Source organism: Marmota flaviventris, chromosome 1 (genome assembly GCF_047511675.1).
Source record: "Marmota flaviventris isolate mMarFla1 chromosome 1, mMarFla1.hap1, whole genome shotgun sequence".
In the NCBI taxonomy this organism is placed as follows: Eukaryota; Metazoa; Chordata; class Mammalia; order Rodentia; family Sciuridae; genus Marmota; species Marmota flaviventris.
The window spans coordinates 190214005-190335900 of NC_092498.1; the positions used below are offsets into that span (position 1 = coordinate 190214005).

At 40.2% G+C, this 121896-nt stretch overlaps 1 protein-coding gene and 1 non-coding gene across 3 annotated transcripts; one reads left to right on the forward strand and one right to left on the reverse strand.

Moving 5' to 3' along the window:
• Positions 1–31373: 31373 nt before the first annotated feature.
• Positions 31374–114237, forward strand: Tgfbr2 (transforming growth factor beta receptor 2). Of its 2 annotated transcripts, XM_027932616.2 has the most exons (8): positions 31374–31726; positions 46764–46838; positions 66653–66821; positions 71305–71495; positions 92562–93361; positions 95027–95168; positions 108366–108493; positions 111513–114237. In XM_027932616.2, the coding sequence occupies exons 1-8, from the start codon at positions 31633–31635 to the stop codon at positions 111690–111692; spliced, it is 1779 nt and encodes a 592-aa protein (XP_027788417.1). In that variant the 5' UTR covers positions 31374–31632; the 3' UTR covers positions 111693–114237. The 2 variants fall into 2 exon arrangements, with proteins under 2 accessions (XP_027788417.1, XP_027788416.1); XM_027932615.2 differs by lacking the exon at positions 46764–46838 and having other exon boundaries at positions 31377–31726.
• Positions 37739–37811, reverse strand: Trnaa-agc (transfer RNA alanine (anticodon AGC)). Its single transcript has one exon. It is a non-coding gene; the product is annotated as a tRNA-Ala (tRNA).
• Positions 114238–121896: the final 7659 nt, after the last annotated feature.

The window sequence follows — 121896 nt, forward strand, 5'->3', positions numbered from 1 at the left end:
CAGTGGCATGTTTAGGCCAATTATTTGCTTTCCTCTGCTTCACTTTGGACTCTGTGGACAAGCTTCATGAAGGACCAGACACCCTGGTGAGATGCTGCAGGCAAACATCAAGGGGGGCCTGAATCTGATTGCAGTACACAATACTTCTATTTATAAGGATCCTCAGGGAAAAAAAAAAATCCTTCCTGACATTTGGATCAGAAATAGTTACAATTGTTCTGAACAATTGGTTTGCTTTGAATAACTGTTACTACTTGTTTCAAAAACAAATATATAGCATCAAGCAACTCAGCTTATACATTTTTCAATTTCCTTTACCCCATTTCCATTTTATGTCACAACTTTTGCTTTCTTGTTTGATTTTGCTCTACTCCTTTTTTATGTAATGTGTCTGTAGCTTGTAAATGGTTGTAAAACACATTTTGGAGCCAAGCAAGGTATGCAACAATCAATTAATAAAATGACATGACGTCTGGCTAGATAGTTTTTAGTACATGTGTAAGCTACAGAACTTACCTTACTTTGATACTCTCAGCTTGAATACAAATAGAAATGTGTGTATGTGAGCATACACACATGCACATGCATACGTGCAAATTGTATCATAGGCCACCTGGTTCAAAAATTACAAAATATTATATTACTTAATTTTTTTCTGGGAAAATAAAAAGGGTAGTCCAGTGAGGAAGAAAAAAATAGTTTTAAACAACATTGATTAGAATGCTCTTTGGAGAAAGATAAAAATTCTCACCTAAGCAGACCTAAATTCAAGGACATTAATTTTTTTGTAACAAGAAGTCTGGAGCCTGGGGGCGGTGGCATGCACCTCTAATCCTCAGCTCAGGAGGCTGAGGCAGGAGGATCCAAAGTTCAAAGCCAGGCACAGCAATGGTGAGGTGCTAAGCAAGTCAATGAGACCCTATCTCTAAATAAAATATAAAATAGGACTCGGGATGTGACTCAATGGTTGAATGTCCCTGAGTTCAATCTCCAATACAAATTAAAAAAAAAAAAACCTCTGGAGGCAGACCCTTTGTGACAGGGAGTGGACTGCTGTCTCTATCCTTCTCCTGGCCTTGGCCCTGGGATAGTAAGGAGGCTGCCGCCATTTTTGACATCACTTCCACACAAGACAACTTCAAAATCCCGAAGCAGGGGACAGCCACAATGTCAAGAAAGCTCTCTTCCATCACCCTTTTACCTTTATCACAAAGGAAATATCCTTCTTGACAGACTGCAGATGGGCTGCCTCTTATATATAATTCATTCACAATTGCGCAACAAAGCCACTCTTGGGTACAAGGGAAACTGGGAAAGTCAGACTTATCTTTTTCGTCTTTTGTAGTTAAAAAGAAGAAAGCAGAAATTGGGATGGAATCGTTGATAGGAAGCTGAATATTGCCTTCATCACAAGCATGCAATTAAAAAATACAAATATTTAACTTTGGATATGGACTGGGAAGTAGCCTATCAGAACAGGAGAGACCCTTGACCTGCTAGTTAGACTATGCTGCGACTGGCTGGTTATGTTAGTCTTGTTTAGAAACCAAGTTTCCTGAAACATCAGTAAGAGTCTCACAAGAATGTTCATGTTGACTCCTTAGTTCTTCCTACAAACAGAAAAAAAAGAGCATTTGTTTAATCAGGTTTTGAGGACAGAGGTGTGTGCTAGTGGCCAATAGTCAGCTACCTGTGTTACTTCTTCAGGTTGAAGAACAGGTCAATGGGCAGGTCTTTAGAGTAACCAGCTGCTTTGAGAGAGCAGCTCTACTTGTTCTTTCTATGTTATGTTCGAGAAGCTGTTAGCTGCTAGCCAAATATCTGATTAACACAAGTCATTTGTTGCTACTAAGTGTGAGCTGGACCAGAATCTCCTAAAATCCCTTAAAATCCAATTTCCTAGATCCCATTCCAAACCCAGAAGCCAGATATTTGTTTGTGCACTTTTAAGCAAGATCTAAAGTTAAAAGATCCTTTATCATCTATTTTGCCTTAAAAATACATTGATTTCAATAATTAGGTATCTGAGAAAAGAACAAGATATTAGGATGATTATGCCTTGTTGCCTTTATTGATTTGTTTCCTTCTTCTTTTTCTTAAATTACCATGCTTGACATTTTCCCCTGTGATTCTCATACAGATTCTGGAATTGCACGCCTGATTTCTCTTGGCATGTGTCTTTTATGCACAGCAAAAGGTAAAATAGCTATTGAATTTATGTTATCTATAAATCATTTTGGGGGCCCTGCCTGGAAACTTTGATTCTTTTCATCTACAAGGCCATATTTTACAATAATTGTTTTAAATGCCTGATACATCCCCCCCTCCCCTGCATATGCATACCAGAAATTAAATAAAATTAAACAAGAACAGGCAAACAGAGAAAAACGCAAGTCCTTTGTAAAAAGTTGAAATTCAGGTACTCTTTTATTAGATCACAGCACTCTGAGACAGATTAAATTTCAAGCATGGAGACTTTCAACATTATTCTTGTGATTACAAAGCATCCAGAGGCATTCCTTTGCACTAATAATTACGCTCTCGGGTAATGCAATTGTTCCCAGAAATTGAACATAAAGGTTCTAAGTAAATAATAGTTTCCTTTTTATTTATCACAATACCAGAGAATAAAGTGTAGATTAATTAAATGCTCTTGCATTAGTTTCTATATGGTATTGATTTGCAATTCAGAGTTAAAGCTTATCCTCTCACCATAAAAAGCCTGTTTATAAGATTGTTTTTAATCTTCTTCTGAAAAGGTTTAATTTATAATTCAGCATGTTCTCTCCTCTCCTTTAATTGTTCACAACAAACGATGCAAATGCTTAAGTTATGCTTTAAAAATTCCCTTCTGGCATGGAAATTTTGGAACGAGAGTATTCTCACACGTTCCCTCTTGGTATGCTTTTATAATTCCTCCAGAAATGATACATATATTTAAGTATATGTGAATAAGTGTCCTCTCTTATTACAATGGGAAAGTGGAACAAAAGAGAGCATAACTTTCTGTCATGGAGGAAGGGCCACCAGGACTAACATGATAATCAAGAGCAATAGTTTTTGTAAATGACTAAAATAAATAATGACTATTCCAGCTTGCTCCTGGTTCCTTCTTCTTAATTCCAACTATTTTTCATCTCTTGTAAATATTTTTAAAAATCCTTCATAGAGAAGAGCGCCCATGGACAGTGGGTTGCATTACATTGCAAATAACAACAAGAAAAAATGTTATTAATCAATGGAAACACTTGAACTGTATACAAAACTTAAAATGTATATAAAACACAAGCAGCAAAGATAGTTCTTACTTAAATTCACTTTTCCACTTTAAAAAATAAAAAGAGGCTTGTTTGCATGTAAAAAGATTCTGTATTTTTATTCTCCGTCCAATTTGGGAATTTCTATTTGCTTTATCCCATTTCCATTTGTATTTATATCTAAACAGAAAAGGTCAATCTAATTCCAAGCGGAACTCAAAGTCATAATGTGGAATGGAGACCATTGATAAAAGATAATCCCCCTTTTCTCCCAGCCTGGTGGATGAGATCTGAGTGGATTAAGCAGATTTGGACCAAACCAACAATGGTTTATGAAAAGTCAAACTGTGAGTTTGGCATCAGAACTGAAACCATTTTTGGATGTCCTGTGGAAGGAGGAGAGTCAAGCTGTCTCTTTTCCAGGAAGACAGAATCCATAAGGAGTTTCCAAAATGAGAGAGTTCACAAACTTTGGAGACTGTAAACTGGCTTTTAGATACATGTCAAGTGGCTTATGTAGGTTTTAACTTTCTTAAAATTCACTCCCAACATTCAAAAACATGAAACTTAACATAATCATCAAGAGAATCCATCTTTCTGTAGAAATGACAACATCTGGCAATAGGAAGCCTGCATAATGGCAGCGATTGGTAAAGGATGGAGTCACGAGTCCTCACTGTCCTGGCTCCTCTTGTTTGCTCATCCCTTCACTCAGTTATCACCTGCCTGGCCTCTGTAGGCGCTGACTGTGTGACTCCAATGTAACACAAAATTTGTACTTTTGCAGATCAGGAGAGAAGTTTTAAGAAATGAGGGCCTTGGGGAAAACTGTGAGTCACCAGTTGGAACCAGCTGATCATGTGGTGGAGCAAAGGTGGACAGAACACAGTAAGTCAAGCAGCCAGGTGAGGAGAAGATGATGCTGAGACCACACCTTCTAGCCACAGGGAATGAGAATCTCAGAGAGCAGGATGTGTGGACAGAATTCCTTACATGGATATGCTAATGCTTTCTCCAAATAAACTTAAGGTCTCATAGTAGAGATTCAGGGTTTACTGCCATTAATATTAACAAAATCATTAACCTTAATGGACAGGCAAGATCAAACTCTCAATGCCTAATTAGACATGACTTAGCTGCAACATCTAACTCAGATTTTCTAAGAGCAGTGGTATATCAAGAGTAGGGCCATGAGGGCTGGGGATATAGCTCAGCTGGTAGAGTGTTTGCCTTGCATGTAAAAGACCCTGAGTCAATCCCCAGCACCACAAAAAAAAAAAAAAAAAAAAATGGTAAGGCTATGAGAGTGAGACCTCAGACATGGTCAATAAGACAGAAGAAATGCCTATAGAAAATGTCAACACAATAATAGAACTTCCTAAAAATCAGTCTTCTTGGGCTGGGATGTTGCTCAGGGGCAAAGCATTTGCCTCGAATTTGCAAAGCCCTGGGTTCAATCCATAGTTCCAAAAAAGAAGAAAAAAAAAAAGAAAGAAAGAAAACTAATATCAGTCTTCTTTCTATTGATACCATGCACTAGCAAGTCTGAGTAACATCTATGATGTAGAGATATTCCCTTCTCAAAAATGAAAATACTTCAATGGCTTAATTTTAAACAATTGTAGTTGAATTTTAATAACATGTATATGTTATTAAATAGCACAGATTGGGTAACTTGTATGAAGCAAAAATTTATTGGCTTGTGGTTCTAGGAGCTGGGAAGTCCAAGATTGAGGGGCCAGTGTCTGGTGAAGGCCTTCTTCTCATCACCCCATGACAGAAGGGTAAAGTGAGAGCCAGAGAAAGAGCCAAAGGAGGCTGAACTCCCTCTCTGGTTTCCACAATAATGAACCCACACCTGCAATGGTGGCATCAGCCTGTTCATTCTACATTTATGGCCCAGTGGCCTCTCATCAGGCTCCACTCCCCCAGCACTGTTTCATTGGAGATAAAGTTTCCAACACAAGCTTTTTGAGACACATTCAAATGATAGCAATATTTAAGAAGCTAATTAGAACATTTTATTATTTCTATTTGATTAAATTTCATATTCTGCATAAAAACAAAGACAATTCCCAATTAGTCAACCTGACCCAGAACACCTCGATTCAGCTATATCAATTCACATTGAGAGGAAGTCCATTAACAGTTAAAAACCCTCGGAGCTTGCTTCAGGCTAAATTCCTGTTCATGTTTAAACAGTAGCTTCAAAATAAACAATGATAGCACAATGATTGAAAAGACTAAAAGCAGAACTCCAAGGACTTCAACTCTGTATCCCATTATGTTTTAATTTATGTTTACAATCCTTAAAACTGAAGAGACATTTAAAGCCTCTAGATTCAATCATACTATCTTGAAGAAACAAAGATTTGGGAAGTTGTATTTTCTGGGAGTTATTATTATCTAGAATTTTTCATGATCGCTGCCAAATACATCCTTATGTTTAAGATTTCTCATAATGATTTCGATGCATATTGCTTCAAAGGAAATACATGTTTAGGAATTAGAACTAATACTTTTTTAAAAGTTTACATATGTATATATATAAACTTTAAAATATATATAATATATATATTTTTTAGTTGTTGATGGACTTTTTATTTTATTCATTTATTTATATGCAGTGCTGAGAATTGAACCCAGTGCCTCATGCATGCTAGGCAAGTGCTCTACCACTGAACCACCACCCCAGCCCAATACATATATGTTTGTGATCAATTACAAATGAAATAGATTGAAAAATCTAGTTATACTATCATTTACTCAGGAACATATAAATAAGAATAATTATTATGAAGTCATCAACAAATTGAAAGAAATAAAGCCTTGAAAACAAACCGATGTTTTAACCATGGCAATGAGTGATCATTTGGGTATGCATATTCTTCTTTGTTCAAAGAATATTTTATTGTAATGGAAAAGCATTAGTCCATTATTCAGTGCTTCTGTTCTGGCTCTTTTTATCATTAATCCTTTAACTTTAAGGTTATTATTAAAACTGATTTTATTTTATAAAGAAGAATAGTGTTAAGGTAAGATCATCTCTGAATGTTAATTATACTAGATCTTTCTTAATGTAAACTACTACTTTACCCCCAAATTAGATTCCCAGGATTTAGCAGATGCAAGTAGCAGGGATTTCCAGTTTTTTCTTGTTTCTTGTGGTGCTGGAGCTGGATTCCAGGGCCTCATCCATTCCAGGCAAGTGCTCTACCACTGAGCTACCCCCAGTCCTGGGTAGCAGGTTTTTGCCTGCATCTGGACTGAATTTCATGCCAGCTTATAATCTACAATAGAATTTTCTGCACTGTGAAGTTTTCTCAGGAGCCCCATTCCTGTAGGGTTAGAGCAATTCTCTCCATGGTGAATCCCACAGCTTTTGTTCTCAAATAACTATGTCATGAATAAGTGTTTAGAAGATTGTCTCTCCCCATACACATGAACTCTCAGAATATGGGGAATAAACAATACTGCATTTCAAATACTCAGCAAATTCTCCTGAAGTCAATTTATGAATTTACACACATCATGAATAAGTAAGACTCAATGTTCTTACTTAGGTACATTAGAAATGGATGATATTTTTTTCTTTATGAGCATACTCTATCCCTAATATCATTAATATTACTTTAAAACCAGGCCCCCCTACTCATGTTAAGTCTTGTAAATCTGAATAAATGCTTTGGAAATGCTCAAATAGCCACTCACTGATCTGAGGATAGTCCAGGATAGGGTAGTTCCTCAAATTTCAATCAATCCACACCTCTTCATTTTCAATTTATTTGTGTAGTTATTTACTAAATACTTTTTTCTAACTCTACCCAGTTTGAAAAAAAAATTATCATCAGAAATAACTTCCATGAATTTTTGGGTTTTATGTGCCTATTACATTATTTTTCTAATGCACACTAAAACAGCCACATAAATATCAAAACATCGCATGTCCATCCCACTACTGTCTGAAATCACCTTGTGTATACCATGGGAAACATGGGCACAGTGGAATTGCCACAGACTTTGTGGTAAGAAGAATTCATGCTGGATCTGGAGTTTTGCCACCTACAAAGTAATTTACCTACCTTAAAAGTCAATGTTCCTGCCTAGCAGGTGACGCATGCCTGTAATCCCAGGAGCTTGGGAGGCTGAGACAGGAGGATTGCAAGTTCAAAGCCAGCCTCAGCAAAAGTGAGGCACTAAGCAACTCAGTGAGACCCTGTCTCTAAATAAAATACAAAATAGGGCTGGGGATGTGGCTGAGTGACTGAGTGACCCTAAATTCAATCCTCAGTACCCCCACCGAAAGTTAATGTTCTTATAAATATGGAAATCAGAAAACTAACCTCAAAGAACTTCTGTGATGATTAAATGAAATCCATATGTCCATCTCCTGCATTATTTTTGTGTTCAACGAAGTACAGCTGTTAAGATAATATTGATGTTTCTGCCTTTAAACTGCAGCCCTTCTTTCTCCATTTCTCACTCTAATATTTTGTTGATCACTGACAGAAACAAGATGGCCCAATTTTATGCAAAAGAAACATGGGTCATAGCAGTTGCATGGAGTAAAAATAAGAAGGGACATGATAGTGTAGGCACAAGAGACAGAATGGCGTCGTCTCTGGGCACTGCTCCACTAGTTAGTTATCTCCATCCAAGAAACTCCACGTGGGCTCTGTGGGGTCATCTTTTTATTTAGTAAAATCGAGGGAGTAAATTATTTTTCCATTCGAAGTGCTATTTGATAAAATGCTTCACTGTTTAATACATCATCCCTTTGCTTTCTTGTTTTCTCTCTCTCCTTTCCCCTTATTTTTATTATGGGAGTATATAGAGAGCAAAGTTCACTGTGAGAATGAAAAGATTTTTCTACTCTGATTTCAAGAAAGGGTTTTTCAAGTTCAAACAGGTTTTAACTTAAGGTTTCTTGATGCTTCTCCTATTGAACCATTAACCCAGCCCCTCAGGAGAGTGTTCTAATCTTCCCGCTTTCTTCTACCCAGGTGGCACCAGTTTGCATTTATTTATTCTTTTCTTCTCTTGTTGTGGGACTTGCACTCTCAGAGAGAAAGTAGGTTAAAAACAAGAGCAGAAATCAATAGCGGGAATTCGAAGAGTGGACAAGAATTTTAGTTTACTTTTTTTTTTTCTCCCAGAGAGAAAAGAGCTTAGAGTTTTGATTGTATGGTAGATACCCCTAAAGCATTTAATTAAGATGTCTGAGGCAGATAATAACAAATGTGAGGGACTCCTTGGATGATCATCAAGCAGACACCTTGAGACAAATGTGCAGCAAAGCAAGAATATGCTTCTCCTTTTGCCTCTTCATCCTGTGGACCCAGCCAGCTGACGATGCATAACTCAGAGGTCAGCCCCACTCTGTTAGAAGAACATACGTTCTAGGTTAAGACAGATGTGAGTTCAAATCCTAGACCTAGCATCATCAATGGCAGCACTAAATGTTACTTAAATTCTCTGAATCTCAGTTTCCATGGACGAAAATTGAGATTATACAGGATTTTATGGAAATAGAGTGAGAAACTGTTCTGTTGATTTATTACTACATAACAAGCCATTCTAGGACTTGGTGTAAACATGTCTATGTCATTAAACTCAAGAATTTTGGATATCAGGAGTTCAGGCGACATAGAATGTCTATGTCATTAAACTCAAGAATTTTGGATATCAGGAGTTCAGGTGTGACTCTTCTCCACTCTTCCCTTATCTGGGAAGATTCATATAGGCTGGGGCTGCCTTGAATGACTGGAGGATGGAACTTTCTGGAGAGTTCTTCAATTTCATGGCTGGCTCCTGGGTCAGAATGACTTATTTAGCTGGGAGCATATTGGCATCTCTCCCAATATAGTCAAACAGCCTCCCGTGTACTATTTCCTTCAGGTCTCTTCAGGATTCTAGAAAACAAGATGGAAGCTGATTGACCTTTTACAATGTAGTCGTGGAAACCACACAGCATCATTTCACAGGGGATCAGTCTATGCTCCAGCCCTGTCGGATAGCTAGGGTATGATTGGAGCTCCAGAAATGTTTTAGGTCAGCATACCACAAATTAATCCCCTGTAGTAAAGTGCCTTAGTGAATAGATCAAAATATATTTGAACATGCCCTTCAGAGGGCACACATCTATCTACCCATTAACTCATTATATCACAACACCCTTCTCTATGTAGGAGAAATCTTTTTCCTATTATGCAAATAAAGTAAGCTCAGGGAGTTTAAATCTATTTCCCAGCAACCCACAGCTAGTAAGTGGTGGTGTGGCTGGGAACAAAACTCAAGGTTTCTGATTCATGATGCAATCTGTTTTGATTTGTAAAGTGAATGGGGGAAACACATTCACTATGCTTTCTCTATGAGAGAGCTCTGTTCACCACTGACAATTTCAGCTCAACTATAAAACCTGTTTGTGTATGTGTGTATATATAGTAAGTTCTTTTTAATATATGTTTCCTTTTATTAGCTTAGAAAAGTAAAGTTACATTTCACATTTACATAATGTGGCACTTTCTATGAAAATATTCTAATGGTTAAATCCTCCCCTTTTTGTATTAAGAGAAAAAAGTCCCCCAAAGACTGACTTTCTGGAACCCTTAACAGTTGTTTACACCTTGATACAAATGAGTTTCTCAGGGTGTCTTGGGGTAAAGTTGTCCATCTCAAAGCTGTCACCCCATTGTCTATTCTACTTCTCCCTCAAGTGGGAACTGACCTTAGATCAAGGTGTGGTCTCAATTTATTTCCATCCTACTTGCTAAAGAAAGTTTCAAGAGTGGTCTTTTGACCACATTTTGGCCAATAAACAACAACAACAAGTTTGTTGGGGTCTTCTGGGAAGGTTTCCCTAACTCATTGGAGAGACTCTGGAATTCTAGCCCTCTCATTCCTCAGGGATCCAAAGAAGAAATCAGGTTTCCCAGTCGGTTGCAGGAAGTTATCAGGCAGTCCTCAGAGAAGAAAGGCTGGAGATCAAATCCATATTCAGAGAAGGACCATGATCAGGAGAATCTCAGAAAATCACAACTGTAGTGGACACTACTTGCCTTTATCTCCTTTTCCATATGAATGCACACCACAGCTAGGAGTACTGATTACGAACAGCTAACTGCTGTCCTTCCACCTAAAAATTGCTCTTAAGGTTTCTCAACACCTTCTTACCTCAGGTGTGACCAGCTTTGTTTCACAATTCATGCTCCAGAGATGGGATCAGGCTGAAGCTGACTCCACTACATCTCTGCCTACCTCCTCCCCTTGCCCCATCCTGTTTTCCTCACTTCCTTTCTCCTGAGGATACTTCCTTCATAAATTACTTGGACCCAAATTCCTATCTCAGGTTTTCTTTCTTGGGAACCCAAGCTATGACAGTGCCTGAAAGTCTGAGTTAAACCACACATGACATGTGCCCTATCTCTGTTCTTTAAGTTGTGTACACCAGTATGATTCCTTATCTTTGAAGAAAGTATGAGTAAGCATTTTATTTTGTTGTTGTTGTTTTGTTTGTTTGTTCCTTGTACTCAGAAGCTTCCTAAGGAATGACATGCAGGCTAATGGGCGTTGATTACGAAATTTGAGTCTGAAAAAGTACATGTCCTAACTTTATATAAAGGACATGGTTTTTTTTTTTTTTTGTTTTTTTTTTTTTTTTGCTACTAGAACCCAGAGTATAGAATTTTGCACTCAGTGAGGGACAAAGTTTTCTGGGATAAGCATTTTTTGAGGGTGTGCTAAATATATGTTTCTGTAAGTGTTATTTGCATATATAACTCAGAAATTCCAGGAACTTAAGCCAGGTCAGTAGGTTTAAGTTCAGAACATGTATGACCACTGAGAGACATGAGGGGTAAGCAGGGCAAGAAGTTGAATCAAATTACCAAATACCACTGTCACTATCTTAAATGACAATGGAAAAAATAATTTAATCCCTAAAGGGACTATTTGGGATGTAGAATTTAGGAAATTGACCTTGGGTTTAGGAAGTCACAAGATCCATGTCCTCACCTCAGGATGTAGGTAGATGAGGTTAGATCTGGGCCTATGTTAACCTGTACAGTAGCCATTTATCATCACAAGTAGCTATTGAGCACTTATATGAGACTAGTCTGGATCAACATATATGGAAAGTGAAAAATATATAATGAAAATCAAAGAATTACTACAGGGCTGGGGATGTGGCTCAGTGTATAAAGCCCTTACCTTATATCAGGTTGGATAATATATACTGTTAAAACTAATCTTACCTGTTTCTTTTCTAATTTTTAATGTAGCTATAGAAATTTTAAAATTACCCCTATGGTCACCCTTTTGACCTTGACCATCCTTTTATTCCTTCTTGGACCCAGATGATAGTTTTAGCTCCTGAGGTCATGCTGAGAATAGAAGAACAAAGAGAGAAGGAATTTATGACAATGTGGATCCACTATAGTCTTCCTCACAGGTAATTCTCCAAGTTTTTTGTTTGTTTTTTTTTTAATCTGATGAGAAAGTTATTTTATTTTCACACTTGTTTAACTGATAAAGTTGTGCAACTGAAAAACCTAGGCGATCCCTGGCCTAGGAGAAAGGATAGAGTACACATGATTGGTGGTGAGGAGTGAACAAAATAGAAGCCAAGTAAACTGAGCCACATGGAAATGAGAGAGAGGTTAGGGTGGAGGAAGAAACTCTTTTTGAACTGCATCAACTTTCACTAACGGGCTCTCCTTGACTGAGGTTCCTTCAAAGGTGCTTTCCATCAATATAATAAATGCCCAATTGTCAACTTATAAAGAGAAAAGGTTGATTTTCAGAGGTTCTAGTCAGTAATCAGTTGGGCTCCTTGCTTTGAGCCTACAGTGAGACAGCAGTTCATGGTGGAGGCTCATATTGGAACAAAACCACTCACCTCACAGAAAGAAAAACAGAAGGAAAAGGGAGCCAGGGCCCCTCAATCCCTTTCAAGGGTACACACCAGATGTCCTGAAACCTCTCACAAGGCCTCATCTCCAAAAGGTCCCATAGCCTCCCAGTAGTGTTACCCTAGGGACTTAGCCTTCCACACCCATGTATGGACCTCTGGGGGACAGTCAAGACCCAGACAGCAGCAGGCACCCCAGAGTTTCCTTGGTAAAACAAAACCCCTTTAAAATCAGGGCTTGTTACCACTCTGGTCTCACTTCCTTTCACTTTCCCTTCTATTTTTTTGCTCTACCCTTCCTTTTAAAACCTTAAGCATTAATTCTTTATGAAAAAGGCAAAGTCAAGTGGAAGAATCAGAGATCAAAAGAAGAGGAAGAGTAGATAGGTACCAATAAAATCATTAAGCTACGGGCTGGGGATGTGGCTCATGCAGTAGCATGCTTGCCTGGCGTGCGTGCGGTCCAGGTTCGATCCTCAGCACCACATACAAACAAAGATGTTGTGTCCGCCGAAAACTAAAAAATAAATATTAAAATTCTCTCTCTCTCTTAAAAAAAAATCATTAAGCTACACCTTGTAAGACCAAGTAGTTATATTGATGCCTGATGGTTAAGTTGTGATTGTGAAGTGGTGAAGTTGTGAAGGTAAATCACTTGTAATAGTAGAGCCAAGTTTTCAGAGGGACAAGCCCATTTCTTTTCTTTCCTATACCAGGGATTGAACTCGGGGCACTTGACCACTGAATCACATCCTCAGCCCTATTTTGTATTTTATTTAGAGCACGGTCTCACTGAGTTGCTTAGCATCTCCCTTTTGCTGAGGCTAGCTTTGAACTTGCAATCCTCCTGCCTCAGCCTCCTGAGCCGCTGGGATTACAGGTGTGTGCCACCGCACCCAGCCTGACATGGGTCCATTTCTGTCACGGCTTTGTGCCATTATTTTCAATACCTGGTACACAAGTATTGAATTGGCTTTCAACCCAGTAGAGAATGATTTTTCAACTTCATCTCTCTATTCTTTGCCTTTGATATATATCGATCACATATAGACTTCGGTTTTTTACCTCAAATATTGATATATACTTCTTCTTCATCTCCAATAAATAATGAATCCTCACCCACCCAGGTTACCTGTAAAAACTGAACTTAAGACTTTCTTGAACACTTGTTTTAAATCTTACCAAAATACCTTTCCCAGGTTCATGTATTCATTCAGCAAATATAATAGTGAGATCCTAAAGATAAAACTTCTGCCTTCATAGTGAAAACACAAACCTCATAATTTAACAGTTATATAAATATAGATATAGAGATATGTATAGAAACATGTAAGTAAACCATTTCAAAACATTTTATTTCTATATTAAGGAAATGGTGCTTCAAGGAGGATGATTTAAGTTCCACATTAGCTAGGAAGGTCATGATTTTGGAGTCTGAGCTTTAGCTATAACGAAACACTTTTCTCATATGAATATGCAGGATTTGTATTTATTCCCAGTCATGATTTGAGGGATACCCAACGGAGAGTTCATTGTATTTAGACAAAATTTCTGTGTCCTTTTAGTGTTGACTAGAGTCAATATTAACCATATTTGCAATGTCATCTTTATCTGGAATAGATTTTAATTTAAAATGCAATTAAGATTATGTCAGTAAGGACTCCTTACATGCAAGCAACAGAAAGCCCAGACTGATTAACATAATAAGAGAATGTATTTACTCATGAGGTTGGAAATCTCAGAAGTAGGGCAGCTTTGCCTCAAAGTCTCATTGTGTCTCAGGTCTCATTTTCCTGTAATTCTCTCAGGTTCTTCCCTCCTTTGTGTTTGTCCTCATCCTTAGACTAGTTTCCCTTATGCAGGGAAAGTAGGAAGACAGCTTCCAGGATATCTAAGGCTCCTGATCTCCGTCACTTCTAGATGGAGAAGATCTGTTCCACCACAATCATCAACGGAAGATCCAAAGTTTCAGATTGGATTAGCTTTCATCATATCATCATCTCTAAACTATTAATGTCAGAAGGAAGATGGAATTCTCTTGATTAACATGAGCTCATTCTACCTCTAGAGCTGGAGGTATATTCAATTTTATATAAATTGTATGTCTGCTCTTCTGGGAGAAAGGGTTAAACAAATCATTGAGGACCACCAGAGTGTCCACTGTCAAAGAAGATAAAACAATATTCCTAAAGTGTACTATTTGCCCTCATATCATGTTCGGTCATATAAAACCATATATATGGTTTTATATATATATGGTTTTATATATATATATATATGTATATTTATTCCTTGGACTGGAAGAACTCACAGATTATAGATTTTGTGAAGCTTCCTGACCGGATAATTACAGTCTAGGAGAGTGACTAATAAATGCAATATTATGTGATAAATACCACACCCAACAACAGAAACATACTCTTGGAATTACATGAGGCTCAGATCCAAGCTCTGCTATACCCTAGTTAGGTGGCCTTAGGCACATGTCCTGAAAAATAAAATATATATAATAGCACTTTATCATTCATGATGGATTCAGCTACAAGTAATACAAAGCCAAAATGAAATTACTTCATGTTAAAGAAGACCAGGTTGATTGCTTCAGATACTTGGTGACATAATTAAGGGCTGAACTTCCTTACGTTATGCTGATAAAACCCTCACTTATTACCTGCTTGCTAGATGGCTACAGGGGCCCAAACCATCTCCTCACATAGGGCCTCAAAGGGGAAGTCATACATCATCTCTTATTAAGAGCAACAGGACTCCTTGTCAGAAGTCACTCTTTGGTCCACCCTCCCTCCCACCAGCATACTTCCTCTAATTTGGTCAGAATTGCATCACATGCCCATGTCTAACCTCTACCTGGTAAAACTAGTAAAATTGTAAGATCATTCTAGAGTAATGGATATTGATCCTCTTGAAATATGCAGGGAGGAAGCTTTCTTCCTCCAGAATATATAGATATACAGATAAAAGGCACTAAAAAACCTGGAAGGAAAGTCAGAAAGGAAAAGTCATGTGTTTTTAGAAGTAGAGGTAGATATGGCCAAGATGGACTTGGGAAGCAACCACAATGCCTACTAAACCAGCCCAACAGTTAGTAATGAAAAGATCTTAGAACAGTACATAGAATGTGCAAGGGCTCAATAAATGGTTATTAATGTTAACTTAAAAAAAAAAGACAGGTATAGTTGGGGAAGTTTCTCCCAAGATGATTAACGTTGGGTATTAAAGACAAAGATATTATGAAATTGCCTAGTTGAGAAATTACAAAGAAAATGTGTATAATGGCACTTTAAAGGGGTTGTGGAGGTTGTAAAAGTCAACAACTAAAGGGATGCTTCGTTCCAAATTTCTGGTTTGACACGAGGTATAGTAGAGAAATCCAGAAACACTTCAAGCATTCTGGCATGAAGTGAACAATATCTATGGATGTCTGTGTCATTTGTTAATACAGAGAAGTGTCAGGTTTGGTTACAGAGATGAGCAGGATCAGGGATGAGCATGATGAGACTGAAGTATCTACAGAAGATTCCAGTGCCGATTTAATTGTAGTACAAACTGCCACTATTCAGTCCATTAAGGAAGACTTACTGTATACCTACTGTGTGCTTGAGACTAAATCTAATCATTCAAAGCAATTTTATGTAATCTTTTCAACCCTTCTTTAGGATAGTTGCCCACTGATCTCCAACTGTGGCTTTCAAAACCTATTTTGGAATCCATTCACTAGTGCATCACTGATAGTTAATTACATTGTTGGCAGCAACATTCTAAAGCACAAAAGCCACATTGTGTATGTGAGCTCAGGAGTGTGTTTATCTGTCTCTCATTATAATTAGAATCAGCCCTGCTTACTCATTAGCTATTTCTATACACTCAGAACCTGACAATCAAATGCTTGACAATGCATTGAGTGAAATAGACTGATGAAATACAAGATTCAGATACCTGTAATGAAATTCTTAATGTTGATAATAAATTACATAAGTATACACACACACACACACACACACACACACACACACACACATATATATATATATATATATATATATATATATATATATTCACACACAAACACATGTATAACTTGACACTTACTAGTGCTTCTTAAGTTATAAAGAGTTTTCATAGACTTTATCATGGTTATTTTCATGTTGATAGACACTATTTCTTTAACTAAACTTTTATTTTGAGATGTTTTAAATTCACATACAGTCGTTAAGAAACAAGGCAGTGGGATTCCATGCATCCCAAACCTAGTTTTCCCTCAATGGTAACATTGAAAATCTGTCAATCACATCACAATCAAGATATTGATATTGATACAGTCATGATTCCAACATTACTTTGACCTCAAGTTTCCCTCCTGTTGCCTCTTTATAGTCAACTCCTTACTGTGTTACCTGCTCCTTAATTTCTGGAAATCACTAATATGTTCTCCATTTTTAAATGTATATAATTTCAAGACTGTTATATAAATAGAAGCATAAAGCATGTTTTGTTTGTTTGTTTGTTTGTTTGTTTTTGCAGTCAGTTTTATTCACTTGGCACATCCTTCTGGATATTTATCCAGGTTGCGGCTTATTCAATACTTCATTTCTTTTTCTTGTATTATTCTCATGGCATATCTATATTACAGTTTGTTTAACCATTCCCTAGTTGATGGACATATGTGTTACTTCCACTGTGGACATTTTACAAATAAACCTACTCTAAAGATTCTTGTCCATTTTTTTTTTCCACAAACACTTATCTTCATTTTTCAGGGATACATGCTCAGGAGTGAAATTGTTGGATTATATGTTATTTTAATGTTCCATTGCTTAAGAAATTGCCAAAATGTTTTCCAGAATTCTGATGACATGAATGTTAGATATATTATTACATTCTCACAGGTCCCTGAGGCTCTGTTCACTTTTACTCTTCCTTTAGCTTTATTAGTGGTATTTATTTGAAACCCACATACTTTATTATGTATATTATATATGCATATCATATTACAGTCTACTCATATCATACTATCAGTCTGAGTGACATGCAGAAATATCATCTTTTTTTCCATTTTACCATCCTCCATTTGTAATACAATTATCTTAAATATTTGCTCTACATATATTTAAAGCCACATTAGATATAGTGTTATACAATAAAACATGATTGAAGGAAAATACATTGTTTAAGCCATATATTTTTATTTATATATAACAGCGAAATGCATTACAATTCTTATTACATATATTTTACTCTTTCCATTATACTTTCTCCCTCATTTTCAAATTTGCTGGTAAATAGATGAAACTGGAGACTCTCATGCTAAGTGAAATAAACCAGTCCCCCCCCCAAAAAAAGGCCAAATATTCTCTCTGATATGCAGATGCTAATACACAATAAATTGGGAGGGGCGGAAGAATAGAAATACATTGGATTAGACAAAGGGGAATGAAGGGAAAGGAAGGGGAATAGGAATGGGAAAGACACTAGAATGATTTGGGCACAACTTTCCTATGTTCACATATGAATACACACCAGTGCAACTCCATATCATTTACAACCACAAGAATGGGAAGTTGTACTCCATGTATGTATGACATGTCAAAATATATTCTACGGTCAAGAAGAACAAAAAAAAATTTTTTAAAGATATCTTTTAGGCTAAGTTTTATGGGAAACAGATTCTCTTATTGTACTTCATTGAAGAATGGCTTCACTTCCCCTCCTTTCCTGAAGGATATTTTTATTAAATTTAGGGATTCCAGTTTTACAGGTTTTTTTCTTTTCCTTTCAGTGCCTGAAAACATTGTGCAACTTCACTCTGACCTCCATAGTTTCAGAAGAGAAATTCCTGACTTTATAATTTTTTCCTTCTGTAGTATAAAGTGTTATTTTCCTTTGGCTGCTTCAAAATTTGTTTGTTTGTTTTCAGAACTGTTTTCCTGTGTGGTGGTGTTGGGGATTGAACCCAGGGCCCTATGAATGCTAAGGCAAGCACTCTACCAACGGAGCTGTATCCCCAGCCCTTTAGAACTTTAATTATAAGATTATAATGTGTCTTGGCATTGATTTCTTTGGTTTTGTCCTCTTCAGAATTGTTTTCTTCCAGTTTCCTGAATCTGTAAATTTATGTTTTTCGGGAGGCAGAAAGTGGAGTTAGCCATTATTTATTCAAATACTTTTTCATCTTTTTTTTTCCTCTTCCTCCAGGATTCTGATGAAATGAATATTAGATATATTATAGTAGTCTAGCAGATCTCTGAGGCTGTGATTTTGCTCCCCCCCCCCCCCTTTTAATTCTATTTTCTCTCTAGTTCAGACTGGGTAATTTCTATTGTTTTAACCTGAATTCATCACTTATTTCTTCTGTCCTTTCCAATCCTATGTTTATTCTATCTACTGAACTTTTTATTTTGGTTATTATGTTTATTTCTTTTATCTTCAGTTTTATTTTTACTTTTTATTTGTTTTACCTATAGATATTTACAGGTTTTGTTGGATTTTTCAGCTTCAAGCCTGGGCTATGTGAAGCAAAAAAAGAAATCCCAGAGACATGACTGAAGCCAGATTTAAAAATAGGCAGTCAGGGTAGATAGGTAAATAGGGCCAGACAGAAGAAATCAGGTTTGGGCCCTGAAGGTTGAAGGTGGTGGGAGATTGAAATGTTAAAATGTCCCAAAGCCCAGCCTTTGCAGCCCCTCCTAAAGAATTGTTAATGAAGCAATTTCTGAGCAGACTAGGAACTGCTAATTAATTCACCCTGGGCTCCCAGCCTACCTGTTTCCCATCTTTTGGCCTCCCCACAGGCATTCCTGATTACAGGTGCAGAATGAGGGGAAATAAATAAGATGAAGGAGACAAATGCAAAAAACAAGGATTGGGTCTCCTTTTTCCTCCAGGGAGAAGTCTGTTCTACTATCCTTTAAGTAAAGCTTCTCACTTTCTACTCTACACTTGCCTCAGTGGGCTCCTCTGATGTCATGCATCAAACATTTGGGCAAGCAGAACTCGGCAAGGTAACTGGCAATGGGGGGGGGTATCATCGATGTCATGTGATGAGGTCCCAAGATGGCTTGCCTTCACCTCTCCACTTCCCAGAGTCTTCTTATGTTTGTCTTATATATTATAATAATTATATATTTTATTTGTATTTATCAGGGGGAATAGAGTCTGGCAATAGAAGTCTGGCACGAGTATAATTTTGATTTTTAAACTTAAAACCAATTGGATTCGAAAATGTTGGGTGAATTGCTCAGGGTCATTGAGTTAGAAGGTATAAAATCAGCAAAGCAGTTCACAGTAAGTACTGTAGAAAGAGACAGGTTGGGTTTGACTGCCAGAATTAGCACTCATTCAAAATATTAGTAGTTAACTTCTTTTCTGAACATAGAACACTTTCAGAATCTGATAAAAGTTGGTATTCTCTCTTTTGCAAAATGTACTTGTGTAAATACACAAAAAATTGCATATTGTGTGGACAAAAAATAGTATACATTTTAGGTTAGGATCTCCTATTAAAAAATTAAAAAAGAAAGCATGCTGGGGATCTGTGTAGAGGGAAGAGTGAAGCCATGCTTCTAAGGATACAGCCAGAAATCACATTTGGAAAAACCATCTGCTGGATCTCACTGAGATCACGAGGGGATCTCCGTGTCAAGAGGTTCTGAAACCAGACACGAGGAGAAGAAAATCGAGGTGGAAACTTGAGAGTGCCAAAACCATGGCTAGATTTGAAGGCAACTGCCCCAGGACCCCACCCACTGTCCTTTCCTGCTTCCAGAGGTGATTGTCCCAAACAGACAGCTATACTAGCAGGCTCACTGTATGGGAATACTGCTTTCCAATTGATCAGTACCAGGCAGAACGTGTTATCCTAGGCTCACAGCAGACACTCTGGCTCTAGAACACTCCTGGGCCGCTTCTGGAGCAGAAGCAAAGGACAGTGGTTTGGACTTTGGGAACAAACTTCAGCATGTCAGTGTACCCTGAGCAGGTAACAATGGTGAAAGCTTAACATGTTAGAGACATATAAGCCAGCAGAAAGAAAGATTCAGAAGGCCATGCGGAATAGAAGAAAGATCATCCAGATAGCTGGATAAGCATTTTGGCTTTTACTAGCTGTGTAGCCTTGGGAAAGTCCCTAATGTCTTAGAATATCAATTTCTCTATCCATAAGGTAATAACACCTATTCTTTGTATCAACAATAATACTTGTACAAGTGTTTTCGTGAAAAATAAATCCATCACTACATAGAGATTCTTGGTGAATTAGACAAAGATAAACAATATTATTTTTAGATATAACTAGAGATTATATACTTCATCCAAAGGAAAAATTTTATGTACAGATTTTTTTTTTTTAAATTTTTGTGAGATAGTCTTGTAAAGGGCCCCGTAGAAAATCTAAGTCATATAGTCAAGCTATGATCTAGTTTGTGGCTCTTGAAGACAGTTAGCCTGAGGAACATGGGTGTGCCCCATAAAAGAAGTAAATATGTTTCATTAGAGCAGAGAGCAGATATGAAAAAAAGTAGAGCAGAATGAAAGTTATCTATCAAATCAGCTAAATAAAACATTAAGCATTGAGTGAAAATAGCCTAATGTTTTAATTGCCTTTCAGGACATTGTTTTGCGTGTGGAGGCAAAAATGACAAGAATAAAATTCAAAGGCAGGCTTTCTGAACTACTTCCTCTGGAATCATAAAGAACTGGTAGCATTTTGATAGTCTGTAGGTGAGGAATGACTAAGTGAGGCGGTTGGTAGTTTAATTTTTTATGTCTTGGAGATAAGTATTTACCATGGCAATTCTAAACAACAACCAATGAGTTCATTGTCAACTGTGGGGAGGAGGCAATTCTTTGAAGTGCCTGGAGGCCTAAGCAGCACATACTTTTGCACTGATTCAACAGGTTAATAATTAATATTCTCTTGAGACTTGTGCAAATGATTATGCAAGAGCACACATCACCCGTGCATTCTTTACCCCTGATACACTAAAGCATATGTGTTTTGTCACCAAATACTCTTTGCAATCATTCTTAGTAGTTAATCTAAAGTTTTTGCATTTAGGGAACTACTGTGAACTAACCACAGTCAATTTGTCATTGACAAATATTTAGTTAAGTTTTGTGGGTGGGAGAAATTAAAAATGGATGAGAACTCAGGGTCTTCCTCACATCCTTGCAACCAGGTGACATGCAAAATTGAAAGTCTCAGATTGAATTCTGCCACACGTACAAATGTTTATCAGCCAACCAGCGTTGACCTTTTCTGTAAATCAAGTGAAGATGCTGTTCTTGGTCATTTTACATACTCTCTATTTTAGAGGAAACAGTCACTCTAGGAGAATGTTTAAATTTTCTAGCAGCAGAATATAGTTAGTCTGAGATCAGTGTCAGACTATTCCAACAGTGGCTGACCATACAGGATATAAGACTTCATGTTCTACATATGCCAAAGCAGGAGCACCTATATAGTCCTTGAAGCCAATCCACATATTGCCAAGCACCAATCATTTAACAAATAGAAATTCAATTCTGATCTCCATTATGCCAATTAACAAACCCTCTGGAGTTGACTGAAGCTAAAAATGGCTATTCCAAGATGGCCTAGGGTGCAAACTTTTTATAAGAGCTTTCCAAAGGCTATCAAGTACACTTGAAATATTTATCTTTGGTTAGGGTACAAAATTTTTAACCAGAAAATCTCAAGTATTCATTGAATCTAATTAGCCCACATGCATTTTGATGTTGTAAGATGTGTAATAGCATGGATTTGAATTATGCATTAAATATACCTCTTAAAATGTGACCATCATTATTTATCTGACATCAACTAAATAAATCCTCTTTAAGATGCATTGTTAAGTCTGTGAACCTGCATTGTTAAGTGACTGTACTTTTGTGAAATGAACAATTAGAATAGTTTGTTGTAATTATAACAATAACTTATGTTTGATTAAATGTCTAACTTCCAAAGTTTGTGATATAGTTTGGCTAATGACTAGTTATTAAACTGAGTTATTATGACACTTAGGACGCAATGTCCAAATGAGAATGAAGTCCAGCATTTTCCAAGGAAGCCAGTATTGGGTTAGACAGAAAGATTTCAACTACATTGTTGTAATTTTCTTTTTAAAAGATAAGAATTAGAGATGAATGTTTTGACAGCACAAAACTGATTAATGTAACTGTGGAGGATATAAACTCTCTCTCTCTGGAAGTGAAATCTGTCCTCGTTGGTTTGTACCATTCTCAATTTGGGAAAACAGTTTTCAGTATTTTAAGGAAGTTTGTGCTGGCATTTAAATCCGATGACAAGCATCACCAGCCTCATTTGGTAGTCAGGCATTGAGAGCTATGCAGGTTTTATTTCCCAAATTCACAACCTTCCAAGTCCCACTTCCTGAATATTGTAGAGTTTGTTCATTCATTTGTCCTCCATTGGTATTTATTGAACAGAAAATATGGATCAGGCACAAGAAGCTAAAGAGGTGAAAGATACAGTTCCTGCCTTAAGAATATCACAGCCATGTGGGGGAGCCTGAGATCTGGCTAACATATGGCAGCAGATGACAGAGTGGCTTGGAGCCCGGTTTCTGCACCCAGTCTTGCTGAGCTATGTTCTAGCTCTGCTGTTACATGATTTCTCTGTGGTACAGTTTCCTCACCTATAAAATGATGTTATAACGCTACCTACTTCTGAGGATTGTTGTGAGGACTAGAGATATTTATTCTCAAACTATCAAGAACAGTGTGTGCACAGAGTACCATATGCCCTAGACAATCCACATTGGCTGTAATTATTATTACTAAGTGTAGGTCGCTTTGGGAGCTCCCTTCTACAAAAACACCCCTCCCTGTAACCCCATGTCAAACATAAATTCTGCCCACTCAAGTTTCTTATTATCTTCCTTATCTGTTGACTTCCCTCTTTTCCCTTGACATGACTTTCGTTTGGACTTTTGTTATTTCATACTTGTTTTCTTAACATAGTCCTCTGCCCTCAGATGTATCCTCCAGACTTTCTACTTGCTGACTTGCAAATCTTACCTGATTATCTCCCATCATTTCCCTCCCTTGATCCAAATTTACTTGAGTGCTTTTTTTTATCATCTTCATTCAGACATGAAAAAAAAAAAAGAAAGAAAAAAGAAAAAGAAAAAACAGAGTGTCTTGGAGCTCAAATTATCCTGAGCCATTCTAGGGTGTTAAAATTCACTGTTGTGCATAAAAAATGAGTAAAGTCTAAAATAAAATCACAAAAATTCTGTACATAGCATATAAACACTTTGAACACAAATATATATTTGGCACAGTTCACATGATCATTGGAGAAGCCATTCCATTCTTACTTCACAGCTGACGTGGCTCAGTATTTGGTACACATGTTGACAGCCATTGGCAGCTGCAACATCTCCCTGTTTCAACTTCATCAGTGGGTTTCTCTGTGTTCATTAGACTGATGGGGCTGGTACTAATCATTTATACACCGTCAGTTAATTATCTCCCATACCTCGGTAATGGGGACTGGGATCACCTTGCTGGTTCTGCTTCTCTTGGTATCTCCTGGGACTAGACAGTCTGACATTACTTCTTCACTCAGGCTAAGAAGCTTAGATAGAAGAGCTAGAGTCACTAATGTCTGGATGGGCATTTCTTTCTCCTTATGGCCTCTTGCATGGCTGGCTTGGGCATCCTCACAGGACGATGGTCTCAGGGCATTTGGAATTTTTAGCTGGTTTCTGAGAGAGGAAATCTCTCTTTAAGGTCAGTCCCAGAATAAGCACTGTGTCACTTTCAATTTATATACAATATATATAATTTGTTGTGAAAGCAAGTTACAAAGCTGGCCTAGATTTACAGGGAGATAACATTTACAAAATAAACTCCATCCTGCCCATCAGTGTGAGGACCAGTATGTCAGTACAGTGAAGGAAGGGAAAGAGAATGGTCACCTTCTTCAAAGAAGATCCACTACGCTCAAGTCATGTCCACATCGAGATCATTGCTGGTACTGGATCTTTGGTTCTCCTTTGTGACACGTCTGGCTTTCCTCTCATGATGAAGGGTGACTGCAGCATTTATAATTGTTTTACCCTCCTCCAATTATGTCTAAAGGTAGGTGATCCAACGTGGTGAGTGACAGAATATTCCTTTCAGGTATTTCTTTCTTACTAGGTATTAAAAAAAGATTTTTCCCACAAGTCCCAACAGATTTCTTTTTGCATCTCTTTGACCAGAACTGGGTCAAATATGCACACTTAGATAAAGATGGGTTATTCCTTAAGCATCCAGGTTCTAAATAAAATTTAACTTTAAAGGCAAGTAAGAAGGGACAAATTCAATTTAGGTAAGCCAGAAATGGTGTTGTCAATATTGTGTAACTGTCTGTAGATAAACTGAGTTCACAGATGAATTGAAAAGTTTAAATTAGAAGCCTACTATCTCCCTATCACCAGGGTGCTCTCCCCAAAATAGCCCATGATGTTTTTGCCTATGAGAACCTTCATGATCTTGCTACCTGCATACTTATTTAGCATATTTTCCTCATGATCCTCACCCTTAACATCTCTTCCATTCCAGCTATTGCCTCAAAAATTCTGGATGACAAATTACCCCAAGAGTCAGTGATTTAACAAAATTCATTATTCTTACTGTCACATATATAGGTTGGCAGTAGGTAGGCTTAAGAGTCTACTAACAGGGTTTGGGTTTTGGTCCAAGTGGGAGATTGAATCTGAATCTCTTCCACATGCCCCTTGACCTCCCTGGGCTAGCTGGTTAACAAGGGCCCACTTGGCTCAATGTCATGTAGAACTGTGAGCAGGCAACAGTCCAAACACCTGTTAGGTCTTCACTTGCTTCATGTCTATTAACACCCTGGTGGCCACAGTGACACAGCCAAACTGAAGGTAAGAAGTCAGAAGCCTTTGCTTCTGATGGAAGGAACTACATAGCTCTAATGCAAAGAGCATGGATTCGGGGAGGGGTGTTGAATTGGAGCCAACAATTCCATCTAAAAATCCCTTCAAATCTATACATTAGGTACTCTGAAATCTTCACATTTGCTTCTTATTCTAAGCTTGCCCATCATTTTGTCTTCACATGCCTGACCTGTGTCTCTGTAAAACCCTCCACGTTCCTTTACCTGTCCACCCAAATGAACTTCTTTCTCTCTGATGGCCTCTACTCTGAGGCTGGAATGGTGGCCTCTTCTGTCTGCTCCTGTGATAACTCTAAGCTTACCATATTTTCATTAAAAACATCACCTTTATGAATCTTATTGGAATACTTATGTATGTGCCACTTTAGAACATGAAGGCAGCCTAATGCCCTTTAATTAAAGTTAAGGTTACATTTCTGGATTCTCATGTTTTTGTCATTTAACACGATTTGGGGTGATAGCAGAGAATAAAATATTGGATGAATGAATAGATGGATGAATCATGGGTTGAAATTCTATCCTGAAATCAGTGATAAGACACCGAAGAATTTTAAGTGTGATTGTTATTCTTGCATTTGGGCAGGGAACACTCTGGTAGCAGTAGACAATGTAAGAGAATGGAGGGAGACTAGACTGTCAAGCCTGTGAGAAAACTGAAGTAATCCCACGTGAAATAATAAGAGATGGAATTAAGATAATGTCAGTGGAGGTGATGAGAACAGAAGAGACTCAGGAGTATTTAGGAAGCAAATAGGATCCAGTGCATGTTTGGTTCTGAGGAGTAGAGACAAACTCTTAGCTGACTTCTCTACTTCTGGTTTGTGTTACCAGTTGGAAGTAGAGACTCTTCTCCATATAGGGAATATAAAAGGCAATATACATTTTATATTCTTTTAGAAGAATGAGCATGTGATGCCAGTGTAACATCTAGGAAAAAAAGTCAAATAGGCCAGTGGATGAATTGTCACTTGGGTGAGCAATCAGAAGTTGATAATCAGATCTGAACATCATCATATATTTGAAGTGAAGTCATAAAAGCATACATGTTCTCCCAGGAGGAGTGAGAGAAGGTGCTGAGGACAGAACTGCATGCATCAGCATTTGACCAATAAATAAGAGGAAGAAAACAAGGCAATAGAGAGACAGAAAAGGAGCAACTGGCTAGGCAGGCAGGAAGCAGGTGTATTTATCTGCCAGGACTGTCATAACCAAACACCATAGACAGCATGTCTTTTTTTTAATATAAAAATTATATATATATTAGTTGTTGATGGACCTTTATTATATGTGTTTATTTATATGTGGTACTGGGAATCAAACACAGTGCCTCACACGTACAAGGCAAGCACTCTACCGCTGAGCTACAACTCCAGCCCCAGCCCAACAGCAGGTCTTAAACAACAGAAATTTATTTTCTCATGGGTTTGGAGCCTGGAGGTTCAAGACCAAAGCACTGACAAGTTTGATTTCTCTGCAGCAGCTGCCTCCACTTGTGTTCTCACGTGGCCTTTCCTCTGTGTGCCCACATCCCTGCTGTTGCTTCCTCATTTTAGAAGGACCCCAATCACACGTTGGGTGAAGGGCCTATACTGATGGCCTCATTTAGCCTTAATTATATTTTTGAAGTCCCAGTTGGCAAATATAGTCAACGTGGGGATTAGAGCTTCAACAAAGGAAACTTGGGGCAAAGATGTGATCCTCAGTGTGGGAAACAGCAGGGACATGGAAACCGAAGGAGAGAGGATCCCCAGGGAGAGGGTGTGTGCTAGGCAATCCAAGGGTCAGCAAGCCACTGACTACCTGTTAAAGACAAGGTGTGACTAAGCCGTCAACTTTCTAATGGAGAGGTGACTGCACTGGTTAATGAGTAAGAGGAGAGATGGTGGCAACAGCAAAGGACAGCTTTGATCATTCCAGAGTCACCCAGAACTGCTAGAGCTATTAGGTCAGTGCAGGGGAGGAAAGATGTTCCCTCTCTCCCCTGAGAATTTAAAAACAGTCCATGAAATAACAGGCAAATTAACTGGAGAAAAGGGACACAAGCTTATGAGTATAGGGGTATCACAGGAAAGAAAACCGAACACTCAAAATCCCAGTGAGATTTAGGACTTATATATCCCCTTCAAAGGGAAAATGAGATGGAGGATGTAGGTAACTTACAGGAGAGGAAATGATTTCAGGAAAAGATTAGTACATCCTCAGAAGAGGTGATGGTGTGTGATAAAGTTTGTCTGGGCAGGGGGTCAACTTCTAGTCTCTCCTCCTGTGATAGGAGTTGACCTTCCCTGGTTGTTGAAGCTCTCAAGGAGGGGACCCATGACCACTGAGTTCCTTTTGGAGGATCTATCTTCAGGCAGAGAAGGGGAGTCAGAAAATGTTTCTCCCTACATTGGCTTGTCTCCAGATACCTGCCGCTCAAGGTCATCTGCACACCAAAGCAGCTTTGGGGTGGCATTTCTTGAACTCCTTGACTGGTCAGGATTAACCTTCTGTTCAGCTTTCTCCAGAGTGCAGACTCTGGAGCCAGACAGGCCCAGTGCAAACTTGAGCTCTGTCTCTTACTAATTATGTGACCTTTGCCAAATATGTAATCTCTCTAATCCTCAAATTCTTCATCTGTAAAGGAGAGATTAGAGTAGTTCTGCAAGGATATGCTCCAAAATGCCAACAATGATTATCTTTGGGTAATAGGGTTAAGAATTCTTTTTAATTTTTGGCTTTGGTTTAACTGTATTTTATATTTTTTTCTACCTACAATTAACATACATTGCTTTGTAGTTTAAAAAGTTATGTTTTTCCAAAAGAATCTATTGATACCTTCTGCAAACCTATGGCATAATTGCAGTTTTTATTAGTATCTACGAAAACTGCAAGAGAGAGGACGGATTAGCAAAACAGATATTCTCATTTTTCTCTTTACTGCAGACCAGGAAACATACCATTGAGTAATTCGTATTTGTAGGGCACAAAGTGGGGATATAATTTGAAAAGATTTCAAGGATTTTGCAACTGGTGGGATAGAATTCTAAGGAGGAAATAAGTATGTCATAATTGGGCAAATATTTAAAAATAGATGAATTATGTTCAATGCTGGGTCCTGCCTGGGTGAGGAGTGATCAGATGAGGCTGGGAAATCACAAAGTGCTTCCTGGGGGAGTTAGCATGTGGATGGCCCTTAAAGTTGGGTGACCCTCAACAATTTGCTATTGTCTCAATGCTTATTGGTTTGCTTCACAATGGAAGGAAAACTGGTCAGGAGATAAGAGCTGAGAACACAGAATGATTGATTCATTAGGAGAGGAATCTCCCTGTCCACCAGTCTGGCTGCCAGTAAACTCAACAGCTGTGTATCAAAAAGTTTAGGGGGGCAGGATGTCTTTCTCTCACTACGATTGAGAAATGCAAGGTTCAAACCAACCACACTTTGACTCAGTTCAATTCTTTGTGCCTATCAGCACAGAGTTTATAAAACTGGAAAAATAAAGATCATCAGGCTGTTTAGCTCCGATTCAAGTTCAAGTTGATTTTTATTGTTTTGCAACTTGGTAAGGGCTTTACAATTACCTTCTCTGTTGTTAAACTCTGAGTTAGCCTTTTTTCATTTCCGTGGCAAATGACCCAACCTCTTCATTTATTTATTAACTGGCTGAGCCCACAGAAAATTACAGTAAGCCAAATAAACAATGATAGGTAAAAACAATGTCCCCATTGAGGGTATCAGACTTCCCTTTCAAAGAGAATCCCAAAGGAAGGGCACCTTGACAACTTTTTCAGTGTCAAATTGCAATATGTATGAGTTTACACTCCTACGATTTATCATAAAGAGTTCTAAAAGACTAGTTGCGGTTTTTACTTGGCAATACTGAATTCAGACACTCCTTAGCTTTACAGGTGATTGCATATTCAATCAGAAATGTTAAAAATAAACCAAATTAAAATCTACATTAGTGGCATATGGTGAAAAAGACCACTGGTGAAACATTTCACCACGAATCAAATAGCAGAGACCCAGCATCTAACTATGTAGGGCACATCCGTGGGATGACAACAGTCTTTGAAATTGCCCAGGTAAGAAAGTACATCTCTATTGTCCAGAGGAACTTGAGCAAATTTGGAAAAAAACAAAAACCAAACAAACAAAAACACCCCCACACTTCTCTATTCTTAGGAAAAGGAAGTAGTGTTGACATCACCTTTGCTGAAACCTAATCTGTTTGTATCTCAAATTATTAGGTAAGAGAATGTCTTCTCCAGACTTATGAAGTACCTATGATGGTTGAGTACAATTTTCTTCCGAATCTCTATCACATCCGCCATTTATTTTTTCAATAAATATCCTGAAACACCTCTAATGGGTTTGTTGCTGGAAACAGTAAGTGGGGGAAATCCACAATGGTTGCCCTCTCGAAATTTGAAGTTGAATGGGGGATAGGAATAGAAATTAAAGAATGATACACATAATTATAAAACTGAAGCTATAGTAAGTGCTAAAAGAAGAGAGGCAAATGGTTTCAAGAAAACTTATACCAAAAGATGTACTTATGGAGGTGAGAGGAAGGGAAGGACAGAGGAAGGGAAGGACACAATGGAGAAGGTTCTCTCTACTGGGAACACAGAAGCATGTTTGAGGAGTGTAGAGAGGTGCTCAGCAGACAGGGAATGAAGGAAGCCAAATGACAGGTTACAAGGGGGGGGGGGGGTTAAAGGCAAGCACAAGGATTTTGGTTTCTATATTCTCTTTTAATCATAGGGTTGGTGTAGCCAGGAGTGCATTTTGCAAAGTTGACTTCAGCTCTGGTTTGAGAAACTGAAAGAAAGGGCCCAAACCCTGACAGAGAGTGAATGGCTGAGAGATGCTTGCTTAAGGAATGGCAGTGGCATGGGAGGGGTGTTGAGAAGGAAATGAGGGGACCAGGATATTAAATTCAATCTTCCTAATCTTCAATAACCTAGCTCTAGCTAGGTTATTGGTGGGCAAGATGTTTAGCCCAACTGGTTATCCTGCATCTCCTTTACCCTAAACATGAGGGCTGGGAAGTGCCATTTTCTTAAAAAATACAACATCTCAAGGCAGCTTTTGTCCTAGTCTGAACAAGACTTAAAGTACCAGGATGAAGCAAATGAACTCAGACGGACAGGGAAGATTTCAGGATTGGGTTTGGGGGAGGGCTATTTGCTTAGATTCCCAGCGAACCTGACACCTGCCTCTGCAAGTAATCTTTCTCAAGCAAAGAGATTCATTGCCTGAACAGCTGGAAAATCTCCTGACTACAGCGCTATCCAGAATCTATATCTTTTCAGAGCTGGAAGTAGGTTGATCATATAATTCATTATCTGATCTGAACCCATCTAAGAGAAAAGAGGTTCTATTAGTATTTGAACTGTAAAACAGATGTAAATTAGGATTGTTTTGGGCAAACCTGGAAACCCCAGCAAGAAGGGAAATTTGAAATTTTCTTCCTATTGTTACCTCCTTTCACTTAGAAGCTACAAATTCTCTTTCTTTACTTGGAATGAAAACGTGGGCATTAGCTGTCAAAATTGGGGTACCACGAAATCATTAGAAACACAGAATATCAGGCTACCTCCTACACCCACTGAATCAGAATCTACATTTTAACAAGATTCCCACGTGATCAATAATGCACATTAAAATTTGAGAAAAACCTCTAGACTTTAATCCTACAGTAAATTTTTCTTTTTAACAATGTGGTGGAATGTGTGTGTGTGTGTGTGTGTGTGTGTGCGCGCATATACACACAACCTAAGTTTAACGAAGCAACACTTATCATTATATTATTGGAGAAAAATGTAATCAGGGCTCGCTAACTGAATTTCAGGGTCCACTCCTGAATCTCAACTTGTAGTTTGAAAACGCAGCTATAAAGCACCTAGAACAACCCAGAGAAGGTTACCAGGAGGGAGGAGATGCTTCGTGGGGTGCTATGGAAAGTGCAGACACTTTCCATGTTGGTAGTTTGTGAAATGCATGCACTTAGTCACTCCTGAGTAAATACTTGGGCCAGAGGAACTCCTGGGTGATGTGGGAGGGCGGTGAGGGGCAGCTGAAAGTTTGCCAAAGTCCTCGCAGGGGCCGGTCTTGGGGACATGATTGGCAGCTAGGAGAGAGCCAAGGCTGGATGCCGAGGAGAGGGAGAAGGCTCTCTGGCGGCTAGAGGTCCTGCCCAGCTGTTGGCGAGGAGTTTCCTGTTTCCCCCGCCCAGCGCCCGGGTAAAGTTGTGAGTCACTCGCGCGCACCGACCGACGACACCCCCGCGCGCGCACACGCTCGGGGCAGGAGCCGGCCTCCTGCGCAGCTCGCCTCGGCCGCCGGGGGCCTCCGCCGGCCTCCAGGCGCCCTCCTCGCTGGCGAGCGGGCACCACATCTGGCCGGCACATCTGTCCGGCCCGCCCGGCGCGGGGGTCCAGAGAGGGCGCGGCGCGGAGGCGCAGCCAGGGGTCTGGGAAGGCTCCGTCCGCTGCGCTCTGGGCTCGGTCTATGACGAGCAGCTGGGTCTGCCATGGGTCGGGGGCTGCTCAGGGGCCTGTGGCCGCTGCACATCGTCCTGTGGACGCGCATCGCCAGCACGATCCCACCGCATGTTCAGAAGTCGGGTGAGTGGCCCCCAGCCTGGGTTGGGCGAGGCGCCTGGGTTCTCTTGGGCTTCTCAGCCCTTCGCTGCGCTTGACAGTCGGCCCCGGGATCCCGGGACTCCGGCCGAAACCGGGAAAGTTTGTCCGGGCGGCACCCAAGCAGCCTGTGGCCGCAGGCATGTGGGGGTTTTACTTGAAAAAGAGAAGAAAAGTTCAATTGCAAGGGGGCGCAAGGCATGTCTGGCCCCCTTTGTGCGAGCAGGAAAGGCGTTTTGTTGGCCGCGATCGAAGCGAGCCCTCACCCCCGGAAAGGGAAGTTTGAGAAGTTGGTTATCTGCAGGCGGCCGGGGAGCAGCGGCCCGGGGCAGCAGCCTCTCAGGCCGCCAAAGCAGCTGCACACCTGGGCCCTCTGTGGCCGAAGGCGATGCTGCGTGCACACCCAGCTCTTCCGGAGACACTCCTTCAAATGGCCACTTAATCAGTCCTTAGCTCCTGGAAATGGCCACGCTATCCACCCCAGGCCGGTTTCTTGGCCCTGAATTATTCAATACAAGATTCAAGAAAAGAGATTTCCAATTTGTTAATTTGTCTGGGGTTGCCTGGGTGGATAACGGGGCAGTGGAGATAGTAAGGTAGAAAATAAGTTCTAGGCTCTGGAGATGGTCGTCTGGAGCAAGAGAGCCCTGCCTTCAGAGAGTTGAAGGTTTTCTGCAGCTATTATTTGAGGGAAGGACAATGGTTAAAATCCAAGAGATGTTTATAAGGAAAATGCACGAATTAAGTTCTTTAAGACTTGTTATGCGAATTGTAGAACCCATAAAACGTCGAAGTAGATATTTTGCTGCTGTGATTCCTATATCTCGGTATGTGCAGCTGAGGTCTGGCAAAGTATTCCCCTTTCTAAGTCTCAGTTTCCTCATCTGTAAAATGGCATGGTGGAGATTTGGATGATTTTACATACCTTTCACCTTGTAACATTTTACACCCTCTCCCCCTCTTGCAACGTGGAGATGTCCTGTGTAGATTTTGGGTGAAATGCAGAGGGTTCTGTTCTCCACTATTGCAAGAAAGAACAAATCCTAACACAAATTTGAGTTTTGTAGTTCAATAAAATCTGTGTTTCTTTCTTAACTGTTTTCCTACATTGCAGTAACAGAAGGTGTAGCTGCCTCTGATTTTACTCCAGACTCTCAAAAACAGTTACATTATGTTAATAAATATAAACATGGCACCCTTAATTTTCTGTGCACATTAAACTTAAGTTTCGGATCAGGAAAGAAAGAAATTAGCAGGCCCTGATTTTGTTAGTGAAGTTTTATTTACATGGATAAAATTTATGATTTGAAAATTCCAGACTCAATAGTCCATGAGTTGGTTTCATTTTATCTATACACGCACTTTTAAACAATCTGCTTTTTAAAAGCCTAGTGGTTTTTACTTGGCTTTCAAGTTTTATTAAGCCAACAGCTTTCATATTTTTATGACATTAAAGTTTCAAAATGTTTGAACTAAAGAATCATTGTGAATTTGTCTTCATTCCATTGGAATTAAATTTTCAAAGTTGATTAAAGTTTGAAGATAGCTACAATACTGATGAGAAATGTAATCACACTTACATTTTAATTTTCTATGTAAATAGATAGCTTCGGGTCTTTCTAACATAATTGGCAAAGTGTGAAAACATTCTTTTGCAATACCTTATTGCAAGATAAGATATAAGGGGATGAGATTACTTACTACCTCCTACTCAATCATTTTTTAAATATAGTAGCTTCACATGTGGGCAAAGAATTTCATTTTAAGAAAAAAATCTAAAAAATGTGTTTTTAAACTTTCAAAAAAATTTTGTTTTTAAATTTTTGACTTAGTACATTCATTCTTCCTACATGCTCAAAAATAAGAAAGGACTATTTTGGGAAAAAAAAAAATTGTCCAAAAACTGAAGATCTGAAAAATGAGACTTCTACTTTTCAGACACCTAAGAAAAGTTCTTGTTGGGGACTAAACAATGTCATAGAAGGTTGATGTTCCTAGTTCCTAAAACCAGCCTTAACAGTATACTTATATTTTTCAGTGTCAGAGACTAAAGATCATTAGCCCTAGAATGTGATCTTTGGTCCACTTGCCCCATTCACCCCCAGAAAGCTCATATTCACCTCTAGGCCACTTCCTTTAATAACATTTTATTTTTATCAAGTTATACAAAATACTAACCACATTTTGAATTCATTATCTTCTCTCTCTCTCTCTCTCTCTCTCTCTCTCTCTCTCTTATCCCAGGGGTGCTTTACCCCAGAGATATATCTCTGATCCTTTATTTTTTAATAATTATTTTGAGACAAGGTCTCCCTAAGCTGCCTAGGCTGGCCTTGAACTTGTGATCTTCCCACCTCAGCCTCCTGAGTCACTGGTTTTACAGCCTTGTGCCACTACACCTGGCCATTACCTTCTCTTTTGACTTAGCCTTTCATGGTGACCATTCCTTACCATTATCTGTATATTCAACCTGTTACATGTTTTGTTGATGACTTTTCATTCATCAACATGACTTTTTACATTTTTGTTTAGGTTTAGTTTTTAACTCTATTTTTCTAATCAATAATGACATCAGTGACATTGTAAAAAGTGGCTATTTCTTATTCTTCCTTCTTAACAATACTTATTGAGTATTTCCTTCTGCCAGGTAGGGAGCTCAGATCTGGAGACTCCATCCTGAATGTATAAGACAAGCCTGGTCTTTGTCCTCACTGAGTTGATGGCAGTGTGTTCCAAGCAAAGAAAGGGGTATATATTTTAACCCTGTGTACATGGAAACATTGATGTAAACTGTCCTTATATTTTCTTGGTCTTGTTTTCAAAAGCCCATTTTTGTTGTTGTTGTTGTTAAATGTGCTAAGCTAATGTTTATGTGGATTATTTCCTTTTCAGTACCTCTGACTGTATTTTTGAATTGATTTATTCTCACTCTTTTTTTTCCCCTTTTTTAAGTCTCTATAGATAAACAATTGGGCCACCCATGAACCCCTTCTCTGTTCTGTAGCCAGTATAATGGACCCAATGTGTCCACTTAGTCTTTTCTTTGGGGATAGTCTGGAGGTAGAATACTGTAGGGTACAAGCCATGATATCAAGCCATCTTGAATTCCAAAGCCACCTCCCATTCATTGACTGTGTAGCCTGTCTCAGTCTCTGTAATTTCTAGCTCTCATATCTGTAAAATGGGGATATAAAGGTGAGGATTAAATAAAATAAAGTTTTCAAGTGCTTAACATAGTGTGCAACCTAGTAAGTGCCCAATAAATACCTGATTTGCTTATTATTAACTCCTTCATCAGGCTGAATGAAGACCTCAGAGACCTGGGTTCCCTGTTGTATCTGTGTCTCCACATCCCACCAAGGACTACATTTTTCCAATGCAGTTTAGGCTGCTGTGTCTTTATCAAGCTGTTACTCTTTCTGGAACGCCTGCTACCTGGCTAATTTTCTCTCAGTTGTCAAGACTCAACTTGTGTTGTCTTTTAAGGAAACCTGCTTTGAATGCCCCAGGTTGAGCTAAGTGCCCCTTCCTGTGTACACTCTCTCTCTCTTTCAGCTGAAAACAGTAGCAAGTGAAATTATATCTTTACGGAACGCCCTTTCCATTAGACCTTTCAGCAAGGAGTGGGTCTCACTGTCTCAGGGTCTCCCCCAGAGCTGGCACATCATGTAGCATCTGGAAAGTGCGTCCTGCAGGATGTCATGCAATTTGGGTTGTGCATTTACCAAACCAACCAGTTACTGTTTATTGGCTATTTGGTCTACGGCAAAATCTTTCAATAAGAATAGTTTTAACTCTGATCAATTAGAACAGCAGTTTGGCTGTTTTTATACTAAGTAATTGGACCTTGTATTCTGATATAATATGGGAAAAGATATTTCAGCTTCTAACAAACATGATGAAAAGCTACTAGAAATTTCCATCTAACCCTTCAGATTCTAAATTTTAAATTAGTGTATGGCATTCAAAGCCATTGCAAAAAAATTTTTTAAAGTTTTCATCAACCAAATAATACTGACTTCCATCAACCAAATAATACTGAATTTTTTTTATCTAGAAGATTGTCATAAAGGAGACTTTTGCTAAAAATGTAGGCTGAATCTCAAATTTAGTTTTTAAGTTTCTTTTTTCATCATGTGTTGTTTTGGTTTATAAGCAGTGAAGCAGAGTTGGTCTAAGAGAAATGTGGTCCTGTCGCAGCCACTGAACAGCTTGAATATTACTTAGGTCAGATGCAAACCACTAAGATACTTTTAAAATAGGGTGCAGGGAAATATACTTCCTGGCTGCAGCTTGGTATTATTTAGCCAAGTTCCTCATAAAAACATAACTCTACCACCTTGTTAGCTTCTGCCCTCCAGGTCCATATGTACAGCTTCAGCAGATTTAAATTATGATTTTCAGTGCAAATGTCTTGGCAGATAGGTATTAGCAGCAAACATGCTCACCATGTATTTTGTACTCTCTCCTTTCCTTGCAATATCTTGATCTCCAGGTACGTGTTGCTTCTAAAGGAAGCAAGATAATGGTTATCATGCTTCTTTGCGCAACATGTCAAAAGGTTTGGAATGCTGTGTGGGCAAATGGACTCAGTTCAGGGAGGAGGTAGGGAGAAGAGAGCCTGGAAGAACTAACCTTCGAGAAGTTACCCTGAACCACCCACTTGTCCTTACTTAATGTGATTCCCATGAAGAAACAAAAGATGTTTCATTATCTTTATTTCTTAAATGGAAAGATGGAGCCTGCTCAAGTTTACCTGTGGTGTGTGTATTTGTGTGTGAGTGTTCATTCTAAGCCTGTCCTATTTAGGTTCTTTTCACTGTGTGTGTGTGTGTGTGTGTGTGTGGTGTATTGGGAGGGGTAAAGGAGGGATACAGAGATGCAGTGTCTGAGGAAAGAGGAAAAACTTGCCATCTAATATCATCAGATGATATTAATGGATTTGCTCTGCTTGCGTCATCTCCCTCTTCCTACTGGCTTAGTCTGATAATTGCTTCACATGGGCCAGAGCCACTGTGGATGACCTAGGCCTTGACCATTACAGCAGTTGACAGACACCACTTTCATAAGATATATATTGTAAACCTTGAGCATGTGGGACCATCCTTTGTTCACAGAGCTCAAACAACTGCTGGCCAGGGCAAGAAGTGCAGATTTTGATCGAACATAATGAAGAATATTTTGACTTCCGAGGTCCAGCTAATTTGAAGCCTTGTAGATTGAGTCTTCTTCTCAGCTATTCCATCAGGGTTGCTTCTGCCTTTCACTGATCGTGATCAGCATTTTAGGCCTTGGCATCCAGCGTGGAGCAAATGTCCCCTTGGATGTTCTCAACTTGGAATTTTCTCCAAGTATTTTCAGCTCTACAACTAAAATATAGGCCTAGGATACATGCAAAAGAAGCATCTCTCCTGGGTTTCAGTGGGCATCTGCTCATATTCTCTGCTCAGACCTAGGCCATGGCATGGACACACTCCTGGGTCTCCTAATTATACATTCTTCCTATTTTAGACCTTATTTTGGGCTCTGGAAACCCTGGAAATTCCCTTTCCTAAGCTTGCATCTACTAGGACCCTTTGAGTCCATTTTCCTGAAGGTCTTCAAGGCCATTTGTTGTATATCTTTTGCCTAAGGGAGTGGCCAAGGGGCAGGTTGTGTGTGTGCGTGTGTGTGTGTGTGTGTGTGTGTGTGTGTGTGAGATAGAGAGGGAAAAAGGAAGGGAGGGAGAGGGAAAGAGAGAAAGAGTCTGTTAGTGTTTTGCGTTTCTCTCTCCATGAATGTATATATTTTGGACAACATTGTCCAAACATACACATTCATGGAGAGAGAATCGCAAAACACTAACATTGTCCAAACATATACATTCATGGAGAGAGAAACGCAAAACACTAACAGGCTCGGGTCCAGGCCACCCCACACTACCCATTTATTTATTAATTTCTTTAATATTTATTATTTTTTTTAGTTGGTTGGACACAATATCTTTATTTTATTTTTATGTGGTGCTGAGGATCGAACCCAGGGCCTCGCACATGCTAGGCGAGCGCTCTACCACTGAGCCACAACCCCAGCCCATGCACCACCCATTTATGAGATGGGAGTTTGAGTACTGCAGGAATTCTAAAGGTGAATCTGGTCTTTTGAAATGTTGCAAGGATAGATTTTTTTCAGCTGAGGTAAAAGGATAAAACCTATTTCATTGAGCAATTTGTTAGCTCGATTTGTAACTTTAGATATTTTGATCTATGGTTTGGGCCTGTGTTTGTACTCTTACCCTGGGCCTTCCAGTTTTAGGGATGGATTTACATTAGCAATATTCCTTTACAGAAGTACTAGGTAAAAATTGGCTTTATTAATTAATTATATCAAATGTTCCCTGGAGTAGAGAGCATGCTTGTTAATGAAAACGCTGTGAGTTTATACACCATTGTGTTGTGTTTCCTTTGCAAAATTCAGGTTTTTATAGTTAGTGTTTTCTTGAAGGGAACTGTACATAGCTCTCTATCCATTTGACTTGTTCTGAGCAGTTTCACTTATACATATTTGAGGTTTTCCAGTGTCTTAGTTTCATTTCCTCTATGTATTGAGACCATTAGGGCAAGGTAGAGCTTATCTGAATTTTTCTATTGTTATAGATATTTTATTTGAGCAAACGATGGCTTTGTCAAGCCTTTAAAAAAAACAGGAATATTAGGGCTAAAAAGCCTTCCTGTGCTATAAAAGGCACAAGACTGTCAAAACTATGCACTTTAGAGAACTGCACATTTGGCTGAACAAACACAAATGCCTTTGAAGGAACATGGGGTTTAGGTGCACATTTTCAGCATAGGCCACAGCAGTTCTTTATCTGTTGAAGTTGTCAGTCATCACAAAGGATTCATTGACTTTGGGGTGAAATTCGCTGCTGCTATGTAGACTACTGCCTATAATTCCAGAACTCTGCAAACATTATCTACATAGAGAAACAGAGTCAGCATTATCCCCTGTGTAGTTTTACTCAAGAGTTTTCATGGACAAGTTTCCCAGAAATGGCAGGAGCTATCACTTATTCAGATCTTGCTACTTACTGCCTGGATCATGCTAAACACTTCATGTCTATTATTTAACCTTCAAAACAACCCTACAAGGGAGGTTTTATAATGCTCATTATAAGTCAGAGATTAAGGAATTTGCCTACGGCTACCCAGTTGGCAGATGATTTTGCTGGGGTTGGAACCAAGATAGTTTAGTCTGGGTATCTGAACTTTCGATTGCTGTGCTTCACTGAGACGAGGCTGCCTCACTTGACACAAACCACTTGTCCCTTCATGCAGGCTGTTGGAAGGTTCCAGAAGTTGAGAGAAATAATGACAATGTCCAAAATTTGTCTAATGCTTTAGCACTTTTTATGTGTTATTATATTAAATTTCCTGAGTGAAATAAAATTAATGTTTAGTTCATATACCAGGTAGTCAAACATCAGGACTGACTTTGACTTCAAGGGGACCATGAAAAAATACATATTTAGTGATGATTCTTTGCTGAATCATGGAATAGTTAAGCTATCAGGGAGTTTAGGTATTCTGAATAAAACAGGCATTTTATTTGGAAGGATTGGGTGAATTTAAGGATGCATCAAATATGTTGGGGATATATATGGTGGGCCCAGGTGGACCTACTATGAAATGTGTGGAACCTAACCTTCAAGGCTCCTCGCTGGTGTAAGCCCATCTCCTGACCTTGGGAGAGGCCCTGACAGTATGGTTAGCAAGTTGTCATCAAGTTAGTCAACAGCTACGAAAACTTGAAATGCCCTAAACCCTACAGTTTATATATAAAAAAACTGGTGGAAGTTTCCCCAAATTTGGAGGCAATCCAAAAAATGTACATGACATAAACGATGATGAGTTATGAAGCAGAAAGAAACTTGTTCAAATTTTTCAAGAATAAATTACACATTTTGATCAACAATTCTAGAGAAAAGACTGAATTATTTTTCTGTTCTTTCAGTAGAGAATATTGCAAATTCAGTTGGAGAAGTGAACAAAAAGAATGCAAATAAAAAAAATAAATGTAGAAAAGATATTTCAGAGGTGTGTCCAGTAGCTGATTGATTAAAAATATCTGTTTCCTATTATATTTTGTATTTGAGGATTTTTAAAATTTATAATTTGTGTGATGCCATTTAATTCTAAATAATATTTACTTTAAAACCCACATTTCTATGATTAATTTGTGTTATTCTTAAACCGTGCCCCCTGAAATTTACAAACTTCAGCTTCCTCAAGACCCAAATCTGTGACTAATGCTAGGGTTCTCTGTTGTCTTAGAAAATAAATTTTAAAATGCCCCCTCTCCTTTCCCCAGTTGCAAATAGAGACTGAAGTCTGCGTTGTTATATCACCAAACCAGAACTTTACTTTGCTCCAGGTTTAGCTAAACCCATCATCATTTTCCTACTTTGGAGTCCAGGGCCAAGTAGAAAAGAAGTTGCAGATATGTAATTATCACAAAAACTTGATCTTGAATGGAAGGTGACCCAGAGCTGACCCTTAGTTTACGATCACAAAAACTCCACCTAGGAGACAAAAAGTGACCCAAGCACAGTGCACTAGGAATCAAGGTGCCCCAATGAACAGGTGGCAGTTTGGTCTCATGGGGTCTTACTTTCCTTCTATGTGCAGTGACAAGAATTGGACAAGATGAGGAGGGTAGAGAGGGGACATGGGAGCAGTAAAAGTGGTGGAATGAGACAGACATCATTACTCTAGGTACATGTATGACTACACATATGGTGCGACACTAAATTGTGCACAGCCGTGGAAATGTAAAGTTGTAGTACATGTATGAAGACACGAGTTGGTGTCAACATACTTTATATACAAACAGAGATGAAAAATTGCGCTGTATATGTGTAATAAGAATTGTAATGCATTCCACTGTCATTTATTTTTTAAGTCAATAAAAAAATGTAAAGTTGTGCTGCAGTTGTGTACAATGAATCAAAGTGCATTCTGCTATCATATATACCTAATTAAAGTAAATGCATAAATTTAAAAAAAAAAGAACTGGACTAAAGGAAATTTCTCCTTTTTTTTCTGTTCCAAAATATTTAATTCTTCATGTTGTTAGAGAAATCATTGAAGTTGACCTAGCAAACATTTATATAATTCTTAACTAATCAAAATAGAAAACTATGAAAAGACAGAGCAGGTCCAAACTGACAAATACCACCAAACATTGACTTGGAGTTTTGTTAAAGATGGCTACTATTAAGAAAAAGAAAAAGAAACCATAGTTATTTTGAAATTTTCCTCCTGCAGGTGTGTTAGTGTACATCCTGACTAAATAGCATGTTTACTTCGGTGTAGAATTCACTCCTTTTGGCTAAAGGAAAGGCTGGCTTGGTTTGGGTGGTAATACCATTTCTCTTGTTAATTATGGTGTTTTCATTCCTCTTTTCCTCTAAATCTGTAAAAATGTCTGCAAAGGTTTTTTCTTAAGGTAGAAAATCATACAATGGTTTGCCATGCTTAGGAAAAGAAGTAAAACCCCAAAGAGATTCTATGTTTTGAGGGAAAGAAGAAAAAGTTGTCTGGATAAAATTAGCGCTTTGTTGCCTTTCAAAGATTTCTCCAACACTTTTCTTAAAATATTCTTAGAAGAGACAGAATTTGCTACAGATTGGCAGTTTTCAGACTGTTGTTTTTAGGCAAGGGAGGAGCTGTTGAGGACCATAATTGCGTTTCTGTATAGTTTGCAGATACTTGTCAGCACAGAATAGGAATCTTTTTTTCTTTTTCTTGGTACTGAGTATTGAACCCCAGGGCACTTGACACTGAGCTACATCCTCAGCCCTTTTTATTTTTTATTTTGAGTCAGGGTCTTGCTAAGTTGCTTAGGGACTCGCTAAGTTGCTCAGCCTGGCTTTCAACTGTGATCCTCCTGCCTCAGCCTTCTGAGAAGTTGAGATTATAGGCATGAGCCACTGTGCTGGGCAGTGTTTTGAGTAACTATCTTATTGCTACATATCATGTTGATATTTTATTCTCTAAAATATGTAATATTGGGCTGAGGAGGAAACATCTGATATAATTTTCCCTTCAAATAAGTAGAAAGGAAAAACAATCCAATCCATACATATGTAGTATTTAATATTTTAGAATCCCTTAAGTTATATTGTTATAAACTAGTTGCTAACAATATTAACTCATCCTGGACATTCTGACTCTTATAATTTTTGTTACTAGAATAGATTTCTTTTGTAATAATTTCTATTGCTTCTCTCATCACCTGCTTATTTCTTCTGATGAGCAAATCTTTTCCTTTGCTGGGCTCCAGTTTTCCATCACCTCCAGCTGTGGACTTGTTTGTTCTACTTTCTCAATCTTTCAGCGGCCTACCTCATCTCTGAACATTCACACTGCATGAGCTGTAACTGACATTGGGACTCACATCTTGAGCTAAAGTTTGCTGACCCTGAAGATGATGGGTTTCTGTCTCCTCCTGATAACACCACCCGAAGGTGTCCCAATAACTTGCAGTTTCTAAGGATCCAGCAGCATCAGCATCACTGAGAATTAACAGAAATGAAAATTCTCGGGCTCTTCCCCAGACCTTCAGCATCAGAATCAGCATCTTATAAGGTCCCCAGGTGATGCCGTTCATGTGTAAGAATCTCTATTCTCATACAATTAAAAAAACCTCTTCCCAGGAGGAGTCAAATTTTCTGTAATGATTTTAGTGGATTCCATCAGGATTCTGCCCAGCAGGAAAGAAGAGGAATATTCCATCTCAGGCTTGGGAGACTGAGGCAGGAGAATTTCGAGTTCAAAGCCAGCCTCAGCTATTTGGTGAGACCCTAAGCAACTCAGCGAGACCCTGTCTCTAAGTAAAAATATAAAAAGGGCTGGGGATGTGGCTCAGTGGTTAAGTCCTCCCTGAGTTCAATCCCTTGTACACGCCCCCCCCCCCAAAAAAAAAAAAAATGAGGATTCCAGGGAGAGTTATTGCAACTTGGTTTTATGAGACTCTTTGGACTCTTCCTAAGTTTCAAGGCCTGTTTAATTATATATAACCAATACACACAGGTTAGCAGACCAGAGAGTGTGCACAGGTGGCATTTGAATTAACCCTGTTGGATTTTGACCAGTTTGTTTTCCCCAAGCATCTTTCATGGGTCTTTCATCCATTGAATGTCCATATCTTGATCATGAACTATAGAACTGAAGGATCTGTTTCTCTGTGTGAGTCGCAACATTAATCCCCATTTTTACCACATTAGATTTTTGATCACAGACTGCTTTGACACATATGAGCCTTAATTCATTCTGAAGCTACTCTTCTGTGGCATTTCTTGAAATATGTCGCACTGCTCCAAACAAGGCATGTACTCAATAATTTAGTGAACTAATGACAAGTTTTTCAAAAATTTCTTCTCCTCTTCAATCCCTTTTAAACCTCCTCTTTTGTTTTGAGAAACTTATTTGGCTAAAGTTCAGTAAAGACTCACTACAATTTTCTTGACTCTGTCCACATTTTTCTTGAACAAATCTGAGAGTGCCAGTGCAGGCTTTTTCATTGATTGGCTTCTGTATTTTACTCAGCAGAAGGCAGTTTTTGTGCTTTGATGACATTTGCCTTCTAAAATTATGAGTCTTTGTCCGTTCTAATGACTTTAACATGGTGGCTGCAATAACCATATCTCATAATTTCAGATTTTTCCAAATAATTTTATTTTCTGACTTTCTTTTAACCTTTGACTTTTGAACTATACTTGGGAGAAGAAGGAGGAGTGGGGAGCAGGAGGAAGAAGGGAAGAAGGAAAAAAAGAAAGAATAAAACCAGAAAAACTTTCTGTTGCAATCCATATCTTATGTTGCTTCTGATTGCATCTAAAGTTATTTATCAGATTAGCAGAGTAATTTTTAAGTCTTAATACCAAGAATCTCTTAATCAGATGTTTACTCACAACAGAAACCTAGTTACATGAACTACATAACCATTTGGTTTCATTTTTCTCTTGAACTGTGCTTCCACAATGCAAACCTAAACTCTTATTTTGTGTCATCTATAAGAATCTTTTAATTGGTTTCTGCCCACGGCACCCTTTGTCCTTTTCTTCATCAATACACATATATTGTCACCAAACATCCTTCTGAATAGGTGGTCCCTGCTAGAGAGCCTTCCAGGAATCCTTTCCATGAATCCTAGGATATTTGCATAGTTGACCTTCCTCATTGAGGTCAGAGGCTGCCTCGGTGTCCCTGCTCCTGAAACAGTGCCTTGCACACAGATGGGACACAATTTGATGATTGCATGTATGGATAAGGCCAAGTCTCTCCCACTCTCCCCTTTGCATTTCCCACTCCTTGGTTCCTCTTGAACAAAGTTTTTTCATGCATCATTTTTTATTTCCAATTTCCTAGCTATGACTATCCCTTCCACTTTTTCATTCCTTCCATTGTTACTATTCCTCCAAATTTTCTCAGTCTTCATGTGCCCTGCAATAGCTTCACTCTTTGAAATCATGCTTGGCCTGAATGTTACTCCCATTGGGTCTCCCTTTAGTATCTCACTTCAATCTCCTTCTTTTTCCTCCTCACAGCCTCTCTCACAGTCTCACTCATATGGCCTGTTCACCAAACTGCCAGTGGTTGTGTGTGTGTATGCACACACACATGCACACACACACACCTGCACATGCATGTGTGTATGTGTGGATTCCCTTGTTAGAATAAAAACTCTCAGAGGGGGAGACTTCTTCAGATTCTGCCCTAGTGCACATACTCGGTAAATGCATTTGTTTATATATTGTGTTCATTACTGTTTGAAATTCATTGCTTTTAAAGGCAAGGAGAGCTGCTTGTGGATCCAACACTGGGGGGTGGAACTTTTCCTTTTTTTTAGACTGCTTACCTCCTCCCTACAAGCGGGGACGCCAGTGGCTTTGTTGCTTATAGCCACACACAGCACTGACAGAACCATAGACAGTGGGGAGTCGTGAATCATGTGCTTCATGTAAATTGCTCTTAGCAATGAAAGTTTGCTCTGTCTGCAGTCTTGAGTTTCAGTGAATTTGGGGGTGCTGCAGTGTGTGGGTGTTCAGAGCTCTTGTTGTTCCACACATCTCAGGCTGCCTTTGATTCATTTATTTTCCTGGTGTAAACTGTTTGTAGAGAGCTCAACACATTATGACTATAGAGGCCAGGAAAAAGTCATAAAGAAAATCATACCATCTGACTCAGGGCAATTATTTGCTACTCCTCCCTTTTCTTCTTATGAAGCAGGTCATCTCCTGTCATTGGGATTGGGGAGGAGGGGTGGCTGAAGGAGTCTTGAGGCTGAGGAGAGGGCCTGGTGACATTTTTATATCTGTCTGAGGGCAGGTATCCCCTGTTGCAAAGGTGACCCATGGTTGCAGTGTTTGGAAAGCCCTGTTAAAATAATACATGCTAAGGACCCTTAACCATAAAGCCTTCCTTAAATGGAGGCTTAATGGGGTGAGTCTCCAAGGAGGGTCTTGAAGGCCTTCAGTTTCCATTCTCTACCTGCAAAGCCACCCTGAGTGAACTCAGCCTAGGCACCAGGAATCCCTTGTTTCCTGTGCAAACACAGCTTTCCAGATAGGTCTCCCACTTCTCTTCCAGCCAGACCACCACCTGTGGAGCCCCTCCTCTATGAGAATTCTAGAGCTACCACTGACTGCATAATGATGCCTCAACTGGCCGTGCCCAACCTGTTTGATCAAAGGGGAAAAGGAGATGAATTAAGAGTTGGAGTATTCTTAGGTCCTCATAATCTATGGGAATGGTTAAAACAAAATTCTTCCAATAGGACATGCCACTGCTTAGTTCTCAAAACTGCTGAAAACATTTATCTCTCAAGATTTTAATGATGATGTTGGTAAAGATGTTTGGGGCAACAGTGTAATCACTTATGTTAATTCAGCACTTTACAAAGCATGTTTGCAAACTCAAGAGTGTTGCCTGCTATCAGTATATTAATGAGATGCCTGGGGTACCTTGGGGGACATTGAGAGAATACAGTTTCTTACTAGTTCAGTGTTAACTTCTTGAATAGCTGTTAAAATTCACTTTAACCCCTCCTGAGCCAAACCCGTTGGCCCTACCACTCCTAAGTTATAACTCCTTTTATATAAAAACAACTTGACTAGGTATTACATGCCTAAGTTGTGTTCTGCCAATCCAAACCATTTTGTTCTCCCCTGTATCTTTCTTTAGACATTCATCTTTAAGAAGTTCTGGGAAAGGAAGTGAAAAAACAATACTTGACCTCTGATACAATGTGCTGTTTTGATTATGATCAGTACTTTGATAGAATTTATCTTCAAGAGCGTCTCTGGAATGAGTCCTGAAAAGCTTGGGAAAGTTTGATTGATCCGGCATCACCTCTCTTAAATTCTCTTCCTTGCTACTCGACAAGACCATGTAGGCCAACTTGGTTTTCCTGCTTTTTAAACTGAAGCATCCTGAAGTTATAAGAAAACGAAAGAATCAAGAGTGATCAGGTGGTGACTGTTTTGGTTGAAAGCAGCCCCTGAAACCCCAATTTTCCTGGAGGGGAAATTATCAGAGGTGACCAGGGATGCAGTTGGTCTTAACTTAAGTGAACCGTTTTGCCCTCAGCCTTCTTTGGTACATCTATCCTGGGACCACACAACATGTCTTTCTTGGTTAAAATAGCTTTTAAATATATATTAAAGCAAAAAATCATGAAGATAAATATTTGTCTACTTGTCCAAACAGATTAAAAAAAAATAGTGCCAGGAAAACCAAAAAGAGAAGTAATTTGAATAACTGGACTGTCATTGAGGCTTATGGAAAATGAGTACCAGTGAGTGGGAAAAGTATAGCCTGATAAGTTTGAAGAAAACGTATTAGTGGTGTCTGGTTATAATAATCTTTTCATAATTCCTTTCATGAATAGAGCATTTTATTGTTTGCAGAACAGTTCCACTTGCATGTCGTATTTAATCTTGGAAACAACCTTCTGAACTGGGGATAATTATCCCATTTTGCAGATGTGGAATTGGAGGCCCAGAAACATGAAACCATCTGTCTAAGCTGTGGTGGGACCCCTCATCCACTGAAACATTGTAATGTATCTTGAATTTCTTTCCCTTATTTTATCATTTTTAGTCATTGTGCTCCCTCATTGCTTAAAGTGTAAGCATTAAGTCTAAAATAAAAATCTGAGGTCTTAGCCGGGTGTCATGGTGCACACCTGTAATCACAGCAGCTCAGGAGACCGAGGCAAGAGGATCATGAGTTCAAAGCCAGCCTCAGCAGTGATGAAGTGCTAAGCTACTCAGTGAGACCCTGTCTCTATAAAAAATATGAAATGGGGCTGAGGATATGGCTCAGTGACTGAATGCCATTGTTTTCCTATTTTTGATCAAATGCCTCGTTCTTGTTTTGAAAATTAGAAGCCATATTTAGGACTGGAGAGTCTCCTTTTTCCAAGTCCCACTGCTTTGAGGGTTTTGTGCATGGTCTTTCTGGAGTTCAAACTGTGTAATGAGTCATTTTTCTTTTTCTCTTTTCTTGTGGGGAACAGCTTCTTTTTGAAACACCATGAGGTCTGCCTTCTTAAGGGTTCTATCACATTGTCAGTGGGCAAATGTTGTCATCTATAAAAAGGCTGTGCTAGTTGCTACAGGACTGTGGTTTGGCCCTTCCCCAGGGATTCAAGGTGCTTGGCATAATCAGGAATATGGGCATCTTTACGTAGGAAGGGCGCTTCCCCACGTGGACACAGATCTAATATTAACTGTGGCTTCCTTTCCTAGAACTTTTTCAAACATAAATGTCTGAATAAAGATATAGAGAAGAACAAAATTGTTTTAGTGGCAGAACACAAGTAACATAAGCATCTGATAATTCATCAAATTGTTTTTCTATAAAAGAGGACATATCTTAAGGAACAACAAAAGCCAACCTGTACCACTAGGATGGTTCCTAGGGACGTGGTAGAAAGAATGTCCTTGATGGGCAGAGCCTGCACTAGCAGGCATAGCAAGCCACTTCTAACTGCTGCTTGCCTACATCTTGCTCTCTATAAATGTTATTTCTCCAAGGGCATAAAAGAGAAGTTGAGTCATGATGTTGTTTTATGTAATTTTGGTTAGCGTGTTGAATAATTAGCTCCCACTCTATGGCATGGGCTTCTTTCACCTCTTTTCCTCCAAGTGTTCATCAGGATGATCTTTGCAGTGGGGTTTGTAGGGACTGAGTATCATTGTGATCCGTCCTCTTTGGTGGAGATTTTCCCCCAAGGATGGCTTCCTTAAACAAGGACTTGATTCGCTATACACTATACGTGGCAAAGTTTTCTCAAATTGTAATAGATTTCAATGTTACTTTCTTACGTATTGGAATCCGTGTCTTATGTGGAATATCTCTTTTATGTAATACTTAAAAATTATAATTGTTATTTCACACTGATTCCTGTTAAGGGAGATGTTGTTGTACCAAGAAAATGTCAAATTTTTGAACATTTCTGAAATATAGATAGTGTTTTGTGTGTGTGTGTGTGTGTGTGTGTGTGTGTAATGGGATGTATGTTTAATGGGCTGAAAATGACATAGAGGTAGCAAAACAAATTAAATTGCAGGAATATGTTAACTTCAGATTTATCACATTTGTGTTGTACCTATGTAGCATTGTGGTTTTCTGAAGGAAAAATTCTCCACAACTATTACCTCTGATCTAAGGAATCATTAGCCTTTCTCATTTCTCTGCTGGATTATGGGTGGGGAAGTGGATACCTTTTCCCACATTGTCCTCCTGAAGTCACTATTTATGTTGATTGGTGGGGTCAAAACACTTTAGATATTTCTTGGGAAACCAGCCCCTCCAATCTTTCAAACAGATCTTTCTAACGTAAGCCTATTGTCTCCTGGGTAATTGTCAAAGGATTTCCACCCTTGAAAAAGATGGGAACTTGTACAATATGTACTTAAAAATTAAACCAAAAAAAATTATCTTCCAGGAAGAATTTACACAATGACAAGTAAATTGTCCTGGAGCTAATTGTATTTTATGATTCCTACTTCATCCCCAAAGTGTAGTTAGAGTTTGAGTCATATGAGAAGATTCTTCGGGTGGGGCTTGACCATGCCTGCTTATGTTTCTAATAAGGCTGTATCATAATACAACTTGCAGCGTCCCTTGCAGCCAGCTGAAGGCTGAGTTGAAAAGCATCACTTGTTGGTCATCCACCTCTTACCCTCTGTAAACTACTGGGCTTTTTAATTGCATTCTCCACTCTTGTAGAGTAAGGCCTTTCCTGAACTCTATTTTTTCAATACTGGCTGCACATTAGAATCATCTGAGAAGTTTAAAAACAATTCCAATGCCTGAATCAAACCCCCAGAAATTCTAATCTATTGCCCTGGGGTAGACCCCTGGCAACTTTATTGTCATAAAAGAACCCCAGATGATTCTGATGTGGAAACCAGGTTGCAAATCACTGATCTGATCTAACCCAGATTCGTTACAGATGAAGAATTTTAGTCAGGAGATCAAGATACTTACTTGATGTACTGTATTGGAGAAATACCACTCACTGAATCAAAACTCCTGTCTGTTGATGTTAAATCCAGTATAACAAAAAAATGAGCAAAATTTTAGAGTTGAGCAATGGGAGAATTAAAAAAGTTCTTTGACTTCTGGAAACTTACCCTCAAAATGGTGTAGAGTCCAATCTAATACCTTAAAATTAAGATAGTTAAAAACCAACACTGGAAAAGTTTAGGTTGGAGGTGGGTGGGTAGGATAGCTTTTGAAAGGAGGAAACAGTCATCTTGGGTCTGAAAGCCTGGGTTCAAGGGCTGCGCTGTCCACTTGCTAGCCCCAGGGTCATTCTTTCTCTCTTGCTTCAAGGACATAGCAGAAGCAGGCAAGTGCCTGGCAGGGATTCGTGCCCATCATCTGTGCAGAGGCCATCCTCCAGGTCCATCAGCCATGCCCAGCACAGGCCATCAGTATGTGAACTGCTTTGGACCACCCATCTTGGACAGGGTCAGACATCCTTGCAGAGAACATTCTCAGAGTCCCACCCCCATCATGTAAGCCTTATGGCAAAGACAATGTTAACTCCTTTCAGGGTCTTGGCAGGCCACCTGGGGGATGATGATTTTCTTGACCTTCTGGTCCATCTGGGGAATCTAGTGATAGGAGTGGGGAAGATAGAAGGAGTTAATAGGTCAAAAGGCTTTGATACAAAGGATTGTTCTGCAGGAAGTACTCAGGTTATGAGCACCTTACATGCCAGGCCATATATAGTTTAGTTGAAATCTGAGTCACTGGTAAATTGTAATTAGGGAAATGATGACACAAAACATAGTAAGGTGAAGAGTTTGCAGTGTAAAGGTAGGAAATCCCTTTCTTCTTTTCCCCAATGTCTCAGTAATTAGCAGAAGGCAGAGGAGCCTGTCAGTGCCTCCCTGTTCATCTGGTTAGCTCCTGAGTGTTCCATCACCAGCAGCACTTCATGATGATTCTAAAGCAATGCTTCCTTCATTGAACCTGAACAGATGTAGGTGCGAGGTCTGAGAACTCCCAGAGCTTTCAGTCTCTCTCAAAGTATCCTTAGTTTCCATTCAGTCTTCCTGCAGATGCCCTGGACAAGACAAACCAAGGAAACAAAGACATCAATTGCAGAGAGCACGTTCTTTGTCCTGGACTCACTCAGATATATTCCTGACAGGTCCCCTTGTCAAGTATCACAAAGCTATACATGAAAGCTGGGCACGGTGCCACAAGCCTGTAATCCCAGTGGCTCTGGAGGCTGAGGCAGGAGGATCATAAGTTCAAAGCCAGCCTCAGTAAAAGTGAGGCACTAAACAACTCAGTGAGACCCTGTCTCTAAATAAAATACAAAATGGGGCTGCGGATGTGGCTTAGTGGTCGAGTGCTCCTGAGTTTAATCCTCAGTACCAAAAAAAAAAAAAAAAAAAAAGACAAAACTTTGCCTCCACTATGGCATTCTGAAGAACATCGCATTTCCATTGGTTCCCCTCTAGGGAACACATTTTATTACATCGAATGCCATTTTAATGAGCTCAAAACTGGGATTGATGGGGGTAATTGGACAACACGTGAAACCCTGCTCAGAATTTGCCAGAGTGGAGAAGGCTGCCAATAGCCCAGAGACTCAGCATTTAGGGAGCTTTTACTTTATAATTCCCATGACAAAATCAGGACAAAGGATGTAGTCATGTTAGGGAGCAGCACTGCTCAATATAGTTTTCTGCAGTAAACAAAATATCTTCTCTCTCTATTGTAGCAACCATTAGTCGTATATAGCTTGAAATGTGGCATGCATAACTAAGGATGTGAATTTTATATATTACTGTATTCAGGTAACTTGAACTTCAATAGCCCATGTGGCCAATGGCTACCATGATGGCCAAGTTAGTTGTGGAGTGTCCTTAAAATTCTCATTTGTCTCAAGTCTTGAAGAGGTACATTCAGGTAATTTCTTGGCACTTAAAATCATAGTGGGACACCTTGAATTATTTGTACCTCTCCAGTCCTATGCTCTGAAATTATAGGCTGTTTCTATTCCTGGAAACTTGATAGTTTAATGTTTGTGAAAATGTGCTTTAATAAATAATACACTCTAATTATAATATATAGGCATCTTTTTTTGTTTCTCTTTTATATTTTTATTGGTGCATTCTAGTTGTACATAATAATGGGATTCATTGTTACATATTGGTACATGCACACATGTATGTTTTTGATGACTGTATCTGTGTGGGTTTGTCTGTGTCTTGAATTCTGTACCATTGGTCTATGTGTCTGTTTTTATGCTAGTACCATTCAGTTTTTGTTACTCTAGCTCTGTAGTAGAATTTGAAGTCAGTTACTATGATGCCTCCAGCATTGCCTTTTTGGCTTAGATTGGTCTTGGCTACTCCAGGTCGTTCATTCTTCCAAATGAATTTTAGGACTTTTTTTTTTCTGGTTCTGTGAAGACTGTCATGATTTTGATGGAGATTACATTGAATTTGTATATTGCATTTTGTAGCATGGCCATTTTTAAAAAAATATTTTTTATTTGTAGATGGACACAATTCCTTTATTTTATTTATTTATTTTTATATGGTGTTGAGGATTGAACCCAGTGCCTCACACGTGCTAGGCCAGTGCTCTACCACTGAGCCACGACCCCAGCCCCAGCATGGCCATTTTAACAACATGAATTGTGCCTATTTATGACAATGGCAGTCTTTCCATCTTCTTTTATATTCTTCAATGCCGTATAGTTTTCAAAGTAGAGGTCTTTTATCTCCTTGGTTAGATTAATTCCTAGGTTTCTTTCTTTCGTTTTGAGGTAACCATGAATGGGATTGTTTTCCTGATTTGTTCCAGCAGGTTCACTATTGATGTATAAGAAAGCTATTGATTTTTGTATGTTGATTATATAACCTGCAACTTTGCTGAATTTGTTTATTAGGTCTAGGAGTCTTTTGGTAGAGCATTTTGGAGCTCTTAAATACAGGATCACATCATCTGCAAACAGTCATAATTTGACTCCTTGCTTTCCTAACCTTTTTCTTCCTTTTGTTTCCTTCTTGAGTCTAGGCCTCTTCTATCATCTATATTTCTAGTTTTCATCTTATTTAAGGGCTGTGAAATAGTATTGTCTCGTGGGAGCAAAGTATGTTTAAGGTCTATGCAGGAGAAGTGGTAGGGATTATGAGCAGTTCAAACTGCCCTTGGATACAGGAGGGAAAAGGAAGTTAAAGCGGCAGGTAGGAGTCTGCACAGAGCCAACTTGCCCTGGAGGAATGCTTTTAATTGGATTTAGCTTTCATCAGCACAGGCCAGCAGAAGTACTTTTCCCCAGGGCTTTGGGATTTTCCCCTGCGAATAAATTCTCCCCACCATTGGTCACCTCTCTGCTATGTTCTCCAAAATCTCACCCCATTTTGGCATTCTGTGACTTAAATTCTCCAAAAACCTTGAGGGGGGTGGGGGAGAAGCCAATGTTTTTTTCTAAAATATTAATTTCCTTGCTCTAGGCTTCTGTCAGCTTTGACTGGAAACTTAATCTGCGTGCCTCAGCGCTGCATGATGTTTCAGCCATTGAAATGGGGCTTAATGGGAATTACTTGATACCTTGGGAGTCAGACAAGCCTTACTTTTTTTAAAAAACAGTCTTTTATCCTAGGCCCAGGGATTTGCATTTTGAGAGGTTATGCCAGCTGACTTGAGCCCTTGCAGAGTTTTAACTTGTTGCAAACCTAGTTTGGTCCATTTCTCTCATTTCCAGAACCTTCTGCTACTGCTACTCATTACCCTTTCACCATAGAAGTCTAGTCCTTGTCCCTAATTTTCTGTTCTTACCGCAGCAGTGATACTTGAGATGACCATCATTTAATAATAGACACATTCCTTAAAAAGCTGGGATGGAATTTATTAGGAACAGCTTTCAAACATCTCCTTCTAGATCCCTTGAGTTCTTCCTTTTCAGACCTCCCTGGTGTGAGGATCCCAAATCCATGTGGATTTCCTTTGATCAGAATCATCCTATGGAACTTGTCTATGGTGATGAAAACACGTCCCTTCTTCTTAGTGACTTGTGACTATCAGCACTTGGAATGGCTGGTGCAACTTGGAACTGACGATGTGATTTTACTCAACCTAATTTAAATAAAAATCCAAAAAGCTGTGTGTGCTCAGAGCCATTGTGCAGTTCCAGATTGTGCCCTTGACTTAAGGACAGTGTGACTTGGAAGAGGCATTTTTCAGTTGGCAACGCTAGGGCCCTCCACTTTTCATGAGCCTGCTCCTCCCAGGAAAGAAACTCTTTGACTTCTAAACTTGTTTCCTTTTACAACTAATTTTGACTAATGTAAACCTTGAACGACTTATCTTTTTAAAATGATTTATACCCTCAGAATTGGATTGCACATGTCTTTTTTTTCCCTATTTTCCTTATTCCTTGACCAGTAACTGCAGATACACATTTTTATAAATAAAAGGAATTTATCAAAAAAAAAAAAGCAGCTTTTTCCAGGGACTTAAGAAAGTGCTACAAAACTTGGTTTCAGAGGACTCAAGAGAGAGAGCTATCAATAAGTGCTTTTTGAGTAGCAGCCAGTGTACTTCATGGTGACCAGTGTTTGAGATCCATGGAGTACAACAGTGAACAGACAGGATTTGACTAATTTGTCAGAGGATAGGTACAGGATGAAGAGCAGAGAGAGTGAGGGTAGGTACGTGTTTGTAATTTTAGAAAGGGTTTTCAAGAAAGGCCTCTTTGATAAGGCTATGTTTGAGCAGAGATTGGAATCAAGGCAGAGGATAACCAAAACACATCTCTGGGGCCAGAAGATTGTACTTGGAGGCAGCATCAAGTTGTAGAACCAGTGGGCTTGACATCTCTTCCCTCTCTCCCTCCCACTCCCCTAGGGCTTCTCATCTTTGATTGTATGAGTCACCTTTACAGACACATATTTTTACACTGTACTACCCAGGAACCCCAATCAGCCTGCAACCTCACTGGTGTGTTGATAAGATTAGACCAAGATGAGATACTGGGAAACAAAGTCGAAATAGACTGTCTCAGTTACCTGCAGTCATGCAGCATGCTCCCCATTTCAGCTCTCCAGAAGGAAGTAGGTTTCTTGAATAAGATTATTTGAGTAGGGATGCCAAAGTTAGGTGCATATCATGGCTCACTCGAAAAGTCAATCTTCAGAAGTAGAAAGCCCTGGAACTTGGCCTCCCAGCCAAAGGCACTTCAAGGCATTTAAAAATTTAGGTTGGTTACTCCCTCCTTATCTCTAGAAGTAAATGCTAATTCAGTAGCAACCCATGGCCATTTCCCATAGATGGGAGGAGCCAACTTTGTGCTCCAGCAATGTGTCAGGACAATACACCTTGGAGATTTTGCATGTGGTTCTCATTTTCCATGCTAAAATCGCAACTGGCCTCTATCTTGACTCTTCACAGCCTCTGACAACTTCCTGTGTAAATGCTTTTCCTAACCAACTGCTGTCATCTGAAGGTGTCCCCTCCCAAATTCACATAGAAACTTGATCTATATTGTGGGAATTTTAAGAAGTGGGGTCTTTGATGACATAATAGTGGATTCCTCCCATTTTATGGGACTGGAGTTAACTAGCTTAGGCCTGTTTGCCCTTCTGCCTTTTGTCATATGAGGCCTTAGTCCCCTTCAGGACACATAGCAACATGCTATCATCTTGGAAGGTGGGAACAGGTCTCTCAACAGATATCAGACCTACTAGTGGCTGGATATTGAACTTGACAGCCTATAGAACTGTGAAAAATAGAGTTCTGTTCTTTATAAATTACCCAGTCTCTGGTATTCTGTTATAGCAGCACAAAAGGACTTAAGTCTCCAATGTTAGTGGAATTGTTTGGACGGGGGTGGGGGTTGTGGGGGAGGGTGGGGGGTGGGGGTAGGGGGGGTGGGAGGTGGTGGTGGAGGGTGGGGGGTGGGGGTAGGGGGGTGAGGGGTGGCATTTCACACATTGGAGGGTGGCCTCATCCAAGTTGCAGCTACTTATCTCATGAGAGACCTTTATGCTGTTTATTGCCAATAACATTAAGGTCACAACAGCAATGAGTAATGCCTAGGAAAGATCAGCCTCACACTTTCTCATTTAACTGCAGGATGAGAAAACAAGCAAAATTACCCAGTTTAAGGGCAGATACTCAGATTTCATTTCAAATTTCCTGCCCTTTGTTGTCCTTTCTTGAAGCCTTAACAATGCATGAAGCCTGTTTCTTTTTGATTTTACTTCCTTTGCTTGAAAAACATGAAGGGGGAGGTTTCAAAGTGTTTGGTGTTATCTTGGAAATCAAAGTGAATCAGAACATGCCTTTTCGTCTTCTTCTGCCAACTGGTCAAACGTAGTTTGGCTGCTGGTAATCAAGTGAAAGCCTCCCCAGGTTCTTTTAGAAATGGACCACTGTTTTAATGTGACACTGAAACCATGCTAGGAGTAGTTTCCACTTTGAGTTCCTCAAAATGAACTGTATTTCTTTTCCTTAATTTGCATTTGGGGGAAATCAGTGTTGATTAGGTAGCATAGTGGAAAGAGCTTTATTTAGACTTGGACTTTAAATTCAACTAATTTTTATCGAACTGCTATTATATAGCAGACCCTGGGCTGAAGCTGTCCATCATGGAACAAGACAGATGACAGTCCTATCTCATGTGGCTTACTGCCTGTTATCTGTGCCAACCCTAGCAAGTTACTTAATTATTTTCCTCTTCTGAGAAATAACAATAATGCTAATCTTTCATAACTATTCATCAGATATTATCAAGGCATTGATCATACAATTGTTTTAATATATAACCATGCCTGTTTTTATCATTAATTACTTATCATTCAAGCTGAGCCCCGAGAACACAAAATACTTTTAAAGCTCTGAGGCTGTTTTAAATGCTTACAGTAAAGATCTAGTCTCAATCAGAGTTTCCTCCACATCTCCCCATAAAATTAGAGGAAATGCCTACGATGTCTGTGTGGAAAGTGGTCCTTTGTCACCTGACATAATTTTCCTTCCCTCTGACCTTGTGATCTGCAAATGACTCTGTGAGTTTGTTCTTGCATGCCTGTTCAGCTGCAGTGATCAAGTTTAAGTTTGTGGATGAGTATCGGGGCAGGGATGTAGCACTTAAATAGCAAGCTAAGAAGTTTCAAAGAGCGGATTTCTCAATTAGCAAAGAAAATAAGCAAAACATACTATAAATCACATGATCTTGATGGTCTGGAAGCTATTTTTCATAAGCTGGATCATAACATCTCATTCTGTTTAACCAGGGCTGACAGGTCTACCCTGGACATGTTTTGAGTTATTTAGCTTTCTTGGTTTTAGGGGGTTGAATTATGAATATTTTTCAAAGTAAAAAGGACCTTAACAATCATCATGTGCAGTCCACTCATATGAATGGCCAGAGAACAGGCACAGAGAGTGTTTGGGTGACTGACTGCCCAAGAACATGGACCCAGCTCATGGTCAGTTCTGAGCCATCTCTGTGTCAGCCTGCTTCCACTTCCAGCATGAATTCTCCTCCAGTGGAAATCAATCAGCAAAATTACAAAATTCATTTAAAAAACATTTTTTTTAGTTGCTGATGGAATTTTATCATTTATACATTTATTTACATATGGTGCTGAGAATCGAACCCAGTGCCTCACACATGCTAGGCAAGTGCTTCACTACCGAACCACAACCCCAGCCCCTACATAATTCATTTCTACATGAGGAAATGATCTCAAGGAGAAGAAATTAGGAATATTGGTTTCTAGGTATCTGAATGGTGTAAGACATGTTTTAAGTAGATACTTAAATATCTAATAAAATTGTTCATATTCTTTTCCAATTCTCTCATCTGTTATGAATCAAAATATACCAGTTTTATTTCCTTAAGACAGAAAGCCAGACATAATCAGTATTTCAGAGTTCTACTATTTTAAGGCACCTCATTGCCCCCATCTCCCACATGTCAAACTCACTAGTATGCCAAATAACACACTTTGGCTTTGAGAGCCAAAGCAGATCAGCTCTTGCCTGATAAATGTGTAAGAGTCAGCAAAGGATTTGAAAGTTGAACATGGGTCTCAAGTTACTGCCTATTTGCCAAACCTAACTTGGTTATGGACTGTTTCAAAACCAGATTATTTAGTTCTAGAAGGGATGCTTAAAGACCATAAAAGCTCCTAGAAGCTTTATTGTAATAATGCTTGATTCCTTTGTATTTTTTGAAAGTTTTGGAATAGAGCAGTAACAAAACAAGTGCTTCACCAAGTGTTATATTTCAACTTGTTCATTTATTCAAATTTCCTGAAATTCTTTTTTTTTTCAAATATCATAAAACTGCTATATTCTATTAATGAGTAGGAATAGATTTACCCTGTTCTTAATTATCTTGTCATACCGGTACTTTAATCCTATGGGAGAAAGCAGTTGCATGGAATGTCCCTTTTCTAACAAGAGAGTGCTATGTGACACTCCTTAGGGTATAGGGCTCATTCACATGTACTTCAAGATTGTTGGATCTTGGGGCTGGGGATATAGCTCAGTAATTATGAAAGGCCCAAACCCTTTTCTAAGAAACTTACTATTCCCCCTGCACCCGTACCCTCCCTTTAAGCCCTAATGGCCAGCCCCAATGTCTTCTTTGCCTATCCTGGAATGAGTGTGAAGCTCAGCTCTTGAACTTGTTTAGCAGCGATATCTGGTGTATTGCAGGGAATCAGGAAGGGTGAGGGCTTGTGTACCACTGTTGGCTTTGCTGCTCATTAGCTGCCTCTCATTGACCTTGGATGTGTTGTCCACTTCTTTGATCCTTAATCTCCCCTTGAATAAATTCATGATGACAAAATTACATGGTGGTTGTCATGAGTGAAATATTCAGCACAACACTGGACTGAGCACTTGGCCTGCACTCAACAGTGATAACAATAATTGTCCTTACTATCACTCAGATCTGATTTCTAAAGTAGATGACCTCTTTCCTTGACCTGAAATGTGATTTTCCACATTAGGGAGTTAAATGCATATTAGAAAGTATCTATATTAGAGAGTTCAATCATGATTTTTTTTACATTCCACTTAACCTCTATTATTAGAAGAGAGAATTGAATGGACAGGTTAAATAATCATTAATTATCAAAAGTCAGGCAGCCACAGGCCCAGGAAGGGCAGTAGGTGACCTGAAGGTGTAGCAGGGGTGGGGCAAACCAGAGAACAGGCACCATGTCATGGGGGCCATTTCGGGGCCCCATAAGCTGACAGTTGCCAGCGGGATAATGTAGGTCCACTGTTGCCAAATCTCCCTTTATTCTTAAGTGGAGTTGGAAATCTAGATTTTCATGTGAAGTCGTCTCACTTTTTTTTTTATTTATTGAAAAAAAAATGAGTGTAAGCTGTGAAAATATAGGAATCATCAGATTTGTCCAACATTCATACATACTCAGTAAAAGTGTAATTGAAAAACCTTCCTGCACTGGGCATGCCCAGGACATGACAGCAGATTTTGGAAGAGAGGAAGAAGTTATTGCAGAGAAATTTATTAGTGAAAATCCCCACCTGACAGGAAATTGACATTCAGACCAAATTTCACACCTCCTTGAAGCAAACAGAGCATCTCAGGTGTTCCTTTTTCTGATTTCCTAATAGTCACTACTTTTTAACAACAACAAAAAATAATGTTTTTACCAGATTTCATATTAGGTTTTGCATTTTCCATTACGCTGCTTCAGTTCGTTGAAATGATTTATTGTTTAAATCCTAAATGAATAACGTAATTAAAAGAATGTTTTCATTGAGACCTTTTCCATTCCCAAACTGCTTTGATAGAAATTATTTTTGTACGTGTACTTTGATTCCTTACAAGCCTATAAGTATCTTAAGTAAAGGATGATGTCTTACATGCCCTTTTCCACCAGGGTTAAACATGAGAGTCCCCACAGGGCAGACAAATTGCGTATTTGTTCATGTTGGCTAATAAGTAACAAATTGTCGTAGCTGAATTGGGATGTTATAAAACTTCATAAATTGTGCACTCCTTATCACTCCTTCATAAGACTGTGCCACTTACCAGTGTTGTTTTGACTGTCACCAAGAGAGTTATTTAATCTCTGGGTTATTTTCCTTGCTGCTCTAGCACATCATCCAAGTTATATTAACTGCGGGAGAATCATTTTCTCATTTGCTATCACTTTACATAAAGTACCAACCTTAAAGCATTTCTCAGCAGAAGCATAAAATTATTATTTTGAAAGTCCATGAAGAAGTACCCCATTCTGCTCCTGCATTTGATATACTATTCCATTTATATTGATGTAGTGAATTTTTTCAACAGGCTTCCTCTTTTCCTCCATCTCAGCCCTTGCATTCTCAATTTTGGCTCTTCTCACTGTCCCAATAGTCAGGATTTGCCAGACAAAGGTACTGTTAAGACCAACCTTATTCATGAAAAGCTAAAATGACCAAGGGCTGATGACAGTATTGGCTACCAACTGCTGACCTCTTCCTACCTTTTAGGAGGTATTTCATCCACATGATCCCTATTAAAGATGAAGGAATGTGATGGACACAGCCAAAAGCCTTCCAGTTTTTTAAATATGGCAAAGGTACTAGTATTCCAAAATACTCCTTTGGCAATTATACAGATATTGCTGCCTGCAGGAATCATTTTAAATAGTTAGGTTTTGTCTCCTGTTATGTGACATGATTCTGGGCTATAGAACCCCCCACTCCCACTCCCCACCACCACCATCAATAAAAGATAGAGAGGAAAAGAAAGGCAAATTCAGTAAATTTTGGGAGAACTCAAACTATGTTTCATTCCTCAGTGATCCAGGAAATTCAGGGATAAACTAGAGCACAGTCTGTGTATCGAGAAGTTATTTGGTGTTATTACTTGGGTTAGAGAGTGTTAGGAAAGGATGCAATTGAAACTCCAGCTCAGTTATTTTATGTTTGTCACTGAAGAAAGATATTACTTTTCCACTCAGTTACAGCTTGCTTTATTCTTTAGATGTCTTCTTTAAAATTTCCTTGTAAATTGTATTTTAAGAATCTTAAAAGGACAGGTTTTCAATTGAAGAACCCATTGGCTTAATGCATTTGAAACATGCTAACCATTCCTTAGTCCTTTAATTTGCTTTCTTGGTGATACAAATTTATGCTTGTGCATTAAAAAAAAAAAAAAACACAGGGAACTATTAAACTGACTTTTCTACAAAAGTGTAGTAAATCACTTTGCTACAAAAACAATTTCGTGAGAAGGGGAATTGAAGCATTCAGGACACGTGTCTCTTTCCTTCCTGTGTACTCCACGGTCTCCCTGTGAGCTAAGTGATGCTTCTCCAGTACTAATTCTGGTGCATCAGAGATTGTCACAGGAAGGAAAACCCCACCTCTTCTGTGTCAAAATACTGATATATTATGCTGGGAATTAGCACTCAGACACATTTTGAAATTAAAAATAAAGTATGGGATTATATTAAAAGTTTTGATTATGCAGGAGATGTTCAGAGAAATGTTCTTAAAATCTTTCTATCTCTGACTTAATCAGGGGTGTGCTTTATTTGGTTATAGTCATTGGTGAAGGTATTCGATGGGCTTGCAGATGCCTGTCTTTCATGAAGTCTCCACGAGTCCTCCAGAACTGCTGGCCTGGCTGCTTTGTTCTGGGTGGGAGGACGTGTGTGACGGGCCGATGGACTTGTCCCACATGGTCTCAAGGGCGTGGGTGTTTGTTGCCAGCATCACAGACCACGGCGGCTGTCTGCCAGATGGTTGCCTCTGTGTCTGGCTCTGAAATGCCAACTGCAATTAAAAACCTTCTTTCAGAGAACAAGTCTTTCAGTCGCAGGTCCATATGGTGATCAGCACCTCTGGGCCTGTGATCATTTAAGGGGCCAGGCTCAAGAGAAAAGCAGCTGGAAAGTGCTGTAAGTTGAGAAATGCCTGTAAAACGGTGCAGAATAGGTTTGGGATTTTACGAATTCCAAAAATCAGTGGAGAAAGGGAAACATTTTGGCCCATCCAAAAGTGGGTCCTCCACGGGTCTCCTGCTCAGCATGTGGCCAGTGGGTCAACAGAGTCCCACGGGGAGCAGTATCTCCTTTCATTTCCTAGCTGGGATAGGCACTGTTAGGTGTACTTAGCCAGGCTCTAGTACCCAACTCTTTTGAATCAGACACCGATCTGGTGTTTCTGTAAAGGATTTTGCAGAAGTGACTAATAGCTACAATCACACGTGGACTTCAAGTAACGAAGGTGACCCTCCATAATGGGACCACCCCTCATCTAGTCAGTTGGATGCTGTTAAGAGCAAAAACTGAGGTTTTCTGAGGGGGCGTGGATTTCTGCCTCAAAACCACAACATCAATTCCTGCCTGAGCTTCTGGCCTTCCTGTCTGACGTATAAATTTCAGACTTGCCAGCCTCTACAATTATGTGAGCCAATACACTACCCCACACCTGCAGGTTAAAAGCACTCCCAAAGGATTTGTGTGCTGCACGTTAATATCTGAGAAGCAAAGCTCCAAGGCCGGTGAGCTCCATTCTCTAGTTGTCATGGGCTTTTCTTTGAGATGCTGCACTTCACTGTGTCAATGTCAGTGGTCCTGCTATGACATACGTAGCACCAAGTCAGTCACCCACAGGGGATTGTGGAGTCAACAAACTTTAAGTTCCTCTGGAAGGGGCCAGAAAACAATAGTCAATAGATGCATGAATTCCATGGTACTCAGATATGTTTCTGGCAAGGCATTTAGGACTATTTGTGAAATCTTGATACTTTACCTAACAATTCAGTTAACCAAGAGTAGATACCATTTTGGAGATAAGGACTAAACAGTCATGTTCAAAATTCCTAATATGTGTAGGGAATAAGTCTAAACCTTTTTAGGCTGCACATCTCTGACCCCCAAGTACGGTCCCATAAATGGAGTTAAGCACCTAATTCATATTCTCAAGACCTGGAACCTCTTGCTATCCATGCAGTGATTCTGGGGGAAAATGTGAGACAGAATGAATGAGGAAGGTGGTGTGACCTAGGATGAAGGTCTTCATATTACTCATGGGCATGTTTGAAGAGAAGTGAAATGTGATGGGCCATGTGACACTGTCATATGCTGAGGAAGCTGCCCGTGTTCACTTCCTTCAGTGGAGACTTTCTAGGTGAGAAAGATTCTTATTAGAAACTATTTTTGGAGAACTTTTTGAAGAATACATTTGCTTGTTAGGAGTAGAAAATTCCCTAAGGATGGTCAGCTGCTCACAGAGGATCTAGAGTTATCGTAATACCTTAATAGTAGAGCATCTTAACCAAAGAGAGGCAGAGTAATCTGACAATCTAGACGGGAAGCAATTCTGAATTGGAGTTAGGGTTTGCTAAAGAGCCCATCAGCTGGGTTTTGTTGTGTGGTTGTTTAGGGTAATATCTTTATTGGTAGCTATTCACACAGGGTACATTTCTTTGCCTTTCTATTCCATTGGCTTCTCAAGCATTGTGTATTAAACATAAGGAGATGTTGCTGATGCCTAAGGTCATGACTGGTACATCTCCTTTTGTGGATTGAAATGCACAGAAACGATAGTGAAAAGAGTGATTGGCTCTCACCCTCTCACTTCCACCTGTACTGGCCCCTATCCCACTCTCCTCAGAGCAAGGCACTGTTAGGATGGCTCTCAAGGACTCTGAGGTAGGCCTGGGGTTCTTCACCTGGGGCTTATGGGCCTTAAGAAAATCAGTGAATCCTCTGAAATGATAAGTAAAAGTGTGTATGTGTTTCTCTCCTCCCTATCCAGGAATGAATTTATAAAATCTTTATCAAAATTAGGTGAAACCAAAAAGGTTTATGAGTAACTGTCCCTGAACTTATGTACCCTAACCTGCCATTCCTGTATGCACAAAGGGCCCCGAGGCCTCTGATGCACAGAGGACCAAAAATGCTGGTTTAAAGCAAAGGTTGGAAATTTATATGCCTTTCAGGGTTGGCAGGAATTGTTGAGATGGGGAGCATCCTCTGGTCAATTTATAGGCAGTCGCTGGTTGGTGGTGAATGGTACTGAGCATGCTCTGCATAAAGATTTTGTAAATAAATAAGTAAATAATAAACACTGATCAGCCCCGATGATGGCAGCTTTTTCTATAACAAGGGGGGAAAATGAGATGTCCCTCGTTAGATGCATTATGAGGGACTGTGCTTTAAATTCTACCTCCTCAGTCATGGTAAACATCCAGTAGGTGTTCATTCCCAGTGTACACTGACCACTTTCCCCAAATGCCTATGCCTCCAACTTGGGGGTGAAGTTGGCTGTTCTCCTTTCCCCATAATTCCACAGGGAGGCTTTGCCTTCAGGCAGCATGCAACACCCCATTTGCAGAGACAGCACTGCAAAGTGGATCCTCCGGAGCTGTGCAAATTTGTACCCTTTCTTTCTTTCCCTTCCTTTATTTAGTTAGGTGCATGACAGTCTTTTTTTTTTTTTTTTTGTCTCTTGCCTGTTGATTGTGTTTTGCAGGCATCAGACCTAAACCACTTAGGCTTGTCAACACGTGTGTGGCAGCCACGGCTGTTCCCAGCACCAGTCTCATCTGTTTTTCTCTCTACCTTATCCCTCCTGACTCCTGTCACTTCTCTCACACTTCTGGGCTTTTGCTGTAAGAGGACTGATCAACCCAGAAAAGGATTCCTTTCCATCTGAGGTGTAAATGAGCCAATCGCATCTCTTTAGATGTAGGCTTCTCACAAGGAAACTTCCTCCAACTTCTTTGAGAAGCTATTTCTTCACTGTCAAATAAGTTCTATGTGAGTTTTTGCAGGGAGATGTTGTTTTGTTTTGTGCTTTTTTTTTTTTTTTAATTTCTTCCGGTTAATTTTTGGTCGTGGTTCTCTACATTGTATGTACCCTAGAATTACCTGAACAGCTTCTAAAAATCCCAGATGCCCAGGCCCCTCTCCTGAATAATTAAATCAGCATTCTTGAAAGTGGACGCAGGCTTCACAACTCATCAAGTTCCCCAGCTGACTGATTCCAACCCACCCCCAGAGTTGATAACCACTAATCTAGGCTAACCACTAATCTAAGACTAAAATCCTACAGTGCTGAAAGGCTGAATTCCATGTCAAAGAGATTTGATTTTATATTTTAAAAAAAATCATTAGTTTCTTAATGAACAAATAGATATTTGTCTCAAACATACCCTACACATACACAAAAATCAACTATAGAAAACATGGGCTCACTTTTCTTTGTTTTATTTTGGCAGTGTCTTGTAGGAAAAACCTAAAGGGTTAAATAAGTTATCTCACAAATGAATCCAAATATAAACATTGTAGAAAAAATTATATATATATATATATATATATATATATATATATATATATATATATATTCATTGTTGTGTTGGTCCCAAATTTAACACAAGGTTCAGAGAGCATTTCTGTCTGTATTTTTAGCTAAGCATAGAGCTCTTGGTCTGGGAGACATCAAGAATTTCAAAATAGTTTGTTACCTAAAAATACGCTTCCTGAAATGAACTTGAGGCCTGAAAGGGATGAACGGGTTTGTTTTTTTTCTTCTATATTTACTGCTGCCACAAGAAAGCAAATCTTAAATACATACATGTCTATATTTTTAGAGACCCAGGAAACAGGTGCTGTGCCCAAGCAACAAAGAGGGTAGCAGGGCAAGGTATTGACAGAAATCTAAATGTCACAAGACAGAAGGTGACTGGGGTTAGGCATGAAACTGTTCCTCTCTAGGCAAGAGCATACTTAACACAAGCAGGACACATCAGGTTCTGCTCAGGCCTTCCAAGAGGGATTCCTTGGAGAAATACCTCCCAGATTCCTAAGGGCCAAGGATTCCTAGTGCAATGTGTGATCTAATCTTTCTTAGTCTGGAAGAGTGTATGCTGATGCCTGTTTGTTGGTCCAAACTAGCAGCCTTGAGTTACTTTATTTGGCTTTCCTAACAATGTGTTTTAAACTACCATCAACAATGGAAATGGATCTTATTGAGGAAAAAAGATGGGGAATGGGGTGTTGTACCTTTCTCATGGCCTCTTTGCATGCATGTGCATTGCAAAAAAAAAAAAAAAAAGGTCATCTTCGATATTTTATTGAGAAATTGTGAATAAATATTATGTTTATAATCACTCCTCCCCAAGCTGAGTGAACAAGTTCTGTATCCTGTCCCATTTGGTGCAGAGGACCAAATGTGAACTCCTCGTGATTCATGTTTTCATTCATTTATTCAGTAATTATTTTGGGGTTCCTTCTACAATGGCAGGTGCTCTTTGGGGCACTGGAGATTTAGTCATAAACAAGGTAGACCAAGTTTCATGGAGCTGACATTTTGGTGGATAGTTTATCAACAAGTATGTGACCCACATCGTTTGTGTGGGTGATAAAAACAGAATCCCGTTGTAGTTAGTCACAGGTAGTTTTAGGATGAAGGGTGACCTTTAATCAGAGACCGGAAAAGTGACAAGAAGTCAGACAAAGGTAATAGAAAGTGAAACGCCTGAGGAGGAGTAATCCAGCCTTCTGCCCCAAAGGAGGCTGAATGACCTTGCAGGTGACATGTGAGGAGCAGGGAATTGGTGTAGAGGAGTGGTAAGGGGCACAGGTCTTTGAGCTGGAATCAACTCTCATTTGCCTTCAGGACCCCATTGCCTCACCCCTGCTGGGGACTGTGTCTGGGAGACACTTAGTAAGTGCTGGTGAGTCACCTCAGGGCAATGAGTGGAAGTCAGAGCTCAGGAGAGCCCATCTTCTGACAGTGGGCCCCTCTAGCCCTTTCAAGTGCAGACCAGGAAAATGGCAGCAAGGTCTTGTGCCCCCACAGAGATTCTCCCCTTTCACTTGGCCCTCTCCCTTCTGTACTTCATGACACTGCTTCGTTGTGACCTTTTCTCTGAATGACTTTTCTCTGGTTCCCGCATTCTTTGTGTCTCCTTCTATTTCGGGTTGTCCTGCCCTGAATTGTCTCCTTGTCTATTCACCCAGCTAAACTATAATTTTCTTAAGGGTACATTCTTTGTGTGTGTGTGTTCTCCCAGCATCCTCTGCGATGCAGAGGGCTGGTCTGTTTTTTTATTGAATGATAAGGTTTTGGTATAAAAAAAAATGCCTTCTGATAATCACTGCTAAAAGCAAGAAGCTACTGTCCTTCCACCACCACCACCACCACCACCACCATGCAATGGCTCCATTACAGATTGCATTCATGAGGGCATTCTAATCTGATGTGAAGGAATTATTTTGTCCTTCTCCTTATTCATTCTCATGACATTGAGTTCATTTGAAATTGCATAACATCTTCGGGAACCCATTGGCAAGCTGCCTACAGTTGGATGATTATCTACTGTCTCTTTCCCTCCCTGTAGTTAACAATGACATGATGGTCACTGAAAACAACGGTGCAGTCAAGCTTCCACAGCTGTGCAAATTTTGTGACGTGAGATCTTCCACCTGTGACAACCAGAAATCCTGCATGAGCAACTGCAGCATCACATCCATCTGTGAGAAGCCACATGAAGTCTGTGTGGCCGTGTGGTAAGGGAGCTTTTAAGAAACCCTTTTTTCCTTTCCTCTCTTTACCAGTCACTGTGGTTGTGGTCCTTAGAGTTGGCCCCGAAGTATACACCCCTATCTTGTTTTCTTTTCATTTAGACCCAATGTCTTCCAATTATTTATAACTCCAGGGATATTCTACATATTTTCAAGTAAACATGCAATTGAGTAAATAAGATGACCTTTCATATTTATCATAAATTAGAAAATGCCTCCTTGATTTACCACTAAACAGAGTTTTAACTGACACCTCCTCAGTACCCCATAGTGACCCCAGGAACTTTGTTCTTTTGAGGCCATCTCAGTTCTGCATTGGGGAAGGAAAGGAGATAAAGCATTGACTGTTGGAAAAGGGAAATAACTGCCAGAAATTGGAAAGCTACTAAGGAAGCCAGAAAAACAGCCCATTGCTCTGTCCGAAGCCCCAGTAATACCAATCACTGGGCAGGACAGCTTCTCTTAGATGAGATTCTTTATTCTCTCTCTTTCCCTCACTCTCATTTCCTCCACCTCACCTTCCTCCCACATACAAACATCTCAAATATTTCTTCAAACCTATGCAATGAGTACCCATGAATTATTTTTTTAATTCATGGTTGTAGATCAAGAACATGAGCAAGCCATAAACACCCGATGATCATTCAGAGAGTCCCAATTTTATAAAAATGTCTAAATCCATTTCCAAGATTCAACATTTTGCAGACTTGACCTGATGTTGTGAATTTCTTGGTTATTTTCTTAAAGTAGTTTAGATGGACTCCTGGCTGGTTAGCAAAGAACATGAACCCAAATATCTCTTTCCTTTTTGGGGAATGAGTCCTTTGAGACTTTCTCCAGCCACAGATTTGCTTGGATGATAGATCTGGAAACCTTTCAAATTTCCGTACATACCAGGGGATGAGCTGGTTTCTTAAGAACTAAAGGAATGTTAAGAGCAAAGGCCTGTCGTGACAGTCTGCTGTACCTGCCAGCTTCACCTAGTTTGGGGCAATGCTTTTGAAGAAGGGATTTTGACAAAGAGCGTGTTCTGAGGAAAGGGCCTAGTGTGATTTGAGGTTTAGAAAGCATGCTATCTGAGGATGGCCCTTATAGTTAGACATGGCTGGTGCAGTAAGAAGAGGACATAGCTTCTACTGAGAGCAACTGAAAAGCTTTTGGTGGAGAATACAATAAACTCATTCTGCATGATTGTAGAGGGAAGAGGAGGATCCCTGACACTGATGAGAGGATAGACTTGTGCTCACTGTGAATTTAAGTAGTTTCATAATCAGAGTTTCCCAACATCCGAACAGGCTTCCTTCTCTGGAGGTCAGTGAACCTGGATGACCTAAAGAGGGAAGATTGACACCCAGACTGAAGGGCCTCCCTGCTTCCTTTGGGGTTCTGCTCCCCACTGCTTGTCTTTACTTGGGGGATCTGCTGTGCTTATGAGAGCTTCCTTCTGCTACTCAGGACAGGCTTTTTTAATTAAGATTTTTTTTTTTTCCTGATCCAGATGATTGAATTCAAATCAAGTCCCTTCCAAAGAGAGGCTTTGCTTGTCTCAAAAATGATATGTAGGGGAGAGGAAACCCCACCCCCCTCTTTTTTGGTGTCCCAGCTTTAAAGAGTAAATATAGTGAACATTATTTTTACATGTCTTGACCAAGGCAAATACTTTTACAGAGTTGGTGTGTTGATAATGAGAAAGGGAGATACAGTGGGTGCTGTGGGGTACCTCCCTGTCTGGGAGAATCCCTCCAGGGACTTCTTCTCCACTGACAGGAGCTGCTCCATTCATGTGGGACCCCACTCATAGGCAGCCAGCTCATGGGCTGGTGATGCAGAGGTTCAAATTTCTGGCCACTTGCCTCCATTGGGTCAACTTTAAGAGTTATTCTGGCTTCAGAGCTTCTGTTGCATCAGCTGAGGCCTCTGTTGCAACATGCATTGCAGTTGAACTTCTCCCTCTGTGATTACTGCTTCCTTCAGTGTGTTACCAGTGCATCTCCAAATCCCTCCTGCACAGAAATCTCATAGCCTCAATGTCTATTTCCAGGAAACCCAAACTAGACAGGAGACAATTTTAAAAATAGCCAAGTGTGGAAACAGAAAGACTTCTACCATGGAGAAGGTTCCAATGCTTTCATAGGTTTTGGTGATGGTTTTCATTCATTCTTTGATTCATTCATTTGACTAATATTGGTTATATAGCCATTGCATGTGAAATGCTTAAGCTTTTCCCAGGTATGGAAATATTTTGGAACCAAAATTTTATTATAGGGATTCTTCTTTCAGTAGATATTGGCAGCCTGTTCAGTGTCTCAGAGCAAATATTGCAAGACAAAAAAAGAAATCTGTACATAGAGTTATTACTGAGTTTTCCCTTCCTGTGCTGAGTTCTCTCCAAAGATGTTTTTCAAACTTAGTTCTGTTGGCAGAGAGCACTGTTTCACGGATAGGTGAGATATCAGTTGAGGACTTTACTCAGACCCAAGCTCTGTAATTGTTTTCTCTCTACGATCTTAGCTCGCTCAGCAGCAAGAAGGTGGAAAACCAGAAACTCTGAAAAAGCTGCACAGTGATTATAGAGAAGCTTTATTTCTTGGCTCACAAGCCCTTCCTCCACCTCTCGAAACTTCATGAAGAAGAGTCACTATGCTTTTCTTTAGAAGTTTAGACGATTCAGCCTGCTTTCATTTTATTACCAAACAAACAAAAACAACATATACACATAAAATGGTGGGGGCAGGGCAGATGCTCTTGTCCACAACTTTTGCAAAGACTTCCCAACAGCTTGGAGATTCAGGATGGGGAGGTTTTTTTTTTTTTTAATGTAAATTATTTGTGGTGTGATCCTGCCAAATTTTATTTAGTTTCTTTTAGTTCCCTGATAGCCAGCCTTGAGTAAGGACTCTGATTGTCCCTCTTCTTATAATAATAGGGATCTACCTAGCAAGGGGTTGCTCCCTGCGGTCCCACTGGAGAGTTAGTTCCAGGACCCTTGAGCTCTTTTGCAAAGGGCACTTGTGCTCTGCGGGAGTCAGCTCTGGGCTGCATGGATGTCAACACCACTTCTCCCTGGTTGGGGTGCTCTGGCTTCACCACATTCCTACTCTTCTGAACTCCCTGCTGACTAACTGACCTTTAGTGTCCTTGAAGTGGGAACCAAGAAGGTGGCTCTGTCAAAGTGCTGTTTCCTTCAGGGGAAAGGCCCCACCTCTCTGTATTAGCTGCCAGTTGCTTCTCATCTGCCTTCCATTTTCCTTTCTGAGAGTATTGTGTGTGGGGGGGGGGGGTGAAGAGATGAGGAGGTGTTAACATACACACCCATTCGTCACCCATGTGTCAACTCCTACAAGCACTCAGAAGCCTTCTCATGGAAGGCTCCACTGGCAAACAGACCGGACCTATGTGATCATTTAAGGCTACCTGGCTCTTCCTCAGGCTCCCTTTATACATATAGACTATCATTCAAGAGAATAGTTATTTTGCATCTGAAATGGGCTGAGACATCCTTTCTGTTGGTCTGAGGTCTCCCAAGATGGTACATTCCTGAAGGAAGCAGAGAAAGTGCTAGAGAGGTGATGCCCTTTTCCAGGGATGCTGAAGTTTTATTTTGAGGTCTGTAATTTTCATTAATTGTGTCGTTTTTAAATGTAAAGGTACACACAGAGCCAACCGAGCATTTCCAAGAACCCAAGAAAAGTGCAAAATAAGACATTCTCTGAGCCCTGCGCTGAAGTAGTCTGCAAATATGTGGTTCAAAGGGATTCTAAACATAGAAATAATTCGTTTATGACAACATAAAATATCGCACTGCACTGTAGATGAAGAACAACCTGCAACTCTTTCCCATGTGTTTTAATTAATTTTTCTTCCTCTCCTGCTCCTTTCTGTAATTCTGGAAGCTACAATTCTTCATCTGCACTGTTTTTTTTTTTTTTTTCCTTTTGTTGGCAGAACCAGCTGCTGACATGGACTATGCCTCTCACACAGAGTGCCCTGTGGCCCAGCAAAGAAAAAAGAGAATCTACCACCACTTTCCTGGCATACTTTCTGAAAACCATATAGCTGGACAGGCCCCTGATTCTGTCACATGAGCTAGGGGTGTGATGGGAGCCCTGCAGTACACTCTGGATGGAAGGTTTAAAATTATCCTGAGTATACCTAAGGAATTGTATGTTTTCCTGTGCCTTCCCCTTTAATGATTCAATTAGGACTTAATGTGTAATATTCTCCGGCAAGACAGTCCCTAAGGAAGCCATCATGTTTATACTCATAAGTGGGTTCTGAGCATAAGCAAGGGAAAAACGGGAAAGAATGGAATAAATACAGGAGATTAGGGGAGAGCCTACTAATGGTGGAGAACAGGAACGAGTGGTCACTGTAAAGACCAGATTGCCTTTCTGTCCAGAGACCATATTCATTCATTCATTCATTCTTCTCTCTCCCCACTCCCATCCAACAAACTGCTACACACCAGGAGGAAGAATGACGAGAACATAACACTAGAGACAGTTTGCCACGACCCCAAGCTCACCTACCATGGATTCATTCTGGAAGATGCTGCTTCTCCAAAGTGTATTATGAAGGAAAAAAAAGTGCTTGGCGAGACTTTCTTCATGTGCTCCTGTAGCTCTGATGAGTGCAACGACCACATCATCTTCTCGGAAGGTGAGTTTTCTTCTCTTGAGGCTCTGCATGGGCTCCTTGAATATCTGAGGCTGATGCTGGAGAGTGGGTTTGTGCCAAATGGATCATGAGCCCATTCATCTGGTGGGAGCTGCTTTTGAAGGTCCACATGATCCTTTGTCTTTGGCAGATAATTTCCTTCATCCAGTTCAGTGGTTCTCAATGTGTGCTCCCTGGAGCCACAGCAGCAGCAGCAGCATCAACTGGGAATTTGTCTGAAGTGCCGATTCTTAGGTGCCACCCCAGACTACTGAGTTAGACAGTCTGTTTTAGATAAAATATGAGAACCACCATTCTAGAGATTTGAAGAGCACTATTGGATACTTGGCAGTAGTGGTGTTGGGAGAGGGTTTCTTTGAATTGACTGAAGCGCTTTAATGTGCCATCCCTGGGATTTGTCTAACAGGTCTTGTCATTGGTCCCATTTAAGAGAAGAATTGGAATACAGTGGGAAAATAATGACTCGAAGTTTTGCCCAAGAAGCCAGGGAGAGTCTAGACATAAGCCTCCATCTTTGAAGTTCAGCATTCACTCAACTTGAAAAGAACACAAACTAGCCCCTGAACTTAAAAAAAAGTTTGATATTTTTTTCATTACAAATACAGTATATGTTTTTATCTAAAATCCAAACAATCCAACAGTGTGTGACAATTAAAGATCAAAGCACATTTTCCTCACCCCCCCTCACTTCCAAACCAAGAGTTAATCTATATTGACAGTTTGCTGGATGCAAACATCTCTATTGTTCATTCCTATTGGCTCTCCCTCTTTCCTGTCTCTTCCTACACCCTTTTTTTTCTTCCCTACTTCCCTCCATTCATCCATCTCTCCATCCTTCCATCATTCATCCACCTGTCCATCCATTTTAACTATCTTTAGTTCAAATATGTGATTATACTATACATAAAATTTTACATTTTTTTAATTAGCCACTTTCACAGTTCCTTCTAGACAAAGCAGTACATATAAATATACTTCATACCTTCTAATTGTTATCTAGAATTCCATAATCTGTGGTCACCTTATGTGACTGACCTAACCATTCCCCTTTTGGAAGATGGTTTAGGTATCTCCAGTTTTCTGTTTAATGTTGCATCAAGTTTCTTTGTAAAAAGAAAAAAAAAAACTTGTACATTTGTGCTAATAATTTGATAAAACAGCTTGCTAGATGTGAAATTTCAGGATCAGAACGTATGCACATTTTAAAATATAGATAACTGCTGTCAAATTATTCTTTCCCAAAAGAGATATTTGAGCATATGGATTTCTCTGCACCCTCTCCAGCACTGGACATTAATAAGTCTTTTACTTTTGTCGGCCTGATAGTGAAAATAATATTCTCTTGATTTTAGGAAGTAGATTCATAGTGGAAATGTTAGTTTAGATGAAAATAGGCTTGATTCAATTATAAACATTGGATTTTGGAAAGTACACGCCACCTGACTTGGAGAAAGACATATTCTCATGCTTTGTGTGTGGGACCCAGCAGCTCTGCACGTCCAGCTCTTTCTTTTTGTGTGTCCTTTGCCTGCTGCAGTGTCCCTCTCTTTCTGTTTGGCTGTCCACCTATGCCAATGACTCAATGCCCTAAAATTGGAATAATCATCTTATCAGCACAACATTCACCAAAATCGCTCCTCCTACATGTTTTCTCATCTTATAATTTTTCTTCTGTTTCTATGTGATTTGAGTCATGAGGGAAGAGGTGAACAGATGACAATCACTCTATCCTGGCTTGATGTGTCCACTTCCTTTTGAAAGAAAGCCAGGCCAAGCCTAATAGAAAATCCAGGCAAGTTTATTGCCATCTATAAAACTTCTCTCTCCTTCTGCATATTGGCATGTTCACAATGGGGGAGTTAATTTCATCCAGAAGGACAAAAGTTGATAAATGGCCTGTAAGATGGATATGTATTTTACAGTAAGCCCTTTGGATAGCAGTGACTGTAGTTTTCAGTGTATTTCATTCAACTCAGATAAGGATCATAGGCATTCGTTCATATTTTCCTTCTTATTCATTATCAGACTAATCTTTCTTTCCTTTTGAGGTGAGAGAATCAGCATAAAGTCAATTTCGCATTGTAGGACCCACAAGAGCCCTAACAGCAGGTGACTCAGATGTCTGGGTGATTTCAGAGTCTGCAGTGCTCCGGGGTGGGGGTGGGGTGGAGATGCTTTGTAAACATCTCTCTTCTCTGTGTTGGTATATTTCTCCCCCTGCCTAAAAGAGCAGGTATCAGGAGCACCATCTCTCCTCTTGTTACCACTGCCACTTCTTTATACATCACTGAGAAGTGAAAACTCCACAAGCAATTTTTATTTCTCCTCTCCACGTGGAACAAGGTGATAAACACAGAAGCTATGGAGTACATCGCACTGTGTTATTGGTAGTTTAGTACTTTGTGCTTGTTGCCGGATTTTGGATCTGTGGCCATAGAACAAAAATTAATTAGAGTCAGAATTCTGTATCTGTGGGTCTTACAGCCATGGAGTCAACCAACCATGGGCTGATAATGTTAAAAAAATATATATTGTGTCCATCCTTAATATACACAGACATTTTTTTCTTGTCATTGTTCCCTAAACAATAGAGCACAACAACATAACTCCTGTTAGGTATTCTAGTAATCCAGAGCTGATGAAAATACGGAAGGATGTGTTTAGGTTAAATGCAAATACTATACTATTTTATATGAGAGACCTGAGCATTGGAGGATTTGGGTATCCACAGGGGTCCTGGAACCAATCCCTCATGGATACTGAGAGAGGCAACCGTCCTTACTTCTTTTCTTAAATATGTAAGGGAAAATAGTTAAGCCCCAATAATTTCTTCTTAAATGTAGATTTTAATTTTTGTTGCTGCTCTTAATGATAGCTACTACTCAGAGAAAATACCCTTTTATTGTGTGGGGTAGAAGACTTCCCAGGGTTTACCTTATTCCACCTCCCTCGGAGGTAGGGACTGGTAGCATCCTTACTTAGGGAGGAGAAAACACAGATTAAAATGTTTAACACTTTGTCCAGGATCAGGCAGCTAGGGGGTGGCTAAGCTAAGGTGGCTATGGGTGGCATTAAAGCCTATGAGAGTTTTTCTTCTTTCCTCCATTTCCTCCCCTCCTCTCTCTTCCTTCTTTTATCTCTCTGTATCTTTTTCTCTGTTTTCTAGTCAGATAATACATTTACATGACAAAAAAAAAATCAAATGCTACCAAATAGGATATGGACAGGCAAAGCAAGCCTTCCTTTGGGTTTATCCCCTGATCTCCTGTTGCCTGGGAGCCATTGTTAGTAGTTGATCATCCATTCTTCCAGTGAGATTTTTCTGCATGGAATTATGGATAAATCCTGAATGTGGCAAAGCATATCACTGAGATGTTTTTAAAAGTCAAATTCATTGGTATATAATTTACATAACATAAAATTCACCCTTTCAGAAAGTGGAGTTGCTGAACTGCGGTAAATGTATGCAGCTGTGTAACTGCTGCCACAATCAAGATAGGGAACATTTCTGTGACTCACAATATAGTAAATTTCCTCATGCCCTTTTACAGTTACCACTGGGATTTTTGTTCTTATTTTTAAAATGTATTTTGCTTCCTTCCTGTATTTTCTGACTTCCAATTAAAATACTTAACCAAGGAGCCATGACTTAAATCTTCTGAAGAATGGGCACCAGGGGTACACCCCAGCCTCCGATGACAAGATGTTGTTGTGGTCCTCTGCCTCTAGACACCTAAGTTGGGTCTAGGAAAACAAGCAAATAACACACACACACACAAACACACACACACACACACGGTAGCTCTCCTTCACCTGCTGCATATACTAAACTTAAGTAGAAGGAACAGATTACATAAAGGTGTTGTTCATTTTCTTGAGTTTGCAAACCATTGTTCTAGAATAAAAGAGTTTAAGGAGATCTTGCTGGTTTTCTCTTGGAACAAGATGCCACCTTTTACCATTGCAATCCCCCAGTGGGGACTTGTGCTGTAATTGATGGTTCCTCTCTACAGTGGCTCAAGAGGAGACAGTCAGGAGAAGAAGAATCACTAAAGCAGGTGGGGGTCTGCTCTTCACAACTACCCAGCTAAAAGTCCCTTCTCCTTTCTGGTTTCTGAAGATTCCCTCTTGCCAAAAGACTATTTAGAGTCAACCCCCATACTCACTAAAATGTAACATTCATATTAGAAGAGAAGGTGTCTGGATTGATCATTACTAATGGTCTGCTGATGGCTGTCAAGCAGATAACACCTGTTAGGCAGGAGAACTGAAGTCCTGCATAGGGATGTGGAAGAGGAAAGAAATCCTGAGCAAACAGTTGCCCTGTTTACTTGCAAATGACACAGCCACTTTGCAAAGACCGATTGTAGGTATTGATCTCCCACTGAACCTTGCAGAGTCAAATACAATTATTGTTTTATTCATTTCATAAGTTATATCTTCAGTGTGGTAAAGTCACTTAATTTGAAGTACTCTGGGTAAGGAGATGGTTTATGTGATTTTAGGTAAAAAAGAAACAGTCTAGTACAGTGGTCAGGAGTGATAGCTGGAGGCAGGTGTCCTGGATTTAGGGCCTATTCTATTGCTTCTTAGCTGTGCTGTTCATACAGTGACATGCCACGATCTTGCCTCGGTCCTCTTATCTATAGAATGGACATTCGAAAGGGGCCAGAGGTGTTGCTGTGAGAATTGAATATATTAATAGAAAGTTCTTACAGCAGTACCTGGCACAGGGTAAGCAGTCATTGTCCCTTAGCTGTTAATGTCATCTGCATCCTTTTTTAGAAGGGATTTGGGACTTGTCTGAAAGCAGGAAGCCAGGGGCCTGTGTAGGCTGTAGGTCTATTTCAGCATTGAAGTTTATGGTTGGATTTGCCCAAGCTCTGCAAGCAGAGCATTCAGACACCAAGGTACCGCAGCACAAGCATTTTGGAGGGGTTTGCTTTGTTTTAATCCCTGCTTCATCCAGTTTCTCTTTTTTCTCCACATGCCTTCACAGAGGCAAGAGGAGCATGCTGAGTCTAGGATTTCTAATCAAAGCTAACCACATCCCTGACATTGTTGGATAATATAACAAATTAGGCACGTTGTTCCTGTTTTGACTCAGAATCACAGCAGGAAGCAGCTAAATAAAACTGGAACAACTCACAAGTGCCTTTCAGATCAGTGATTAGAGTAATCGCAGTTCTCTACTTTCCAAAGGGAGTCATCCCCTCTTCTTTATTTCAGCGGAAAGTTAGCTCAGGGCCATGTGGCCTTTTCTTTGAGTGTCCACTCCTCTGCTGGCCAGCTAGTGCTGATAATGGCATCCAGAGGTTGGGTAGATTCAAGGAAATGATGCACAGGAGCACCCAGCACTGCAGCTGGCACAAAGTAGAGGTCTCCTGTCTTACCTTGTTGCAACCTGGGCAGGGGAGCACTTCATGCCAAAGGACACACCTCTTCCAGCGTGGTGGTGACCCTTGATGCTTGGAGGGCCTGCAGATCAGCAGCTGCAGAGTCAAGGGGAGCCTCAACCTCAGGGCCTCCTGGGCCTTTAGTATCATCATCAACCCTAAGACAAGGGCCTTGTATTCTGTTAGCACACTGAAGTGGGAGAGGCACTGTTGTGAACTTGCCCAGGAAGGAAGAAACCAGAGACGTGAGTCTTGTTAATTTCATGCTATAAACTCCCTGAAGAGGAATAAATTTGACCTTACCCATGTGGTCATTTTGAAATGAGCTAAGTATTCTTTACTCAGTTTACTTATGTCCCAGGACTCTTTTGTGATGTGCAGGTCTTTTTTATGTACTTCACAAGTATTGTTCTAGTGTAGATCTGGGTACAGAAGATGAGACCCGTTATCTGTAAACATTTAAAAAATATGTTTATTTTGAATCTATGCATAGTAATTGTACATATTTATGGGGTACAGTGTGACATTTCAACACATGTACATAATGTGCAATGTCTAATTCGCATATCCCCACAGACATTTATCACATCTTTGTGTTGTGAAAAATCCTCTCTACTAGCTATTTTGAAATATTCAATTAATTATTGTACAAATATAATTACCCTGCTGTGCCATGGAACATTAGAAAGAAGCTCTTCTATTTAACTGCACCCCTCCTCCGGTTAATCATCTGTTCTCTCTATTCCCTTCTGGGCAACCATTCTTCCTATTTTCCACTTCTGTGAGACCAACACTTTAGTTTCCACACATAAGTGAGAAGACTTGGCATTTGTCATTTTGTGCCTGACCTATTGCACTGAATACAATGTCCTCCAGTGCCATCCATGTTACTGCAAATGACAGGATTTGATTATTTTTTAGTTGCATAGTATTCCATTATGTATAGATAACACATTTTCCTTATCTGTTCATCCATCAGTGGACACCTAGGTTGATTCCATGTCTTGGCTATTGTGAATAGTGCTGCTATCAACAAATGGGTGCAGATGTCTCTTTGACATACTAATTTCAGTACTTTTGGGGATATAACTGGTAGTTCTATTTCCAGTTTTCTGAGGGACCTCTATATTGCTATTTCCCCTCCTGCTTTTTTTTTCTTGCCATGCTAAGGATTGAACCCAAGGCCATGTCATGTGCGTACTAGGCAAGCGCTGTACCACTGAGCTCCATCTCCATGTTGTTTTGCATAATAGCTGGACTAATTTATATTCCCACCAGCAGTATTTGACAGTTCCCCTGATCCATCCTTGCCAGCATTTGTTAGTTTTTGTCTTTTTGATAATTGCCATTCTAACTGGGGTGAGGTGATATGTCATTGAGGTTTTGATTTGCATTTCCTTGATGATTAGCGATATTGAACATTTTTTCAGACTTCGTAAACGTCTTTTGTTTCTATAGTCATGTTTGTGTTTGTTTACCTGTGGGATTGCCCTCTGTATGTCCCAAAGCCAGAAGACATTTAGGAATGTTTTCAAGATGCATTGTACAAGGTATTGTTCCGAATTGGTTCAAAAAGGATGCTATTTGTTAACCCTGGAGGAGTAATAGTGCGGTATTAAAAAGAGTTCAGCTGAATTGTTTTGCCCTGCAGTTGTTTGGTTTTGTTTATCTGCTGCAGAAAGCAAGAATATAATCCATGGGGAATTAAAGGGTTAAAGGAGGTGTGTTTCTGGATACTTCCAGTTCCCAAATGACTAGGTTTCCCACCATCCTACCTTTTCTCCTAACTTAGAGCCAAACAGCTCATTCTAGAAATTAGAGGCACGGCGGAGTGCAGGAAGGGGAATTAGTACTGGACTCAAGTCCTGTACTTTGAGTAGATTGGCATTAAGGCCAGGGGCCCACTCACTCCATCCTTAACTGAAGTGAAGGCAAGGTGCTACCATCCCTGTGGCCCAGGAAGAGGGAGCTCAGAGAACCGATGTAGAGATGAGGGCTGCCCTGGGTTGTATTTACCTGTGCTAATCATTTTCAGGTGTCTTGTTTTACAGAGTCATAACATTTTTAGGCTGAAATGAAACCACTGAAATTATCTCATCCAGACTTTTCATTGACAAAGAAATGGGTCTCTGGCGAGGAGCATGGTTTTCCTAGGATCTCGGCATTGGTTCCCTTCCCTTTGTCCAGAGAAGACTCAGAGAATATTGTCCCCATTTCAAGGAGCACCTGACTCTTGAACGTTCCTGTGGTGGCAGGGTGTTGCCTTCTTATCAGTCTTATGCCTCTGGGAGGCTACACACCTCACACAAGAGGCTACTGTGCGCCGAATGGCAGCCCAGATTATCATTCTGGCACATTCATGGAAGAATTGTAACCTCAGGTCTCCACTGGCCCCATGTCTATGAGGATGAAGGATTCTACATGATGGTCAGCAGGATGCTCATTGGAGACGATACAGTGGTGTAGGGGTTAAAAAACAAGGTCGTCCCATGTTCAAGTCCCACTTCATTCCTTTACAAACTGAGTGGTCTTTAGATGAACAGCTTCACTTCAGTTTCCCCTCTGAAAAATGGGAGGTAAAAATAGTAAGTACCTTGAATAGGATTATTGTGAAGATAAATGAATTCGTTTAGGTAGAAAACTTAGAAGAATACCTGGCACATTTGATAAATTTTGGCTGCAAAATGCTACTGTCATTCCACTAGATTCAAATATCTTTTCTTGGCTTTTTTTTTTTTTTTTTTTGGTATCAGGGATTGAATCTAAGGGTGCTTAACCACTGAGCTACATCCCAGCCCTTTTTTTGTATTTTATTTTGAGACAGGGTCTCACAGAGTTATTTAGTACCTCACTAAGTTGCTGTGTCTGTCCTTGAACTTGCAATCCTCCCACCTCAGCCTCCTGAGTCTCTGGGATTGCAGATGTGCACCATCATGCCTGGCTTGTCTTTGGCTTTTATTAGATGAGTGTATTCACCTCCTTCCTGAATTTTTCCCATAGGAGTTATGTTTAGGTGCCATCCATCCTAAGCAAATCAAAGTGTTGTGTTCCCCTCAGAGAGTGTTGTGGAGGATGCTGTTCACCACATTGCATCGTTATCTTCATAAGGAGGAAGCCAGGAGACATTTCTTTTAGCTGTTTTGGAAACATTGTTCTCCTTGTGAGGAGCTGTTTGCTTCTGATCATAGGGATACTTTGAGGGTAGAGAGAAGGGATGAGCAGGCTTCTTTGATAAAAGTCTGGATAATAAATATTTCCAACTCTGCAAAGTACAGATTCCCTATTGCAGCTTCTCTTCTGTTGAAGCAGCCACAGGCAGTATGTAAAAGATTGAACGTGACCTTGCTTCAGTACAAACTCATTTACAAAAACCGGTCTCATGCATTCTGTATACTAATATCATCCTTTCTTTCTTGTTTTACCCTGTTTTCTTGCGTTTACATTCCACTTGTCATAATTTTGGCTCCTATTTTGACTTTTTCCCCTATTATCTCTTACTGTGTCTATTAGTAACTGCACATGATTCTTTTTTTTTTTTTTCCTGTTTTGGAACAGGATAGGATTATAAGTCATTTTATCAGTTGCATCTAACTAGCTCAGAAACCAGGACGCTAGAAACCACTTCTGACTCAAAGTTTAACCTATGTGGTTAACAAGGGACGCAGACCATCAAATGTACATCAAATGTCACCCAATGATCCTGTTGATGACCTGCAAGCTCTGTGTGGGTTTCAGCTTCTCTACTGTTGATGCAAACCCTCTAACCTGAGAAGCTGAGAGAAAGAAGGAGGAGAGGACTTCTCCTGGCCCCAAAGTTTCATTGTTGTAGAATTTCTTTTAAATGAAAACAGCCTCTCTGGTTTGCAAGCCTCACTCTGGCAGGAAGACAAATGCTTTTTTTTTTTTTTTTTTTTTTTTTTAACAGTATCAGACGCGCGGTTTCCTGTCTATGTTTAACTTGCTAGCAGAACATCTCAGCTAGCTGGTTCCCCCTGGACCTATTGCGACCTTAATGGCGTTGCCTCACACCATCCAGCAAGCCCACTCTTGATATCGATCACGTGCCTCGGGCACTTTATGATTTGCATTGCTTTCTGAGGAAGGGAAGACTTAGAAATGTGTCTCCTGACTCCTAAATACTGGTTTGTGTTTGCCCACCCTTCTCATTAGGGAGCTGACTTCTCCAGGGAAGCTCTTCATTCTTGCCTATAAGAGATGAGAAGAAGTCACCATGTGTTGGCACCTCTGGGGGATTCTGGGTGTGCTGCCTTTGAATCGTGCGCTCACTCTCCAGAACAGTCGCTTGCCAGCTGTGCATTTTTATTTTGAGAGATACAGACCAGAATTTACTTTCTGGTCTAAATGCACAAGAAAAAAAAAAAATAGGTGTGGAAATATGGTTGAGAAAAGTTGTTAGAAGTGGAAGAAAATTATGAATTAAAGTTACTCATCTTATCCCTGGGAAAAGAAATCAGTTATTTGAGGGGATGACTCAGAGCTGAAGGAGCTTTTGGATATGAACAAACTTTGGCTCCCAAGCCTATTGTGAATCCTTCAAATGGCCCATGTTTGGCCAAGGAGATAATAAAGATGGTGCGTGCAGGAGGGCATTTTGACTCAGTCAAGCGAAGCTTAGAATGTATTTGCAGTGTCTTAAGCAAAGAAACTCACTATTGTGGATTTATTTTCCCTGAGCCTCAAAGTAAACCGAGATGTACTGAGGCCAGATGTGGTTGCTGGTTGTGAATGTGTGTACCCTAGAACCTCTTTCTGACATGAATCACTGCAGAATGGAATCCATTGTGGACACAGACAGTCTCGAGTTCATCCACTGTATGTGAGTGGCCTATAAAGCAATGGGACCCCTGAGGCTAGCATTGCAGCTAGACTGGTGATTTGTCTATAGTCCCATGTTTCCAGTAATGGCCCATGTGTCCCATAAACTCCACACCCATGGGTGATGGCAAAAGGGTCTACTGAGACTCTTCCTGCTGCTTTAATGTTAGAGTCCCAGTGTCCCAGCAGGAAAGAAGACTCAGGGCTGAACACTGTGAAACTTCCCCTCCCACACTAACCTCCAGAGGCTCTATGTACTACCACTTGATCATCTGGCCATCTTGCCTTTGGGAGCTCTTTTCTGATACTAGTCACTCCTGCATGTTGCTAATTATGTGAAGTATCAATTTTACCATCAATAATTATGCCTATTTTTTAAAGAAAAAATGAATGCTAACTTTTAAAGCAACAAATCCTAGTTGCTTTTCTAATCCTCATTAGGACATACAGTTGGTTCTAATATCAAGAACAATTGATCTGAAATTTTGTCATTAGAATACCTTCCCTTCCTTCCATTTTTCAAGGCCCCATCCGATTCAAAATAGTTGTTTCTCTTGCCAATCTGGAGAAGTCACTCCCAGCTATGGCTGCATACTGAAACACCTGAGGAGCTTTAAAAACGACTCATTAACTAGGTCTTACTCCTGCAGTTTCTGACTTAATTGGTCTGGAGTCTGGAATCAGGAATTTTCTTTTTAATACCCCAAGATATTCCAGTATGCGGCCAACACTGGAAACCACTGGGCTCAAGGCAGTTTGTTCCACCAAACTCCGTTATATTTTTCATCACGCTCCCCATGTAACCTGGAAAGGGATGGTATCAATTAGAGAATGGCAGCCAGCACAGGAAGGAGCTGAGTGAGAGACAGCCTTCTAAGGTGAGAGGAGGAGACAAACACCTGTGCAAGCCATCCCCAGCAGTAACAGGATGCTATGACACCAGACAGTTGTGTTTTCAACAATTTCCAAGCACTCGGTTCAGATCAAGGGCAAGGACCTTATTAGCAATAGACATCTGAGGTTTGAGCCCTGATTAAAGGATGCATCAAAGCAAAGCAGGTGGCTGAAAGGCTGGGTGGCAGAGTTTGGTGCTACCATCTTGGCAATGGCACAGTGGTAATGGGAAGGCAAGGCGGCATGCATGGTTTTAGGAGGTAAAAATGCTCAGTGAGAAGGAACTGCAGGGCACTGTCGTTTATGTAAAAAGCCAGAAAAATGAAGATGTGCTGTAGAGATCAGTATTGATACTGGGAATAATTAATATACATTTCTAAATAATCTTGTCTCCCCACTGGAGGACATCCTAAAATAACTTAAGAAAGATATCTCTGTTTGGGGATTTCCTGAGTACATGAGAGTCCCATAGAGAAGCAGCAAGAAAAAGAATTAAGTAATCAGGACAGGTGGAGGACCTTAACAAAATCCAAACTTAATAGAAGATGAGTGCAAAGCAGAAAATGGAAAAAAAAAAAAAAAACCTACTCCAAATAACCGATGTCAAACTTGACTTTCTGCCGATGGAAGAACCTACATGTCATCATTTCTTGGGCAAAGCCTGGAATCATGTAGGCCCTCTGGTTTACCTCCTTCTAAAATCACAGCAACAGAAGTAGCAAGGATCTATAAAAATCCAAGGCACAACACAAAGCATGGAAAGTGTAGTAGAAGGGGTGCCAAAACCAACAAACACAGAATCAGGGTTTTAGCTTCCTGAAATGATCGGTTTCCTGAAATCTAACAGGCAGATGTAAAATCAGACATGTAGGTCCAAAGGATCCATTGCAGAGGAGCAGTTATCAGCTGGCTCACTATCTATCTGTTCAGGTGTTCAAGACCCAGGGGTTTAGAGGTGATCTAAGGTCATCCTCAATTCAGGACGCTCTGGTCAAAAGCATCAAAACAAAATAACAGAAAAAGCAAATAATCATTTGTCCTAAACTGTGCTCATGGGAAGAGGAGGCGTAATCCTATGGTAGTCTCTGCTGCTCAGAGTAGTTCCAGGTGTTGTAGTTGGGTTGAGCAAGACACAGCACGGGGAATCTTGGAGAGCAAGAAGAGTTTCAGAGAACAGATGACTTTATACATAGAAAAGGATCCTAACATTTATTGGATGATACATACGAAGGAGGTCGATTTTAGAGTCTGATGAATTTGTCAGACTTTAGAGTCTGATAAATATATCTTTGGAAAAATGAATTGAAAGAGGGATGTTCAGCTTGAAAAAGAAATGATTTCCAGAGAGGGATTTAATGTCCAATAGGAGGTTAATAGCTCTCATCTCATAAAACAAGGAATTATTTTGTTGTCTTTTTTTTTTTCCTTTTGGAGATCAGCAGCATGATGACAAAAAAGTACAAGTACAGAAATACATGTGTGTGTGTGTGTGTGTGTGTGTTTTAATTTCCTCACATGGCTTTGTCTTTCTTTTATTTTTAAAAATTTGTTCTAAAGTAGCTGTACATGACAGTAGAATGCATTTTGACACATTGTACACAAATGGAGCACAACTTCTCATTCCTCTGGCTGTGCATGGTGCAGTCACAGTGGTTGTGTAATCATGCACATATATAAGGTAATAATGTCCGTCTCATTCCATCCTCCTTCCCACACCCATACCCGCCTCCCTCCTCACTCCCCTCTCTGCCCAATCCAAAGTTCCTCCATTCTTCCCTACCTACACCCCACCCCCTTTATGGATCAGCATCTGCTTGCCAGAGAAAACATTTGGCCTTTGTTTTTTTTTTTTTGTTTTTTTAATATCCTAATGTCTAGCCTTTATCCCAGTTCAGCATAAAGGGGCAGGGTCCCTCTATAGAAATATTTCAACCATTTTTTTACCTCTACCTCTCATGAATAGTCTAGGAGAGGTTGTGGTACAGATTAGTCTACATGTAAGATTCATTTATTGAGGTGAGAGTCAAGAAGAGAATAATACAAAGGAGACTATGTGGTAGGGGGAATAAATGAATTTTGAAATACATACAACTGTAATAAAACTATCACATGGGGAGAAGCCTTCTTCCATCATTTAGGGAAAAAATATTCTCAGGCTGTCCAGAAAGTTTAACAGTGCTGCCAATATACTGGGAGTTAAATTAAATTCTGTATGCCTAGTGAGCTTTCTGTCCTGTTGTTTAATTAAAATGATTTTTATTGTTTGCTTGAATTTGTTTTCTTTTTATTGAGATGATGAATGGGGAATCATATCTCATTCTACACTTCTCCGCTAGTTAATTGACTAGAAAATTCTCATGGACCATTTTTTATTGCCTACTACTGAATATAGTTGTACCAGCACTTTGCAGACAATTCCGCTAAAAATTTCTTTGTGAGAGGGAAGCATCTCTGTGGCAGAGCATCAAGGAACTGGCAGAATACCAAGGAACTTACTCTATTTTTGGCTCAAACAGTACTTCTGAAGCTTTAATGTGTAAATGAATCACCTAGGAACTTTTAGTTGCAGATTCTGATTTAGTAGAACTGTTAATACAGTGCTGAGATTCAACATGTCCACTAGGTTCTCAGGTGATGGTGCCTCTGGTCCTGAGACCATACTTTGAATAACAAAATATTTAGAGATGCAGAAGATGGTGGTAAGAGCTTTCAACTCCACACATGTAAACCATATATATATATATATATATATATATATATATATATATATATATATATAGTGTCATAACTTGGAGTTTCTTTTTTTCTTTTCTTTTTCTGTGTGTATGTGTGCATAAGTGTGTATAGATGTACGTGTGTGTGCATGTCACTCACAGACACATACATGTGTATCATATACGGACATATTATACACGGATATATTATAGTCCATTATTCACATTTCTTCAGAGCTACAAGTCTTTGTTGTCAGTTAAATTTAGAATCCAGTCAAGGGCCACACAATAAATTTGATTGTTTGGCCTCCGTAGTGTGCTTTTTTTCTATGACATTGACTTTGAACAGGCTAGGCAGTTTATTTTTATAGAGGCACGTTCTGGATTTGTCTGATGTTTCTTACTCGATTATATTGTGATTAAATATTTTTGTAAGGATTTTACTGGTGTCTTATTGTGGGATTTTTTTAAAAACATAATCCTACAAAAAACAAACTCTACATGTGTGTTCTGAGATATTATTACTAAGGAAACTGGAGATACACCTTGGATGATAAAGCCATTGATTTAAAAACTCAAGGGTATGATAACTATAAAAGTTGGAAATGGTAGTTACTCTTGGAGGGAGGGAGGCAGGGAGGTGTCTGATTGGCTGGGGAACATGAAGGGACTTCTGAGGTGGCTGGCAATCATATTTTTTGACCTGACCAGTGGGTAATAAGCATTTACCTTATAATAATTCACTACTCTAGATACTCATTTTATGTACTTTTCTGTATTTGTGTTTTATTTCAGAATCTAAAATAGTTTTTTACAAGAGAAAAATCAGAACAGTAATTAATAGAGGTCATGCCTTGCCGCTGGGCTAAGGAACCTTGTTCCTGGGCTTTCAAATCCCCTTAAGATTTGGGAATGGGGAAGAGGGAACTCCATGCTGTTGTTTGTAAGCACCGGCTCTTTGTCAGGAACTTCAAATGTATAATTGCTCTCAGAATCCTCTTTCCAAGTATTAGTCTCCTTTTAGGGGTAAGAAATGAAAAGTTAGAGTGATTCACTCAACAGCTGCCTGGCTGGTCTGAATATCTTCGGAGCCTTTGTTTTTTCCCATATCACCCCACGGTCTCCCTAGCAATGCACCCGCAGGACTATTGAATAACTGAAAATTTCCAACCACGGATGTCCCACACAGAGAGGCCAGACTTAGTTGCAAATAAGGACCCATCTGCCAATGTCAGAGCCTTAATAAATAAATATTTTTTTGAAAGACAAATGTCAAATTCCTTTTGTTTCCTCCCTTTCTTTTTGGTCTCTAAAAGATAAATGTTAGCATGCTATTAAAAAAGAAGAAGAAAAAGAAAGAAAATTAAAAGAAAAAAAAAAATGGACAGAAACCTCAAGGGGAAATCCCATGGCATACTTTCCTGTGGTGTGACTGAAAAATAAACAAGTTGACTTCTAACTTAAGCAAGAGTGCACATCCATGCATGCTCGCACGCACTCAGGAGACAATGAAAACAGGTTGCTCCCAGACTCCTTTAAGTGATGACCCAATCTGATAGAGTTTCCAAAAGATTCTAACCTCTTTAACGGAAAAAAAAAAAAAGCCTAAGTGGATTAGTTAATATGTCTTGATAAAAACCAAACCAACATGAATGACTTTGAGAAGTGCATTCTTGCTTTAATGGTTGAGAGACTTTGGCAAATTTTCCACAATAAAAGTGTTTGGAGCCAAACATCACCAAGACACTAGGTGATGGTTTTCTGCACATGTCAGTCCCTTGGTATACTAATGAATGTCATGGGAGAAGCAGAGAGATTTCTTGTGACATTGTCATGGATGCCTTAATTATAAAGATGTTCACACACCAACATATTCCCCAAAAGTAACAGAATATATATGTAACTGGCCAAGACCCAAAGAAGGAAACTGTGCTAAAGAGAGATAGGCTAAGGGGAAGGAGGAACTTCCTGTCTCTAGTTATTATGTTAATTACAAATTTAAAAGGACAGCATTCATTTATGTATTGAGCATCTACTAGGGAGAAGCTTTTACTTGGTAGGAATATTTACTTTGGTAAGAATTTTACTTTGGTAAGGATATTGCAGCAGCATCCAAACTCCATACTCTCCCCTGTAAAATGGGGTAACAGCATAACTTGTAGGGTTGCTAGGGAAGTAATGTGAGATGATGTTTATAAGATGAACCACTCAGTTTCTGGTCCCATAAAGCACATGCTGCTTTACTTATCTTTATTATCGTGAGAAGAATTTGAAAGAGGGCTTCCCAGTTCACTACAGAGCTCCCTTCACACACTTGACACAAGCTCTGGCTGATGACGTAGTTGCTCCGGCGGAACACACTCAGCAAACCAGGGAGATCTACCATTGGCAGTAGCTACTAACTTCCCAGAGAAACTGATGAATCTCAAAATCTGCTCTGAGGCAAGCCTGGCAGAGAGTCCAGAGTCAAATGCCTTCACTTTGCCGAGGGTACTTGGCTTTTTGTGTGTGTGTACTATGGACTTCTTAGATGGCTGAAGCCTCCAGACTCTTTCCTGGAATGCTGTTTTCAAATGCACAAAATATAATTCTTAGGATTTGAAAGAAAAAAAATTTATATTGAAATACAGTGACCAAATATTTAAAAAAATGAATTTGGATACTTATGTCTTTATTTAGTAGCGCTTTATCAGGATCTAACTGGCAGCAGATCTGAAAATATTGAAAGGTCTAAGTGATGCAGGTAAGCAATAGGTCCAGGCACCTGTAACAAACATAGATGGCATAAAAATCAGTGGTTTCTATTGGTGACAAAATCATAGGTAAACCCAATATTGGGAAATGTTAAATTTTAGTTAAAGGTTACAGAAAATTGGAGGTTTAACTTTTGCTCATTTGAATTCACAGAAGCACTGATTTCTATCCACAGTGCTCAGGCTGAGAAGAGTGGATATTATAGTGTTGAACTTCTTTTTTTTTTTATGAAACTTAGGGAAATTCCACCTAGAGTTTTATCTAGTTTGATGTTCTATAATAAGAGACTATGTGTGGAAGACTCCAGTAGTTTAACAATTATGTCTTAAGCCCTACTATGTGATAGGCAATGGAATAGTCTTTCAGAAAAGAAAGATTTGGGGGGTTCTCCCCATGGAAAAGCTTTTCTTCCCCAGCAGGGAAAAGATACATATTTGTATGTTGTTCTTAGTTAAGAACCAAGGAGAACGTACCCAGACTATGCTCTTTTAGATGCCCTGTCCACAGATTGCCAGTATCACCAAAGCAGCTATAAAAGCACTCAGTCCAGCCTCCAATCAAGAAAACCACTTTATCAAGTTGAGAGGCTCTATAAAGTCATCCTTAATTGGCTCTCAACAGTGTGAAGTTTAGGGAACATCATGGCATGAGGTTAAGAGCCCTGGCCAATCAAACAGAGCTCGTTTCAGATGTCAGCTCTGCTATTACCTGAGTTGATGATCTTTGGGAAATTATTTATAGTTACCTGAACTTCATCTTCCCTATCTGTGAAACAGGGTTTATAATAATAGCCCTTTCTACCTCACAGTGGCTTTCTGTCAATTAAATGTAAATATTATATAAAACAGCACACAGCCAAAGTTTATGTGTTTTCTCTATAATTGGGGTTGGTAGGAGGAAATGCTTCCTCTTGGTCTCTAGATGAGATGCCAACAAGCTGTGGGTTTCTCTTGTAGCAGCCCAAGGGTTAATACTGCTAGAGGGTGTGGGTGGGTTCTGTTTAGATAGAGCCACATCCCAAGGCTTCCTTCCAGCCTGGTTTGCTATTGTTAGGGTATTTCACCACCTCTTTGATGTTTCAAGATTGACAGATGTTCTTCAAGAATTCCTCTCTCCACAGATTTTTTACACATAGGTTTTCAAAAAGAAATCACAGGAAATTTGAGGGGAAAGTAAAAATATGGTTTCTGACTTTGAACTGGGGATTTCTAGAACCTTCCTCAGTCAATACCACACATAAACTTCAGGGGATTCCTGTTTTTGTATTTTTATTAGCCTGAAAAGAATTAGAACTGAATAAGGGAGATCCTTTTTACATATGGCTAGGAATTATAAAATAAAATAAATTATAGAATAAATGAGCAGTTCATTTCATGTTTTAATGAAATGGAACCACATATAAATATTATGCAGTTAATACTTAAAACTTTCTAATTGCATTTCCTTGTATGTGAAAAAGAATATCACATTGGACCAAAGTCAACCTTCCCTAAATAGCAAATAGTTTAGGCTTTATAGGCCTTAAATGATTTCTACTGCAGGAACTCCATGCATGTGTGTTTGTGTGTGTGTGGGTGTGTGTGTGTGTGGGTGTAATACTTTTTAAAAATGAAAAAATACATGAATAAATAAATCTTAGGTCATAGGGCTGTATTAAAAATTGGTCCTGGGCCCTGGGGCATAGTTTACCAAGCCCTGCTAGGGAACCTAAGAAATTTGAGGAATAACCTCTCACATAACACCCATACAACACACATGTGTTGAATATCATTAAGTGGCTTATCCTTCACAATGTTCAGGGTATATCCAGGTGATCAAAATAGACCTGACCATTGTTCATGTACAGCTTAATTTACCCTGAGAGAAAAGAAATCAGATAATCAAACCAATTTATGATCTAAGGCATTTTATATAGCTACAGACACGGAGGATTGAAAAAGCCGGTGCTTGAAGCAAGCACCACCTTGGATGCTTCATATAAGAGAGATGGAGTTTCAAGGAGCAAATGTAATCTGTGTTGTGCTTGAATGTTATTTCACCTGTCTCTGTAATTTTGCTCTCCAAGTTCATGCTTTGTGGGAAAACAGGGACAGTCCAAACAAATCCACGGGAGCATTTCCCCCCCAAGGTCATCAAAAAATTGCATACCTTTTCCATTCTTTTAAGTGCATTAATGTATCTCTCCCCAAAATTGTGATTTGTTTTCCCTCTGAGGTTCTCTAATTCTGAGGGCTTAGGGTTACTTCTCCAGTTTTTAGTGTCATCAAGTGGATTATAAGATCTTAGAATTTATGGTCAATGGAAGTTGATATTCCCATTTAGAGTTACCTTAAGAGCAGGTAGTACATCATCATACACCTGAACATTCTAAATTGACATGTGCTGACATTTCTGCTTTTATTTCATTAAATGATGGTATCAAATACTATTTAGGTGATGGGTTCTCCTTGAGAAGTTAAGGTTGTCTCCATTCTACCTGGACTATATCCTCGACACTGGTTTTTGTTGTTCTTTCGTTTTTTTGCTTAGACACCTACAGTAAATGAAAACTGTCAATTGAATAATTACATATCTTTTCTCCAACATAAAGTCTGGCTCCATTCCCACCTTTTTTCCATTCCACACTTTTTTTCTATTTCCCTGTGCAGAGCAATTCTAGGATAATTCCCCAGACAGATCATATATCCTTTCTCCTTAACATAACACTGTTTCCGTCCATCTTGGACCTTTCCAGTCCATCAGTGGCCACCTTAAAAGCAGCCTTTGCCTCCATGCCTTCTATGAGTCTCTGAGCTTTTCCACCCTCCACCAGCACACAGACTGTACCACACATTGAGCTCACATCCCAGAGTGTCATATGTTGCTCAGCATTTATGTACCTGTGTTTTAGTCAGTTTTTTGTTGTTGTTGCCACTGTGACTAAAAGATCTGACCAGAACAATTTTAGGGAAGAAAAGTTTATTTGAGGGCTCATGGTGTCAGAGGTCTTAGTCCATAAAAGGCCGATCCATTCCTTTGGGCTCCAGGTGAGGCAGAACATCATGGCGGAAGAGTATGGCAGAGGGAAGCATCTCATATGATGATCAGAAAGCAGAGAGAGAGAGAGAGAGAGAGAGAGGTTTCCACTTTTCAAGTGCAAATATACACCCCAAAGCCATGCCTTCCAATGCCCACCTCCTCCAGCCACAGCCTACCACTTCAGTTACCACTCAATTGATCCCTATCAGGGGATTAATTCATGGACTGGATTAAGACTCTCACAACCCAATCTGAACCTTCTTGCATCATCTCACATATGAACTTTTCGGGGACAACTCACATCTAAACCATAACAACCTGCCTTAACCCCTCTACTGGATACTCCTTGAGGGCAGTGTCATACTCACAGTAGACACTTGGTAGTGTCTTCATCAATCACAGGGGCCTGGTTCTTTGTCCAAGAAAGAAAACTGGAAGCCTTTCCATGTTTATCCTCTCTTACTTTGTAGCAGTGTTTTCATTGTTGCTGTTAATTCTTCTTCTTCCATGTAACTACAAATTGCATGTCCACAGCTGGGGATGTAGCATGGTGCTAGAATCCTTGTATAGCCTGAGCATGGCCCTGGGTTCCACCTCCAGTACTGGGGGAAAAATGTATGCTCAGTGAAAACAGGAAAATGGGTGGACATAAGGTAATAGATTTCCAAAGAGACTCTCCCCAGAGACCCCTCTCTGCACAACTCATAGGCTCAGAGCTGATGTTTCCAGGTAGCCTGAATGCTGATCAGAGTAGAACATGTTAGAGCTTGGAAATGAGCAAAGTCTATGCCAGAACTTTGGCTATCTCTGTTTTTTTTTTTTTTTTTTTTTTGTTTTGTTTTGTTTGTTTGTTTTTTTACCAGATGCCTTATATGCAAGCTTTTTGAAAGCAGGAGCTGTTCTCCTTCTATTTAAATTCCCAATGCCTCTGGCAATGCCTTGACCTTAGTGAACATTCAGTAAACATTTTGTCTTTATTCAACAATATTGAGAACTTGCTGTGTGCTAAGGGCATGTATGGTAGTGAAGAGGACCCTGCCAGCCTGGACTTCCCTGTCTGCTGGGATTGAGGAGAGAAAAAAAAAGATGGAGATAAAAACCAAAAAGTGAGGTCCTAGTTATTTGGTTTAAATTGTGCTGAAATGTAACATATGAAAAGAATACCATGCTATGAAAATATATAAAATAAGACATTTACGTTTTCTTAGACTTCCCTTAGAGACATTTAGTCTGAAGTTTGGGGAAAGAGTAGGAGATGTTTAGTGGATAGCTAGAAGTAGAGAAGAATGGACAGGTGTACTTCAGCATAGCTGGAAAAATAATCCTAATATATTATCCATAAACGCTATACAGATGCTACTGGGTAAAGACTAGAAACCAGGACTCGCTCACTACTGAGCTCAACAACTCCTCTCCTTGTTTTGTTTCCACATCAGAATATACCACCAACAGTCCTGACCTGCTGTTAGTCATCTTCCAAGTGACAGGCGTTAGCCTCCTGCCACCGCTGGGAATCGCCATAGCCGTCATCATCACGTTCTACTGTTACCGCGTCCACCGGCAGCAAAAGCTGAGCCCATCCTGGGAAACCAGCAAGTCCGGGAAGCTCATAGAGTTTAGCGAGCACTGCGCCATCATTCTGGAGGATGACCGCTCCGACATCAGCTCCACGTGCGCCAACAACATCAACCACAACACGGAGCTGCTGCCCATCGAGCTGGACACCCTGGTGGGGAAAGGCCGCTTCGCCGAGGTCTACAAGGCCAAGTTGAAGCAGAACACTTCAGAGCAGTTTGAGACCGTGGCGGTCAAGATCTTCCCCTATGAGGAGTACGCGTCTTGGAAAACCGAGAAGGACATCTTCTCCGACATCAACCTGAAGCATGAGAACATCCTCCAGTTCCTGACCGCGGAGGAGCGGAAGACAGAGTTGGGCAAACAGTACTGGCTGATCACCGCTTTCCACGCGAAGGGCAACCTGCAGGAGTACCTCACACGGCACGTCATCAGCTGGGAAGACCTGCGCAAGCTTGGCAGCTCCCTCTCCCGGGGCATTGCGCACCTGCACAGTGACCACACCCCCTGCGGGAGGCCCAAGATGCCCATTGTGCACAGGGACCTTAAGAGCTCCAATATCCTGGTGAAGAACGACCTGACCTGTTGCCTGTGTGACTTTGGGCTCTCCCTGCGGCTGGATCCTACACTGTCTGTAGATGACCTGGCTAACAGTGGGCAGGTAAGGAGAGCTGATGCCACGTCCCTCTTCCCTTGTGTCTGTCCTCACTCTACTTCTCCATCAGTATCTCCTGCCTCTGTGCCACACAGGTGTACACCCTGGATCCTTATTTAGGGAGTCTAGCCAAAGTTAGCAGTCTACCCTGGGCATCCTCCATTCTCTCTTGCTGATGGACAACCCTTGACCTCCTGTCTCCAAATCTTTCCCAATTCAGGGCAATCATTTTTCTCCAAGTCAATCTTCATTTCTCTTCCATCTGCAAATATTTTTCTTGGCCTGGAGCACTGTTGGCATTGAAATCTGTTCTTGACCTCTCTTTTAGTTGTACTTAGCCCCTTGTAACTCTATACTACTGGTAGTTATACTGGTTTCTAGATTCCAGAAGGCAGTCTCCCTGACATCTAGATCCATATCTGTATGGTCACCCAAGACATCCAGCACAGTGCCTTGAAAGTGAAACTGACCTATAAGCTTTTGGTGAGTGAATGAACAATTCCACTTAGGAAGCACTCTCACAGATTAAGATGGAAATCTATTTTGGCCAAGGAGCCAAAAAAGTGGGAGTGATTAAGAATTATCCAGGCATCCTTTGTGAATGGTGGGCTTCATGTTGTCACTCATTGTAGCCCATCAAGATTATCATTACTTTCTCTGGCTCGGCCTGGTGGCAGGGCCTGCTTCTGTAGTGAGCAGTTCCTGCTCAGGCAGTGCTCTGTGTCCATGGCAGCAAGGCAGTGTTGAGGTAAACACGCCGAAACATAAACAGATTGGTGGGCTATGGTAATGAGTCATGCAAGAATTTGTTAAAGAGAAAAATTTCTTCTAATATACACTAATAAGGAGCATTCCTTGAAATGATGATAACAAGTTACTGGGCCTTCCTTAGATCCTTGGGGCAATAAGGTAATTGTCATTAATCAGGCTGTACATATTTCAGTCTCAAATCAAACATTGATTTTTTTTGAAAATTTTTTCCCTAGAAATATTTTTTCCTTTGGCTTGTGGGCTCCATGTTTGCATGCTCTCAAGTTGTAGAGATCATTTCAGGCCTAAATCAAAGTATAATTTATAAGACACACCCACAACATTTATAATGGAATTCAGGTTTGGTCTTTTATGGTGGAGATATTTTCATACAATTTTAATTTTGTTGAGATTTATGAAATTATACTACATCCTTGGCACACTGGAATGTGCCATGGGGTAGACAGAGATTAAAATCATCCTCAGTGATCAAAACTGATGGCAATTATTTTTTATCATGAGCCTTGGAGTTTCAAAAATGAAAAATTATTGAATTTACAAAAGCAAAAGTAAACATCTAAAATATCACAGATGCTGTCTCTAAGGTTATCTCTGTAAGGATGTCATTGAATAATGTGTTGACATATATCACAGGGCTAGCTAAGGCAGCTCTGAGCTTTGGCACATCCTTATTTTGGCAAGCTTTGTTTATAGTCTTTAAAGGGTTTTCAGGGAGAGAACATCTATTTTCAAAAATAACCATATATGCCATATCTTTCTGTGCTGTTCTCTTTATCTAAAACAGCATTGTGTTTCTTTTAAAAATCATCTGTGACCTTGAGGGACAAGCATTTCTACACTGTGGAAATAATGATGCACTTGGGCTTCACTGACAGGTCTCAATGTTTATTTTTGCTTTAGGTGGGAACTGCAAGATACATGGCCCCAGAAGTCCTAGAATCCAGGATGAATTTGGAGAATGTTGAATCCTTTAAGCAGACTGATGTCTACTCCATGGCTCTGGTGCTCTGGGAAATGACATCTCGCTGTAATGCGGTGGGAGGTATGTATGGACTACTATCTATCATGGGGCTGTGGTGGACCAGCCTTCAGAATGATGTTATGTTATTTGCTTCAACCCTGGTTCTAGGGCTTCGCCACTAAGTGGTTAGCTCCACAATAATAGCTAGTTGAGTTCTGCTAGCACACAGTCATTTCCAGAACCATTTGAAATTATGCTAAACAGAAAGCCATGTTTGGAACATAAAACTTTGCATCTCCTTCAATAAGATTTTGTATCGTTACTTTTCTCTTGATGCATCACTCCACAAATATTTTAATATCTAGCAGGAGATGAGCACTAATATGGATAAGAATTATTTGTCGTTATTAAATAGATAATATTCAGATTAGCATCTGGCTCTTGTTTCTTTTTATATTGGAAAGTTTTGTTTTTTTTTTTGTTTTTTTTTAAATGCAAGGTCTGGAAAAAAGATTGAACTAAAAATTGACTTAGATAGACATGATACTGTTGTTGATGTTGGGGGTATTGAGGAATGCATCCTTTGGCTGGCTAGGCCTCCAAGACTGATTAGGAGACTGCCTTTTCTCTTGCTTTTCCTAGGTAAGCCCCTGGTGGTCTGGCTGACCTTCTCTTTTTTCCCCTAAGTTCAGCACTTCCTTTCCTTTCTTGAGCATTCTCTCATGGCTTTCCCAAATTCTTCACAAGTTGCAATCTGAATCTGAGTCCTTTCTGTTGTCAGTGACCTTGACTGCTCTTGACTATGAGAATGTAGATAAGGATGGGCATCACTTGGGATGCAGGGGTAAGCCCATTGTTTTGGGAAGTATTGTCCCCTGATCATCCAGTAGGTAAAAATGACAGATGTCTGCATAGCTATATGCTTTGCTGATTCTCTTCTCAGTAATTTTCATCAAGGTCTTGGGTATCACCTGAGAAATGTGTATACCCCAGCCTTGTCCTGGCTGGCTGCCAAATAAAGTCAAGTTAAATTTATTATATATATATATATATATATATATATATATATATATATATATATATATATTTAATAATGGGATTGAACCCAGAGGTGCTTAACCACTAAGCCATATCTCCAGCCCTTTTTAATTTTAAATTTAAGACAGGGTCTCACCAAATTGCTTAGGGCCTGGCTAATTTGTTGAGATTGGCCTTGAACTTATGATCCCTCCTGCCTCAGCCTCCTGAATCGCTGGGCTTACAGGTGTGCGCCACCATGCCTGGCATTAATTTTATTTTTAACTTTTTATTTTGTAATAATTTAGACTTAGAGAATAAATGAAAAAATAGCACAAAGAGTTCCCATCTGCTACTGACTCAACTTCCCCTAATGTTAACATCTAACCCAAACCATAGTATGCAGTTATCAAAAAAGGAAATTAACTTTGGTATCCTGCTGTTAATTATAGACCTTACTTGAAATTCCAGGTCTCTAGGAATAATGTCCTTTTCTGGAACAGGATCCAGTTGGGGACACACATTGCTGTAACCTGGGTGCCTCTGTAGTGTCCTTTACCTCAACTTATCTGTTTTTTATGACCTTGGCTTTTGTGAACTGTTTAGACCAGTCACTTTATAGACTGTCTCACACTTTGGGTTTCTCGACGTTTTTTCATGATCAGATAGTCATATGAATTCTGGGAAAAGAGATAACTATAGATATGATGTTGGGCCCTTCTGGGTGCATCATGTCAGGGGGTACAACATCACCAGTGGCAGAAGTTAAATCTGACCCCTTTGTTAAAATTGTATCTGCCACGTTTCTCCCTTGTAAAGATACCATTATTTCATTTGTAATTAATATATACCTCATGGGAAGATACTCTGACCTGTTTCTAAAGATATTAAATATCTGTTTAGTAAGGATACTTCAGACCTTTTCCTTTTATACACTAACTTGAGGATCCATCAATAATTCTTGCTTTCAACGATTATTGCTGCAATACTTGCCTAATGCAGATTTTCTTTTTTCTTATTCCTTCATTTATTACTAGGTATTCTACTTTAAGGAAGATCTCTGTCCCTTCTCTCACCAACCCTTGTCATTTTTCATTAACTATGTATTTATACCATCTTGGAATTATGAACGTTAATTTCTTTTTTCTTTTTTTTAAGAGAGAGAGAGAATTTTTTAATATTTATCTTTCAGTTTTCGGTGGACACAACATCTTTATTTTATTTTTATATGGTGCTGAGGATCGAACCCAGCGCCCTGCGCATGCCAAGCGAGTGCGTTACCACTTGAGCCACATCCCCAACCCTTATGAATGTTAATTTCATTCTATGATTATCCAATAGTGGCATTATCTATGTTGTTGCTCAAATTGCTACCACTTTGGTTACAGGGCCAACTACCTGACATTTTGTCCAAGGCAAATTCATCTGGTATCTTTGCTGGCTCTGATTCTTCCTCCCTTTCAGAACATGTCAAGAGTGGGTCCAGGTCATCCCCTCCCTCCCTGCACCTTGCTGGGCCCCAGCATGGAGGCATTATTTCCTACCTGGCTGACCCTGTTATTTTCTGGTTTCCTGCTGAGATTTCTTCCCCAGCGACACTTCCAAAAGTAACTTTGTTTTCCTTGTGCAGTGAAATTTGTTTAACCAAGTTTCAGCCACTAAGAATAATTTTCTGCCTGAAAGCTTTGACAGTTCCAAAAATGAATCTTTAGACCGATATGAGCTGTGTCAGAGACAATGCTGTTGTCTCTGTCAGAATAAATTTACCTAGATTCCAGTATCTTCTCCATTGCTTTCAAAACTCGTGATTCTAAAAACATGAGCTGGAGGCTGTGACTCTTCTTTCCCTCTGTCAGCACAGCGAGCTTATTAAGGCCCTGCGTGAGCTCCCTGCCTTCATTGTTATCAATGACTAAAGCCCTTTCCTGTTGATATTTGCTGAGTGTGGAAGAATTTAGGCTAATGGGGAAGAACCAAGTCCTCCAACTTTTACGAGTTCTAAAAAGGGATGCAGTGTAAACACGTTTTCCTAAGGAAGGAACAGGATCTGGTTTGTTCAGCTAGTCTCAAAAAAAAAAAAAAAAAAACCTTTTATAACCTTTAGGATAAGAACAGACAGCATTTAGGGAACCGGAAAGAGGCCATCCCGGTTCTGATTTTGTTTGATCTTAAGCCCACAGTCCTGTTTCTCCCATCTCCACCCAGGCTGCAAACACCAAGGCTGTTTACCCATCCTCACTCTCACCCTGACACAAGCCATTACTTGTTCAAATATGTGATCTCACACAGCAGGCCCCTTCTTCCGTAAGCATTTCTACTTTTTGTTTTTAATTATTGATTCATTGGTTTTTGTTGTTGTTGTTTTTGATACATCTTGAAAACCTTAAAGACATAAGTAATTAGAACAAATAAAAACAATTTTTTTAAAAAAGACAGGATTTTATTTTTATTTTATTATTATTATTATTATTTTGTCTAGTCTTAATTTCAGAGACTTTTCTTTTGCATTCCAAGAGTCCCTTGGAAAGCACGTGAAGCCAGAGCACAAATGTTCCTTCCAAGCCTGGGCTTCCTGTGTTGTCTTCTCTCTCGCCCTTATAGAATCACAAAGGGAAGGACAGGCTTGGCCTCAAGAGGTTTATAGTCTATTAAAAACAGAATTTGATTTCTCCCCTTTTGTGCTTTTTAAAAATTCACACATGCAGGCATCTCTTCCTTTACTAACAACTGATGTTAGATTTTAATGTATAAGGTGCTGGGAAGAGGGAGAGATGAAGCTTTGGCTTCATTCCTAGGACTTGACAGACAGCACAACTTTTCATCAGCGAATCTCATTTCAACAAAGGAAAGGAGTATACTTCTTTTATCTGATAAATATTGACCAATGCTTTACTTCACTACAGAGATGAACTAATGTCCATTCCAGTTTATTCTAGGGCAGAAAATGTCACAGAAGAGTCTGAAATCCCCTCTCCTGCTCTTTGGTGACTCCATTCCATTCTTCTGGTTGAGTCCAGTGTTTCACATGTGCTAAGGCTTGGCCCTTGCTTGCCTCTCTAGGCTCACCTGCATGAGCTGTTCTTATTCTGTGGTCCTTATTATGCTTTGGTCTCACCTCTAGGCCTGGCTCATGTTATTCCCTGGCATTAAACAGACTTTTTTTTTTTTTTTCATACTGAGGATTGAACCTAAAGGCACTTAACCACTGAGCTACATCCCCAGCCCTTTAACTTTTTAAATTTTTTGAGACAGGATCATGCTAAGTTGCTTAGCACCTTGCTAAATTGCTGAGGCTGGCTTTGAACTTGCCATCTCCTGCCTCTCCGCCTGCCAAACTGCTGGGATTACAGATGTGGGCCATCTCACTTGGGCTTAAATGGACTTTTTAATAGGCTGGTGATATTTAATTGTGACAATAGCAACAGAAAAGGAAAGCAGTAAGAACAGAGAATGGAATGCCCAGGCCAGATAGAAGGAGACTGATGTTCAGGTCAGGCAGTGAGAGTTAGGTCAATTCTTAAAGGAAGACCAGTGAGACTCAGGGCTGTCCTTTTGAGTTGCTCCTTTCTCATCCAGCTTCTCCTCCATACAGGGAAGTAAAGGGTAAATGTGAGACAGATACAGCAGCACCCAGAGAAGCCTGGCTCTTATCTGGGTAGAAAGTGTAAACAGATGGTAACCGTGCATTTTGATGCCAACTGCTCCTGCCCTGTTTAGCAAGACATTCTGCCAGGGAGCCCAATGGATGGATTGTCATAAGTGAAGAGAGTGGTCCAAAGAGAAAGGCTTCCTGGTAGAGATAGGTTTGATCCAGATGAAGGAAAGTCACAAAGGAGTAATAGTTACTGTGGCTTAAGCACTTGCTTCAGGTAACAGCTCACCTAATCTACCAGAAATACTTTGAGGCATGTCCTGTTACAAGCCTCATTTCACAGATGAAAAGATTGAGGTTTCAAGAGGTGGAAAAGTTGTAAAACAGGAATTGAAGCCTTGTTGTCTGACTCAGTAGCCTACAGATCCTAATCATCCTGGTGCAGAACCAGACTGGCTGGTGGAGAACATGTCCAATAAATAGCTCATTATTTTTACTGATGGGTAGTCGGAGCTACTCTGGCATCCCAGCCATTGACATGAAGCCTTTCGGGGGGTATCGAGCGAGACAATCACACACTTGAGGACCATTCGGTGATGGCCTCACTTCTGAAAGTCTGTACCAATTGATTTTCCTGGCTCCTCTGGGCAAATCTCTGTTAGAAGAATACCAAGGCTGATAATTCCTGTGCTTGTCCCAGCAGCAGTGCCTTAAATCTGAGATAACTTTCTTATCCTTATTTCCCTGACAATGCATTCACTCATTCATTCATTCACTTCACTCAAGAAATATTTATTGAGTAGCTAATGTGTCTCGGGCATTATTCAAAACAAAACAAAACAGGCTTTTCTCCAAGGGTCAGGGGGTCCAGTGATAGTATTCTAGAAAGACAGGTAATGAACAAATAGATGCGTGATATGACAGGAAAAGTTATATGAGTCTGATTATTTTATTTTTTTCCACATTATTTTATTGGTGCACTATATTTGTATGTAATGATAGGATTTGTTGTTACACATTCATATGTGCACACGATGTAACAATTTGGCCAATATCACTCCCCAGCACTTCTCCCCTCCTTTGCCTCCTTTCACCCCCTAGTCTCTTTGCTCTGCTGATCTCCCCTTGATTTTCATGAGATCCCTGCCACCCACCTTTCTTTTCCTTTTTCCTCTCTAGCTTCCACATATGAGAGAAAACACATGACTCTTTAACCTTTTGAGATTGACTTATTTTGCTTAATGTAATGGTCTCTAGTTCTATCCATTTTCCTGCAAATGACATAATTTCATTTTTCATTACGACTGAATAAAACTCCATTATGTAGATATACTACTTTTACCCATTCATCCCTTGGTTCGTTTTAGAAAGAAAAATAAAGTAGGTTTAGGGGACAGGTAAGGACAGAGGGTGTTATTTCTAACACTTGGATCATTGGAAAGAAGACAAAGGAAAAACCAAGAAATGAAGTCTTCAGGGTTGTTTGAAGAAGGAAAAGCACAGGAGGAGGTGATTGGTTCCTATTTTATAAAGGAGCAAAGTCATGAGATCGCCTCCTTGCAAAGACAAACCTGGACACTGGTGTTCTTTCATGAAAAATGCCTGTCCCTGCCTTCGATTTGTTTGGTGTCCACTCAAGTGTGCGTGGCAGGTCAGAGGCGCAGAGGGCAGGCCCAGGGCCCCTGTTGGTGAATACAGCAGGCACAACATTTGTGTCATCTCAGCCAGAATGGCTCCCCAGGAGCACAGCCTTCCAAATCCGGGGCCAGAGAGGCCCTTGTATAGAAGCTGATACAGCAGCCAGCTGAGCAAGCATTTAAGGAGGGGTAACAGCCCCAAGAACAGCTCCTTAGTAGTGACAGTCTGTGAGAAGGACAGAAAATACCAGTGAAAGAAAGGGGGCAGAGCAAAGAGAACAAAAAGAAAGAAGGCGTTGGAGAGAAGGCCAAGGGAAGAACTCAATCTCGCTGGATTTGGAGAGAGAGGGCGTGCCATTTGGAAAGCCAACATAAAAACTCAGGGGCGCTGCTTTGGGGAGAACTGTCAACAGCTTTGTTGCCCCGCAGAGTCGAAACTACAGTCAAAACAACAGCTGCGCACCAGATGCTGACAGGGAGGAAGGCCACTGCTGGCCCAGAGACCTGCCTTCCTGGGGCCGCAGCACTGCAGGGAGAGAGGCAAACTTAGTTTCCCTTTGGAGAAGCTGAGAAATGTCCTGAGAAAAATAAAAAAGAAGCTGCAAGGTCTGCCACTCCATCAGAGAACAGGCTGCAGCTCCAGGCAGCTGCAGAGAGACACAAGGGAGCCAGGGGTCTTCTCAAGCAGCCAGACAGAGAGGTTCCTTGGAAGTGATGTTGTTTGAAGCACTGGGGGAAAGACCTGTCTTTGGGGCTTGGTTTCATAGAATGGTTCTGCTCTGCAGGCGTCTACCTTGGGTTGGGTGCCCTGGAAAAGAAGAATATGAATGTTAGAAGTGTATTGGGGAAGAGATCACAGGAAATGCCAGGAAGGGAATAAGGAAATGAGTCAGGAAAGGGAAGGAAGCCAAGATAGGGTGTCTTATCAGGCGGTTCCCACTGTGGGCAACTGCAGCGCAAGCATGCGTGCAGCAAAGCACGTGCACCAGCCACGGACCACCTGACTCGCAGGAAACTGCTGTTTACCCTCCACCTCCGGTCCATCTTTGATGCAGAGGCACTCCGGGTCAAGGTGGAAGAGTGCCTCCCCAGCACCCCCAGCCTGCCCCACGTGGTATAAGCCAGCCTACAGAGAAACCAAGTGCAGAGGGAGCACTGTGTCCCTTGCTACTGACAGGGAGTAAGGAAGGGCACCTGTGACTTTACTCACCTTGTGGATTCAGAAAATGTGGTGCAAAGTCTTTTTTAAATATATTTTAAAAATTTTCCATGACCCCAGATACACACACACACACACACACATAAACACAAACACACACACACAGAGTGTGCCATGATTGAGTCAAGGTAATTGGCCTCTCACCTGGAACATTTACTATTTCTTTGGGTTGGGAGCATTCAAAATGTTCTCTGCTTTCTACTTCCAAATAGATGACTAATTGTTGTTAACTATGGTTACAAAATCTTGACACCTCTTTTCCAAGTCCTTCTACCTAGTTTATGATGAAGCCAGGACAAAAGTAATTTCCCTTCTCAGGGCGAATAGTGCTAACATGTTTTAAAGTGCTATACTCAGTTTTACTCTCTAAGCTCTGCTTTTCTGCTTAGAGTCAGTTCCATTTTTTAAAAATATTTTTTATTATTATAGGTGATCACACTTTCTAGACTAAATCCACTCACCCCTTAAGTTGCTTGCTTTGCTGTTCTTCACAGAAAGGAGTTCAGAAATTGGGCATTTTTAGATCAAACCTGCAAAGAGGAACTCTAGAATATATTTCATTAACTCCACTGCCCACGGTGCTCTGATCTGGTACCATCTTACACAGCTCCATCTACCTCCACCACCACCACTAACTCCCATCTACTGATCCAAACCCAGAAAGGACATTGTTTGGGTTTATTACAAGAAGTTAAGGGGAGGGCTGGTTTTTGTCATTGCTAATTATTATTATTTTATTTTATTTGTGCATGACTTGTTTAGAATTTTCAAACCACAACCATCCAATAGATCTCATAAGGTTTCCCTTCCTGAGGTCGCATGGTGGGGAATGCCTGACCAGGGCAGGGAGAGACACTTGTCACATTTGTCACAGGCATGTTTTCACTGAGGACTGTCCCAGCTGTGCTTGCTCTGACTGCGGGGAGAAGAACTTTCTGAAATGCTCTTTGGAGAGGAGAAAGCCTAAAAGCTTCCTAAAAAGGCAAAGTACTTCCATCAGAGTGACAGTAATACCACGTGCAGTTCTAAGTGTTCTTCCCGGAATCTGGTGTGCTCTTTGGACCTCTGTCTTCTCAACTGAAGCGAAGAGTACTGGAGCACGTCTCTGAAGACTTCTTCCACATTCTCTGACTTATTTGAATACCCTGCAGTGTGTTGAATAGCTTTAACATTCATTTTCCCCTGTCAAGAGGCAACTCCCATTCCTTGTGAAACATCTAAAGCTGTTCTGCTCTGAGAGTGGCCTGCAGAAAGTGCTGCTCATTTCAGATTTGCAAGATGATAAGGATACAGAAGCTGCAAGTGGATGTTTGGTGACTTTGATAGCAATGTGATGTGCTCACAGCACCCAAGCAGGGTTCATTTTTCTTGTTATTTCTACTTTTGTTTTACTGAAGCCTCTCCTCCATGAATGGAAGGGGAAAGACCTGCTCATTCATTTTTAAAAAAAAAATAGGTTGGGAAGTGCCTATTTATGAATAAGAAGGGAAAAGATTTAAATCAAACAAAGCTACTTTTGTGAAAGAAATTAGGGGTTCAGAGTGGGAGAGAGATTTACTTTTCTCTGTAAGTCTTCAGTGATGTCATAATATTAATCAAATACATTTTTCAAAACAAAAATATTTTAAGCACTGACATGAAATCAATAAGTAGGCATAAATGATAAGATTTTTTCAGAGCTAGCGACTTTGCTAGGGTGGATGGAGCATCACGGCATCCAGGGGAGACAGCTGGAGTTGCAGAGGGCTGGGCCACTGGCTTGTTGCCAGGCACTGCCTCTGCTCTATGGCCCAGGACTATTCTGAAATGGAATGTGGTACTCACCTAGCTAGCAGAGGTCCCCTGCCCTCTGTCCTTGTCTCTTAGAACCCAGGCTTCCACTCAGGTGTCCATAGCCATCACCTGTGGTGTCCACGCAAATCTCTGACACATCTGGTGGGGCAGTTAGGAAATTGAGGATCAGTTAGGAAATGCCCCCAAGGAGGGAATGGCCTCTGATATGGGGTCTGTAAGTGGACATCCTCCAGATCCTCATGGAGGCCCTGGGAATGGCCAATGGCATTGCCTCAGTAGCCATGACGGGGTGGGGGAAATAAGCTCCTTTGCCTGATTGCCCAGAGCAGGTATCCAAGATGTTGACAGGGAGGCAGCTGTGTACACAGCTGAGTCTTCTTGGTACACACTGTGGGCATGAGAAAAAAAGTAGGGGTGGGGGTAGGCCATTCAAAATGGTTGAAATGAACAAAGAAAGATGAGTTGCAAAAATCCACAATAAGAAAAAAAAGTAAATGTGCATTAGCTGTTTTGGAAATATATATTATATAAATATGACATCTCTCATCCCCATCCCCACTTGCAACCTGAAAAACTCTTTTTATATCAAGGGATGGGAATATGCCATTTTGGGTCAAATGGCGATTGCACCAGACTTTTTGGGGGGATGGTCACCAGGGATTGAACCACTTGACCACTGAGCCACATTCCCCACCCTATTTTGCACCAGACTTTTCTATTTTATACTTAGAGGCAGAAGATTCATAGGTCCTCCCAGTATAGCTCAAGGGCACCATCCCTTCACCAGCACTTTCCTGACTACCCTTCACCCTCCTCCCTATAATATCTCCTGCAAGTCAAAGAAGGCATCCCTTTGGAATACTGGGGAATCTCACAACTTTCCAAGGGTTTAGGAGAAGTAGGAAGTAGCCTAGTTATATATCTCCTTGCTCTGGGAAAGGATAATTGCCTTTGTTTCTTCTTCCTCTAAAAATAGTCATTACTTTTTCTTTACGTAAAAAAATACGCCTAGTACTTTCTTGTCTCATTTCCCATGGAAGTCTGCTTTGGTCCACACAGAACTTATGAAATTAAAATAAATGCTGTGGTTTATATAGTGACTTTCAAGATTAGGACTTGAAGAGAAATAAACTAGCCCTGGTATATGATCTCCACCATGGTAACTTTTTCTTTGTTCTTAAAGACTATCAGTTATGCCAGGTGTGGTGGCGCGTGCCTGTAATCCCAGCAGCTTGGGAGGCTGAGGCGGGAGGATTGAAAGTTCAAAGCCAGCCCCAGCAAAAGCAAGGTGCTAAGCAACACAGCGATTCCCTGTCTCTAAATAAAATACAAAATAGAGCTGAGGATGTGGCTCAGTGCTTGAGTGCCCCTGAGTTCAATCCCTGGTACCAAAAAAAAAAAAGACTGTGAGTTGTGAGATTGACAGCTGGGTTTGGTTCTTCCCCTGCTTGTGGTCTTGTTCTGCTCTGTCCCTTCTGAGCACAAGTCTGGGAATTGTTGATGCTTGAGGGATAAATAACTCTTTGACCTGGTTGGTGGAAGGGAAACAGCATGAAATCTTCCTAAAAAAGCAAAGGAGCTTCATCAGAGTAACATCATATGGTGTGCAATTCCAGATGCTCCTCCTGGTTCGGTACTTACAACTTCTCAAGAAAGGGTACAAAGGCTTCCACAGGATGGCTCTGCACCCATGGTCAGATGGTGCAGTTCAACTGAGATGTAGGCCTAGGGAGAAAGGAGAGACTACTTCTTGGCATTTGTGTGATATTTATTGAGGATAAGATGTTCCTGTATTTCAAAGTATTAAAAAAAAAAAAGAAAAAGAAAAGAAAGAAAATATCCTGGCAGCCCTTCTATTTGGGTGAAGCTGAAGATGATAAATATGCAAGTAGGGTTCTGGGAAGTGAAAGAAAGAACATAACAAAGCAAAGCAAAAAAAAAAAAAAAGCAAATAAATAAATTAGCTATTCCTTTGTAAAATGTCATTTTGTTATGAAGCTTCTTCAGTTCTCCACCTAGAAAGGCAAATTATTGAAAGTTTTACTCAATAATTTTACTTTAGTTAGAAGTGATTTTATTTTTTTTCCTTTTCTTTCTTGTATTTATTTGCTCATTCATTCATTCATTCATTTTTAGCTAAAAGCCAAGGATCTTACTTTGTGAAAAATGCGGCATTCAGCCCACCGTTCCCATCCAGCTCAGTCATGTTTTAGTCCAGGAGTGTCTTCTGTCTTGTAAATTGTCCTATGCTTCATGGATATGTGTATTGATCTGCTCTTTCTTTTAAATTAGTGTGTCGTTTCACGGTTGGCCTGGAGTTTATGCACTGCCACTGTGGACAGGACCTGAGATTCACTCACCCATTCACTCACTCACTAAAGTGCTCCTTGAGAGCTCTCGTTGGATGGAAGCCCCTTGCCACAGGCACTAGGAATAGATAGAAAGGGATTTTTCTCTTGATCGTTCACCGTCTGAGAGACAAATGAACAGTGATCATAGGTAAAGCTGATACATGTGGACGTCAGGCTGAGCCCAGGACATCTAGCCAGGGAGACCTGGGGGAGGCTCCAGGAAGCTCGCGTGAGGAAGTTGACCAAAGCCGAAACCTGCAGACCCAGTGTAGGGCCATGTCATCCAGTTGTTTTCGTCACAGCATGTAATTGAAAGAACATTACTTTCTAAACTTTTGTTAATGCTGATATAATGTGTCCCTCTGTTAACCCATCAAGATAGCATTTTTTCAACCTTTTATTCATTATTCCTATCATAAAGACAATTTTTGTAGACAATTTTCCTTCATCATCCTATGCTTTTTTTTCCATGTAAGAAATACACACAATTTAAACGTCGCCATATTGAACATTTTTAGCCATTTTTAAGTACATTCACAATGTTGTGCCAGTGTACCCCTATTTCTATAAGTTTTCATCTTCCCCAACTGAAACTTCTTATCCATCAGTGTTAACTCTACCTTCCCATACTCCTCTCCTCCTTCCTGTTCCTAAATCCCTGGGCAGCCACCACTCTATTTTTTTTCCTTACTCATTTGCCTATTCAAATATTTTAGTCACTTTTCTGTTACTATAACAAAATACCTGGGTAATTTAGAAAGGAAAGAGATTTATTTTGGCTCTTGGTGCTGGAGATAGAGAGGTCCAAGAGTATGGCACCCTCTTACTGGCAGGGACTCTACAGAGTCCCAAGGCAGCACATGTGTCAAGAGGGGCACAAACAAGAGACAGGGCCAATCTGTCTTTTATAACAGACACTCTCTTAAAATGGATTAATCCACCTATCAGTTAATCCCTGGAAGGTTTACTCTATCCATGAAGGCAGAGCTCTCCTGACTTAATCGCCTCTTAAGGTCTCACTCTTAATACCTCACAATGACAACTCAATTTCAACGTGAGCTTTGGTGGAATAATGTAACCTGCCAGAAGGGGAATCATATGACATCTGTCCTTTTGCATTGGGCTTATTTCCTTTAGCCTCATGCCTTTAAGTTCCATCCAGGTAGGAGCATGTATCTGAACTCCATGCCTTTGTATGGCTGGATAGCCCTCATGAAGTTCAGCAATACTTATTAAGTCTGTGTATTGTGGACCTCTAGAGGACTACAAACCATTGCAATATGTATGGTTTCCCTGCCTCCCAAGAACCAATTCCATCCCTTTGGGGTAATATCCCCCCATTGAGAATTAGATTTAAATGCATTAAAATGTAACCTGTGTGGCATTATCCGCCTGGTTCTCCATCCATTCTGTTGCCAGCCACTAGCTCTGTGTCACATGGAAGGTACTCAGCAGTCATTGGTTGTGTATTTCCCAGGATCCTTCACAACCACTCTTTTCTTCTTATTTTAATCCACTACTACTAAAAATCACTCTTAGAGTATTTACATATGTATTGCAACTCTCAATGCCTCATGCTGCCCCTACAGCCCAGCATGTCTACGTGCTCATATCCCCAGGTCACACACACAATGCTCAGTTGACCTGTGTCTGCCTCTTGCTTCACAGAAGTGAAAGATTACGAGCCTCCCTTCGGTTCCAAAGTGCGGGAGCACCCCTGTGTTGAGAGCATGAAGGACAATGTGTTGAGAGACCGAGGACGACCAGAAATCCCCAGCTTCTGGCTCAATCATCAGGTAAGGAGTGACAGCTTTGAAAAGTGAATAAGAGTCATCCAAAGGAACCTCTAACTTACTTAGAGAGAATTCTGGGATATTGGACTTAAATCAGAAGGCAGGTCCCCTTGTGTCCTATAACCCTCTTCAATTTGTTTAAAAAGACATTTCAATACAGTTGATGATCCTATTTTAAGTTGCAAGCAGCAGATATACACAGCATTCATAGAGCTCACAAGTAACCATTTGAAGAGCATTTGTCACATTTTCCAGGCCCCCTTGGTTCTGAGTTAAAATGCTTGCTTGCAGCCTCTGCTGTTCACTCTCATGCCTTCATATCAGGAGTTTATGTCTCAATCCCTCTGGGTTCCAAGTCATTTCCTCTGGGATTCTTCAGCTCCGGAAAGAAATACTTAATGATTGCAAAACAACCAGGGTTGTCAGGCAGCTGGGCTGAGAAGGGGCTGTGGTGTGCAGGGGCCATGAGTAGGTGTTTGCAGGCTGTGCCTGCAGAGCTGGGAGAGGCTCATGTGCGCACACCTGGGGAAAAGGGGCTGGCTTGTCACTGTGGATGCAGGAAGGCAAAGAAGAGGAAAATGCCAGGGAAAGAGGGGGAGGCCTGTGTGCTGGGAACATCCTAATGGCTTCTTAATTTTTCTTTTTAAGAAATAGAAGCTTGGGGCTGGCTCAGTGGTAGAGTACTTGCCTAGCATGTGTGAGGCACTGGGTTCGATCCTTAGCATTACATAAAAATAAATAAAGTTTTTAAAAAAGGTATTGTGTTCATCTACAACTAAAAAAAAAAGTATTTTTTAAAAAATAGGTCATCTTTGTTAATTAAAAAAAAAGAAAGAAAAAAAGAAGAAATAGAAGCTAAGTGCCAGGCTTGGTGGTACACACCTGTAATCCCAACAGCTCTGGAGTCTGAGGCAGGAGGATCATGAGTTCAAAGCCAGCCTCAGCAAAAGCGAGGTGCTAAAGCAACTCAGTGAGACACTGTCTCTAAATAGAGTTGGGAATATGGCTCAGTGGTTGAGGGCCCCTGACTTCAATCCCCTGTACCCCCCCCCCAAAAAAAAAGGAACTAAAAGCTAAGACTTCCCCTAGCGGACCATAGTCTGGACTTCCCAGGAGGCTTGTCAAAATTCTTTGCTTTGGGGTGCACTTGAGGGCAGTTATCAAAGAAAAAGGAGACAACAATAGGTTGTGAATGAAAGATAACTGGCCCTATGTCTGATACACCCATGAAAGGGCCCTGGTGAAGAATAAGAGAGAAAAATACCCCACCCCACCCCCAGCTCACTGACAAAACAGTTCTTTCTACCAAGCAAAACCCTTGACTACCTCCTTTGGAATGACCTCCTTTGGATGGATTCCGTCATCCATAAAGTCATCCATAAAGGCAAGGCTATGTCACAGGTTTTCCTAAGGGCAAGGCAAATTCAGATAAGAAACAGAAACAACAAATCAGGCGTAATAGGGAAGACAAATGGAGCAGGAAGCCTGGTCTGAGCCAGTCCTGGCCCAGAGTCCCAGCAGAGGACAGATGGAAATAAGTCAGAGTGCAGAGGGTCAGGAGTTTCTCTGGGGCTTCAGGAGAATTGTCTCCGACTCTAAAAATGCAAGACTGTTTGCATAAACTCTAAAGTCAGAAGGTACTGGAGTGGTATGTTCCTTTCAAACCCCGTTACCTCCTCTGTTGTACGTTTCTTATAATGAAGCCATTATTCATGATGATAAAATTCTGGAAAGAATTTGCATAATACATTTTTTCTCTTAATGAGATTTGTTGCCCTATTGATTTCAAGTTAATGCTTAATATTTAATTTAATTTACTGCCTGTAATTACAGTGTCAGAATAAAATAAATGTTACCGAGTACCAACAATAACACTCTACTCTTAACAGGGCCATCAATCAATACCGTCAATTAGGTGAATTATGCAATTAATTCAACATCAAGAACTCATGGGGTAGGGAGGGAGAGAGGGATTCCTAGGTGTGTTGGGAAAGTTGCTGGTATTGGAAAGCATATGCCGGCAATCCAAGACAGTGTGAAGGTATGTGTCCCACTCCAGCCACCTATGGGAGAGATCATCAATGGTAATATTGACCCTCTATGTGGGAGGAACTCTTTTTATTTCTGTCTGTCAGCCTGTTTAACTCCTACCTGCTTTTTTTAAAAGAAAGAACTTGAGATGGTAACAAAAACACTAGCAATACAAAATAAAAGTTAAGCCAGTGAGAGAAAACTCTCACCACATTCCTGGGCAGCATTTCCTGAATGGATTTATTGGATCAGGGTGGTACAGTGGATCCTACGAAGTAGCTTATAGTCAAGTACCTCTGACATACAAAGACAGTGGTATCACCAGGTCCAGCCTGATATCCACAGAGGTCATCCTTGGCAGCTCTTGGAAGCTGCTACTGAGTCACAGACTTTACAAATGAAAGGAGGCTAATGTCTGTCTGTCCACCACTCTGGCCTGGGGTATTGGCCCTGTTACAATAGAAAGGTACAAATGATCCAGGTATAAAAACTATAGACAATAAAAGGCAACGGAACTGGGTGTAGCAAGGCACACTTGTAATCACAGTGGTTCAGGAGGCTGAGGCAGGAGGAACCTGAGTTCAAAGCCTTTTTGGTTGGCAGCGAGGCGCTTAGAAATTCAGTGAGACCCTGTTTCTAAATAAAATATAAAATAAGGCTGGGGATGTGGCTCAGTGGTCGAGTGCCCCAGAGTTTAATCCTCGGTACCCATCCCACCCCATCCCCCTAAAAAAAGGCAAGGAAAGGAAGGAGAGAGGGAGCAATGAACCGGTAGAGCACAGGGAAGGTGGTGGGGCGTGCAGAGAACTTGCACCATGTCATACTATAATGGCAGATACATGTCATTACAAATTTGCCAAAACCCACAAGACATACAACATCAAGAATCAGCCTCAATCTGAACTCAGAACCTGGTAAATGATGTATCACTGCTAGTTCCACAGACCCCACCCACTGATGGTCGTCTTTGACACTTTCCCTCCCACTCTAGGGCATCCAGATGGTGTGCGAGACGCTGACTGAGTGCTGGGACCACGACCCCGAGGCCCGGCTCACGGCCCAGTGTGTGGCCGAGCGCTTCAGTGAGCTGGAGCACCTGGACAGACTCTCGGGGAGGAGCTGCTCTGAGGAGAAGATTCCAGAAGACGGCTCACTGAACACTACCAAATAGCTCGACTGGAGCAGGGCAGGCTGGGCCAAGTCCAAAGAGGCTGCCCCTCTCACCAAAGAACAGAGGCAGCAGGAAGCTGCCCCTGGACGGATGCTTCCCAGAAAACCAAGGGCGTCGCTCCCTCCCTATGAGCTGTGGATGAGCAGAAAAGCAGCGGCGTCAGGGAGTGGGTGACAGAGAGCATTCTATGCCTTTGACGTTGTCATAGGATAAGCTGTGTTAGCACTTCCTCAGGAAATGAGATTGATTTTTACAATAGCCAATAACATTTGCACTTTATTAATGCCTGTATATAAATATGGAATAGCTATGTTTTATATATATATATATATATATATATATATCCATATATGTCTATATCTATATCTATAGCCATACTCTGAAAAGAGACGAGGAAAAAGATCAAATATTCCCAGGAAACTGGTTTTATTGTAGAGCTCCAGAACCGAGCAGAGAAGGAAGGATCCATGACAGCATTGGCACTTGACAATCACACAGGCGATGGTTCTCTGACTCTCCACTTGGGGAGCTTTGCATTAGGAGAGAGGACCCGTGTCTCCGAGCCTGCTTTGGCCACATTGCACTTGCTTTTGCAATAAATATTCCCCACATGAGAGTTCTCTTCTGGTCCTGGAGCTGAGTATACACTTGCACTGTGTTTGGGGATCAGTGTTCCTGGGGATCCTGTGTGCCGATTTTCTCCTGGACTTTTTGATTGGCAGCCAAAACCTGCAACTGATTTTGAACCTCCTTCTTCACAACCTAATATTATAGGGGTCAGATACTCAGACCCCTATAATACTTTAAAGGTTATCCCCATCTTTCACAGGCTGCAGAAAACAAGAACAAATTTCTTCCCACCCAGGATATTGCCACACCGCCTACTAAAAAGGTATTTCTTCTTTGTTAATCTTCCCCCTACACTTGGGCTACTCTTGTCCATTCCCAAATTTCATCCTTTCCTTAAAGCAAAACAAAAACAATACCCCCAACTCTAGGGCTTTTTTTTTTTTTTTTTTTTTTTTTTTGGCACACTGGCTTGAGCCCCCGGCTTCTATGCAAACACCAATAGGTTTCATTTTTCTTGGCTCCCGAATGCTCTAGCACATTCTGGTCTAGAAAGGATTTCAACTCCCCAACACTGTTGCCGTCAGGATGGTGTCCTCAGGCACTCTGAACATACGTTTCATTTGGCCAACAGAGCATTTTGAAAAGTTGAGCCACTTTTTAAAAATATTTGGAGATTTTGCAGAAAAATTTGGATCCCAGGTAAGGAGATCAGATGGTTTCCAGTTTTCTCCAGTCCTCATCATTTACAGAAAGAAGGTGTGGACTCACTTAAAAAGCTGCTTCTCTTCTCACTGTAAACATTTGTGCTTTCCACTGTTCCACTTCCCACACATGCACCCTAGTTATCAAACCTGCCCCTAATTAAGATCCCTTATAAGGAGTATGCATTCAAGCTGTCCTTCTGTCCCTACATAACAGGGTTTTGACTGTCTTTTCTGGTGTTAAGATTTGAAGCTTTTACTGGACTAAAGGGGGTCGCCTTTATGTGGTCCTGGTTAACAGAAGTCTTTTTTTTGCTTCTGTGTTAAAAGTTTTTTTTTTTTTTTTTTTTCCTTCTGCATTAAGGAGGGAAACTCCTTACTCCAGGAAATTTTCTCATGATAACTGCTCTCTGCATCACACCAGCCTTCAACCCTTTGCAGAAATTATTCTTGAGGACTTGAATGTGGGATCTAAGAATCCCATTTGCAGTTAGGAAAAGCTGGGTCCACGTGGACTTGAGCAAAGAATGAGCTTTAATACTCCATAGGAAACTTGTTAATCCACAAACAAGTGTTAATGCTGCAAGTAACAATCTCTTTTTTAAAACATGTTTTTGAAGCTACTTATTTTCAGCCAAATAGGAATATTAGAGAGGAACTGAGAGCAAATGAGTTCTGTTTGGATTGTGGAAGCCCTTATCTCATTGAGGTTTTAGGGTACACGCTGAATTGGGGATGTACTTTCTAGGCACCCTGTTCCATGTGGGTGGGCTCAGTTAAGGACAACCTGGCTGCAATATCATGGAGGCACCCAGAAATTCCACTTGCACCTTAGGTCTTGCCGATGCCATCCCAATCGTTGTTGCTCATTGACCTCTAGTGGTGAATTTCTAGAATACTGGTCCATCCGTGGGATATGCCAAGATTTAAGAGTGTTACCACATCCAGGTCATCAGCATCATAAACTGGAATGTAGTATCAGATGATACTGTGGCTTGTTTTGTTTATTTTTCTTATACCAGAAAAAAGACCAAGGAATAACATTCTGTAGTTCCTAAACATACTGACATTCGTTCACTACTATACTTAAAGGGAAAAGTTTTATTCTTCTATGGAACACTTCAGCTGTACTCATGTATTAAAATAGGAATGTGAATGCTAGATACTCTTTTATATCAAAAATCTCAAGCACTTATTTTCATTCTATGCATTGTTTGTCTTTTATATAAATAAAATGTTTATTAGAATTTAATAAAGCCAAAATACTCAGGTGAGCATCCTGCCTCCTGTTTCTCTTCCTGGTAGTGAAACCTATTTGGCTCATTGGATTATTTTGTGATTTATAAAGAAAGCGTCACCAGAAAAGTCCTCTCCAACTTTTCCATATTTATTGCCTTCTTCAACGGTCCATCTCAGTTTTCTTTAAATAAATAAATAAAACAGTCACAGAAGCTCACTAATACTAGATGAAGCAGCTGCTATTGGCCTGCTCCTTATCCTTGTGTCCTGGCCGGTGTCACTCTACATGCCCACAGGACCTGTTTTCTCCATCCTGCCCACCAGCAGGCCATTGTCTGTCTTCTTGACAGCTGTCATGAGATGAGCTTTCTCCCCTATGCTTTCTTCCCAGATGCTGCATCTCATGTGTTTTGACTTCTCTGAATGGCAAGAAGAATGTGCCTTAGGAAGTTGACTCCAGGTTATTGTCTGACCAAGTGGATGAGATTTTTCTGCCTGAACTTCAAATTGTCTCTTACAATACGAGTGTTTTTGTTTTTTTGTTTGTTTGTTTTTTGTTTTTCTTGTGGCTGCTTCTGAGTTATCGACTGGACTCTTCATAACCAATGCAGCAGTGCTTACACCAGGGTTTCTCACCCATTGTACTGCTGATATTTGGGCTAGAATAAGCCTTTGTTGGGGAGAGGGAGGTTGTCTTGTGCATTGTAGGGAGATTGGCAGCATCCCTGGTCTCTACCCACTAGACTCCAGTAACGTTTACCCCATAGCTCCGGGCACCAAAAATGTTTGCAGACATTGCCAAGCATCCCTGGAAAACAAATCCCTTTTAGCCAAGAATCACTGAGCTAGATGATGTGATCCTACTGTGGGTGTTAGTTATAGCCTTGTTTTAGCTAGTAGCAACTTAATGGTTACTAGTTTTAGTGGTTACTTGCTCTTCCATTTACTAACTGTGCAATCCAGTCAAATTGCATAATCTCTCGGTGCCTCAGTTTATCATGTTTAAGTTGGATTTTATAAGCCTTATTATATACACAATGTGCCCTTGTGATAAGGAATATATGCAAGACTTTAGAGTTGCATCTTAAATCTGGAAAGCCTTCAATACATTTTGGGCAATACTAAGCTGGTTTAGGAAATACCAAGTGTTCCTCTTGCAAAGAGGCAGATTTTGAGATAAATCTTAGCATCAACAACATAGGAAAATAGACACATTTTACATGCTATCGGATAGGAATGAGAGAGAGTGCTTATTCACTAAGTATTTACCAAGGTGTTAGATTTAGTCCTCCACTAACTGAGTGAGATGGTGCTATGACCCATTTTGCAGTTGAGAAATTACATTATCAGAGAACTCAGGCAAGGAGCTCAGGGTCTCCCAAAGTAGAATCAGGATGCAAAGCTAAGTTGCCCCGGAACTGGAATTTGTAACAGCTGAGATACTTGGTTCTTTTAAGGAACTGGCCTGTCCAGCAGGATCAAACCTCACTCCATGAGGAAATGCCCCACTCCTCCATGGACACACATGATTGACATTCTTACCTCCCTCCCCTATGGCTCTGTTTGTTCCGTGAGAGCCTGGGAGGGGCTTGTTCATCTCTATGGCTCAGTTTTCTCTCCACTTACCTGATAAGAATTGTTTAAGCGCTCGCTGGAAGAATAATTGGGAGAGAGTGAGGCAAGGGGTGCAGACTGTGTTTCTTAATGTGCGAAATGTATACTGGTATCTGAGATGATTTCAGAATGTGCCAGACTTTAAAAACATTATTTTAGTTCGTCTGTTTTGATTTTAAAATGTATTAGAAAAACCTATTAACACATTAAGCCTGGGCTTTCACAACTATTATTGCTTAAAATGTGATCGAGTGAAAAAATTGAATTGATTTTTTAAAATAGACTAAGTAGATAATGGTACATATTTGTGGCAATTATAGGAGATGTGACTATGAATGATTGCAGTCAGAGAGATCCATCAAGGGAAGCACGTTCATATCAACTGCTAACATTTTACTGGGCACTTGGTAAGCACCATGCATTATTCTCTGCTTGGCTTTCTTTATCTGCATTAATCTTCATGAATAACCTTTGTAAGTAGTCTTACTTCCATTTTATAGATGAGGAAACTGAGGCAGAGAGCAAGGTCTTGCTAACAGTCCTGTAGCTGGTAATTACTAGCATCAGAATTTGAACTGAAGCAGTTGGACTCCAGAGCTCACATTTCTATCCCAAACACCAGACAAAGCTGGAATGAGAGACAACAATATGCAGTCTCTGAGGGACTTGAGGGTCTGGTTCAATAGTTCAAAATATGGAGGAGGGAGAGGCTGTTAGTACTGAAGAAGTGGGTTTGGTCATCAGGAGCCCAGGGGAAGAAAGTCATTCCTCAAACCAAACACACAAGGACTCTGGGCTCAAGCCCAAGAGCTTCAGCCAAAACAGGAGCCAAGGTCCTCTGACACCCTTGCAGGCTCTGTGCTGCTGGGGTTATTTCAGTTCTTGCTACTGCAAGGTCAGGAGCATTCCCAGCTGGCAGTATGCCACCAAGTGCCCTCAGCAGGGACCTAGTCCCTTGCACCATTCAACATCTTTTGAATGCAAGGTTCTCTTTGTGCCCAAGAGTTCCCATTTTGTGGTGACTGTTTTTGTTTTAAGCTTTCTATGCAAATGACATGCTAATGGTCCAGTCCTGAGGGAAATCCCTTCCCAAGGTGACAGACAGGGAGTTTTCATTTCAACAGTGTGCCTATCCTTTTCTGCTGAAGCCACCACAGTTGGCATCTGCTCATTTTGTTCATTTTCCTCCTGAAATAGGCTGCCTATCATTGCTTATCACATTTCTAATTAGTTTCTTTTTTTACTTGAATAATTATAGCTCCACACTCCATGGGTTTGGGGCCATGCCTTTCAGGCCTACTTTGCAAACTATGCTGATAAAGATAAGGCTGCGAACTTGCCCACATAACATGGCCTGCCAATCAGTCTCACAGTGTAATTTAATTCTAATATACCTCCTGATCTTTGGTGCATTTAAAAATAACTTGTTAATAGTCTTCCTATTCTAATTTAGCTAAAATTGCACACACTGAAATGCTTGCTCTTTTGCATGCTCTCTCTCTCTCTCTCTCTCTCTCTCTACACACACACACACACACACACACACACACAAAATGATCCTTAAAAATCATTTCTGTATGGCACCTATGCAGCACAGTGCTTCTGAAATTGTCTCCAAGTTCTTCCCTTAACCTGTTCCCATAATGGAAAACCACAGAACACAACAACTGTAGCCCTGGAATCTTAGGGTCATCAAAATATTCATAATGAAGTCTAAATATTGATAACAAAGTGAATAAAATAGAAACTCCTGGAGCTAGATGCCATTAGTTCAGATCCCAGCTCTGCAGCTTATTGTGTAACTTTGGGCAAATCTCCCAACTATTTCCATTTCTTGGTTCCTTAATGTATACAATGCTGACCATGATAGGCCCTACCTAGAGATGTTGTGAGAACTAAACAAGATGCCTTTTTAAAAGTGGTTAGAACAAAAGCATTAGTTATTATTATTATTATTATTATTATTATTATTATTATTACATTCCTTAAAATGAAGTTGTGCTGATGGAATATTTGAAGGATATATTTTTCCCCAAATCTTGGAGTTAAATCAACTTCTTTGAGGGGGCTATTTAATGCAGGTAAGTAGCATGGCTGAGAGGTAAACAAGGGGCCTGTGAGACAGGAAGCCTTAGCTATTAGTCTGGCTCCACCGCCCTGCTCAACAGAGGTTTGGCCCATCTGAAAAATCATCCCTGCCCTACCTACATAGAAAGCTGGAGAAAATGAAATGAAAGAAGAAATAAAAGACATGGGAAAAGTACCCAAATATCCTTAATGCGAGGTATAAACTCTCTAGGAACATTAGACCTTTATTCATTAATAACATTAGTGGAATTTTCAAATATAACATTTATGTATGGCATCGATTTATACAGATTTATACATATGCGAATTATCCTAAGCTCTATAAAGGAGGTATTATTTTCTTTTACAGTTAAGGAAATTGAGATAAGTATCTTATTCAAGTTCACTACTCCTCTGAACTATTTTTCTCTGTATTTTTTTTCCTTCATCTGACATTCATAAGTGGAATACAACATGGTACATTATCCAATATCTGCTGGCATCTTAAAAACAAGAAATGCATGCAACTCAGCATCTTATCCCAGCACCTAGCACTGAGTGGAGCATACAGTAGTCTTCTAATAAATGTGAAGAAAGAAATGGAGGCTCTTGGCCTTTAGAAGTCTGATCCACTTGAGGAGACAGACATACAAACTGCATGTCATCAGGATGTCCTCATCAGCAATGTCTTTTGGAATAAAACACCCTATAGCTAAAACTTCCTGGATTTTGCAAAGAAACTCTGAGCATGAGCCTGATTATTGTCCTGCATCTGCCCTTGTGGCACTAGCCATGGTCTTGTTCCTTGGTATCTTAAAACTCTCAATGAGCTTGTATTAGTTTCCTAGGGCTAATGTCACAAACCATCACAATCTACAAACCACCACGATCTTGGCAGCTTAAACCAATATAAATTATTATTTGAGAGACTAGAAGCCTGAAAACAAGGTGAATGCAGATCCACATGGCCTCTGAAAGCACTAAGGGAGAATCTAGACCAGACAGTCTCAGTCTAGCTTTGCTTAGCTTCTATGGGCTCCAGGTGTCTCACAGCATTTCTTGGCTTGTAGGCACATCACTCCAATCTCTGCCTCCCTCCTCAAATCACTTCATCCTTTTCTCTGTGTGTTTCTCATGAGGATATTTGTGATTTGATTTAGGTCTCACCTGGATAATCCAGGATCATCTCATCTCAAAATCCATAACTTTGTTACATTACTAAAGATCCTTTTTCCAAAGTGGATCACTCACAGGTTCCAGGGATTGGGACATGGACATATCTCCTTGGGGACACCATTCAACTACTACAGAGCTTAAACCAATTCCCCTGGTATGAATTCTTCTGAAGTGAAAAATCGCAAGTTTATAACTCTCAATCATGCAAAGACTTTTCAAAAATGATTCTGACAGCTCCACAAATCTCATTTGGTTCCATTTTCTATCTTAATGAAATAATGGAGATGTTTACACTGTATAGTAATTAAAATATCATGTAAGGATTACTCTTTCTTTCACTGATTTCGTATACTTTTTTACACAGCTATCATTTTTGCAGCAGTTATAATTTTTTCTCTCCAGGACCATAAGAATGAGATGAAGTTGGCAATTCTCTTCCCACTCATTGTACTGTCTCTGGATGCCACTCCGTGCTCAATAGCCCTGATACAAAGCAGGGAGCAAGCCATGCTACTCAAACCTGAATTCTAGCTCAAATCCTCTTACTAAGTCTCTCAGCTCCATGGCCTTGGATATTCTAGTTATTTTACTATAAGACTTATTGGCTCAAAGGAGCATTTTTATTTTGTTCAAAATTTTATTTTGTTCAAAACCCCAAATTTTATTTTGTTCAAAACCCAAATGCAAAGGAAGGAAGCATAGTCTCCTGCCACTTAATGGGAAAAGTATCAAAGTATCGGGAGGCAATGTTTTAAAATCACCACAGACAATTTATACCACATAAGTCTCAGTCTCTCATATGTAAAATGGGACAAAATTATTTTCAAGTCTCCTGTGGAGCTTAAAGCGTATAAGGCTACTTTCCTTCATTTATCTTAATTCATGTGCCATGTTAGTTAGCTTTGTGTTGCTGTAACAAAATACCTGAAGAAACAGCCTAGAGGAGGAAAGGTTGATTTTGGCCCAGGGCTTCAGATTGTTTTAATACACACTCAGCTGGCTCCTTTGCTATGAGCCTGTGGTAAGGCAGAACATCATGGCAGAAGAAGTTGGTGAAGGAAAGCTGCTTACCTCAGGGCAGTCAGGGAGGAAAAGAGAAGAAAGAGCTGAGGTCAAGACATAGTCCCTGAGTTCATGCTCCCAGGGACCTGGTTCTTCTAACTACCTCCCACTCCTACAGTTTCCACCACCTTCCAATAATGCCATCAGATTATGACTCCATAAGGGATTAATCCATTGATGAACTTAGATATTTCATGATCCAATCACACCCCAAAAGTCTCACTTCTGAAAATTACTGCCCTGGGGACCAAACCTTCAACCCATGAACTTTTGGATATACTTAGATACAAACCGAAAGCCATGCTAACTTCTTTTATGCTATAACATAACCATATTACATAAAATTAGAGGGGAAAATGGTTCAGTTTCAATAGTCTTTCACTTCTTTATGTGTATATTACGAGTTGTTTTGCATTGTTGAATTGTGGGTGTGGTATTTATGTGTTTTAATGTGTGAATGTGGTAAACCCCCCAGCACACCATTTTTGAAATCTTTTTTCTCAAAGTTAAATAAGCTAGAAAGACATTCTGAAATTTTATTTTTAAGAGCCATTAGTTACCGTTCCAACTAAACATACTGTGTGGCAGTAAAATTTAATATTCTAATTAATTTGCAGTGGTGATTGACCTTAAATTACAAACTCAGGTATGCAAGGAGTGTCACATCTTAATTTTTTCCATAAATTTATTAAATTTTGATTCTGAACCCCTAACCTCCTGGATTGGCGAGAAATCTAGCCCTTGATTCTTAGCATGACACTTCCCTCAAACACCTGAGGCTTTGCTCTGGTTTCATGTCTCATGCAGTAAGAAAAAGGCAAGAGATTAGGCAGTTATTGGTGAAACCTGATTCATCCTGAGACATTCATTACCATCCCTGCTGGGCTTGTTAGGTCTTCCTGCCCCCTGGGTTCTTGCCTTGCTGGGGCCTTGGAATTATTCTGGGGAAGTGTCACAAGTCTAAACCTGCTCTGTGGTGGGCCACAGTTCCCTTGGTAGCCAGCACGTGGTCTGGGTCCTGCCAGGGAGCATCAGTTAGACACTCTCAGCTCAGAGACCACCACCATGGTAACTCCTTCAGGTCCTGGGGATTCTCTCTCTTCGCCTTTCCTGTTGTCCTGGCTGGCTCTACTCCTGCTCTTTTCCCAATAAGTGTTGGTAGCCTTTCAATTTGGAACTTGAATCACCAAATGCGTAGTTCACTTAATCTTTAAACCTTTCCTAGAAGGACATATTTGTATCTCATCTTTCTTGTGCTTCAAAGGAAGGCAAGATGAATCAAATGATTGTTTTTCCATAATAAGAGTGAATGCTCACTTTCTGCTACAAAGGAACACAGGAAGCTTATTGATATGCATTGCATATCCCCCAGAATAACAAAGGGACTCCCACTTCCCTCTGATAGTTTGTTTGGGTCTGTGTTTGACTACTTCCTAAATCTCCTGGGTCGGATGGGAGAATAGCCTCTTCTTCCACAACTGAAGAAATGCCAAAAAGAGAACAAAATGGTGGGCTCAGAGTTTATTGTTGGGATTATACAAATCCATGATCCCTTATGTTCTATATCACATCCAAAAACTGAGAAAAATCTAAATAAATTTTCTAGCTCATTGGCCTTCTAAACCTGACCCAAACTGGTGTGAAGCAGCTACTTATAGTCTTAATTTACCCCAGGATGATTTTCAGGGTAAGCTTGTTAAACTGAAAAACCGTTTTACATTTCAAAACCTTGAGCTTTGAATGTCAAGTGACAATATGGGGCCCAATGGGGGTGG

Bases quoted from the DNA above. Each gene is read 5' to 3' on its own strand.
- Tgfbr2 (XM_027932616.2), top strand. From the start codon at position 31,633: ATGGGTCGGGGGCTGCTCAGGGGCCTGTGGCCGCTGCACATCGTCCTG. The intron at 66,822-71,304 runs GTAAGGGAGCTT...GCTACACACCAG, and splicing joins GAAGTCTGTGTGGCCGTGTG to GAGGAAGAATGACGAGAACA. The intron at 71,496-92,561 runs GTGAGTTTTCTT...TTTCCACATCAG, and splicing joins CCACATCATCTTCTCGGAAG to AATATACCACCAACAGTCCT.